Below are 134,517 nucleotides of genomic sequence, written 5' to 3' on the forward strand. Positions count from 1 at the left end.
AGGCTCAGAGGGGACAGGAAGGAGCTTGCTGCCCACATGGGCCTTGTACTTCCAGGGCACCTGGGGACGGGCTTGCCCGGTCACTCAGGCCGGGCTGTCGGCCGTCACCGGAGAGAGGGTTGAACGTCACCCTGGTCTGGTCTCCCCGTCCCGATCCCTCCCGCCGCCTCCCCGTCGCCTCCTCCGAAACCCTGCCCAGCGGCAGCACCCCTCCCTGGGGACCAGGGGGAGGTAGAAAGCACAGGAGACGCCCCTGACCCGCCGGCCCCCGGGGCACCTTCCCAGGCGCCCCCACCCACCCTGCATTGCCTCTGCCCCCCGGTTTCCAGGGCCCCACTCCTAAGGGAGGAAGGCTTGACCTCAGGGCTCACGAGCTCCCGCCAGCCCCCCCGGACAGCAAGGGTCACGCTGGGCAGTCCTGGGTGGCGCAAGGCTACAGGGAGGGGTCTCCGAGGGGCCAGGAGAGCGGTCCAGAAGCAAACCACACAGATAACGTCCAGGAAGAGGGGGTTGGTGGGCGGCAGGCAGAGCTCGGAGTGCCCCTGCTGCCCTCTCTGGCCCCGGCCCCGGCCGGTCCCTCTCTGGGGGTCACAGGCAAGTGAGTGGGCAGCAGGGATGTGAGGTGAAGGGCCACAGGGCCAGGCCGGAGGGTGTGCTGGGGCTCCTGAGAGAGGAGAGGGGAAGGGCTTGGGAGGGGTCATGGGCCAGAGGCGGGCTGGGTCATCCCAGGATTCGGCGTGAGGCAGAGAGCTGGACCTTGGGGTACTGCGTCATCGTGTGGGCCTGGAGGGGGGGACCCAACCCTAATGATCCCCCAAGGGAAGTGGGATGGGAGTCCGTGAGCCCTAGAAGGACGGGGCTGCGGAGGAGGAGGACACGGGCACACAGAGGTGTCGACCAGGGTCCCGCTCCTTCCTGCCAGGATGGGGACAGACCAAGAGGGGGCAGAGTCACGCGGGGCTGGGGGGTGGAGTGGAGCTGGGGGGCCGTGCCCGCAGGTGGCGGGACGTAAGGTGGGGGTGGCCACCATGTGTGGGGGGCGCGTCCAGCGTGGGTGAGGACACATAGCCTGGCTGGCGTCGAGGAACAGAGCCAGTAGGACCCTGAGCCCGACTGGCTTTGGGGTGTAGGGTCCTTGCCCGAGCAGCTCTCCTGGTGTGGGTGCGGCCAGGGTGAGTTGAGCCTGCCGTAGGCAGCACCCCCCCCCCCCCCCCCCCCCCCGGCTAGCCGCCCCACCCCCACCTCCGGCCCGCCGCCCGCCCGCTTGGGGCCTTCTGGATTGCATCAGATGTCACAGCAGTCTGGCTGTGACATAATGAGGCAGGCCGGGGTCAGCGGGGTCACCTCTCGTGGCCCCGATGTTTGGAAGTCCCCAAATCAAAATGACCCAACAGACAAGCTCGAGACTGGATTTTCCAAGCGGGCTCCTTCAATTACCCGGAGACAGGAGTAGGAGTGGCCAGGCCCCCAGGCCCTTTCCATTCCTGCTTCCCCCAGATGGCCAGGCTGCGGGACCCCGGGACCACCTGGGGTCCAGAGTGGGGGTGGGGGGCCCAGCCCGAGGCTCCCTGAGGCTCACCTCTCCTCGGGCGGGGCCCACCTCACTGCAGTGGATGTGCGCGGGGCCTCCTGGAGCCGACCTTGCACACGAGACAAAGAACACTAGACACGGCATGAGCCCGTGCCAGCCCTGGGCACCCGCCATGCGGTCAAGGGGCCGGGGCAGCCCAAGGAGGCTGTTGGGAAGGCTTTCACGGCACCGTGGGGAGGGGGTTGCGGGTCTCACAGCTGGCCCCCTGGCCCTCATTCAGCCTTGTGTGAGCAGACCTGACGGCCGTCCCGAACCGTCCCTCCGGGTGCTTCTTGGGGGAAAAAAAAAAAAATACTTTTCAAACTACACGCTGAAGACTTCAGCATGAAAATTTAATGTCAGAAACCCGTAATCTCTTTCCCAGAGATAAGACACAGCCCCGCGAGGAGGGGCAGACCAGATCCCTCTAACCCAGAGAGCAGACGCTGGCCGCTGGCGGGGGAGGGGCAGGCTGACAGTGGGCTCAGCAAGGCTTGGCCTTGACTAAGGGGCTGGGCGGGGGTGCTCCAGCAGGGGTGTCCACACGATGGGCATCCTAGAACTTTCTGGAAGTGCCTGTCTCCTACCCGCCCTTGGGGTGGACTGGCCTCTCCGACTGGGAGAGGACATTACTGCAGCCGTGGAGGCTCAGGTGTCCCGGTGATGCCCGTGGCTTCCCCGCTCGGGCTCTAACTTAGGCCTCGAGGCTCCCGGCCTACGTGGACGGCTCAGGTTGCCGACAGCTGATCCGGGAGGGACAGCTTGGCCATCGCCACACACACGACCTCTGCAAAGCAGCGTCCGCCTCCCTCCGGGCCAGCAGCGCTGCCCTTGGGGAGCCCATGCACGCACGTTTGTGCTTCCAGCCACGTCCTTGAGGGACACGGTCTCCTGCTGGAGGGAGACCCTGCTGCGGGTTCCATATCAGCTCTCTGCCCCCCGGGGGGCCAAACCGGGCCTCGGGGACTCTGAAGTGCCAGCCTCAGCAGGGGAGACGTGGAGGAGCAGAGGGCCCAATCCAGGCTGGCCTGGCTTCCCCAGCGGTGCAGATAAAACACTTCTAGGTGGTCCCCAGCGATCCCCACCAGGAGTACAGCCTCTGCCTCAGCCCTTTGAGAACGCCCAGGCCCTGGGTCCCAGGCCTCCCCTGACCAGGGTCACCGAACGGGCTGTGCAGGCGACCCTGGAAGGTGGGTGCCCCTTGGGTGCACGGGTGCCAGACCCCGAGCTCTGGGCCGCATTCCAGGGGAGGGAGTGGTGAGAGGAGCCGCCTGGTGTGGGGGCAGGGGCTCCCTGGGCTGCAGAGCGCCACAGGCCCGCCTTCGGTCACAGTGTGTGACACGACTGCCCTCGCCAGGCAGCTGCCCCTGGGACTCTGTACTAGTGAGCCTCCACAGCCCTTTTCTGCATGACATCCGAAGGCGGGGCGGGGGGGGGGGCGGGGAGGGGGAGCTGTGACAGGGTCTCTGGGTCCTCCTCTTAACGGAAGGAGACCTGGACGGGGGCGTCATTTGTCCTGTGAGCTGATGGCCCCAGAGCCTCCAGAACTTGGGTTTCCAGTGGCCCAAGCCCCACTCTTGACAAACTCCCACATCCCGGGGCACCTTGACCCCTGGGGGTGCGTGGCCACCTCGCCCCAGCTCCCACCCCCCGCCCCGCCCCCCCACCCCCGGGGCACGTGCCCCTGCGAGGCGCCCTGGCAGGGACAGGACAGGGGCACACATGTCCCAAGGTGGGGCTGGGGCAAAGCCAGCCTGAGAGCTTCTTCTCCCAAACTTGGCGGTGTCTCGGAGGCTGCCCCCCTCCCACCCCGAGGGGACGACCAGGAGTCCGGGGGCCACTCTGTTGTGGGCTGTTTGCCGGCCCCTCCCGGTGTTGCCGTGGCGACGACACGGGGCGCGGCCAGGAGCCATACCTCAGAGGTGACTAAATGTGCCATGCCGCCCGCCCGTTATAGCGCCCGGCGCCCTCCCGGGCCTCTCACACCTCGGCCCCCGGCCCCCGGCCCCCAGCAAGAATGTTCCATGAGCCCCGTGGGCAAGCATGTGGCCCGGCATGCCAGGCCAAGCGCGCCGGGCCGGCGCCTGCACCCCTCCCGCCCGGGCGTCACCCGCCCGGCCCGGAGCCTGCCGTCTGTGCTGTCTTCCTCACTGCTGTCAGGCCCCAGCTTCCTGGGGTGAGAGGCTTCCTGTGTTTCCTGCGTTTCTATCTGGTGTGTACAACCGGACCCTCTTCCTGCCCTGCACCCCAGCAGCCCCGCACTGCACCCCACACTCCGTGGGCCACGCTGTGGGCTCTGCTCAGGGGGCAGGGGGCGTGACTGACTGCGGGCGTCCGCCCGGGACCCACACTCCGCACGCCAGCCCGCGGGGGTCCCCAGGGCAGGGAGGAGAGTGCAGGAGAAAGTAGCCTATGTCAGGAACCGGCGCTGGCTCGCGTGCAGCCAGGGTCTTTGAGGGACCACAGTGCCCCCTTCCTGCCCGCCCCCTCCCAGGGACTCCAGGGGCCTGGCAGCCTCCCCAGCCTGGGGTCTGGAGAGCCCCGCTCGGCAGCCCCTGGGGAAGCCCGAGGTCAGGGGGCTCAGAAACGGCCACTTCGGCAGGACCCATCTTGACCGATGTGGACAGCTGCGCCCCCCCCCCCCCCCAAAGCTATTCCGGTCTTAGCAGGAGTCAGGGAGGGCCGGCATCCAGGCGGGCAATACGATCTTTCCAGATAAAGGGCATTCCTGGCGCCCTTCATCACTCTCCTCGGGCAGCTGTCGGCTCTGCTAACCCCCTAAGCCCCACAGGAGACTCGGAGCACAGTCTTCCCATTTCGGACCAGCCAAGGGGCCAAGGCGGATTTAGGAGGGGGTGAGGCGGGGGGGGGGGGGACAGGGCAGGCAGGGGATGTTCTGGGAGGTGAAGACAGGCAGGACCGGAACAGCAGCTGGTCCTAATCCCACGGGGGCCTCCTTCAGGACCGGCCCCACAGGGCCCCTTGCCTGTTTTTGTATTTTTTATTTTTAGGAGGTACCTTCTAGAACGCGTGGTGCCCAGTCCCAGTCCTGGGGGCACACGGGAGCAAGCTTAGCACGGTCACGTGCCAGGTCGTTCAGGGCTGCAGGGGAGACCTGGTTGTGTGTGCGTGTGTGTGTGGCGGGGGGGGGGTGGTGTCCCAGGTCTTGGTGTCAAGGCCCTGGGGACATGGGACCCGGAACCTCAGTGCTGCAGTTCTGTGTACGTGTGTCCACAAGACACAGCCGTTCCTGCACCCTGGCGGGGGCTGGGGTCCCTTCCCTGCTGGGCAAGGTTGCTGGGCCACCCCTTCCTTCACACACCTCTCGGTGGGGGCTCCAGGAGCACGAAAGGGTGGGAGGGGGAGGTTCACCGGCTGAGACAAGGGACGTGCCCCCTCTGGGGGCTGAGGGGGGCACGGAAAGGAATCAGGTAACTGCGGCTTGTTTTCCTTAAATGGAAGAAAACCCAGCAGCGGCATCAAGCCCTCATTTAGTCCGTCGGCCTCTTGAAATCGGGCAGGGGGTCGGGGTGGTCCCCCAAAGCCGGGGAGCGGAGCAGGGAGGGGGCGCCGCGGATGCCAGGGCCCGGCCAGGAGACAGGAGGCAGCACTGGGGGCAGGGGCGCGGGGACCGTCCTTAAGGGTGAGATTGCTCAAGGCCCGAGCCAGACCCTGACGCCCTGCGAGCACGGAATCATTGGAATTCTTCGTGAACCGGCTGGCTCCGGAGTCACAAGCAGCTCGGGGCGGGTCGACCTCAGGGCCTCCTGTGCTCCCCCAGGGTCAGGGGCCAGCACGAAGGGAGGTTTCTGTCCTCGGCCAGCAGGACCAATGGCATTTGCAAGGACATGGCGTGATTTGGGGCCTCACGGGGCAGTGACTGCGGGTTCGCTGTAGGGTATGTGGCGCCCGCTTCTGGCACCGCCTCCTGAGCCTGGACAATCTCACGCGGGGTTAGACACCCCACGAGCCTGCCCACAATATGACCATTGGTGAGCCCCAGCCTTGTGAGCTCTGCCACACCGTGGCCGTGCGAGGGAGCTCACCCCCCGACCGCACGCCATGCCCAGCAGGGACACGGGATGTGGCAAGCCACCCCGGTGGGCGGGGCATGGAGACCGACAGCCATGGGGACGGAGCCCCGGGCTGGCACTCCAGGCCAGGGCACACCCGGGTGGAGGGGAGGGCCTGACGCCAGGGGCCAGGGGTCCTAGGAGCAGAGCCCTCTGGCCCCTTCGTGGTCCGTGTTTCAGACAAAGAGAGAGGAGGCCACAGCCACAGGCCTCACAGGCTCGAGGTGGAGACCAGGAGCCTGGCCCCAGCAGCCCCTGCAGCAGGCCTCCCTCCTGCAAGCCCCCAAGCCTGCTCTGGGCCCCGGCACGCCGTCTATGTGCCTGGGAGCGGCTGTTGTCTGTCTGCCTGCCGTCGGGAGCTAGGTGGCAACGACAGGAACCCCCCGCCCCCGGGGCCGCCCCACGTGACCCCCTGAACACGATGGGCCCCTCGCACCCAAGGTCTCCATCGCCTGCCGTCATTCGGTGCTGTGGCCTCGGAAGCAGGGTGCTCTTGGAAGGCCACAAGGGCAGGAACGTTCCCAGCTGCCCTGCCACCTGGGCCACCACCCCCGGGGCCCCATGGGGCCTTTACGGCAGACCCCAGCACACCCCTTGCCCCTGCCCTGGCTGGCTTCCCTAGCCAGCCGACATGTGTTCTGGGGGCCTTCGATCTGGCCTTTAATGACCACCCCCCACAGCGGTCCCCCGTCGTGCCCTGTGGGGGCCTCATCACCCAGACTCCCGCACTGGTGGTCCTGAGCTGGGTGCTTCCTTCCGAGCTCTCATTCCACTCAGGGGACAAGAGGACGTTCTTGGTGGTACTCTGGGCCCAGGGTCACCTGGGACCTCCCAGGCCTGGTGGGAGAGAGGAAGCCCGGTCATCGTCACTCAGGGTTGGTTCCAGGTTGAGAGAAGCCCAGGATGTGGCCCCAACTTTGAGGGCCGGGGGCTGCACCTGACCTTGCCGGCTCGGCCCAGGGAGCGGGATGCTCTCTGAGCATGGCTGGGGGCTGCGTGCTCCTCCGGGCACCCTTGCCTTCTCTGAACTGGCCAGCAGCTCCTGGCCACCCAGCGTCCAGGCCCACTCCCCAAGGCTGTCCAGTGGGAAGGGGCCGGCCTCTGTCTGGCCAGGATGTCTGGCCACACCAGCCAGAGCTGCGGCGAATAAGGCAGGCACCTCCACCCGGCACGCCCTGGGGCTCAGTGGAGCCCGGGAGCGAGGCAGGAGCCCCAGGAGCTTGGGGCCCTCCCCCAGGGCTCCCCTCACTCACTCACACAGGCGTGCATGCACGTGCACACACACACACACACACACACACACACACGTGCACACACGTGCACACGCACTGGCTGAAAACACGGTCTCTGCAGCGCCGGGCTCACAAGGCCCCCCCTCTGGCAGCAGACGTGGGGTTTTATTAGTGCTACAAATCAGATATCACACAGTTTGGGGCTGACATGGTTTTTATAAGAATTATTTAGGGCCCTGGCCGCCGGTGAAGTCCCAGGGAGAGCCTGGGAGGGACATCCAGCTGTTCGGGCCGCCGGAACCCCTGACACTTCGTAAAGGGAAGGTATGAAAGGCCGGCACCTTGTTCTGTTTAAGGGGGCGCGTCACCCCTGCCCCGGGCCCGCCGCAAAGGCTTCTGGGAGGCACCTCCCCCACGGCAGGGAGTGGAGGCCTGCAGCGGCCAGGGGAGGGGGCCGGGGGGCCCCGGGAACACCCACCCAGGGGCACTGAGGCTCAGCCCCTCTCGGCGGTCTCCCCAGCTCCCCCTGGAGGATTTCCGGGGTTCCCCTCCCCGCTGCCCCAGGCCTGTCGCCAGCCAGAGCATCACCCAGGCCCAGGTCACCAGCTTGGGGGCTGCCCCAGCATCGTAGGGAACATCACCTCGGGGACGCTCGCAGGGGCTGAGAGTGGCACTCTGTGGAGGAAAGATCTGCTTGGAATGGGGCGGGGGGGGGTGTCCTGCTGGAAGCCGTGGGCAACCATCTCCCAGCCTCAAGTTGCCCTGAGGAGTGAGGGTGGCTTGGTCCCACCTCTGACCTGTAGGCCCCTGTCCTGGCCGGGGGCGGGCAGACAAGGGCCCCTCCTGGCTGGCCCTCCTCTGAGTTTCATCTGAGTTTCCCGCAGAAGGGCCCCCGGGGGCCTGGGGGATCTTGCCTGTCTTGTGTCCCTCAAGGAGGGAAGGATGCTCACTTGGTCCCTGGGGTGTGAGAGCCACCAAGGCCTGTGCCAGGGACCCTGTGCAGGGAGGGTGAGCATCTAGCCATGGTGGGGGGGAGGCGGACCCCACTCGGAGAGGGCACAGCCAGGCCCAGGCAGGGAGAGGCCTGGGGTCTCCCGCCCACCCCTCCCCCGACTGGCCTTGAGCGGGAAGGGAAGCAGGCCGGCCTCTCCTCCCTCATGGTAACGTCAGGGCTCCAGCATCCTTCCGAGGAGGCCGGGGCCAATCAAAGCCAGATGTGGGGGCAACAAAACAATGCTGATGATTTCGACTAGGAAAAGCCCTATTTACCAAGAAATAATGAAGTGATTTGGGGCGTTGGTGCTGGGGTGACCTCAGCCGGGAAGGAGTAAACGCAGATGCCGAACGGGTCTCCCAGGGCCACGCGGGGAGCAGTCCTGGTGTCCCCACCGGCAGTGGCGACGGGGCTGCCGTGGAGGGGGCCCAGGCTCGGCTCAGGGGCGGTGGGGAGGTGTGCAGGGGAGGGTTCGCTCTCTGCCCCGAAGGGACACAGAGTCAGTTGCAAAGGTGGGACAGGCAAACGCACGCACGACGAGCGGGGCTCGGCCCGGGGCCCCCGGATGTGGAAGGAGCAGCCCACACTCCGCGGCAGCCACACCTGGACAGACACGGATTCCTGAGGGTGAGGCCTGGGAGGGGTGTGAGGGGAGGGAGGCCCCGGGCGTGGCCTTGAGGGGAGGAGTAAGGCAAGGCCTGGGGTCCCCGGGGCTGCAACCCCCTCCCGCTGCCGGCCTGCTGGAGCCCCGGGAGCCCCCAGCCCCGGCCGTCCAGGCCTCAGCAGTGCGGACACTGGAGTCTGCAGCCGCCACAGACCTTCGGGGGTAGAGAAACACCCTCACCCCCTGCCTCCCGTGAAACACCCCGGGAGAAGTCCCCAGTCCTGCCCGGAGCAACACAAACGTGTGCACACAACCATGGGCCCAGAGGCATGAGCGGCCCGGGGCAGACACCGCGGTGCACGCACGGCAGAATGGCACCCAGACCTCCGCGGGAGCCCCCGGCCCCGCGTCACAGCACGGATGGGCCCGGAGGGCGGTGCCCGGGCCTCCTTCCCGTGACATGCCCACAACAGGCAAACCCACGGACACGGAGAGCGGACTTGGGGTTGGCGGGGGCGACGGCACAGGCATGATTTAAACCTGGTGACCAGAGATAGATGCACGGCTCTGCGCTGGGGCACCTCACGACGTGCTTGTGACGGGCGGGTTGTAGGGTATGTGAACTATGTCTCAATAAAGCTGTTTGAAGATACAGAACGTGGTGCCCAGCTCGTCCTGCCCCGAGTGCCGGGAGGGAGGCCCCGGGAAAGTGGGAACGGTGACCCCGGGGCACGCAGCTCGGCATCCGCACCTCACCCGCCGGGACCCACCCAGACCTAACCCAGCTCTGAACTCCAACGGCCGGACGCAGGGCCGGCACGTCTGGCTCGGGGGACTCTCTGGGTTTGGCGGTTCCCCAGTTACACTCATGTACCCGCGTCCGCACGCACAGACTAGCAGAATTTAGGGTCACACGAAAGCCAGGAGGTGGGAGGGGAATGCTAAGATCACAGCCACTCCAGAGGAACCTTCCAGGAGGCCTGGGGGGTGGGGGACGAGAGGCAGTGCTGTGTCCCTGGGCCCGGGTCCCCTGCGAGGGGCTGGGGGCTCCCGGGGAGGGGGCGCACACCCAGGCCGGGAAGCGGGGAGCCCACGTGACCTGGGCCCCAGGCTGCAGGAGGGCTGTGTGGGTGCCTTCTCGGCACCGGGGTCTGGCCGGGCAGGTGGGTGAGGAGGGGGTCCGTGCTGTCATCTGCAGTCAGTTACTCAAGCCCTGTCTTCATGATGCAGGCCCAGGGAGGGCTTGGCCGGCCCTCGAAGAGGAAAACCAGCCGCTGCCGGAGAGACCGTGGCCAGATGGGTTTCTGCTCCTTCCCGGCAGCCCTGGGTGGCTGGGCCTCACCTGGAACTTCTGGGGTGGAGGGGGGGAGAGGGGGAGGGGGAGGGGGAGGGGGGGGTCCTGGGATGTGTCCCTGTGGGCCTGGGGCCCGCCTGCTGCGGGCTGTGGGAATTAAGCAGAGCCCCCGCTCGGTCCCAAGGGCCCTTCCCGGCCCCCTCAGCCCTTCCCCGGCGGCCTGGGCCTGCCGTAACCTGGCGTCACCGGGATCTCTCATTGCTTCTCACAAAGTAAACAGACCTCCCACATGGCGACAAATGGACATCTCAGGAGACGGGAGAGTTGGGTGCGGGGGGGGGGGGGGGGGGGCGGTTACTAGGGGCTGTCACTCTCTCCCTCTGTCCATTTACTTCCCCCGGGAGCTGGTGCCCTGGGTGCTCCCAGGACCGTCCACACGGGAAGGGACACCCAGGCCCTTTGGGTCGGCTTCCCAGCCCCACGTGAGGTGTCCAGCCAAGGCTGGGGGGCCCACTGGGGTCGTTCCCCGTGTGGGAGACCCTCCTCTGGTCCCCACGCGGAAACCTGGACCGTGTCTCCCAGCTGCGCAGGGACGAAGGACGCTGCGTCGCGGCGAAGACGACCGTGGGGCGGTTATCTTGGGGGCAGAGACGACCCCGCAAGGGCCCTCCCTCCCCAGCCCCCAGCCGGGAGCCGCAGAGCGGAAGGGGTGTCCAGCCAGCTCCTCAAGCCCGCCTGGGGGTGGGGGTGGAGCAGCCCCCCCTCGAGCAGCCCCTCCCAAGCTGCAGGCCCCGCTTCCTGGATTCCTGAGGATCTGAAGGCAACCCCCACTGCTGCCCCCCCCCATCCAGCCTTCCCTCCTCCCTCCTCCCTAGGCAGGGAGCTGGCTCTGCCGGCCCCAGGGGTGCCGGGGAGACCGGGGCGCTGCTGCTCTGCTCGCCAGCCCCTTCCTCCTCCCTGCAGAAAGACGCTCAGGCTGCAGGGGGGGTAGGGGACACCGGGGTCTCGGCGAGGCCGAAGAGCGGGGCGGTGACGGGGGGCCGTGCCGGGTTATGCAGGGCGGCCGGCGCTGGACCTGCTTGGATGAAGGATGGGATTCCTCTCCCAGCCTTGAGTTGGGGTCCTCAGGGCCATGGGGCCCCATGAATTATTTCTCTAAGGAGAATACCATTGACTCTGCTCTCCGGTCGCCTTCCGGACCTTCCCCATCACTTTAAATCAATGCTGAAGGGCGGCGTTTGCCCGGACCTTCACCCTCCAAGTGGAGGGAGCTGTGAGGCCCACGTGACGCAGCCGTCCCCCGTCTGGGTGTCCCTCTGGGCGGGGGGGGGGGGGGGGGGGGGGGTTGCTGAGCCAGTCCTCATTTCCACCTGCCCTCGCGAGGCCCCCAGAAGAGGGGAGCGCAGGAGGGCAGCACTCGAGGACGGGGACCTAGGGGGTGATGTGGCCCCCCCAGTGATTTCTGGCTTGCTCCCAAATCCCCAGGCCCAACCTGTCTGCACGAAACCCACGCAGACACGCTCGTGCCGATGGCCCCAGCTGGGTTCGCCCGGGACCCTCAGCAGGAGGGCTCCCCGCCCCCACCCCCCGGCTGCAATGGGGTCCCCCCCTTAACTCGGGGGACCAGAACGGGTCACGCCATCACCCAGGCCCTGTTCCATCCGTGCAGCCAGGCGCCCGTGTGTGCCCGTGGGGCGCAGCCCTGCACGGGGACACCGGGTACAGAGGAGAACGGAGCCGGGGGTCTCTACTGCACACACAGGACTTTACTGGGGCCGTCACAGGCCGAACCAGCCGGGGACACCACCACGCCGCGGGTCCCGGCTCTGCCGCCGCCGCTGCTCATCCAGGAGCCTGTCCTGGATGTCTTCGTCGCTCGGGCTGCCGTCAGGGCTCTGCTTTTTCTCGGGAAACAGATCGGGGAACGTGAAGGTCTGTCCGTGCGCCTACGGAGAAAAGGCAAGGCCTCCAGCACCGCGCCGAGGACAGGGACACCGGGGCCCTCCTGCGCGGAGCCCGCGGCTTGGACACGCGGCCAGCGTCTCCAGCGTCTCCTCGGGGGCGAAGGTCCTCGCCTGGAAAATAAACATCTCGGCCTGCTGCTGGCTTTTATCTAACAGCGGGAAGCCATTACCCCGGACAATGCCCCTTTTCATCGACATTATCTCTCCAAGGCCTGGTGTCTGCATTGGCTGGAGCCTCATTAAAAGCAGCCCAGCAAAGCGCCCATTCACCGGGCGCGGGGGCAGCCCGGCCGGACCGGGGGGCAGGAGCGAGGGGCAGGAAAACCCGGCACAAACAGCGTCTGGTGCCACACTGAAACTTTTTCCATCCAAAATACCTAAAGGCCTTTACCCACATTAAAGACTACCCCTCCTCCCGGCTCGGAGCTTGGCAAATAAGACGCGTGTAACGTACAAAGAAATGTACATATGCAGCAGTCTATAAATCAAGACCGGCTTTGCAAATTAACTGGTTTTACGTCTTTCACTAAAAGTTCAGAATGTGCCAGTGTCGGCCAAGCCCCAACCCAGACCCCCAAGCATGTGTGCGGGGGCACCGGCCGGGCCCGCTGGTGCGGAGGCGGGCGCTCTGCCCGCTCCCCGGGGACCCGGGCAACCGTGAGGTGCTGTTTCAATTTGCTAAATACCCCGGAGCAGCTCCCCAGATCGGGGGCGCGGGAGGGGGCGCGCCAGGGCAGCGCCGTCTGCTTCCAGACGGGCGAAGAAGGACGCAGGGCGGCCTCTGTATCTGGAAAATTCTAATAAGTAAAATCAGTAAAGTGCGGTGGTTCTTGGAGACCCTTGTTTTGTAAAGAAATTTGGCTTTGGGCAGGCGGCCAAGTATGATCTGCAACAGCCCACCCCCACCCCGAGAAGAGGAGGTTTATGAATTCTGATCACACGGCGTGGGGCGCAGGCCCCAGTAAGAAAGCAGGGCTGTGTGCGCGCAGTAGCCAGCCTGCTGCAGGATTAGCTTACACAGCTCAAAACTGCTTTTTTTTCTTTTTTAAAATACCAAAGGGCAATAGTTTACATGCAGGGCTGACTGCCCAGAACGGGGGTTTATGTGTAATATATCGAGGTGATTTTGCTAGCTTTCTGAGGTGGGGGAAAACCCAAAATGACATTTTAAAATATAAATACAAAGATGGCAATTTGCAACAGCTCGGGGGAAAAAACGGAGGGAGCTGCCGCGAGAAATTCTCCCTCTCTTATCCGAGACAAGGGCCACTTGTGGGTGCCGACTGGGCCCCCCGGGGCGCCCCTCTGGAGGGAAATTCGCCTTGTACTTCCAAAAGTAAGCCCTCGCTGCCTGCGAAGGGGAGAGTGTGAGCTGCTCGGTGGCAGAAAGGACCGGGACAGGAGACTGTCAGTCCCAAGCGCCCCTCGGGCCATCGGCCGTCCCCCACGGGCTCCCGCCGGCCAGCGACTGCGGTGGGAACGGCGGGCTTCTGCGTGCAGGGTGACGTTCCCCTGGCTGCGTGGGCCACAGGGCCACAGAGATGTTTATCAGGGCGTCGGGGGAAACGTGGGGCCCCCACCCCGCCGGACGGGCTTTTCCGCAGCAGTCAACTCAAAATAGATTCGGAAACTTAATTTGTGTTCGTGATTGACCCTCGTGCGCTTTGCAATTCGCTCTGTTTTTGAAAGCCCCAGAGTGGGGGCCCACGGGGACACACGGGGAGCGGTCGGGCTCGGCACGGGGCTGGGGGCAGAGAAGGGACCCTTTCGGAGGGGAAGCGCCCGAGCTTCCTGCCGGTTTCCAGGCTGGGGGGCGGGGGTCCGTCACAAATGCCACTCTGGGCCGGCAGGAACCATGCCCAGCAGGGACTCTGTCCCCAGTTGTGCTGCCCGATTTCACAGAGGAAGAAAGGCACGTCCAGCGGCAGCTGCGCGCACCAGATCTAAGCAGGCTCCGCTGAGCGAGGTGGGGCCCGGGGAAGAATGCGGGGGCTCGGGTGACTCAGGAGCCGCTTGTAACCGTAGCTGGCCTGCTGGAGCCCTGGTGGCGAATGCCGGCACACGGTGTCGGCCCGCACGCCGTGACAGAGACAGATGGCCCGATTTCACACATGGGACACAGGCGCCTTTATAAGGCCAACGGCCGCTCTCTCCACCTGGATAGGCTGCTTTCGTGCACGGCAAATATTAGGCCAAATAATTACGGGGGCCCCTGTTGGAAACAGCAACTGCAGTGAGAAAAGCTGCCGTGCTCACCCCGTCCTGCAAGCAACGGCCTCCTAGCGCCTAAAACGGGGCCGCGGGCCCAGGGGGTTTGCAATAGCGCTACTGCCATCTAGCGGCCACGGCCGGCCGCCTCCCGCCGTGAGCTCCGGACAAGGAGGAAGCCCCTGCCCCCGGCTCCCCGCCGCGTGTTTCCAACCGCGGGGGGTGGGGGGCAGCCGAGGGACCCTGCAAGGAGGGCCCTCGCTGGCAGGTCCTCAGGGAGACCAAGGGGAGGCCCTGCTGGGGGTCCTGGAGGGCTCGTCCGAGGAGGCTCCAGTGGGGTCACCTCACGCTGGACGGAAGGGCCTGAGCAGGGGGCTGGGAAGCCGGCTTTCACTCGCCACGGCTCTCTCTGGTCTCTGGCCGGCAAAAGCTCTGACGGGGTCCTGGACCCTCTTCCCGAGCCCCCGGCCAGGCAGCACACGATCCAGAGGACGGGGCAGAAAGTGCCAGTGCCCCACAACCCAGTCCAGAGGGGAGGGGGCTCAGCCAGGGCCCCGGGGCGTGGCGAACCCACCCAGGCTTGGAGGCGGCTGCCCCCCACCCCCCCGCCCAGGGCAGTAACTGCCTCCCAGCCTGAGGCCTGTTGGAGGCCAGGCCAGGCCGTCCATCCACGGCAGGAGCCCCTTCGGTGCTCAGAGAGCCCTGGTTTCTGCCTGAGCCCGAACCCCCTGGACCTGAGTGGACCCGCCTGTGGCCACAGCACGTTCAAAGTCCAAGGGCGCGACACAGCTGGCCCCTGAGAAGTTCCGAAATGCCCTGCGCGGTCCCCTCCCATCAGCTGAATGTGCTCGGAACGCCAGCTCAGCCTGGGGATTCGCCGGGGGTGAGAACTAAGCGCAGGCTCGGCCCCGCGCGCGCGCGCGCCGCGGGCCTGGAAATCCTGCCTCGCAGGGCCCCAGGCGGGGGCTGCTGCACAAACACGTCCCCCGCACCAAGGTCACGGTCGTGATAAGTCACGCCCATGACTTGGGACTCTGCCCGAAGCCCACTCACCAGCTGCACATAGGCCACCTTGTAGTCTGGTTTCTTCACCCTGACGTTTCTGTAATCCCTCTTCCTGTTGGAACCTGTCGGGGGGGAGGGGGGAACGCTTTACTCCAAGCACGAGATTTCCAGTGCAACTAACCCAGGAACCCACTTTCTAGAAAGAGGCAAACGTGGAAGAGTTGGTTGGTCCCCCACAGGTTACAGCAGCTCACGCCCGAAAGGTGACCGGTGCACATTTACCAAGTATGCTCGGGGCGGTGAGCACCGCCAGGCTCTGCTGCTGAAAACGCAAACGTGTCTGAGCAACTCGAGAAACCCCTATTTCCTGCGTGTCAGCACCGCGACCCCCGTGGGCTGCCTCCCCTCACGCAGGAGGCTGCCGGGTGGGGGGACGGAGGTTAAGGGAACAAAGAGGAAAGCACTTTGCTGACCGGCTCCCGAGGCAGAGGGGAAGCGGGCTGCGCGGCGTGGGCAGGGCGGGAGCAGGAGCGGGGCCGGCCCACCCGGGTCCCGTCCCAGCTCTGCCCTGTGGGCAGCGAGGGCCTGGGAGGCTGCTTCATCCTGAGTGCCTCGGTTCCCTCACGTGCCATGAAGCAGACCCCCGGAGCGGCTGCGATGAGGGGAGCCCACCCCCCGGCAGGGCGGCAGGGGCCCGGGACGCACCGTGCTGCACCCTCGTCCGCACGGCGGCCACGGGCACGTTGTAGATGCGCTCAAGGTAATTCCTGACGTCCACCCTGGTCATCCTGGGCAGAGAAGAAAAGCGAGACTCAGCCGGGCCGAGATAAACGGCAGCTGGCCGGTGGGGCGTGAGCCACGGGCGATGCGGCCACCAGCCCCGCTGGCGCTGTCCTGCCCTCCACACATCGGTGGGGGGACACGGGGGGACTGGTCAGCTGCAGCCACCATTTGCGCTCACTAGGGGCCAGACCCCCAAGCAGAGCTCTCCCGAGGGAAGGGCCGATCTGGGGGCACCCCTGGGCGGCCAGGAGCCCGGCCCACCATGGCCACTCCCTTGCACAGCTGCCTCCCCACTGCAAGGTCCTTTCCTGGAAACGGCAGCCAAGGCGTCGGTAGCTTAGGCCCCCAACCTTTGCACCTGACGCGGCATCATAAACCTCATCCTTGGCCACACCTGGCCTCTAAGAGCTGACGCTCAGGCCAAGCCCAGGCCCATGCGCGGGGACAGTCACGTCCTGAGACTCCAGAGAGTGGCCTGCAGCTTGGGTGACAGGACGCTGCGACCCTCTAGTGGCCAGGGCCTCTGTGAAGGAACCACCTTGAGAACTAGGTTTTGGGAAGCCATGGTAAGGAGCTCCAAGAGGATGGGCCCGCCTGCTGGGAAAAGCACTGAGCTCAATGCAGGAAAAGAAGTGTCAGGCCCTCAACTAGGCTTCCCTGTGGGGGGGCAGCCCGGCCTCGCCCCCAGGCTCTGCAAACAGCAGGAAGGCTCTGCAAACACCAGGACCTGGGCCACATTTGCAGAGCAGCTCGGAGAGAGCAAGGGGAAGCCACACCTATGAGCCGGGCTCTGTGACACCAGCAGGTCGGCCAGCCCCTCGGGGGCGCTCCCCAGCCCGAACTCAGGGGCTTACTCCATGGGGATCCGGAACTGCACGGTGTCCTCGGGCTGGGCCGTGCCGGGCCGCACCAGCCGAATGAAGAAGTTTGTTCGGAAGACACGGAGCTGGGGGTTGCCCAGCTGGTACAGAGGGTACCTGAGAGGGAGACATTCGTCTGCATCAAACACTCAGAATGCGCGACCCCAGGGCTGCCCCGGCACACCCCCATCTGTTCACCCATAGCCACAGGAGTGGGAAGCAAAGGGGGGCAGCTCTCCATAGGCCGGCACCCCACGGCCCCCTGTGCTGATGGCATGGCTCTGCCCGGTGTGGGCCCCGAGACCCCTGGTGCCCATCCACTCACGAGTAGTGTGGGCTGCAGACCCTCAGGGCCGGCCCCTGGAAAGGGCCCACGGGAGACTCAAGGAACCGGCCAGCAGAGAGCACGCCCACCACGGCCCCCCCCCCCCCACACACACACGCTGGTGGCCGGGCTTGGAGACACGCTTGTTCAAGGTGAGGGTCCCACCAGCACGCAGCCCAGCGTGGCGGTGCTCCCTACGAACCCTGGCTTTCCCCGCAGCAGGGGCGTGGGCACCCGCACACCATATGGGTGGGAGAGCATCACAGTCCCCACCCTGAGGACTCCCAAAGTAGGTGGGCACAGCTGGACAGGCGATGCCACCACCCACAGCCCCAGCCCACTGACACTGCCAACCCCACATGTGCTCTGGGCCTGTACACAGCAGCGAAGCTGGGTGAGGAGGGTGTCTGAGGTCCAGTCTGCAGGGAGGCCAGAGGCCAGGCCTGGGGGAGGGTGGGCACACAGGGACACGGGGTGCCATCAAGGGTCTCACTGGGACCCCCGGTGACCAAGCTGTGGCGCTGCACACGGCCCCCGATCTTGGGGCACCACCTGTAGTGTGAAAGGAGGCTGGTCGAGGCCAATCCTATAGCGGGCAGAATGAGGACAGCCAGGGGTTCGGAGGACCTGGTGAGCCCCAGAGCTGAGCGGGCACCTGGGGTGTCTGGCCAGAGGGCAGGGCTTGGGCACCTGGGGCAGCTTGGCCTGCTGGACTGAAGAGCTAAGTGCCATCTGAGAGCTGCTGGTGACCAAGTCAGCGTGGCAGCTGCCCGCTAGAATCTCCATGGCGGTCTCCACCGCAGGGCGGGCACTGGTGAGAGGGGGGGTAAGGGCAGTTTCTGGAGGCTGCAAGGCCTCAGGGAACAAGAGGCCTGCCTTGTTTTACCCTCCACCGGAGTTTGGGCCAATGGCGGGCTACCCAAGGGGCTCACTTATTCCCCCTGGTGACCAACGGCGGCACTGCAGGGGGGCAAAGTCAGGCCCTCTGGGTAACTGTCAACAGACCCTCCACCTCTCCGGGTCCCTGGGTCTGGGGGTGGGGGGAGGCCCAGTGTGAGGGTCGGAGGTTAGAGGCCTGAGCCGGGCAGGGAGCGAGTCTCCCCCGGGCGGGCATGGCCTCAGAATCCCCCTGCCCTCCCCGACGCTGAGCGTCAGGATGAGTCCCAAGGGCCTGCCTGACGCTGGAACCTTCCAGCCCCGGAACAACCAGCACTGCTGAACACCCTCCCTCGGGGCTCCAGAACGGGGCTCTCCCGGCCTGGTGGGAGGGGACGACACCCCTGCGCGCCCGCCCCGCCCCCTGCCCGGCCCTCCCGCGGATCCCACAAGCGCGGATCCCACAAGCACGTCTCCGGCGGAACTCCCAACTTCTGCTCCCAGCACAGCGCTCTGGCTCGCTGCCACCTGCCCTACCTCCCCGTGGCCTCGAGGGTGACTCACCCGTGACCCCACCCTCCCCGCAGGTCCCGCCGGCTCTCCTCCCGACCCGCGGCCCTGGCTGCTCCCCACGTCCGCGCCGGCCCCTCGGCCCCGCTGCACCTGCCGGGGCGCCCCGGCCCCGCCACAGGCCCGCAGGTCCACCAGGGGCGGCCGCGCGCGAGTGCGTGCGCCACCCGTTCATCCCGGGGCCGGCGCCGCTCGCAGGGGACACGGGGCGTCAGCCTCTAGCGTGGGGGGCGGGCCGCGGGGGTCCCGGCGGACACCCGCACAGTGTCCTCGCCCCGGCGGCGCGGGCGGCGGTGACCCTCCCGGCCGGGCGCCCGCGGTCCGCGCCGCGCCCGCAGCCCCCTGTCCTGCACCCCGCCCCCCACCCCGCCAAGGCCCGCGCCCCGGGCCCCCGGCCCCCGGCCGCTCACAACACATTCCGCGCCATCGCCGGCTTCCGGGCCGCGGGCGGAAGGAGGAGCACGCACCGCCCGCGTGGACCCGCCACAGCGCCCCCTGGCTTCCGGGAGGGCGCTCGGCGCCCCGCCCCTCGCCCCGCCCCCGCCCCGCCCCGCCCCACCCACCTGCCCGCCGCCCCGCCCCCGAGCACACCCCGCCCCCGACCACACCCACTGCCCCGCCCCCCGACGGTCCCGCCCACCGCCCCGCCCCTCACACCTGCCCCCAACACCCCGCCCCGTACACCCGTCGCCCATCCCCATTCACCTGCCCCATCGCTCCGCCCACTGTCTCACCACGCCCACTGTCCTGCCCACTGTGTGGCCCACCGCCCCTCACCTGAACTCCTACCCCACCGCATCCGCACCACTCACGGCACCTGACTCGCTCTGCCCCAGCTTCCTGTCTCACCAGCCCGGACCCACGTCCCTACCCCACAGCTCCTGACCCATTCACCTGGACCCTACTCAGCCTGAACTCCTTGTCCTGCACACCCTGTAAGAGCCCAGAATCCCTCATGTCCCTGGGTCCCTCCCAAGTCCCGCACGCCCTCCAAGTATCCAGAACGCATCTTGCCCCAATCCTCTCTCACCCTACCCATGGCCTACAGCACGCCCTTCGTCCCACGTGTCCCCCCCTCCACACCCCTCTGCACCCCGCACTACCCCACATGCAACTGTAGGCCATGGCCAGCCAGCTAAGGTCGGAGATGGGGGAAGGGGCGGGTGGGTGGCCCTTGTCTAAGGCCCCTATCTCCATCTGGCTGCGGTGGCTTTGTCCCCTCCCAGATCTCAAGCTCCAAGGCCCCTCGCAGCCCTTCTGGCCAGCACCAGGCTGCTCTCCCCATCTCCTGTGACCCCTTCCCCCTTACAGCTTCCCACACAGCCCTCATCCAGGGGATCCCCGACTCCGTAGGGCACATGTGGGACCCACTGCCCCCTCCCCACCAACAGCATGCAGACCTATGGGAGGGGGGCCAGGCTGCAGCCTCCCTCCTGCAGCCCCCAGGCCCCACTCTTCCCCGAACTTTTGGCCGTTCGTCAATCCCTTTAGCTGCCTCTCCCCCACCCGAGGGGCCTGTTCTCTTTGCACCAACAGCAACTTCAATACTCCTCAGAGCCTCAGAGCCGGGAGGGCAAGAGGGAAGTGTCAGCAATCTGTAGGGGAGAGAAGGGACCCGCAGGAAGTAGCAGAAGAGCCTTGCCTCCAGGGTGACCACGGTTCAGGCAGCAAGGAGGCTGGCCCTGCTGGCTGTCCCAGGCTTCGGAGAGGAGGGCCTGGGTCACGGAGAGCGGCTGGGGTGCCCTCCTTGTCCGTGTGTTTGGCATAAGTGGGTTCACCTAGGAGGAAGGTACTAAAGGTGAGTGGCCGCTAGGGACATTAGCCAAGACAGTCCTGCCTTCTGGGGTGGCACAGAGAAGGACAGGGCTCCAGGCCCTCTGTAGGAAGAAGTCAGTGGGGAGGGGGCATGCTGGGTGGCAGGGAGGGGGATGGAGCTGGAGAATGGGGGTCTCGGGGCCAGGAGACTTCTGGTCAGCGCCGCCTCTGGTCGCGTTTGAACTTCAAGGCATGATGTTGGGTGTGCCGTGCCCTCAGAGATGTGGCTGGAAGGCGGGCCCACGGTGCGTGTGGCTGACGGGGGAAGGCAGTTGGCCGACTCTGATGGGTTGGAGGGGGCCATCTGCTGCTCCAAGGAGAGGGATCACATGTGAGCAGGTCGCTGAGGGTCGTGGAGGAGGGTGGGGGCAGGGATGCGGTCTCCATGGTGCAGAGCCCTCAACACTCCGTCCCGTCTCTCCGATTGTCTGCCAGTGGGATTCCTCCCCATCAGGCCTGGGATTTCTGGGCGCAGAGGCTGGTCTTGCAGCCTGGGGCACCTGCGTGCACCTTCCCCCTTCCTCCCTCCCTGGTGTCATCAGACCTACCCCATCACTGGCCACGTGCCTTCCCTGGGGTGGGGCTGCTACATAAAATGGAAGATGCCCAGTTGGATTTGAAACGCTGATAACTTTGTCTTGTTTTGTTTTTAATAGACACCATTTTTTAGAGCAATTTCAGGTTTGCAGAAAATACCCAGAAATTCTAGTACGTGCCCCTCCGCTCCCCCACGGATTGCCCCTTTCGTTAACACGCTGCATGAGCTGGGACACTTGTTACAGGTGACAGAGCCATACGGATACCTTATTATTAACTGAAGTCCACCACCGCCATTGGGATTCCTTCCTGATGTTGTACATTCTGTGGGTTTAGACGAATGTATAAGGACAAGCATCCACCAGGACAGGGTCATACGGAGTCGTTTCATGGCCCGAATCCTCTGTGCTCTGCAACCCCCTGGCAGCCACCGATCCTTTTTTACACTTTCCAGCGTTTTGCCTTTTTCGGAGCGTCACAATGTTGGAATCCTACGGCATGCTGTCCTTTCGGGTTGGCCGCTTGCCCTTAAGATCCACTTAAGGGTCCTCTCTGTCTTTTCATGGCTCCATCACCATGAAGAGAAACCACAGCCTGGCTTTCAGGGCGGCCGCCCCGTCCTCCTGCCTTTCCCAGCGGCAGCGAGAGGGTTCCTGCCACGCCGCATCTCGGGCGACATTTAGTGTTGTCAGTATCCCGGACTTGGGCCATTCTGATCGGTGTGTGGGAACATGTTTCTTCTAGTTTCACACGTGTGTCCACTCACGTGCTGAGTTTTCCAGGCTGGGCTGGGGCGATGGGGCTTTTTTCCAGAGAGCCGTGGACACCCCGGGCTACGGGGGAAGGATGGGGTGAGCTTGGAGGGGACTTCGGGCTGGGTAGGAGGCAGGGGAGAGGCTGTGTGTGCACTCACTCACGCACTCTCACTCATTCGTTCCACCCATATTTGCCGGGAACGACCGTGCGTCCAGCATCTTTCCAGGGGTTGAGGACACAGACAAAAGCACTAAACCGACAAATCCTTTGCCTCCGTGGTTATTGTCCCCCAAGTCAACAAGTGACGAACATCAGATGCTCTTGGAGACGCATGTGGGGAGGTAACAGGAGGTGGGAGGGGACTGCAGTTTGGAAGGAGGGGTCAGAGAGCCTCCCTGAGAGGCATTTCAAGTGCGAGGGGCATTTCAAGTGAAAAGGTCTGGTGGTGGCGTGCCTAAGCCGCTGGCCCTCAGAAGCCCCTCATCACCTGCATGAAGGGAGCCTGACCCTCTGTCACCCCATCTACACAGAAGGGCTCCCCCAAGGGCAGGAGCAGTGGGGGTGGGGGATGGGGTTCAGAAGGCTTCTGGCAGGAGGAGGGGACCGGCTCTCACCCTGGGGCCCCAGAAGCAGGGTTCTGGGCAGAGAGATACCCATGAACCAGCCCTAGGTGACCCTGGGGAGCAAGAGAGGCAGGGGGGGAAGGACAGAGTGGAGAAGAGGGTATAGAGGGGCTGGTTGGGGGCACTGAGAAGCCATCGACCTTTCGACTTTTTCTTTATTTATATTCTGTTGCTTTTGAGCTGCTTTGTAGAAGCAGGCACGGCGGTCACCCCACTACCTGGTTCGGCTCTAGCCTGCGCTGGCCTCCAAAGCCCAGAACTACGAACCGTGTGCCTACCACCTACCGTGGACACGCCCTGTACGCAGGCCCGAGGTGGCACAGTGACACCGGAGGAGGCTTGCTTGCTTGCTGGCAAGCCTGCCTCCTCCCCTGAAGCCCATGAGGAACCATAGGAAATGGAGAACGTTCCGGAAGGGGACAGGGCGTTTCTTGGCCCACATAAGGGCCAAGATCACCAAATTCCCAGGTGTGTGTCAGTCTCGGGCACCAGCTGGGTGTCCTATGACTCCATGCAAATCCCGCCCTGTCCACCTGGAGTCGGCCCACTCCCAGAAGACCCTCCCCTTCCGCGGCCAGTCTCCCAACCAGGTTATCACCTGTGCTTCTGACCGATGGGCTATGAACTGGAGGCTCCCACGCCCCCCTCCTTGGGGATCCGTCGCCGGATCGTCCGTTAATTATAAAAGAATATAATTGGGAACGGCCAGGCGGGAGAGGCGCGCAGGGTCTGGCGTGGGGGTGCGGCGTGGAGCCTCCACACTCTCTGAGGGGCCCCCCTATGCCCAAATCTCCACGTGTTCGCCGGCCTGGAGGCTCTCGGAACCCCTCCTCTTAACGGAGGCTTCATTGCACCAGCCTGACTGATGAAATCATCGGCCTTTGGCGATTGAGCCCATCTGCAGCCCCCTCCCCTCCCCGGAGGTCAGGGGGCAGGACTGAACCTTCCAGCGGTCCTCCTGGGCACCCAGCCCCCACCCTTAGGGCCTTTCTGGAGCCTCCCTCTAGCGCGTCACCCAGCTGCTACGCAGAACAAGACACCCTCTTCACCCTTGTGGGACTGAAGACAGGGACCAGCTCCCGTAACAAAAGAAGCTTCTGTTGTTCTTGGGCGCCCCAAGGGTTAGGGAGCTGCGAGCCAGGCACCGTGGACGAAGACCAAGTATCTGTGAGGATTAGCCTTTGGTCATCTCAACGACCCAACGACTATTTGCCGTCAATCACCATATCGCAGCCCGGCTCCGTGCCGGGGGGACACCAACTGTGTCCTCCTGGCAGGTCCCTCTGTCCCGCTCCTGGCTGGGGCCTCCCTGCTCGCATGGGCCCCCAGGCCTCACCCCTTCTCCAGGCTGGTGCCCCCCTCCCCTGTTTGAAGCCCACAGCCCCAGCGTCTCCTCCTGACTACACCGCCCGGCGGCCTCCAGCGGCCCTATGCCTCTCACCGCCTCCGTCGGGCATGCCCTCCTTATGGGGGGCCCCCTGGGTTTCAGGTCCCCGGGGGTCTCAGGCAGTCAGCCATCCAGCAGGGCCTGGCGTCCCTGAGCTTCGCCAGGAGCAGTCCTGCCTCGGGGCCTCCCGTGTGGTTGAGAGGGTTCCCTCCTGGTTTGAAGGCTCCGTAAGCATGAGGCGGCCCTGCCGGCTGATGGTCAGGCTGGTCAGGCTGGTCCCCGCACACAGGCAGGACAGCCCAGGCCGGGGGCGCAGGGTCTTCTGGACCCTCCCCTGCACCTCACCAGGCATCAGTCCTGGCTTTGGGGCCCCAAGCAGGCTGCACTCCCCGGAGCCGAGGTCACCCGGCCAGCACAATGGGTCAGGATGGCTGGTCACGGGATGGCACCATGTGGCATGCCTGCCTTCACGGCCGGGCTCCGAGATTCTGCCCCGTGAGCCCCGAGGTTCCCTCCCCAGGAGTCCCTGGCACCGGTGCCGAACCTGTGTCTGCCTTTCCCTCGGCCCTTGTTCCTGGAGGCGCGTCTCTGCCAGGGTCTGGCGTATAATAAGAAACGTTGAAGCCTTTGCAAACCTGGGCATAAGGACGGCGTGTCACGTGTCTGTCTTCACCGGCATCTGCCTCTCCTGTGCATTGGCCACTCATCGGTCATTCGTATTCCTGAGTCTGTGACTTGTCTGTTTATGTCTTTCGCTCATTTTTGCCATGAAGGTGTGCTATGGGCTGAATCCCGTCCCTCCCAAGGCCGTGTGTTGGAGTTCTGACCCCCAGCACCCCAGGATGTGACCATATCTGGAGACGGGGACTGTACAGAGGTGATTAAGGTAACATGGGGTCACCGGGGTGGGTCCTGATTCCGAGTGTCCAGTGTCTGGTAAGAAGAGGGATCAGGGCACAGACGCGCACACAGAGGGACAGCCCCGTGAGGACATAGGGACAGGATGGCCGTCCACACACAAGGAGGACCCAGCCCATCGCCCCCGAAAGCATCTTTGGACTGTGGCAATCCCTTCTTTCCTCCCTTCCTGTGCCCCTCCCCATCCCCATCAAGCAACCAATGACCTGGTTAGCTTGCATTTTCTGGAGTTTTCTATAAATGGAAGCATATAGTTTCTCCTCTTCTCTGTCTGGTTTCTTTCTCCCAGCATAACTATTTTGGGATTCATCCGTGCCGCCTCGATCCTACATTCCTCCAGATTGCCATGGTATGGACAGACCAAAATTTGTTTATGCTTTCGTCTGTTGATGGACATTTGGGTTGTTTCCAGTTTTTTTGACGATTAAAAATAAAGCTGCTATTTACATTCATGTGAAAGTCTTTGTGAGGACAAACATTTCATTTTCTCGTGGGGAAATGCCTGGACATAATGACCACATCACATGGCAGGTGTACGTTTAACTGCTCGAGAAAAAGGATGCTGCCGAACCATATCATTTCACATTTCCACCAGCGACGTGAGGTTCCCCTGCATTCTGCCCAGCGTTTGGTATGGCTGGGCTTCTCAATATTAGCCACTCTTATTGGTGGTTCCTGTGATTTGATGTGGCGTCTCGCCGATGACCGTGGCTTACTTGCTATTCCGACATCTCGTTTACTGAGGTGCCCGTTCTGCTCTTTGGCCCGTTTTAAAAAATTGGGTGGTTTGCTTTCTTATTACCGAGTTGTAAGAGTTATTTCTATATTCTGGATCAGCCCCTCATGAACTACATGTTTTGCAAAGGTTTTCTCCCAGCTGGCATCTTATGTTTTCATTCTCTTTACAATGAAACATTGAAATTTGAAGAGCAAATTTTGAAGATTTTGGATGCATTTCAATTCACCAATATTTTTGTTTTTCAGGGATTGTGCTTTTGGTATTATATCTAGGAAATCTTCGCTGATCCATATTCACAACCATTTCCCCCTATGTTTTTATATTCCTGGTTTTACATTTAGTCTATGATCCATTTTGAGTTAGTTTTGTATATAGTATGATATGTGAATTCAAATAATCCTCCTTCCTCCTCCTCCTCCTCCTCCCCCTCCTCCTCCTCCTCCTCCTCCTTCTCTTTTTGTCTTGTGTGCGGATATCCACTTGCTTCAACATGATTTATTAGGAAAGCTATCATTTCTGCATATGTGTGGGTTTATTTCTAGAATACTTTGCTCTGTTGATCTATTTGAATATCTTTATACCAATATCGCCCTGTTTTGGCTACTCTAGACTTACCCTAATTCTCAGAATGTTAGCCTGACTTTATTATTTTTCAGGGTTATTTTGGCTACTCTTGGTCCTTTGCATTTCCATATGAATAGGCTTATGAAGTTCTACATTAAAAAAATGCTGGGATTTTCACTGGGACTGCATTAAATGCATAGGCCAAACTTGGGGAGAGCTGGCATCTTACCAGTGTTGAGTAAGCCTTCCGATCCACGAACACTCTACACCTCTCTGTTATCCAAGTCTTTGACTTCTCTTGCACGCCCTTTTTCAACATGTACCTCTTGCACGCCCTTTTTCAGATGTATCCCTATTTTTTGATACTATTACGAAGTGGCGTTTTTAAGTGTCAATATCTGATAGTTCATTGCTATTCGACAGAAGTACAACTGACTTTGTATGGCGGCCTTGTGTCCGGAAACCCGGGTAAACTCACTTGTCAGTTCTTGTGGCTTTTCCTATAGATTCCATTGGATTAGAGGATCCAGTTGTCTGTGAGTAAAGCAGCGTTCCTTTTCCCCCTACAATTAGTGTGACTCTGTCTGGCATAATTGCACCAGCAAGAAATTCCAGTACGATGCGACTGCAAGTGGTGAGCAGACACCCTTGTCTCGTTCCTGTCTCTGACGAGAAACCTTTGTCTTTCACCATTAGACGCCCATCATGAGGTTGAGGGAGTCCCCTCTATTCCTGGTTTGCTGGGAACTTTTTTTTTTTTAAGTCAGAAATAGATGTTGAATTTTGTCAAAATGCTTTTTCTGCTTCTATCGAGATGATCCTATGGCTTTTCTTTCTTAGTTTGTTAAAATGGTGAAGTACTCTGATTGAGGTTTGAATCAATCATGGGGGTTATACAAACCCCATGTTGCTGGGATAAACCACACTTGGCCATGGCATGTAATCCACTTTATACACTGTTGAATTCTACCTGCTAAAATTTTACTTAGAATTTTTGCATCAATGTTTATGCAGGATAGTGGTCTATAATTTTCTTGTATTGTCTTTGGTTTTGGTATCAGGAGAATGCTGGCCTCATAAAATGAGTTAGAAAGTATTCTGTCCTTTTCAATTTTTTTTTTTTTTAGAAGAATTTGTATGTATGGGGCACCTGGGTGGCTCAGTCAATTAAGCATCTGACGCTTGATTTCAGTTCAGGTCATGATTTCAGCAAGGTTGGTGGGGTCGAGCCCCAAGTCAGGCTTGGCACAGGGGCTGCTTGGGATTCTTTTTCTCCCTCTTTCTCTGCCCCTCTCCCCCCCCCCCCCCAAATAAATAAACTTTAAAAGAATTTGTATGTTATTGCTATTATTTCTTCCTTTGAATGTTTGGTAGATCCAATAGTAGATCCCAGAGTTTGGACCCAGATAGGCCTAGAGCTTCCTTTGTGGGAAAGACTTTAACTACACTTTGAGTCCTTTAATCATTGTGAGATTGCTTGTGTTGTCTGTTTCTTCTTGAGTGAGCTCTGATTTCAAGAAATGTGTCCATTTTCATCTAGCCTGTCAAATTTGTGGGCATGAGGTTGTTCATAAGTTCCCTTATTATTCTTTTATCTTTTGACATCTGTACAGTCTGTAGTGATGTCACCTTCCTCAGTCCTGATTTTGGTAATTCCTGCTTTTTTTTTTTTTTTCTTTCTCTCTCTTTCTCTTTTCCTGATTAAATTGACTAGAGTTTTGTCAATTTTTATTGATGTTCTCAAAAAACAAGTTTTTATTTTATTTTTATTTATTTATTTTTTAACGTTTGCTTATCTATTTGAGAGAGAGCAAGCAGGGGAGGGCCAAAGAGAGAGGGAGAGAGAATCCCAAGCAGGGGCTTGAACTCATGAACCGAGAGATCATGACCTGAGCCAAAACCAAGAGTGGCCGCTTAACCAATTGAGACACCCAGGTGCCTCTCATTTGATTTAAAATTTTTTTTCTATTATTTTTCTGTTTTCTATTTCATTGACTTCCACTTGATCTCTATTAGTTCCTTTCTTGTGCTCACTTGGGTTTAATTTGCATTTATTTTTAGGTTTTCCTTAAGGTGGGAGCTGAGGTTATTGACTTGAGACCTTTCTTATTTTCTACGATGGATATTTGGTGGTGTAAATTTCGCCCTCAGGACCACGTTAGCAGCATTCCACAAGTTCCCTTGTGCTGTGCTTTCCTTTTCATTCAGTTGACGATGCTTCCTGAGCATCAATTGCCTTTTTGATTTTTCTTTGACTCATGAATTATTGAGAAGTGTGTTATTTAGATTCCAAACATTTGAGAATTTTCCAAGGATCTTTCTGTTATTAATTTCTAGCTTAATTTCACTATGGTCAAAGAATATAATTTATGTGACTTGAATCCTTCTCAACTTACTAAGTTTTGTCTTATGGCCCAGAACATGGTCTGTATGGGTAAATGATGTATATTTGAGTGGAGTATTCTATACCTGCCAAGCAAGTCAAGTTGGTTGGCAGTATTGTTCAAGTCTCCTATGTCCTTGCTGATTTTGTGCCCACTTGTTGGATTAATTGTTGAGAGAAGGTGTTGAAATCTTTGACCAGGACCATGGATTTGTCTGTCTCTTTTCAGTTCTATTGGTTGTTGCTTCATGTAACTGTCATTCCTTTTAACCAGTTCGTGTGTTAAAATGTGTTTCTTGGGGTGCGTTGGTGGTTCAGTTGGTTAAGCGTCCGACTTTAGCTCAGATCATGATCTCATGGTTTGTGGGTTCGAGCCCCACATTGGGCTCTGTGCTGACAGCTCTGAACCTGGAGCCTGCTTCGGATTCTGTGTCTCCCTCTCTCTCTGACCCTCCCCCACTCGCACTCTGTTTTTCTCTCTGTCTCTCACAAGTAAATCAAACATTTAAAAAATTTTAAAAATACGTGTTTCTTGTAGGCAGCATATAACGAAGTCTTGCTTTTTAAACCCAATATGACCAGCTCAGCCTCTTAATTGGGGTGTTTAGACCATTTACATTTAATGTGATTACCGGTGTGGCTGAGTGTGAGTTAATCATCTTGTTACTTGCTTTCTATTCATCTCACCTGTTCTTTCTACTCATTTCCCCTTCTTCTGCCTTCTTTTGAATTCTCAAGAGTCTTATTTATTCCCTTTTATCTCCTCTGTTGGCATTTTAGCTGAGGCCCAACCTTGGCTGGTTTTTTGTTTACAGTGTTAACTTATCACAGTTGGTTTTGATTGGTTTTTCTCCTCCTTATGGGTCACATTCTCCTATTTCTTTGCCTGTCTGATCATTTTTTATGAGATGCCAGACATTATGAATTTCCTCTCAGTGGGTGCGGGATATTTTTATATTTCTATATATATTCCAGAGCTTTGTTCTGAGGTGTAGTTAAGTTATCTGGACACATTTTGATCCTTTCCAGTCTTTTTCTGATTTGCAAGGCAGGTTTGGAGCAATGCTCCATTATTTATCCAGGGTTAATTATTCCCACTACCGAGGCAAGACATTTCTGATACCCAATGCCCCGTGAATTATCCACTTTTCTAGTCTGGTTGCTGGGAGCAGACCCTCTTCCCGGCCTTGTGTGAACATCAGGCACTGGTCTCTCCAATCCTTTCCAGTGGCTCTCTTCCCAGCCTTGGACAGTTTCTGTCCAGTGTGAATGCTGGAGGGGCCTCTCTGCAGGCCTCCAGGGTTCTATGCCTGGGCACTCTCTCCTTTGTGGTCCTCAGTCCTATGCCTCGGTCTCCCCAGACCCTCAGCTCTATATTGTCCACTCAGAGTTCCTCTTGGACCTCTCCGCAGGTCCCCCTTCCTTCCCTGAGGCCTGGAAACTCTCTCAAAAAAAAGCAAACTAGGCAATTGTGGGACTCAACCTGACTGTTTCCCATCTCCCTGGGACCTCAGGTGTTCACTGCCTGATGCCCACTCTCTTGAAAACCATTGTTTTGTGTATTTCTGTTCGGTTCCTCCCCCCCGCCCCCACTGCTTTAGGTTGTTTCAGGCAGGAGGATAAATCTGACCCCTCTTGCTCTGTCTTGGCTGGAAAAGAAGTCTGCCTTTTGATGAACATCTTTGATATAGAAACACAAAATTTCCAAGTAATGAAATCCACTGAGCTTCACCTTTCTTCCCTGATGCTTCCACTGCTTGTGAGCTTAGAAATTTCTCCCCAGCATGAAAGCAGACAGACACGTACCTACATTTCTCTCTAGGTTTAGTTTTAACAATTTTTTTTTTTCATGCCGAACTCTCTAATTCTCCCGGCATATATTTTGGTATTTGGCATGCAGTGAAAATCTCATTGCCTTTTCTTCTCCACACGCACGTCTGATTTTCCCAACCTCTTTTATTAAACATCTCACCACCTCCCTTTCATTGACCGAGAGGCTTCCAGATGTTCATGTATATGTGATAGCGTGCTGATAAGTACTGTAGAATTGGGCGAAATTTTACAAACTTAGAGAGCAGAGGGCGTGAAGTCGTAATCCATGGTCTACGGTTAAGTCCACTGTTTAGGGGCGATGTAACCTCAGGACCTGGCGTCACCCATTCCGAGCGTCAGTTCGCTCTTCTGGAAAACACAAATGATGGGAATATTTGCCTCTTTGGTCTACTGCGAACATTGCATGAGGAAACTAAGAGGAACTTTGCTGGACCCAGGGTCTGCAGGGAGTACTCAACACATATCAGCTATAATACCTTCACTTTGGAAATCTGCTCTTAATTTTCAAACATTTCTTAGCTATCCCTGCATATTTTTCCTTCTCTATGAATCTGAGATTCATCTTGCCAACCACCTCCCCACCCCTGGCTCACCCTCTTCCCCAAATAAATCCTATTTGAATTTTGGTTGAAGATCTGGCAAACCTATACATTAATTTGGTAAGAACTGTTTTTTTTTTGGTAAACGTCCCACGCAAGAACAAGTTATGTTTTTTCTTTCTCTCTCTCTCTCTCTCACTCTCTCTTTTTTCAAAGTTCATTTTTATGTTTCTCATTAAACTTTGTCCTTCTCTTCCTACAGACCCTGAACATTCCTAAGAGGGTTATTGCTAAGTATTTTACGCTCTTTGTTTTGTTTTGTTTTGTTTGAGAATAATATTTTTATTCCACTTTATCTTCTCTCTGGTCGTTGCTAGAAAATAATAAAAAATGTTGATTTAAAATATGTATTTTGCATCTGGCCACTTTCCTGAGTTCTCTCATTTATCCTGAAGGTTCTTCCGCTGACTCTCTCGGGGCTCCTAGGAATGTGGTAGTTGGTTTCCTCCTTTCCAGAAGTTATACATCTTATTTCCGTTTAACATCTTTCTCATTGTCTTCAGTTTCCAGTCCAGGGCCGAAGAGTAATGGTAAAAGCAGGCGTTCTCGTTTGGTTCCTGTCTTGGACTGAAACACTTCGTGTTCCACCACCGAGTGTAGATAAAGGAAGTGCTTATTTATAGTTTTCTATAGTTTCTTGAGCCTTTGTTTTGTTCTCAGAAATAAGGATTGATTTTTGGCAAGTGCCCTCCCCCCGATGTTTAACAATTAGGAACTATTTCAGATACACCAGGAGGTAGAAATAAAAATAGGAAGGACCTGCATCTATGCACCCACCACTTGGCTTAAGAAATAAAACATGATGAACCCTGTCTTGGTGCTCTGGGTCGCCCCTTCACAATAAAATCCCCTGGAGGGGAACTGTTCATCTGAGATGTGTGTTCCTCACATCTAGGCATATATAATTTGTTTTCATATTTTTTAAAGCTTATCCATTGAGAGAGAGAGAGAGAGAGAGAGAGAGAGAGAGAGAGACAGCACAGAGCCCAACGCGGGGCTCGAACTCCCAAACCACGAGATCATGACCTGAGCCGAAATCAAGAGTCAGACGCTTAATGGACTGAGCCACCCAGGCGCCCCTTGTTTTCATATTTTTAAAAATGTTATGTAAGTAATTTTTTCCTTTTGCAACTGACTCATCGCCCCCAATGTTGTGTTTTCACGATTTGCCAGTGGTTGCATTTAACTGCAGGTCCTGTGTTTTAACTGCACAGTCCATTTGTGAATCTCCCACAGTTTACCTGTCTGCTGTCCCCTGGATGAAGGTTCCAGCGTTCTGCAATTGCCAACAGTAATCTGTGCGGGAGAGGAACCAGAACTGGCAGGCTTCCTGGAGTTGACCAGGCGTCCCAGTATCTGCTCCCTAGCACAGCGCCCGGTCGTCTCCGCGCCTGCACCTGAGCACAGGTGTGCACACCACTGTGCTATAGAGCTTTCCATCTGCAGACTCGATTTTGCTACATCTGGTCCCTACCTCTCTCCCTTCCCGAGCCTTGAAGGACACTCCCAGACAAGTCTCGGAGCAAGGACCTCCTCCTCCATGACCACATCTCCACTACTGCCCCGTTGATACAAGTGTCACAAACGTTCTCTGTCACTTTGGGTTTGGATGTGGCATGTAGTCAAGGCCACTGCGTCTCCTAACGCGCCCTGAAGCTCCTTCTGTATATCGAACACTGGCTTTCATCGGGGATGTGCTCCCAAGACGTGGCTGGCGGCTCCCCTGGGCTGATGTAGTCATTTGGTGCAAATGTGAGAAAAGAGACGGCAGGACCCACGCGGAGTCCCTTGTCCGGAGCCCACGTCACCAAAATGAGCTTTCATGGTGACCTTCTGCCTGTCCCTGGAGCTCGGGAGGGCGGGGCGAAGGGAGCAGGACAGAGGCCCGTGTCCTCCCCGGAAGCCGGGCCCCTCTGCCTGCTGGACCCCACCCTGGCTCCGTGGCCCTGCCTGAGTCCAGAGCCCCTGAACCCACCAAGGCCTTGAGAGCTGGCTCACCTGCGCTCTGCCTCCTAACCTGGAGAGGTTCACCTTCTTAAGACTTTCTTTCCGCCTCTGGACTTCACTGAACTCCCGTTTCACGGTGCGGAGGTTTTACGCCTGGTTCAAGAAATTCCCTTAGTGGGAGCTATGCTCTCCTATAGCTGCTTCCTGAAACTTGGAATGTTTTCCTTCTCAGATTTAGGTCTTCACTTGGCAGGGGGGCTGATTTTCGGTGGTCAGCGTGAAGAGGCGGGCGCACTGTTTTACTATTCGCGGTGTTGGTCCGTCCCGGGCCCCCCACGCCCCCGACACCAGGCGCGCCCGTGGCCCCGCACATGTGCCTGTCCTCCGTGTCTGTGCCTGTGTCTGTGCTTGTGACCGTGACCGCGTCCTTCTCTGTGTCTGTTCCCATGTTCACATCCCTGTCCGTGTCTGTGTCCGTCTGGGAGCCGGCGCTGCCCCTCATGTGGTCTGGTCTGTCCACAGTCCCCTTTCCTTCTGCACACGTTTAGACTCAGCATGAATTTACATGAATCCCTGCGGGCACATCCCTGAATTTGTGGATTAATTTAGAGAGAGCAAATAGTCTTGATACATTACTCCTCGTCTTAGGGAACATATAATAGCCTGTGGGTATTCATGCTGTTTACATACTTTTCAATAATGCGCTTTTATCATCTGTCTGCTTGCCTTGCACATGTTTTCCTAGATTTGTACTTATTGTATGGTTTTACATTTCTGTTGTAAATGGTATTTTTAAACACTGTCGCCAAACTCTCGATCTTTCTATCTTATGCTCGCGCACACCTATACAGAACTCTTTGTTCTGATTTAGAGTTGCAGATTTTATTTTCTTGAGGTTTTTTTTTTTTTTTTTTTTTTTTTTTGGTAGACAACTATTTGGTTGTGAATGGTGGCAACTTTTTTTAAGATTTTCTTTTTAAGGACTCTCTGTACCCAACGTGGGGCTCGAACTCACAACCCGATCAAGAGTCACACATTCCATTGACCGAGCCAGTCGGGCGCCCCAAATAGTGGCAATTTTTTAAGGCACAAGTAGGTAGGACAAGATACAATTTTTCTTGGCCTCTTGACCCCCTTTCCTGGCAGTTTATTTTTCTCGCCCCGAAGCTCTGGCTGAGACACCCGGACTGTGAGGAGGCAGGTGACATTCCTGCCTGAGTCTTGAAACATTTCCTCGTTGAGGGCGATGTTTGCTGTAGGCGTTTGGAAGATGCTTTCCTCGCTCCAAGGAAACCGTCTTCGACTCTTAATTGGCTGAGAATCGCCTTCGCTGACTGTGTTCTGTTTCCCCCAAGTCTCCCCCAAGCCTCTGCTCGGTGACTGTCTCAAGAGTCCCCCGGGCGGCTTGCTTGCCAATATAAAACTACCTTCGCATCAGAGGGGACCCCCTCGGTGGTCGTGACGTCATTTAAAAAAGTTCTTAGTATTTTTGGTGATTCAAGTAGGACCACTTCATCAGTTCTTCTGCAAAACCAATCGTTGACTCTCCTGATTTCTTTCTTTCTTTCTTTCTTTTTTTCAAAACTTTTTAAATGTTTATTTATTTTTGAGAGAGAGACAGAGCGTGACCGGGGGAGGGGAAGAGAGAGAGGGAGACCCAGAATCCGAAGCAGGTCCAGGCCCCGAGCTGTCAGCACAGAGCCCGACGCGGGGCTCGAACCCACAGACCCTGAGATCGTGACCTGAGCCGAAGTCAGGTGCTCAACTGACTGAGCCACCCAGGCGCCCCATCTTCTGATTTCTTGAAGTAGATGTTTAACACGAGTGTTTGTGGGGGGCCTGTCCCCTGCTTTTCCAGTGTGGACCGCTGCTCGGCAGAGCCCGGCCTCCAGGCTCGGCCCCAGATGTGTTGACATTTCTAAACACACGCTAATAAGTTCCCTGCCTGGGTCCACTTGGCCGCAGGGGGCTGACTGCTGGCTCCAAGCGCTGGTCCCAGGCAGCCTCTAAATTGCTTCACGTGTACTCTGGTTTAGAGAAACAACCTTCTTCTTTTTCTTTTCTTTTTTTTTTTTTTTTTTAGATTTTCAAGTTTATTTATTTTGGGAGAGAGTGAGAGAGAGAGAGAGAGAGAGGAGGGGAGAAGCAGAGAGAAGGGAGAGAGGGAGAATCCCAAGCGGGCTCTGAGCTGTCGGTGCAGAGCCCCAGGTGGGGCTTGAACTCAAGAACCGTGAGATCATGCCCTGAGCGGAAACCAAGAGGCAGATGCTTAACCGGCTGAGCCCCTCCCTGGGTGCCCCGGTGGAGGAACAGGCTTCTGCCAACGCCGCCGTCTTCCATGCCTGACTGTCTGGTTCAAGTCTGTCCCCCGCTACTCTGATCCTCCTGACCCGTGGGCCACTTGGGATGTGCTTTCAAACCTCCCGCTCAGACCCCGGACCTGTCCGTGTTGCCCGTGGTTGCCCGCGTTCTGGTCAGCTCCCGGCAGCCCGTGTCTGCACAACTTGGGGTGAGCCGACCCTCCTGGCCCCGGGCTGACCGTCTCCCCAGGCAGCTGTCGCCTCTCGGAAGAAAGCCGTGCGGTGGGACGGCGGCGTGGGCTGGGCGGATCCCGCCGTCTGTGCGGCGAAGGCCTTCACCTTGGAGTCTCTGCAGTAAGGCTCAGGGGCCACGCTTGGTGTATCTCACCTGCTCCCCACGGGTGTGCCGGTGGGGCTGGGGCGCGGGGGTGGGGGGGCCCGCGCGTGCCTGTGTATCTGTGAGCGTGTGCGGGGCGGGGGGTGCCCACACGCGCCACGGGCGTCCGTCTGGGGCGCGGCCCTGTGTCTGGGGCGAGCCCGTGCCGCCTGGGGGTTCGACCTTGCCCCGGGGTCCCGCCGCCCCGCGGCTCTCTGGAAGGCGCGCTTCTCGGGTTCTTCGGCTCCGCGCAGCCCTCCCGGGGGGCGGCTCCGGGCTCTGAAGCCGCCTCCGTGAATGCTTCGCTGTGCGAGGCCCTGCGTCTCCGTCCAATTTTCGTGATTTATATTTTCCATAATTCTGTTTGGTCAGGATTTTCAAATTTATTACACAGTTGTGCACTGTGCCGTCTGATAATATAGAAAGAAGGGTCTGTGTGTGCTGTGTCTGCCCTCGCTGAAATGTGTTTTCCTGCTCCTTTCCTCCGCGGGCGAGAGGCCCCTCAGGCTGAGTGCACCCCCTTGTTCTGGACCCTGCGTCTGCCCCCCACGTTTCCGGGGGACGCCTGTGAGCTCTCCCAGTGTGCTCCGGCCCCCCTCCTCCCACACCCTCCCAAAGCCAAGCTCTCCCACCCCAACCTGGCTTCAGAGCCGACCCAGGCGGCGGGGGACCGCTCACGGTGGGGGCGGGGGGCAAAGACCCCGGCTGAGGCGGGGAACCGAGGGGCACGTGGGCCGCAGGGTGGGGGACAGATGTGGAAGCCGCCGGCAGAGCCGGGGTGGGGCGCCCCAGACCTGGGCCCAGGGCCCCGTCGTCTCCCGGGCTGACCCCGAAGGTGAGCGCCCAGTGTCTCACGGGCCCCCGGCCCGCGGGGTGACCACCCCACACTCCTGTCCTCCCAAGCCACCCCCCGGCCCCCTCCTCCAGGCCCCCCAGGGCCCCCCCCCCCCCCCCCCCCCGCCGTCCAGGAGTCAGCACACGCTTAGTGGAGGGGAGCCTGCTAGCTTTATTCACAGGCCCCAGGAGGTGGGGGCAGCAAGGACAGAGACGTGGGGGGTGCCCGGGGGTGGGTCTGGGGGCCGGGCGCTGCTGCGTGGGCTGCACGGGCCGAGGGTCTCTGCCTCCGGAAGCTTCCCTGGCTGCTTCACTTCCAGCGCCCGCCGACCTTGCCCTTGGGCTGGGCTCCGGCCTTCTTGCTACTGCAAACGGAAGCAAGCTGGTCTTGAGCGGCTGGGGGGGGTTGGGGCCCTGGCCTGGATCCTCCTCAGCGCCCCCCCCCCCCCGCCCCCGGCAGCCCCCCGGCCCCGACAGCTCAGCCCACCCACCCAAGCCCCGGGCACACATTTCAAGCAGTGGTGACTCACCTGCACTTGGCCCGGCTGGGCCTGGGCGCCTTGTGCCAGGACGGTTAGTGTGGTTAGTGGAGGGAACAGCGAGCCCAGGGCACCCCCCAACCCCTGCCAGGGGCTCGGGCTCCGGGGGGCCACCCTCAGGCAGACCGGAGCCTGCCAGGGAAGCTGTCTGGACAGATGGCTCTCACTGTCCCAGCTACTTTGGCCTGGAAAGAGCCTGTGCCGTGCGTCCCAGATCACAGCCTTCCTGAGGCAGGACAGGCTGAGGACAGTCCCTTGTTCCCTGACCCCGGGCCAGCAGGCCAGGCCTCGTGGACTCGGGCCCTGGGAGGTCAGCACCCTGCCGGATGGCGGTCCTTAGGAGCCTGCCATGTCTGACTGACTTTGCACATCAGGCAGCCAGCAGGGAGCTGGGTGCTGGGTCAAGGTCCCAGAAGCTGACACTCCGGGGACAACTTCTGGCTGTGGCTTCAGGGGAGACCCTGGTGCTGGTGGCCATGCCCGTGGCCCGCGTCCTGCAGGGGCCAGCCTGAGAACCCTCACGCACATGCACGCACACACACAGGCACACACGGAAGGGCTCTCACGAGGCCTGCCACAACCCCCATGACAGAGCCCAGGGAGGAGGGTGTCCCCTTGGCCAGTCCCCTGGGGCGGAGAAGCCCAGCCCTGGGAGCGGCAAGGAGTCAGGGGCCGGTGGAGGAGGGAGAGAAACCCAATGGCAAGCGGTCCTGGGGACACTGCACTCCGTGGGGGTGTGAACGGGCTCAGTGATCAGACTGGGAGGCAAAACCCCAGCACAGGGGGCACTGGAGCGCCCACCCTGGGGGTGGTGGGCTCCTCCAGGCCTTTCCTGGCGTCTGTGGGCGTGGGTCCCACGGACCTCGGGTGATTTTGCAGACGGAGGGCTCACCGTCTGAAGAAACGGGGGCCAGGGAGGCCCACAGCCAAGCAGGTCGCATCTGGAGCAACGCTCGGCTGGGGAGTCGGGGTGGCGGCCCAGGACGGCCCGAATCCCCAGGCGGCCTCCTCCCGGGGCTCTGGGGTGAGGAGGGGCCAGAGGAGGCTGCAGCCCCGGGGGTGTGGGTTCCAGACACGCGGGCGCCAGTGGCCCACCAGTTAGTGTTGTTACCGTCGAGGGCGGCGGCCCCTGGGACCGGCTGAAAGCGCCGGGCCCCGGTCAGGGGGGCGGCAGCCGGCCAGCCCCCTGGCACCGTGTGCCCGGCACAGAGCGACGGGCAGGGGGGTTACTCACTGCTTCTGGGCCTGATCGATGCGGCTCCTGAGGTTGGTGATCTGTGAAGAATACGGGTGGCTTACCTGGCAGTTCGAGCAGGGCCGGGCCGGTGGCCCTCTTCACCTGAGGCCTTGCTGCCTTACTGCGCCCTGGCTCCTCTGCTCGGAAGGCGGCGGCCCTCGGCCCCGGGGCTCGTGCCTCTGACTTACTTTGGGCGGCCTGAGCTGGAGACCTGGGCTGAGACACACGCAGCCGCTCTGGAGCCGGCCACTTACCTGCGGGCCTGCGGCAGGATGCGGGGCGGGGGCGTGGGGAGGGAGGCGAGCCTCGCGGAGCCCCTGACTCCGGTCGGAGCCGGCCCTCTCGCTCCCTCCTCCTGAGCGCCCGGAGAGGCTTGGCTGGGGCGGGCAAGGCCCTTCCCCGCCTGCCGGCCAGGGCGGCAGGGCGGCCTCGGAAGCCTCGGGCTGCAGGTGGTGGGGAGGAGGTGGGGTCGGGAGGCCGGCCTCCGTCCCCGTGCCCTCCGCTGCCATCCTTCACGGACCAGGTTTGCCATGCGAGAGGCTCACCGTGCATTGCACACCACGAGCCCGGTCCAGGGTGGACCCTGGCTACTTACAACTTGGCCAGCATCTCCACTCTGGCCCGCATGTTCATGATCTAGAAAGACCGAGATGGTTAGCGGGCTGGGTGGGTGGCTGAGGCTTCGGGGCCCTGCCGTGTGCTGGGCTAGCCCAGGCGGGGGCCCTCGTGGCTCTTCCAGCCCCTGGGGACCCACTGCGGGTCGCTCACAGGTGTGTCGGGAGGCACTGGGTGCCCGACTCGACTCCCTGGACCCCGAGGGGGGCCGTGTGCGGGTGAAGCCCCCTCCTTCACGCCGGGCCTCCCGGAGGAACGTCAGGAGAGGACGGCGGTGTCCCTGGCCCTGGGCGCGGAAGGGACACGCGTGCTCCGCGGGCGGCCCCGGTGCCCCTCCTCCTTCTAGGAGAGGTGAGGAAACTGAGACGGACCAGGCGAATTGCCCTACGGCGCGGCTCCCGAGAAGGAGCCGCATTCCCAGTCACCGGACGCCCGCCTCCTGGCGGCCTGTGCCGACAGCCGTGGGAGATGCCCCTGGGGTGTGCGCCGTCTCCCGCCAGGGACCCTGGAGGACAGCGGACGGCGGGGACCATGCGCCTGATGGTGAAGCTGGCGGGGTCGCGTGTGCACAGGGCAGGTTAGCTCCCAGCCACCAGGACGGTGCCCCCTCCCCAGGGCTGGAGGGGCGTCAGGGAGACAGAATCTGCACAGGGCCGCTGTTCCGAGTTGTGAACCCCGCCCGGGCGGTTCTAGGCAGCCACCCTGCCGGGGACTCAGTCCCAGACCCCTTTCCCAGCTGCTGGAGGGGGGTGCGTGCCCTCCTGCCTGCACTGACCCGAGGAGGTGACAGCTTGGGGACCTGAGCCTGGGCCTCCCCAGGGGATCCCAGGAGGCCACCCTGGTGCCAGAGGAAATTGTGCTATACGGGGGGCGAGCTGTCCACCGGTTCCGGGCGATTCGGAGCCTGGACCCCGAGGCCCCTCTGCCCTCCGCTCCTCTCGTGGCCCTCAGAGTGAGGCCGACCGCTTGGGACACGGAGGCGGCCCCAGAGGGTGCCTGCGGCCAGGCCCCGTGAGGACGGCCCTCGTGGGTGTCCCGGGCGCCGAGGCCGTGGGGGTGCAGGGAGGTGGCCGCCCCGGGACCCGAGGGCCAAGGTGTCCGCACTCACGTCATATTTCTGGCGCTTCAGCTTCTCGCCAAACTCGAACTTGTCGATCTCCAGTTGGTACAGGGTGTCCCAGAGTTCCTTGGCCTTGTCCCTGGGAAGGCGGCAAAGGCGCGGCGGGGCCGGTAAGCGCCGGAAGGCGGGACGCAGGCCACCCGCTGTCCCCCTCGGTCTCGCCAGGGAGAGCCAGCGCCCCGCCCCCTCCCGGCCCCACCTCAGCTTATCTTCGCTGAGATGGTCGATGTTGAGCGGCTTGCGCCTCTCTGCCAGAACCTTCTTCTTCATCTCCCGGGCCGTCTGCTTCTTGCCTCTCTTCTGGTCGGCCTGAGGGGACATGGCAGAGGGGCCCGGCCTCAGGAGGGGCGCGCCGCACCCCGACAGGAGGCCGGTCGGCGCCGCGGCTCCGAGGGCCCGCGCTCACCTTGGCCAGGTAGCTGCTGTAGTTGGCGCCCATGGAGGACAGGGCCTTCTTCTTCTTCAGGTCGTCCTCCGCTCTCCTCTTGGCGTCCTCCTCCTCCCTCCGGGCTTTCTCTTCCTGCAGAGACCCCGTCCCCAAGGCCTCAGTGCCGGGCTTCGAGGACCCGCCCGGAGCAGCCGCGCAGGACGGGGGGAGCCCGGCCGGGGGCCCCGGTCACTGGCGGGCGCGGGGTCCGGGGCGGGGAAGGGGCCCCCCGGCTCACCGCCAGCCGGTTCTGGCGCTCCCGCTCCTTCTCGGCCCGGATCCTCTGCTGCTCGGCTCGCTCCGCACGCCGCTTCTCCTGTGGCGGGAGGAGCAGGTCAACCTCGCCTCGCCAGCCCCAGCGCCCCCTCCCCGGGGCGACCGCCCGCCCCCGCCTCCCCCCAGAAGGGCCCCGACTCACGATTCTCTCCTTGAGAGCGATCAGCTCCTCCTCCTCCTTCTTCCGAGCCTCAAAGTGGCTGTCGATGAGAGCCTGCAGCTCCATGAGGTCCTTGTTCTGGCGTTTCTTCTGGATGTCCTGTGGGTGGAAGAGGTCCCTCGTCTCCAGCTCCTCCCGCCTGACCCCCCCGCGCGGCAGGCGGCCCCTTCCCGTGCTCCGGCAGGGGCGCCCTGTCTCCTCTGGCCAACACGAGGGTGGCCAGGGACGTTTTGCCCTCACCATGTTCCCATGGCCATTGCCCTCCTGAGGCCCAAAGGCGACCTGATCCCTTAGCCCCAGGGCAGGAATTTTGCCCTCCCTGTGGGTAAATCGGGGCCCCGCAAAGCCCTGAGGTCATCAGCACTCCTGGGATGGACTGGCTCTGACTTGGCCCCGTTATCATCCTCAGAGATGTTCCACATGGGCCAGACAGAGAGGAAACTGGTGAGTGAGGTAGTTTCTTGAATAGACAGATGGATGGGTGGGTGAAAGGATGGATGGGTGGATGGATGGGTGGACGGATGAGTGAATGGATGGTTGGATGGGTAGATGGGTGGCGGACAGATGGGTGGTTGGGTGGGTGGATGGATGAGTGAATGGATGAATGATGGGTGAATGTATGGTTGGAGGGATGGGTGGATGGATGAGTGAATGGATGGGTGGATGGGTAGATGGATGGTGGCCAGATGGATGGACAGATGGGTGGATGGATGGGTGGGTGGATGGGAGAGGAGGGAAGAAAGATGCTTGACACTGTGGGAGTTTCCTTTGGTCCAGAAATAAATTACGGCAGAGTTTCCTGGAACCAGGAGGTTCTGGCTCTGGCTGCTTGAGAGCAGATGACCTTCCCAGGCCTTGTCTGTCGGCTGAAAGCTGGGGGGGGTCTGAGAATGGAGGCCATGTTGATCCGGGTCCCATAAACTTACATCGAAGTCAACTTTCTCCCCTTCCGGGATCTTAGGAGCAGTGAGTCTGAAGAAGAGAGAGGCTTGTGAGCGGGGGTAGGTAGAGACCTACCAGGGGTCTGGCCCTCCCACCCTTCCCCCTGGGTGACAGCTGAGGACAAGTGTGTGTGTCCTGGTCAGGCGTGTAACCCACTGTCCCCAGAGCAGCCTGACCCCGTTGAGAAGAGTTCAGCCCCTTTGCGTCCCTCTGTGTTGCCAACATCTGGACGTCGGAAGGGCTGTTTCACCCCCGTCTGTCCAGGAAGGGCACTCTCTCCTTCTTTCTCGAACAGAGAAAGAAATGCAGGCAGGCCAGACCAGACACAGGCTGGCCACTGCAGACCCCTGAGGGGCGCTGGCCTCTGCGGTCGGGAGCGGCCATCCTGACCCTTTTTGTGTCTCCGGCCCCTCTTTAAACTGTCTTCCTGGGGACCCAAAGAAAGGGGGCTGGACAGAAAGCAGTTTGAGGAAGAAACGAGGCCCCCGGATCCCGGGCCCTGCCCCCAGTGCTTTCCAGATGGAGCAAAGAGTTACGGCAACAACAACAGTTGTTTAAAACAAGCCACAGAAGAAAGTGGGTCTGAATATGGACCCAAATGCTGGAACAGGAGAGGGTTTTCTAAGCTCGGCAGCACGAGAAGGTCCCGCTAAGGGAAAGATGGCCAGACGACTCCATGCAAATGAAAAACTTATGTATGTGAAAAAAAAAGCAAAAATTGGAAGGGGGGGGGGAGCCCAACCCAGACTAGAAAAATATTTTCAGCGAGTACAGAGAAGACTTATATCCTTGTGCAAACCGATGGCTGAGAAAACGTGCAGACGCCTTTGCCGTTAGATAAATGGGCAGAAGGTGCACGATGCCAGGTCTCGGTAAGAAAGACGGCCAGTGAGGCAGTGCGCGGGAGAGGCCCTCCCGGAGTAATCGGAGGCATGGGAGCAGAAACGGCCCCGAGAGGCCCTCCTCATCCATCAGTGTCCCCGGGCGCGGCAGCGTGGGGCACAGACCCGCTCACGTCCACGTCGGAGCCCGCGCTGGCACGGCCCCCGTGGAAAGCAATTTGGCAACGGACGTCAAAAGCCTGAAAGACGTTCATACTCTTTGACCCAGTAATTCTAGTTCTGGGAATGTGGCCTAGGGAAATAACCCGAAAGACAGAAAACGCTTTCCACCCAGCGTTATTTATGATAGTAAAATATTGGGGGAAGCCTTAATGTCCCGCAGAAGGTGAACGGTTCCAGAAATTATGGTTTGTCCAATTGATGGAATATTATGTGGCCATTCAAAATATTTAAGAAGGCTATGTAAAAACATGGAAAAATACTTATGAATAGTGCTAAAATTTAAAAAAGCAGAATTGAAGGTTGTATAGACAGTACGATGTTTGAAAAACGGCTCCGAGTTTAAATCTTTTTTTCCGAGCCCTATGCATGGAAAGAGTAGGAAGGAGTAAGGCTTTTATTCTTTTCTGCCTTTTCCCGCAGTCTGGCTGGCGGGCGGGGAGAGTTATAGATGATTTTCTTTCTTCATTGGACTTTTACGTATTTTCCAAATTTTCTTTAATGAGGTGTTTTATTTTCATAATGAAAACACAAACATTTTTTTAAAGCTAGAAAATATCTTGTGACCCGGCAGCTTTATTTAAAATAGCAGAAAAATAAAGTGCAGTGGGTGGAAATATGCTGGCTGTACCCGGAGCGCGCCGCAGCCCCCCGGACCCCGGAGCGCTCCCCAGGTGGGCGCGAACCCCGGGCACGTGCTGGTGAAGACTTGGGTTAAAAAAACAAATCCCTGAAATACTCACGAGCAGGTCAAAGGAGGGAAAGACCATCCGGACCAGGACGATGGCTCCCCAGAGGCCCCAGTGGGGGCGGTGGGTCCCCTCGCGGTTTTGTTCTGAAGGGGCCACGGGGCAAGACCCTCCCTCCAGCCCCTCTCAAGGGTGCCTCACGGCTACGGCCGGGAGAACCCCACCGCAGGCCACGCACAGTGGGGGCCGGGGAGCGAGAGGGGAGCTCCGCCGTGCCTCCCTCTCTCTGCCCTGTCTCCCCCGACCCCCTGTTCCCCGTCCTCCCTTGGCCCCCCAGCCTCCTCTTACAGAAAGCCTTCCTTGCCCACACCGGACGATTGGGTGGGGACGCCCCACCGTGCCCCCAGCGATCGTCTCTGCTCCCCGCCTGGGGGGAAGGCACCCAATAAGCCCATTTTCATCAAGGACCTTCACCAGATGTCTAGAGCTTTAAACACCCAACCAGGCAGCAAAGAAGCAGCCACCTTCTCGAAGGGGTTTGGGGTTTCGTCCCCCACAGAGCCCAAAGGCGTTGTCTTCCACGGGACCCCAGTTTCCCAGGGGCCCCCTGCCTCCGGCCCGCCCTGGTGTCCAGCCCTGCCCGGGCCCCACACTCACCTGGGTCTCGGCTTCTCCTCTGGACACCGCGGCGCCGGCGTGGGGAGAGGGGAGAGAGACCGGATGAGCCCGGTGGCCTGCTCCTGCCCACAGGCCCCTTGGGGCCACCCGGCTGGGGGCTGGGGGCTCCTGCCTGGACACCCGCCTGCCTCTCCCCCTCCAGCCGAGCCTACCACCCGTATGCCTGCCCGCCAGCAGCAAGAGAAAGTCCCTGGGGGGTCCCAGGAGGAGAGCTCGGGCGTGTGGACCAGGATGTGGCACGGGAGGGGGAACGAGGGAGGAAGGAGGGAACGGACTCCAGGGGCACGGCGTCCTCGGGGGATCGAGGAGGAAGAGAGGAGGCACCCCCTGTCCAGGCGCCTGGTCCCCTCTGACCACCCCACCTCTGTGCCGGGCAGAAATAGGAACTGGACAGCGTGTGCGAGGCCCGGGTGGCCGTGCCCCACGGTGGACGCCACGCGAGCAGCCGGCCTGGCCGTCGGGAGGAAGACAGACAGGCGGGCGAGGGAGAGGGGTACAGGCCCAGTGTGTCCTCTCTGAGGGTCCGGCCAGGGGCCCTTGCCTCCCTCACCCTCCCTCTGCTCCTCTGGGGAGGCGGGGGCCGAGGGTACGGGGGCCGTGGGGGCCGACGCCAGCCAGGGACAGCACCCAGACCCCACCAGTGCCCTGGCTGTCTGGGGACCGGACGCAGGAGCTGAGGGCGGCCGTGATGGGGAGGCCTGGTGGTGAGCGGACGTCCCCGGCAGGCTGAGCCCCGGGCTTCTCTGAGTCTGTCCACCGAGGCCGGCAGAGCCCATCTGGGAAAGCTGAGACCCTCCCTAACTTGGGAGCCTTGCAGCTGAGGGTGGGTGCTTCGGGGGGCCTGCCGTGGGGCCATCCACGCTGAGATCTCCAGTCCCCACGCTACCCCCCCTCCCCGACCTGCCTGCCTGGGCCTGGCTGCCCTCCCGCGGGGGCTGCTTCCTTTGACCACCCCGTCCCCCGCCTCAGGCCTTGGGGAGGTCCTGGCTGGCGGGGACACAGCCTGGCGTCTGCAGATGTCTAACAGTTGCCTGACCCTTGTGCCTCGCTGTCCGCTCTGGGCCCTTCAGAGAGATGAAGGGTCCACTGTACTGCCTTCAGCCTACACGACCCAGAGAGGCCGGGCTGAGAACTCGGCTTTGACCACCTGCTCTCCTGCCTGTGCCCTTGGCCGACCAGGGGTGGGGGTGGGGGGGTCCGGCTGCACGTGTACTTGGTGTACCCCCACGTGTCCCCCTCGGCTTGGGCTCACCCGGGGTACTTAGGAGCCTGCCACACACCCACAAACGGCGCCCCGGCGGGGGGCTGAGAGCGTGGGGGAAACTGGGTGGGAGGAGGGGGTGCTTTGGGAGCAGGAAACTGACCAAGGGGCAGAAGGAAGGGGAAGGGGCGCCTCTGAGCTGTCTGCCTTCTCTGGGGGCCCAGCTGGAGAGGTCCCGGGGCTGCCCCCGAGAGCTAGGGGGGCTGTGCTGCCAAGCTCCCCCAGGTGGAGCCCCCCCCCCGCCCACCCCGCTCCCACTTGCCTGTTTGACTCTCGGTCTCAAGGTGGGTCCCAGGGTGACCTGGTGACCTCTAGCCCCTGCAGGACTGCTCCCCAGACCCCTGTACCTGGGCAGCCCAGCGTCTGCCCACCAAGCCCGGGGTCAGCACCCCTCACCGCCCCCCGCCCCGGGCAGCCTCTCTGAGGCCGGAGAAGGGAAGACGCCCTCAGGGTTGTACTCAGGGTTCAGGCCCAGCCAGGAGGCCCCCGCAGCCCCGCCGAGGGGAGGGACTGCAGACAGCTCGGGCCCCTGACTCGAACCCGCGTCTCCCTGGCCTCCACCCCGACACGGCCCCCCACCCCCGCCCGGGGGCCTCCTCCCGCCAAGGGTGTGTCTGGCCCCGACCCAGGTGCTGGGTGGGATGTGGGACCTGATTGCTCCTTTGCACGCGAGGCCCCCAGCTGTTCTAGGTCACTGCCATCCTGCCTGGGGCCCCAGCCTGACTTTCCGCTTCACCCCATGTGGCCGCCCACCCTCCCCTCGACCTCACCCCTCCTGACGCCCCCTCTCTGATGTGCTCTCTGGGGCAGGGCGAGGCGCTGTCCTGTCTCTCCCCCTCTGCTCTTCTCCACCATCACCTGTCGGGTCCAGAGGGTCCTAGTGGACCTCGGCATCCTCTTCTGGGGGCCAGCGCCCTGCCGTGGGCTCTGCCCTCAGGCTCCGGCTGGCCACCCCCACCTGCCTGCCGGGGGCCCAGAAAGGGCCTCATCCCCGCAACCCCGGAATGCTGTCTGCCAGGGGGCCAGGAGGAAGCCTGTAGGCCACCAGCCAATCTTACCGGAGCCAGCACCCAGGACCTAACCTTTCCCACCTTGTCCTCAGCCCATGGGAAGGAGGCGGGAGTCAGGCCGCAAGTGGGGGAGGGCGGGGATGGGGGGGCAGGGGCAGGGCATACCTTCTTGGACTTCCTCTGCGCGAGCAGCAGAACGGCGCCATGGGGGTGGGGGGGAGAGAAAATCAGCTGTGAGCCTCGGCAAAGGCTGAGGGGGACAGGGGTGAGGGGTGGCGGGGCCCAGCAGAACCACACTGTGAGTAGGTTACTCGGCCCCTGGGCGCCTGGCCACACCCGCACGTGGTCACGCGTGTGCACAGGCACCCACACGGGACAGAAGTCATGGCACATACCTGGTTCATGAACTTCTAGGTTAGGGAGGGCCACGGAACAAGAGGCAACACCACACGTGGGTCAGAGGTCAAAGGAGGAAGGATCCCAGGTTAATGGAAACACCGGTCGCCACTCGGGGGGCGGGGGGTCAGCGGCCGAGGCCAAGGGGCGGGGAGCGTGCGGGAAGCCAGCAAGGCACGGTCAGCGTTCATGGCCACTGCCGCTCCCCACCTCCCCGATCCTGTCCCTGCCTCGCTGATCTGCCGGGAGCAGGGCTCAGGGTGGAGTGGCAGACCCCTGGTTGTGGGGCACCCTGGGGTCCCCGCCTGTCCTCTGCCCCCCGGGAAGGGCTGACGGGGGCTGGCAGCCTCTGGCTGCGGCCTGGTAAGGTAGCAGCGTGAGTCCTGAGGGCAGGGCCTATAGCCCAGGGGTCACCCCTCCCGCCGGCCCCAGAGCAGGGCACCCACCGCCCTGTTGTCTAGCCTCCGAGGGACACGCTCGGCTGCTCAGCCCGCCCATCTGGGCACAGGATCCCCTACCCTGCTGCTGTGCACCCGGACCCTGAAGAGGGGCCCATGGGGCATGGCGGAGGGGTGGCCAGGGAGTGACAGTGTCCCTGCTGGGGGATGATGGGCTGTTCCTCCATCATCCTGCACTCACCCGCCCTCTGGCTTGGGCCCACATTTGGCCGTGGGCTCTCGGTTACCCACCCTCAGGGGAGGGATATTTCCAGGGACGGTGAGGCCAGGCCTCCACTGACCCGGTCTCCCTGTGCCGGGGCCTGAGGCCCATCCGCAGCCCTGCCTCTCACAGGGTGCGTGGCCCCGGGGACCCCCCTCTCTGGTTAAGCGTTGGCCAAGGTTAGTGGGTGATGTTAGGGCCACATGTGGGAGTCCTTTGCTGGCTGGCACCTCGCTGCCTCCCCGCCCTCTCCCCCGCCCTGCGTGGGCTCCAGCCAGACCCGGGCCCCACATGGGGACCAGAAGTCCTGTGTCTTCGTACCTTCTTTATGGACTTCTGCGGGTGGAGGGGCGCCGGGCGTGCGGGCGGCGGGAGGAGAGAGGAGAGGTTAGGCCAAGAGCACACGGCATGTCTTTAGGGGGTGGGGACACGCGGGGGGCAGAAGGGCTGAGGATGTCGTGGGGGCCGGGCTCCTGGACCCCACTTACCTTCCTCCTGGGCCTCTTCTGAGGTGGGAGCCGCGGGACAGGAGGGAGAGAGGAAACAAAGACAGTCATTAGGGGGGAGCATGAGCAGTGGCGGGAGGGGGGCCCTCGGGGAGAAGGGTCCGTGGGTGCTCCAGGCTGGAGGTGGTGAGCCCGGGAGACCTGGGCCTGGCCTCTGCCTCTGTCCCGTGAGCACCCTCGGGCCCTTTGCTGCCTCCTTGGGGTCGTGGGACCACGGCCACCCGCCTGCCCCGACACGGGGGTGTCTGTGTGGGAGGGTTTTGGCGGAAATGGGGGCAGGAGAGCCTGCGCTGGGGAAGGGGCAGTTCCCCAGGACCACGCGTCCCACTCAGAGAGGAGTCTTTCCATCTTTTTGGCACAAAAAGAAACGTTTTGCTTACGTTGTTAGGGTAGCGAAGTGTTTTCAAAACATGTTCAAAACATAGAACACAGCACCCAGAGCGCCTCACGGCCCAGCCTGGTGAGGGTGTGGGGACGCCTCCCGCACGGTTCCCGGGTGCCGCGGCACCCCTTTGTCCCACACCCGCCCAGGCACGACCGCGGGCCTCCCCCCAGACGCCAGCCCAAGCGAGGGAGGGGGCTCCAGATCGGCCCGAAGCTTATGCCCCAAGGCGGGGATGCTGAGAGAGACGGGGACACAGAGACAGAGAAAAAGACAGAGACAGAGAGAGCGAGAGACAGAGACGGAGACAGAGAGAGGGACAAGCAGGGTCCACACCACCCGGCCCTTGATGTCGGTGAGGGTGAGTCTTAACCGGCACGTGTCAGCTCAGTCCCTGCAGCACCACCCCGTGCAGAAACGAAGGATTTTCTATTAGTGGATTAAGAGACGGGAGGTCAGCAGGGACGTCGGAGAGTAGTTAATGATGAGACACACAGTTAACCGACGGACGGGCTCCGGGAGCCGAAGTCCAGTGCGGATGAGGCCGAGCCGCAAGCAGAGGTTCTGAGCTAAGGGGCGGCGGGGCCGCTGGGTCGGGGTGGGGGGCGTGCGGGGCTCCCAGAGTTACCTTCTTCCTCGTACTGCTCTGCAATGGGGTAGAACACAGGGGCCGTGTCGGCGGGGGGCGGGGGGCCCGGAGCCAGCTGCCCCAGCCCCGGAACCCTGAGGATGGGGACCGGGGGTCCCTGGGCCCCGAGGAGGCCGTCAGCTCCAGGGGAGAAAAGCCCCCAGGGCTGGGGGGTCTGGTGCTGGGGCACCCAGGTCCTGCTGGGTGAGCTTCAAGGGGCGGCCAGGGCCCAGGACCCCCTCCCGGATGCCGCCCCGGAGAGCCAGCGGGACAGGCTGGGCATACGGGGCAGGGTGTTCATGTGACCACATCTCGGGGACATGACCTTGGAGAAAGAGGGGGTCCCAGCCGCAGGGGCGGGAGTGGGGAGCCCACGTTCAGAGGGGGGTCGGCCTAGCACCCGCCGCGGACCGTGACGCTTCTTGGGGTTCCCCGCCAGGGGTCCCCAAGGACAGCCACGTCGTCAACAGTTGGACGGGCCTGCCTCAAGTGTGAGCTTTCCGTCTGGGGTGGACGCAGAGAGGAGATCGTTTGACACTTACCCTCCACCTGTTCACTGTTGGGGGTAGAGGGTAAGGAAGAGAGAAGGGGGGGTGGGGAGAGAGAGAGAACGGGTGAGGTGGGCTTTCACTCAGCGGCTCGTAACAAACACCCGCAGGTCCTCTGGCCTCTGAACACAGCCCAGGTCCAGGGGCCCACGCAGGGCGGGCAGCTACTCAGACTGGTACTCACACTTCCTCGTCCGACATGGTGGGAGGGTTGTTTCTGTGGGGGGGGGGGGGGGGGGGGACCAAGACGAGAGTCAGGAAGGCCTTGGTCTAGGAGTGCTGGCGTGGGCGAGCGCTGGGCTCTTAGGGCTGGGGGTGTGAGGGGACGTCCAAGGACAGGGTGGAGGCCAAGTGTCCGGCCTTGGGCGGGCCTCCTCCCCAGGCCCCCACAGCCCTCCTCGCCGGACTCTGCTCCCACCCTGCCCCCCTTCCTGCCCCGGCTCCAGCCTGGGGCTTGGAATCGCAGAGTTGGACGGGATGTTGGAAGGCCGTGGCGTCCACCCCCACCCAGGGCCGACATCCTCTGTATAGCACTCCCCGAGGAGGGGCGTCTAGGCTGCTTTGGACAGCAGGGAAACCCTGCTGACGCGGACTCAAAACCCGCTTCGTGATGGGCTGTGCCTTTGGGCCGAGGTCGGGGGGCTCCCCAGGAGCCCCTAGATTACAGAGCCCAGCTCCCCCAGTGTGTGTGTCCGGCCCCCGCCATCCCTGTGACAGCCTCTCCTGGTGTGAGCTCCAAGCTCCCTTCCCCCACTGATGCTTTCCTGCAGGGACCCCACGTCTTCCTTCTGGGGTGCCCTGGGCATCCCCCAGGGCCCTGTGCAGCCCCCTGTCTCCAAATCACAAGAACGTACGAGCCGTTCCGTCTTCTCGTCTCCCCACCTCCCCCCGGGCTCACGGGGACGGGATCTGGCCGCGGCCGCGTGCCCCCAGCCCGGGGCCCGAGCGCGAACGGAGTGGAGGCCCCGTCTGGCTGGCCCTCCCCGGCCTGCTTTCCCAGGCCCCTCGGACGCTCTTGAATTTGTCAATGTCTGCAGGGAAGCTCACGTGTGCACGTGCGGCCCGCGCCAGGCCAGTGCGCTCAGGGACCCTCTTTCCGTGAGCTGGCCGCCGCACACGCCTGAGGCGGCCCGGGGCCTGGGAACGCTCTGAGCAGCTGTATCACACTGTTGGCCCGGGGTTTTAAAACACAAAGTTCATGACAACATATCACAGCTTAGTGGAAGACAATAGCCGTGCCCCCCCAGGGAGCTGCGTATAAGAAAACACAAGCTCATCATCCGAGGAGGCCTGAGCATCACAGCGCTAAGGTGGGAACAGTTTTCCGAAGCCTCTGTCAAGAATGTTAATTTTCCCAGAGCAATTTAAGCTCCGTGCAGAATTAACCCACAGATCGCTGCTCCCCCCACCCCAGCCCGGGGAAGCGCGTGGCGCTTCCCTGGAAAAGGGCTCGGCCGCCCCCTCCGGTTACAGCCTCCCGCCTCGTGTACGGCTGGGGTCTCCCCCTGTTCCCGGGCCCCGTCTCTCCCCGTGGGCCCTGTCCTCAGCACCCCAGCCTGCCGGGGGCCACTGTCTAGGATGGGAGGCTCCACGAGAGCCCGGGGCCTCGCCCTGCTGGCCCCCCCTCGACCCGGCCAGGGCCCTACACCTGTCGGCAGCCTCAAGTGGGGGCTGGTGTGGCCTGAGCCCAGGGGCCGGTTATTTTTAAGGAGCCAGTGGCAGCTGAGGTGTCCAGAAATAGGCACCCAAATTAGCCAAGACACCTCTGCCCAGAAACCCAAGACGCTGGGAGGGGGGCTGAGAGGGCAGCCGCGGAGCTCAGGTCTCCTCCTGGCCAGCTCCCCGCCAGCCCCCGCAGGTGTCCCAGCCCCGCCTGACCTCTTGCATCTTGCCTTCCTGCCTTCTGGGCTGGTGTCCAAGGGGGGGCCCAGGAGGACCCCCGTATCCCCAGGCAGGGTGCCCGCAAGCCCCTGGCAAAGTCTCACTCTCCCGGGGGAAGCAGACGCTTCTCCTGCATCCTGCCCCTCTGGCCAGGGGAGCCCTGAAGGACACATCACAGGGCTGCTCTGTCCCCTCACCTCACTGTCTGTCGGGGCCAAGGTGGGGGGTGCCAGAGGGCAGGGACGGCATTTCGACAGCTGGGAAGGAAGCCCCTTCCTCAGCGGGGGCGACAGTGAAAATAGCCCCTGAGGTCAGACCTCCTTGGAGACACATACCCCCTTCCCTCCTTCCCAGGTGACGAGAGGGGGTGGGAAAGGTGGGAGGCCCTGTCCTCACTGGCCGTGGGCCCCCGGCCGCGTCACCGCTCCCCGGCTGGGCCCCCACCGTATCCTGCAGGGGCTCCTGGCCCGGCCTCCCCCGGTGGCTGAGGACACCAGCAGGTGCGGGCGCCCGGTCTGGGCGAAGTCAGGAGGGCAGCTGAGCCCACGGCATGGGGCAGGGGGAGGCGGGAGGGCAAGGAGCAGGGGCGGGGCCCTGGGGAGCATGCCCTCCACCCTGCGAGGACAGAGGCCCAGGTCCCCACTGCGCCCCCTGCCTGGGCCCGTCCACCCCTGTCCTTGACCTCTGGGAGGTGCCCCTGGGGCTGCGAGGGTCCCGGCCTCCCCTCCTCACGGAGCTGCCCCTGGGGATGAATGACACAAGCCCCCCGACGTGCTCGTCTCTACAAATGCCAGGACTGGAGGCAATGACTGATTGAGGCCAAGAACCCCCGGCTTGCGCGAGGGGCTGGCCTTGGTGCCCTCAGCTTATTGGAGTCCCCGGGGAAAGGCCCAGATGGGCCGGGGCTGGGGGGGTGGGGGTGGGCAGGACACGGTGCCCGGGGGCCCTCGGGGCTGTGGGCAGCGCCCTTCCTGGGCACCTCTGTCCAGCCCTCTGCCCCGTTCCTTCCAGGGAGCCCCCACCTTCCTCCTCGGGCCACCCCGGCTGTCGCGTTCCCGTTCAGAGTGGCTTCCCCCATGTCCAGAGAGCATCGCCCTCTGCGCCAGCACCCTTGGGACCCTGGGCTGTCTTCGTGGGCTCTCCAGGCCGCCACGCTCGGTGCTGAGACATGTGCGAACACGACAGCCTGGCCCCTCTCAGCACCCTGGGACCCAAGACGTGCCTCAAATGCCGGGCCGGCCCCGCCCAGCCCTGGGCCATACCGACCTGTGGCTGAGTCTGGAGAGAAGGGTTAGAGCTCCCTGTGGACAGGACCGGCTCAGGCACTGCCCGCTCAGCTCACGCCCTCATGTTATAGTGACATTTGATCTTTCCCAGCAGCCCATTGGCCAGGGGCTGGGTGGCCGGGCATGTGGGGCAGGCGGGAAGGGGCCGTGCCCACGCAGGCCCCTTACCAAGTATAGGAACAGCAGAGGAGGAGGCCTGAGGAGGCGCGGATGTGGGGGACGTGTCTGGAGACGGAGGCAAGGTCCACCCTCCTCCCCGGGAAGTGTCAGCTTCTATTTTTACTCCCCCGACAGCGGGCACATTCTTGATGGGCTGAGGAGGGGTGACGGGAGGGACGGGGTGGCCCCAGGGATGCAGCCAAGGCTCTCTCTGGGCCAGGCTGCTGTGGGGTCCCAGACGGGGGCCCCGACTCCCCCAGTCCAGCTGCCCCCCGCCCCCCACGGTGTCTGGGGCGTGGGCACTTTGCCCCAGGCCCACCTGCGCCCTCCATCAGAGCACGCGGCCCGGCGTCCCAGAGACCGCCGTGGAGAGCAGGGCTCTGGGCGTCCTCAGCCAGGCCTCTGTCCCGTCTGCGCCCCACTTAGTGACCAGGCCTGGCTCTCACGTGGGTGCTGTTGGGGCACAGGACAGACGGGTGAGAGAAGAAACATCCCAAACAGGATCTCGACTGCTGACGGTCCTGCTGGGTCTCCCCCAGCGACTGGGGCCGTACCCCTTCCTTCAGCCTGGGAGCCGCCGTCTGGGGGTCCAGACCCTGAGGTCCTCTCTCCCCGAGGCCAGACGCAGTGTGCTGCTCAGGGCGGGCCCCGCCACGTGCCCGTGGAGCCTGGCCGTTCTGTCCACAGAACTCCAGATGGCACCATCCGCCCGGCAGACACCTTTCCCGGGCCTCTGACGGTCCCCTCACCAGCTGGCAAGGCCACGAGCTCCGACGGGCCTGACCCTTGGATTAGGGAAACCGAAACACGAAGAGGGGTCAGAGCAGGCCGGCACCTCCTTCCAGACCCGAGGGCTCCAGGCAAGGGAGGAGCACCGATGGTGGGGTCTGCTCGGTGTGCAGGACCGGGGTGAGCCCTGGGGAGACCCAGAGGAGGCTTCCGGTCAAGGACGTCGGGGGGCTCGCACGCCCCAGCCCCAGCTCCACCCAGCTCTCTGCCTGCTCTGGGGCCTCAGAAGCTTCCGGAAGGCTTCTGCTGGCACCTCATTCAATCCCTGCAAGTCGGAGATAAGGCCACAGGGACCCACGACAGGAGAGGCATGCCCACTGTCACACAGCAGGGGGAGGCAGGGACGCTCTCCCTCCTGCCTCGCGGAGGCTGGAGTTACTGGGGACACCCCTGCCCCCCGTTCCCGTCTGAATTTGTTCCTCCCGTCTGATGCTGTCTCCCAAGCTGCCCAGATCCTCGGATGGGCCAGGGTTTCGGGGAGCCACATACAGCTGACCCTTGGCCAGCTCTGCCCAGCGGGGCCGCCTGAAGACTCACTTCTAGGGAGGGCCTCACGAGGCTCCCGGGGGCCGCCGTGGCCTCTTTCCTGTGGTAAGGTTTCCCTTCTCAGGCTGGCTCCTCTGGGTCCTCCCCACCCCCTGCCCCCCCAGACATGGGCACACTCGTGGGGACAGCACGTTCGGGACCATTCGGCCTTGTCTGTAGGCTGTGCTGGGGCTTGGTCGAGGAAACCCCGTGCACACCCAGCCCCGCTCAGACCACCTTGCTCCCGGGAGCCGCCCGCTGCCCCTTGCCACTCTTAGGAGCGGCACCTGCCGACGGGCACGCCCAGGCCCTGCAGTGGCCCTCCTCGGCCAGCAGAGGAGGGTGGCCGCCCGCTCAGTGGCCTCGGCGCCTGGCAGGTGCTCTCCCGTGAACGGGCCGAGCCAGAGAACGGGCGCTGAGGTCAGAGGAGGAACAGCACAGGTTTTATTTTGGGTATCCGTGACCTCCCCCTCAGGGCACCAGGCCCGTGGTGCGGCCGGACAGCATTGAGCAGGCTCTGCTGGACAGGCCGCAGGCCTCCGAGAACCTTCGACAGGTAATCCACACCCCGGTCCACCTGGCCTGGCCGGGCAGGGGTGGGAGGAGAGGGGCAGGGCAGGGGCCTCCCCGGAGGGCTGGAGGGGGTCTGGGGTCCCGGGGTGGGGGCAAGGGAGAAGGGTGGCCCAGCCCTGGTCGGGGTGCAGGATGGATCTCAACCCCAGAGAGGGTTTGAGAACTGACCACGCAGGCCCTGGGCCCAGGGATGGTGGGGGGCAACTTCCAAAGCCGGAGGTGCTGAGCGAGGCCACAGAGCAGGGAGGAAGCCGGGACAGGGAGAGGCGGCCCCAGAGCAGTTTGGCTCCAGCTACCTTCAGGGGGGACCCTAGGGTGGCGGGGGAGAGCGGGGCCCCTCAGTCTGGTCCGGGCCCCGGTTTGCACGGGTGGGGTGGCGGGGCCCGAGGGACCTTGAACAGGTCCTGGGCACCCACACTGGTGCCAGCCCCACAGGCTTGGGCTCTGCCAGGCCCCAGATAGAAGCGGCTGACGCAGCACTTCAGAGACGGTCCTGCCACAGCCCCGTGCATCTGCGGCCCCACTAGCCTGGGTGCCTCTTTACCAGATCACTGGTCTGTTCTGCCTTCCGCATGCGGGGCTGGAGTTCTGCGCTGGGGTGGGGCTCTCGGGCAGGCGGGACCGATGGCAGAGGGGCAGTGCCTGGGTATCCCAGTCCAGGTTCCCCTTGGGCAGGAGCCCTTCTGAACCTCTGGACCCTTATGGCGCGCAGGCCCCGACCCGCAGTCTCTGAGAGGCAGGGTCTTACATCCCGGCGGTAGCGGGCTTGGAGATACTCAGAGGAGACAAGCCCTGGGTCCCCGTCCCCGAGGCTGGGCTGGGGTGCGAGGCTCCTGAGAGGGCCGGGGTGGGTCTGGGCAGCGTGGCCGTCTGGCTTCCTGGCACCGTCCACCCCACCCGCCGCCTCTCATCCCGTGGCGTCATCCGCTCTGACCCCGGCTCACTGTACCGCCATGGGCTTTGTGGCCGCCTCTGCCGCTCCCCTTGGCTGATGTGCCATCCCGCTGGGTGGGGAGGGAGAATGTGGCGTGCCCGCTGGGAGATGCGCCCCGGCTGGCAGAGCACGGCCCTGGACGCAGTCTCCAAGGTGGGCCGTGGTAAGACAAGATGGCTGTGGCTTGGTGGAGCGTTAATGCTCCTGACTGGTCTGTATTTACTCCATCCTCCAGGAGGCAGGCCGATTTTAATCACAGAGACTTCTGAAAATGGAGGTTCCCAGCAGAGCCAGACCTAGAACGCCAAAGGTCCGGTGGTCCTGCTCTTCCATGGGTTCCCCAGACAACAAGGGCAGCAGAACCCCATGTCAGATCTGGGTGCGGGCCCAGGGCTGGGGAGCACGCCCTCCGCCCTGTCTCCGCCTTCACACACTGGTCCGTTCACCCACCCACCTGTTTGTTCCCATCCGTTCTCACGTTCGCTACCTTCTTTCCTCCCTTCCACTGTCCATCCAGCCATCATCCACCTGCCCACCAACACACCCAGCCAGCCAGCCAGCCACCTACTACCCATGCAGCACGCATTGATCTGACTGCCTCTCCATCGCTTCTGCCATCTACTGCCCATACAATGGTTTTTCTGTCCAACTACCTTCTGTACACCCACCCATGTACCCCTGTCTATTCTCTATCAATCCATCTTTCCATTAGCCAAGATTCATCCACCCAGCTTGCTATTTATACATCAGTCCACCCACCTATCCATCCCTCCGCTCCTTCACCCATCATCCGTCATCCATATCTGTCCATCCACCCTTCCATCTATCATCCCTCCACTGGCCCATTCGTCCATCCATCCATCCATCCACCCGTCTGTCCATCCATTCGTCCATCCATCCACTCATCCATCTATCCATCCATCCATCCATCCACTCATCCATCCATCCATCCATCCCTCCAGCCATCCATTCGTCCATCCATCCACTCGTCCATCCATCCATCCATCCATCCACTCATCCATCCATCCATCCCTCCAGCCATCCATTTGTCCATCCATCCATTCGTCCATCCATCCATTCGTCCATCCATCCACTCATCCATCCATCCATCAATCCACTCATCCATTCGTCCATCCCTCCACCCATCCATCTGTCCATCCATCCACTCATCCATCCATCCACTCATCCATCCATCCATCCATCCACTCATCCATCCATCCATCCATCCCTCCACCCATCCATCCATCCATCAATCCACTCATCCATTCGTCCATCCCTCCACCCATCCATCTGTCCATCCATCCACTCATCCATCCATCCATCCATCCATCCATCCACTCATCCATCCATCCATCCATCCCTCCACCCATCCATCCGTCCATCCATCCACTCATCCATCCATCCATCCACTCATCCATCCATCCATCCATCCATCCACCATCCACATCTGTCCACCCACCAAATCTTCACTGAGCACCTCCCAGGTGCTGGAATGGGGGATGACCCCAAGGTGGGTCTTGTTTTCAGGGAGTTCACAGTGTAGGGGTACAGATCAGAAAGGCACACTGTTTCGGGTGCAGTAAAATTTAATCTGGCCAGTCAAGGAGGGAAGCATCATAGATGTTCTGGAAGAGGAAGACTGAACCCCCCCCCCCATCATATGCGCCCCAACTTAAGCCACCACACACCTCAGATCTCAGAGTCTAATACTGCAGAAGGCCATGGGACAGGACAGAGTGTCTGATCCTGGATCCTACCACTGTCCAGGGGCTGGGGAGGACTTCCCACCGGGCTGGCCCTCTTCTTTGTCGCTCCCCCCCAGTTATGGACACAGAGCCAGCACTTGGAACACACAAGGAGCTTTATTGCACACGGAGGACAAGGCTGCAAGCCGGGAGCAGGGAGGGGGCAGGGCCTGAGAATGCGGTGCAGGCGCTGGTGTCTCTCGACCTGGAGGTCCCCCAGCACGTGTCCTCTCTCTGCCCAGGCTGGGCCTTCCTCGGGGACTTTTGGTCTCTGGGGGGGCGGTCCCTTTGGTCAATCACCAGTGAGAGTCCCTTTCCTGCCCCTGCTGTGCGAGGTAGAGTGGGGGTCAGAGAGCGGGAGGGGAGAGCGGTCGGGGGGTCGAGGAGTAGAGAGACGGCGATGGTGGTGGGTGTTGGCCGGGCGCGGGCAGGCCAGGCAGGCAACGGCAGCGGCTCCCGTGGCAGGGCCGGGGTGGGCGTCTGGCTGGACTCGCCCCTGCGAGGGCGGAGGGTGCTGCCCGAGCTGTCTGCAGTCTCAGGAAAGCTGAAACACCGGCATGGGTAGGGGTGTCAGGCTTCGGTCCGGGGAGGGGGCTACCCCCTGCCCTCCGCGTCTCCAGCCCGTCTCTGGTGGCCACGCTGGCCCTCCCTACGGCATCCCCTCCCCCGGGAGCAGCCGCCCTGCTCCAGCCACCGGAACCCCACGTCCGCTTCCACCTTGGAAGCTGGCTTCCTGACACCGGGGCCCCCCCCGGGGCCGCGGGCCTACTTGGGATTCAAGGTGAAGGGAGCTGTGCCCGTCGCCTGCTCTCCCGCTAGCCTGGCTGCCCCCGAGCTCCCGCGGTCCCTGGGGTCCTGGGCCCCCTGAAGCAGGCACAGCCGAGCGGGAACCCCGGGCAGACCCCTGAGGCCCCTCCCCAGGCAGACCCGCTCCCGCCTGACAGAGCCGGCCCCCACAGGCCGGCAGCTCCGGGCCTCCTTCCTCCCACAAACCGGCCGGCCTCCGGCTTGGCCCAGACGCCATTTGTCAACGTCCTTGCGAGCACGTGGCGCCCAGAAACCAGGGCGGGCGGCTTGGCCAGGACCACCCCAGCCAGGATGTCTGCGGGAATATCCCATTTAGCGTAGCTCAGCGAAAATTGCTCCCACCTCCCGGCCAATCGACCTCTGATGATGCAGCCTCAGCTTTCCTGAGCCTCTGGCCGCCACCCTCACCGCTGGCTCACAGTGGACGAGCCTGTGGTCAGACTGGCGACGGCGTGGCGCCCCTCACGCGTCTGCGGGCGGGCGCTCTTCCTGCCCTGGCGGGCGGCCGGCCCAGCACGTGCCTCCCCCTTGGAGCCCGTCCACGGGTCTCACGGTCTAGGCTGTGCCCCCGGGCGGCGCCCTCGGCCGTCACCCACCGAGTCACTCGGGCCTCCGTGGGCTCCTCTCTGAAGCGGCTGGAGGCAGAGCCGCCCCACAGAGCTGCGGACGCGGACAGACTCGCTAGGGACGCACCTGGCAGGTGCCGGGCGCTCGGGAAGCAGAGATTCTGATGGTCAGGGTTGGGCCGTGACCCCTCTGGGCCTCAGGAGCTCCTACCTCACCACGGGCTGGTGGTGGGGGGGGGGGGAGGGCGGGGCACCGGCAGAGAGGACGGCTGGCCTGTGACGGCTGTCCCTCTCCACCCCAGGGTGCAACGATGCTCATCGTGGCCGGCCTGTGCCCCCCGGGGCCCTCGGGACCCCCGCCGCCCCTGCTGCCCAAGCCAGGCAAGGACAACCTTCGTCTGCAGAAACTTCTGAGGAAGGCTGCCCGGAAGAAGATGACCGGGGGCGGGGCCCCCGTGCCACTGGGGGCTTTCCGCGCTTCCCTGTCCCCCGTGAGTGAGGCCAGCCACGACCAGGAGCCAACGGCCCCACGCCCCGCGGAGGGCCTGCGCTCCGTGCCCGCCCTGCCCCGCTCCCCCCACCCCTCCGTCACCCAGCACGTGGCATCGCCTCCGCAGAAGTCCACAGCCCCCTTCAGCTTCACTCAGCACAGGAGCCTGGCTGCCCACTTCAAGGCCACGGGGCTCCGGCTCGCGACACCGGCCCTGCACCCCACCCGGTCCCCCGGCGGCTTCACGCAGGTCTCGGCCCCCACAGCAGGGGCCACCCACGTCGGCCAGGTACACATCCGGCTAGTGCCGTCCCCACAGGCCAGGACCCCGGAGCCCTGCCAGACGGCCCCAGATGGGGGGCCTGGTGGGCAGGACAAGGACACGGTCCCGTACCCTCCTGGGGCCCAGCCCCCGGCCCCCGCGGCCCACATCCACCCTCTGCCCACCGAGGCCCAGACTGCCGGTCCTTGCCCTGAGGCCCCCCCTCCTCAGTGCCCTGGCCCTGAGGCCTTGGTGCCCAGAGAGGGTGGCACTCGGCTTGTGGTGCCCACAGTCCCCACCTACCGCTCACCGGGACCCTCGCCTCACAGGCCGGCCTCAGCTGAGCCCGTGGAGAAGCCCCCTGTGGCTGGCCCTGCCGCTGAGGCCGAGGCGGTCTCCAGTCCCCGGGGGGCCTCGTCCCCGGCCCCGCCCTCAGGCCCGCACCCATACCCTGTCCCCAAAGTCGCACCGAGGCCCCGGCTCAGCGGCTGGACGCGCCTCAAGAAGCAGCTGATGGAGGAGGCGGAAACATCCCCGTGCCCGGGGCCAGCGCAGAGCCCAGAGGGCGGGGGGCAAGAGGTGACAGCCCCCGCCCTCCCAGCGTCCCGGCCCCCAGCCTCCCGGGCCTCCAGGATGTGGGACGCGGTGCTGTATCGCATGTCAGTGGCCAAGTCCCAAGGCAGCCCGGCTGGGCCCAGGGATGGGGCTTGTACCCTGGCCGGCCTGGGCCGCCTGCCCTTCCTGTGCAGGCCGCGATTCAACGCCCGGAAGCTGCAGGAGGCAGCCGCCCGGCCGCCTCCTACAGTCCACTCCGTCGTGGACCTAAACCCCAAGCCCAAGAACTTCAACCGGACGGCAGCTGGCTGGAGGCTCCAGTGACCGGTCAGGGCGGCACCGGGGCCCAGGACCGTGGTGTGGACAGAAGAGGGACAGGGGGTCCAGCTGGGGAGCCACGGCCACTGCAGAGGGAGCCAGGGCCGGACGGACACCGGGCAGCCGGGAGGTGCGGGACGGACAGGCTGCAGCAGGAAGGACCGTGGCGGGGTGCGGCGGGGGCAGGTGGGGTCGGGGAGGAGGCCGGTCTCCGTGGCGTGGACCGGGGCAGAGAAGGGGTCTGCACTGGGTTAGAATATATATGGGGGCTGACGGGGTAAAACCACGCGCAAGAAGGAAGGAACACAGCTCAGTGATGAGGCAGCGGGTAGATGAGTCGGCCCCGCACAGCAGGGCCCGTGGCTCGGGACTCGGGGCAAGGAGGTGCAGGGGGGTGCCTGGGCTCCCGAGGGGCTGTGGGCCGGCAGGGCAGGGAGGATGCTGGGGCGGGGTTCTGTGGTCCCCCCCGCCCCTCCGGGAAAGATGGGGGACAGATTTACGTTTGCTGTGCAGAGCGGGGCTGGCCAGGGCGACTCAGTTGTGCGTGGGCCCCAGAGACTGCATCAGTGGTTTGACTGTCGTTCCTGACACATGTGTGGGGGGTGGGGGGAGGCCAGACCCCAGGCTCAGCTCCTTTGGTTGCCCGCCTCTGATTCCCTCGCCTGGGGGGCAAGGTGTGAGGGGGGCTCGCTGGCGGGAGATGGGGGCGGGGCCCAGCTTCGATGGCTGGGCAAGGACGGGTGTCCTTGGTCCCGGGGCAGGGGAGGCAGCAGAGGGGACCCCAGGCCTCATGCGGCTTCGGGGCCCCCGCGTCTGCAGTCCCCACCGCCTCGAGACAGGGGCCGGGGCTCTGATGGGGTCAGCAGTAATGGCAGAGGGACACGGAAGTGCCTGGGTACAGGACTCAGGAGGGGAAGAGGCAGCCAGTAGGCGGCCAGCTGCATCACGCAGGGCATAATGGGTGCTGTAAACGGATCCTGGGACCCAGGCCACTAATAAAGTGTGTCTAACCACGGCAGCGGACCGCGTTTCTTCACCAGGTGATGGGCAGGGTGGTGGACCCCGGAGGGGCCCCCAGCTGGTATAGGAGAGCGAGCCGAGGGCGGGTTCCGACCATCTCCGAGGCCGGGCGTTCAGTCCCCACAGGCCGCCCTCGCAGCTGTGACAAAGCAGGCCTTGTCCGTGGCTCCACGTTCCCAGAAGGACACATTCCACACACACGACACCTCACGCTCGGGCTGCTGCCCTGGACTCACCAAGAAGGGCAGCTTAGGGCGCCGAGCCCTCGTCCACAAGCACCTTCTCATACTTCCCGTGTCCGGTGGCCACAAATTTGTACCTCTTTCCAGACGGAGTGCTCTGCTGGGAGAGGTGACCAAGAGCAAAGCTGAGAGCGGCAGGGCGGAGATGGTGCTGCCTCTGGGAAGCCCTCCCAGATACACTGAGGATAGCCCCTCTTTGCTTTCAACTGCTAGACCTGCCCTCCCTACACCAGCCACATTCAGACCCTACCTTAATTGTCGATGACGTCTTGGAGCCTCCTTTTTGCTCCCAGAGGCTTCTCTTGCTCATGTCTCCAGCTACGATATCCTGTGTTCAGAGGAAGGACGTGTCACAGGTGCAGACCCTCGACCAGGGAACTCAAAGCCATGGTCCTTTCTCTCCTGCCCAGCCTTGCCCGGCTGGGTCCCGGGCCCGCCCACCCACTTCCTTGTACGAGAGGCCGGGGGAGGAAGTAAGAAAGGGAAAGTGGCACCACCTACATGTGCTGGGCCACCTGTTCCCCCACGTGGCCTTCCACTCTGGGGGCCAGCCTGGTGAGCACCCCCCAAACATCCCAGTGCTCTGTCTACCCACACTGCAGCCTAGACAGCCTCATACTTGCCTTACCAAGGGGACCCCACCTCACCCTGGGATGGGTGTTACCTTGCAAGAGGGGGTCTTGGCAGTGGACTGAGCCTGCACTTCTCCTGTCTCCCACCGGCTCTTGGTGCTCGCCACAGCCATGCTGGGCAGCTCGATGGAGGGCTGGCGGGTTAGCTTGGGGGTCCGGCCAGCAGTCTGCAGAGGGGGAAAAACCCAGGACCACTTTAGTGGACAGCCACATGGGACATGTCAGAGAAGCCAGGGTGAGGGTCTCCAATACACGACTTCTTCTACATCTTTGTATTTCCAGAGGAGTGCTTTCCCAGTAAGGGGCTAGGGCAGGGCACTCTGGAAAAAAAAAATGCATGTGCCTCCATTTGGTGTACTTGTAAAACACCTTCTTGATCTGAGGAGCACAGGTGATATGGTGGGGTAAGAGACAGATGTGGTGCTATCATGCTGCTCAGAACATAGGGCTGGAGGAGCATGGATTGAATGGGGTGGGGGGGGTTGTTGGAGAGAAGGGCATTGGTAGGATAGAGAGGTGTAGGTCTGGACGAGTGGTGGTTGGATGGAGGGGTGTTCGCCGAATGGAGGAGTGTTGTTTGTATGGAAAGACATTGGTTGGATGAAGGAGCATCGGTTAGATAGAAAGGTATTGGTTGGATGGAGGGGAGTTGGTTTGATGGAGTGGTCTTTGTTGCATGGAGAGACATTGTTTGGATGGAGTGGTCTTGGTTGGATGGAGGGGTCTTGGTTGGATGGAAGGGTATTGGTTGGATAGAGTGGTCTTGGTTGGATGGAGGGGTCTTGGTTGGATGGAGGGGTCTTGGTTGGATGGAGGGGTATTGGTTGGATGGAGTGATCTTGGTTGCATAGAAGGGTATTGGTTGGATGGAGGGGTGTGGTTGGGATGAGACAATGGGTGTGTGAATAGAGGAGGGACCCAGCAGAAGAAGGGAGGCCTAAGCATACCTCAATGGCCTGTGTGTACTGCTCCAGTCGCTCATCAATCTTGGAGATGGGCAAGGCTGGTTGGGACTTCTTCACACTGTTACTGGAGGGTAGGAGAAGGGTCACGCCCCATGCTCCCTCACTGGGCTTCCACACCCACCCCGACCCCTACCAGAGCTCCCTCGGGGCTCTGCCTCTCTAGCCCCCAGGCCCCTCTCTTCGACACCGTCTGGGGGAACCCCAGGTCCTAGTCTGGAAAGCAGCAGGTTCACCTCTTCCTGATGGAGCGGTTCAGGGACTCGGTTCTGTCGATGAGCTGCGGAAGGCAAGCAGAGATGTGAGTCTCCAACCAGAGCCCCCCCACCCCCCCATTGCCCCAGTGGCTCCCATCCACCACTCGAGCCATCTGCTGGGTTCATTTCTCAGGGATGTGCTGAGTGCCAGGCTGGGGGGATGGCAGAGAAAAAGCAGGGTGTACTCGTGTTCCTGGCATTGCCGTGTGGCTTCCTCTCTGGGGCTGTCGTGGGGTTGGTGCTGTGATTCTGGGAAAGAGGAAAAGGCAGCAGGCTCTGGGGCTCGACCTACTTTGGTGCTGGGGCTCAGGGGAGGTGAGCCCTGTTCGGTAGCAGCCTCCAAGACCAGGGGGCTGGGTGTCCTGGGCTGCTGGCGTTTCTGGTGCTAGGAATAGAACATCAGAGTTTCTATGATGAGCATCCCTTGCACCCCTCCTGCCCCATTCGGGACTTGTTGGAGCAAACATCTTCCCCTCCCTGGGCCTCAGGTCCTTTCCAGCCCTGACATGCTCTGTTTCTCGAATTCTCTGCAGTGGGGTCTGGTGAGTCCAGAGGAGAGTCGCTTGATCCCAGGGTCACGAAGACCCTCCTCCCTCTGGGAATGCGGGTGCCACAGAGTCTGGGGTGTGGGGGGGGCGTCTCCCTCTAGGGCAGCCTGCTGAGCAGACGGTCAGCAGACACAGACCCAGCCCAAGGGGCGGGGTGCACCCGGACCCCAAAGGGAGACACCATCACCTGCTCGTCTGCCTCTTCGGCTTCTGCCGGCCCCAGGCTGCCCTGGACGGTCCCCTCTGGGCTCTTGGGCTCTGTCTCCTCTGTTCCCGGCCCGTCCTGGAGCTCTGAGCTGGGGCTCAGATGCAACTCCTCCAGGCTGACTCTGGCTGGACTCTGCTCATCACCACCCTGGCTCCCGCAGGCATGCTGATGGGGCCTGGGGGCAGGGGAGGGATGCAATCCCGGTGAAGTTCGTTCAGTTGCTGGGTTTGAGTCCCTCTGGGTTTCCAAACCTCAGCTTCTCCGTCCGAAAGGTAGGGGCGGTCTGACCAGTTGAGTGCCAAGGAATCCTGAGACCCCAGCCTCATCGGGGAAAGTGGGCCCAAGGACCTTGGAGGCAGCCCTCCAGCCCTGGGGCGCCTTTGTGGACAGGGCCCGCTGCCTCAGCCCCCTCTCGCCTCACACTCGGAGGCCGGACCCGGTCTCCAGACTCTCTGGATGGGCCCCAGCCCCTGGGCCATGCTCGTCTGTGTCCACCCTGCTGGCCTAGCCACCCCCCCCCACCCTCCCCCCGCCGCCTGCTCCTGCCCTGCTCCATGAGGGAGGCAGGTGGGCCTGAGGAAGAAGGGTTTCGCATAGGAGTGGGGCAGGATCTGTGGGTGGTTTGGGGAGAGATCAGCTAAGGGACAAGGCAAGGGCCGAGGTCACAGCTAGGACGGCACCCTTGAGAAGAGGGGTTGCCTGCACTGGCCATGCCTTCCGGCAGCCAGCGGGGCTCTGCATTTGAGCAGGACTGAACCAGCAAGAAATTCTCGCATTTTCCATGATTTCACGTCCCTTGGTGTTGGTGCCAGCCCAGACCCAGGCCCACCGCCCAAGGTGGGTCAGTGCGAGCCGGCCGGGCACACAGAGGGCCCATTCAGCTCCAGCGGGTCCCGGGGCCAGGCAGGTGTGGGGCGGGGAGGAGGCTTGCTTGTGAGCAGAGCAGGAGGGTTCAACAGAAGAGCCAAAGTGCCCCCTGCTGTTGGGAACAGCTGTGGCCTGGGGCCGGCGGCAAAGAGGAGGCAGCCGGCAGGGCTGCGGCCACCCGACACCAGGGGACAGGCCATCCTTGCAGACCCCAGACCCACCTCGGAAGGTGCACTGAGTCTCAAAGGCAGATGGGGAAAATGAGGCTTGCAGGGGCACCGGTGACCAGGGGGTGGCCAGGACCAGGGCCCCAGCCAGGCAGCTGGCTCCTGGGGTGCAGGAGCCTGCTGGTAGGGTGGTTGGAAGACTGGAGACGGAGACGGTCCTAGCTACAGATGGAGACTAGAGGGGCCTCAAAGGGCCGGGAGGCGGTGGCCCCCAAGCCCGAAGCTCCTGGGTAGAGCTTGGACCCTGCCCACGGTGGGGGGCCCTTGAGCACGCCTGCAGGGTGCCTCAGACCCCAGAACTGGGGTGGGGGTGAAGCTCCCGGAGCAGCCCCCCATCCCTGGGCCCCCACCCCCTCCTGCCCTGTTCAGCCCAGCAAACACGTCTGCACATCTGGAAAGCTTGTCCCTCCAGGCCAACTCACAGGCCCACACATCTGGAAATACCTGCTCCCCTCCGTGGGAATGGAGATCGGCCAGCCCCGAGGGAGGAAGGGGCGGGCGGGCGGCAGGGGCGCAGAGCCTCCATTACGTAAGTGGGCTGCAGATGTGTGCTGATGTGGCAACACCCTGGCCGGGCCGCAGCTGGTCTGGATGGGGCCCAGGGGCCCTGGGGAGCCCAGGAATGAGATTTCCTCCCCACCCCTCCCCGCAGCCCCTCGGCCCGCCGCCCCGCCGCCGTCTAGCTCTCTTCCTCCCTTCCCCCTGCTCCCAGCCCGGGGGGCATTTTGCGGGGCCGGTGGCCTTTGCTCAGGCACAGGCTGGGGGCTTGGAGAGCGCCCCTGCCTGGTGACCCCGCCTCCGGCCTCTGACCCCCACTTGCCTGTTCTCCTCCTGCTGCCCCTCCGGACTCTCGCTCCGAGGGGGCTCCCCGCTGTTGGAGGCCCCCCCGGCCTCCCAGGGCTGCCGCTGTGGCTCTGGCTTCTGGGACCAGTCGCTGAAACCCTCGTCCTCATCCAGTTCGGGGGCCTCCGAGGGCTTCAGGCTAAAAGAGCAGCGCCGGGTGCTCAGAGCCGGACGGGGCCACGAGGGGCAGGGGCACGCTATGCACACTGGCCACATCTCCTTCCTTCCTCAGACCCTGGGCTCCAGGGGTGGGAGACCCTGTCTGCCAGGGGCAGCACCCATGGCTGGGCCGAGCCTCCCCACTGTTAGAGAATCCCTGAGGGTGGGACTGCGTCTCCTCGTAGCCTGGAGCTGCCTGAGGCCGAGGTTGTGTCTGACCCTATGAAGCTAGGGCTCCCCAAGAACGGGGCTGTATCTCCCTCATGAGACTAAGGTTCCCACAGAGCTAGGCCCTGCTTCTTCCATCAGTGTAGGGCCTGCTAAGACCTGGGCTGTGCCTCCCCCATCAGTCTAGGGTCCCCTGAGAGCTGGGCTGTGCCTCTCTCACTAGTCTAGGGCCTCCTGAGAGCCGAGCTACGCTTCCTCCATCAGTCTAGCCTCCCCTGAAAGCAGGGCGATGCCTTCCCCATCAGTCTAGGGTCCCTTGAGAGCTGGACTGTGCCTCCCCCATCAGTCTAGAGCCTCCTGATTTCTGACTATGCCTCCTCCATCGGTCTAGGGCTCCTTAAGGGCTGGGCTGGGCCTCCCCATCAGTCTCAGACTCCCCCAAGAGCTGGGCTATGCCTCCTTCATCAGTCTAGGGTCCCTTGAGAGCTGGGTTGTGCCTCCCCCATCAGTCTAGGGTTCCCCAGGAGCTGGGCTATGCCTCCTTCATCAGTCTAGGGTCCCTTGAGAGCTGAGTTATGCTTCTTCCATCAGTCTAGGCTCCCCTGAAAGCAGGCTATGCCTCCCCCATCAGTCTATCCCTTGAGAGCTGGGTTATGCCTCCCCCATCAGTCTAGGGTTCCCCAGGAGCTGGGCTGTGCCTTTTCCATCAGTCTTGGTACCCTGAGAGCTGGGCTATGCCTCCTTCATCAGTCTAGGGCTCTCTAAGAGCTGGGCTGTGCCTCCTCCATCACTCTAGGACCTCTTGAGATCTGGGCTATGCCTCCCTCATCAGTCTAGAGCCTCCTGAGAATTAAGCTCTGCCCCTCCCATTAGTCTAGAGTCCCCTGAGAGCTGGGCTATGCCTCCCCCATCAGTTCAGAGCTCCCTAAGAACTGGGTTGTGCTTCCCCATCAGTCTAGGATATCTTGAGAGCTAGGTTAGGCCTCCCGTTATCAGTCTAGGGCCCCCTGAGGATTGGGCTATGCCTCCCCCATCAGTCTAGGGCCTCCTGAGAGCTGGGATGTGCTCCCCCATCAGTCTAGGGCCTCCTGAGAATTGGACTGTGCTTCCTCCCTTGGTCTAGAGTCCCCTGAGAGCTGGGCTATGCCTTCCCCATCAGTTCAGTGCTCCCAAAGAGTTGGGCTGTGCCCCCCCCCATCAGTCTAGGGCCTCTGAGAGCTGAACTATGCCTCCCCCCTCAGTCTAGGGCTCCTGAGAGCTGAACTATGCCTCCCCCCTCAGTCTAGGGTTCCTGAGAGCTGAACTATGCCTCCCCCCTCAGTCTAGGGCTCCTGAGAGCTGAACTATGCCTCCCCCCTCAGTCTAGGGCTCCTGAGAGCTGAACTATGCCTCCCTCATCAGTCCAAGGCTCCCCAAGAGCTGGGCTGTGCCTCCTCCACTCGTCTAGGGCCCCCTGACTGCTGGGCTGTGCCTCCCCTGTCACCCTGGGGTCCCCGTGTGTGGGTGACATGTCTCCCTCCAGGGCTCTGGTGACTGCTCCCTCCGCGGGCAGCAGGGTGAGCCCCTGTCCCCCGCCCCCCACCGTCAGGGCAGGCCTGGGATCTGGTGCCGGTGGGCTCCCCATGTGCCCCCAGCCCCTGCTATCTAAACTGAGGCCCTGGCCTGAGGGGCCGTGACCGCTGCAGCACCCCACCCCGCCCAGAGCTGCTGACTCGGAGAAAATGGAACAAAACAGGGGCGGGAGGAAGGGGGGCATTATTGTAAAAACAGCCCAGCCCGGCCGCGGAGGCCTCCTGGGCCCAGGGAGGAAACGAGCCGGCCTGCGGCCCGCCAAGTTGGACGTGGCCTCCATGAGTCACCGGCAGCAGGGAGCTTGGGCGGGGGGCTCCGGGGCCAGGGCCACGCAGCTGGGGTCAGTGTCGGTCCAAGCAGGGGCCAGGGCCGCGCAGGGCGGCCAGAGCCTGAGTCAGCGCTCTGGGAGGCTGGCTGGGAGGGGTGGCCGCACGTGAGTCCCTGCGGCCGGCCGGCGGGCTCCACCGGCGCCTCGGGCTTCAGGGACCCTCACCCTAAGCTGTCTCCGCACCCGCGCTGAGCCCCTCCTCACTCTCCTCCTCCGGGAGCCCTAGCCCAGGGCCCCACCACCAGCCTCCCCTCTGCCCGGGGGAGCGGGGCCAGGCGGACTGCTGGGGGGCGGCTTACAGGCTCTCCTGCTCCGGCGGCTCGGGGGACTGGCCGCCGTCCTCGTCCTGGGCCCGAAGCTCCCTGTCCCTCGCCCGGCGGCGACGCTCGCGGGCGGCCTCCTCCTCATCTTCGGCGCTCCGCTGAGTCGTGAGCCTGGGGGACACGGAGCGTCAGTCGGGCCTCAGCCTGCACCCCGCTGCTCCTGTCCTCCCGGTGGTGGAGGGGGCTCTGGTGTCCAGGCAGGACTGAGACCCTCTGTCCTCCGTCCCCCCGCCCCCGCCCAGCAGCCAGGCCTCCTGGACCTAATCAGAGCCGGGACACGGGCGGGCCTGGCTCTGTGGCCCCCGAGGCCCTGGGAAGTGGCTGCTGCAGGTACCAGACAGGTGCCACGTGTCCCCACTGGAATGCGGTGGCAGCAGCCTCGCCGATCAGGCACTGTCAGGCCAGGGGCAGACCCAGCCGGGCAGCCACCTCCCTGCCCGGGTACCCCGGCTGGGGCACTCCCTCCTGCCCCCCCAAGGGCCCCAAGAAGAGGCTGCCTGCACCCTGAACCTGACCTCTCTGGGCCCGTTCACAGAGGACGGACCCGAGGCCACCGCAGAGCCAGAGACCTTGCTCCCTCGGTGCACGCTGACCCCGTGGCTTCTCAGGGTCCCTCACTAAGGGCGACACAAGGTCAGCCTGGGACGAGGGGTTCACAGCCTGGTCCCCCTGGCCCTGGCCTAGCAGATCTCACACTGTCGGCATCCGGGGGGCACCCCGGGCCTGGGTCGCCGACACGGCTCTGCCTCCCCCACCACTCAGGCTCCACTGGACCCAGAGAGGGGAGTCCTGGTCTCTGCCTCTGCAGGGCTCACTGCCCTAGCCTGGGGTCTCGGTCCCTTCCCGCTGCTGCCCGCCGCCTGACCCCGCGGCCCGCTCCTTCTGGGACTCCGTCCCTTGGCCGGGACGGCCGGCTCCATGGTCTCAGCAGCCCTGCCAGCCATGATCTAATCTGTCCCAGGTCTTCCCAGAGCCTCCCAGACAAAAGCCAGGCCCTCCTCAGCCCCGGGCTCCAGGCCCGCTCCCCCCCTACCGCCCCCCAGGCCATGGCCACCTGGGACTCCAGACCTGCTCAGCCCGCAGCACCCCTGGTCTCCCACCCTCGATGCTCAGAAGTGCCTTCGGCTCCCACCCCCGGGGGCCTAGGGAGCCCTTCCTTCCCCACGCCTGCTCCCATCCTGCCCTGGGCCCTTAGCTCGGAGGCTGCAGGGCCACGTTATCTGGGGAAGTGTTGCCCCGGGGCCCAGGGTCGTGGTTCCCGCTCCCCAGACCCTTGCCCCGAGATCTGAGTGCAGAGCCCGCAAGTTGCCTGTCACCCCACACACAGACGTGAGCAGATCCTCTGGGGTCCACCTGTCGGGCGGTATGTCCAGGCCACAAGAGCCCCACGCGGGCCCGGCCCCCCTTGCACGCCCAGGTGCACACGAGGCAATAATGCGCGTGCACACACACACGTCCTCCGTGAGCCCGACACCCAGGCCAGCGTGGCACGCGCACCCACCCTCCGCCCACGGTTCCAAACACCCCCACAGCACGCCCACGGATTCACGAGCGGGAACAAGGCGGGGGCCAAGATGGCAGGTCCGGGGTCCCCGCTCCAGACCCCGTTTTCTGCTGTCCTTGCCATCGCCCCGACAGCGGCCCCGTGAGCCGGCCCCTCCGAGGGCCACCCTCTGCGACCCGCCATCTGCACGTGGCCCCGGGAGCCCTGACAGGCAGGGGCCGGGGGGCGGGGGCAGGGGGCAGGCAGACAAGGGGTACAGGGGAGGGGTCTCCTGGTGTCTCCCCAAAGCCCTGGGCCGGCAGCCCCAGCGGCCCAAGGACAAGGGGCCCTCCCCCTCGCCTCCCCCCCTCCCACCAGCCCCAGGATGTGAGTAATGCGGCCCCTCTGGCCCCTCCCGTGACCTCACCCCTCACTGTTCCACAGCTGGGCTCCGTTCTGGGAACTGAGAGGGGGCGGCTCTCCTGGGGTGGGGTGGGGGCCTCTGGCCTGGGAAAGGCGCCCCCCTTCCCCGGCCAGCAGCCCAGACCCCTTGGCAGGCTCCACGGAGCTGTCAGGACACCGGCGATGGCCGCCCCACCCGTGGCCCCTGGCTCAGCCCGCGTGCAGCTGTAAGGGATTTGGTGTTCCTTAGCGAACGCAATTAGGCTATTTCCTGTGTCTGCTCTGGCTCTTTGCAGCCCGGGGTTCAGCCCCGGGGGCTGCCGAGTGGGGCTCTGCTCCCCCAACATCGGGCTCCGCCGCGGGGCCTCGCCCCCACCCAGGTGCACCGGGGCGCGCACAGCCCGGCGGGCCCCGGGCCGCCTCCCAGCTCCCCGTTCTGAGTGGGGGTCCCCACGTTCGGGGGCTGCCCCGTTGGCCACGTCCACCGCCTACCGGCCCCGACTCGGGGCGCCGGCCCCCCACTCCTCCCTCTGCGGCCCCCCGGTCCCCCCCACCGGGGTCCCGTGATAGGCTCCTGAGCCGGCCCGGCCCTCGCAGCTGCCCCCACCTCCGTCCTCCCCTGTCTGCCTGCGTGGGTTTGGTCCCAGCTTGACTCTGCCCCCTGCAGGCCGCTTGTCCGGTGCCTAAAGGCCTAAAGGCCACCCGTCTCTGGTGCCTGAAGGTCGAGGGGAGAGCTCGGGCGCCGGGCTCGGGGGCGGGGGGGCCCGAAGGGAGGACAGCCAGGCAGGGCCAGGCCTGTCGTCGGAGAACTCTTTGTTCACGTCTGCGGGGGACCCTCTGGGCCACAGGTGTCCCGGACACGGCCAGAGGAAGCTGCCAGAGAGGCCGGGGGAGCAGCCCTGGTCAGCCCCACCGCGGACCGACCACCCCCGGGTCTCTGGTCCCCTCCGCGCCCTGCCTCCCCGGGGGGTTCTACGCTGTCGACCGGGGTGGACACTTGCAGAGCCACTGGTCCCTCCGGCGGCCGTAGAGCCCGTGAGTGAAGTGGCAGAGGGGGGGAGCCAGCCCGGGGAGAGGCCTCCTCCTCCTCTGCCTTGGCTTCCGGGGACAGCAGGACGGCAAGCGTCCCCGACTCCCAGAGAGCGGGCCCCCAAGGGCAGAGGTCGGGGGCCCCGTCAGGGAGCTCAGGGGAGGGCAGCCCCACGCCCCACAACGCCGAGGGTGCCCCTCACTGGTTATGCGAGGCGGGCGGGGGGCTGCCCCAGGCAGCACGGGGAGGGGTCTGTGGGCACGGCAGTGGGTGTGGCACCGCCAGGGCCCCGGAGGTCACCCGTCCTTGCAGAGAGGCGGCAGCGGGGGTGAGCGGGGAGCTCGAAGGCGGCCCCAAATGAGCAGGTGGGCGGGGGGTGGGGCGGCGGGAGGGGCACGCTGCTGCCCGGGGCCAGGGGTGGGCGCAGGGAGCTGTGGCTGGGGGGACCCGGCTCCCCCCCCCCCCGACACCCCACCCGACGGCCCTGGCACGGGTCCAGACCGCCCTCCCAGCCGTGCCCCCTCCGGCAGCACGTCTCCGGGCGCGTCTCCCGGCTTCCTCAAAGTCACTGCCCCAGGTAGACAACCCCCACCCCCACCCCCCGCAACGAGCCCAGTCCCGCTGCCCAGGGGAGCCCAGGAGGCGACCTTGAACTTGGGTCCGAAAGATGAACCGGAGTGTGTGGGCCAGGGAGAGGGTACAAGAGCCAAGCCAAGGCCAGCGGCCAGAGCGCTCGGGTGGCCCCGGAGGGGCGGCTGCGGGGAGGCGGACGGGAGGGTCTCTGAGCCCCCCGGGAGGCGGCCCCAGGAAGCCCTGTGCCAGCCTTCAGGTCCTTTCTGGAAGGAGGCCCAGGGGGCGTGGAGGAGGGGAGATGCAGTTAGACCGGCCGGGAGGGGACAGGAGCCTCCAGATCTCCAGAGTCCCTGGGGAGACAGAGGGACTACGGGCGAGGCGAGACCCCGCTGACCCAGGGAGAGTAACCAGGCTAACTGGGGACGCGGTGGCTCAGGGAGCCCAGGACAGCAGTGGGGTAGCAGGGTCTCACGTGACCAGGGAGCAGAGGCCTGGGGCACAGGGAGAGGCCTGGAGCACCGAGGCCTTAGGCCTCCTTCCTGCCCGCCTCCCTTCTCCTCCTCCTCTTCCTCCCTACCTCCCCTCCTCCCCTCCTCCTCCCTTCCTCCCTACCTCCCCTCCTCCTCCTCCCCTCCCTCCCTCCTCCTCCCCTCCTCCCTCCTCCTCCTCTTCTCTCCTCTTCTCCTCCTCCCCTCCTCCTCCTCCCCCTTCCTCCCCTCTTCCCCCCTCCCCCTCCTCTTCTCTCCTCCTCTCCTCCTCCCTACTTCTCCTCCTCTCCTTCTCCTCTCCTCCTCTCCTCCTCCTCCTCCCCCTCCCTCCCCCCTCCTCCCCCTCCCCTCCTCCTTTCCTCCTCCTCTTCCTCCCTACCTCCCCTCCTCCTCTCCCCTCCTCCCCTCCCCTCCTCCTCTCCCCTCCTCCCCTCCCCTCCTCCTCCTCCCCTCCCTACTCCTCCTCCCCTCCTCCTCCTCCCCCTCCCTCACTCCTCCTGCCCCCTCCCCTCCTCCTCCTCTTCTCTCTCTTCATCTCCTCCTCCCCTCCTCCTCCTCCTCCCCCCCTCCCCTCCTCCTCCTCCCCCTTCCTCCCCTCTTCCCCCCTCCCCCTCCTCTTCTCTCCTCCTCTCCTCCTCCTCCTCCTCCTCCTCTTCCCCCTCCCCTCCTTCTCCTCTCCTCCCCTCCCCTCTTCCTCCTCCCCCTCCCTCTCTCCTTCTCGTCTCCTCCTCTCCCCTCCCCTCCTCCTCCTCCCTCTCCCTTCCTCCTCCTCCTCCCCTCCTCCCCTCCTCCTCCTCCTCCTCTTCCCCCTCCCCCTCCCCTCCTCCTCCCTCTCCCTCCTTCTCCTCTCCTCCTCTCCTCCTCCCCTCCTCCTCTCCTCCTTTTCTCTCCTTCTCTCCTCCTCTTCCTCCCTACCTCCTCTCCCCTCCCCTCCTCCTCCTCCCCCTCCCTCCCTCCTTCTCCTCTCCTCCTCTCCCCCTCCACTCCTCCTCCTCACCTCCCCTCCTCCTCTTTCCCCCTTCTCCTCTCCTCCTCCTCCCCTCCCTCCCCCATCCTCCTTTTCCTCCCTACCTCCCTCCTCCTCCTCCCCTCCTCCCCTCCCCTCTTTCTCCTCCCCCTCCCTCTCTCCTTCTCCGCTCCTCCTCTCCCCTCCCCTCCTCCTCCTCCCCTCCCTCTCTCCTTCTCCTCTCCTCCTCTCCCCTCCCCTCCTCCTCCTCCCTCTCCCTTCCTCCTCCTCCTCCCCTCCTCCCCTCCTCCTCCTCCTCTTCTCTCCTCCTCCTCTCCTCCTCCTCTTCCTCCCTACCTCCCCTCCTCCCCCTGCCTTCCTCCTCCTCCCCTCCCTCCCTACTCCTCCTCTCCTCCCCCCTCCTCCTCCTCCTCCTCTTCCCCCTCCCCTCCCTTCCTCCTCCCTCTCCCTTCCTCCTTCTCCTCTCCTCCTCCCCTCCTCCCCTCCTCCTCCTCCTCTTCTCTCCTCCTCCTCTCCTCCTCCTCTTCCTCCCTACCTCCCCTCCTCCCCCTGCCTTCCTCCTCCTCCCCTCCCTCCCTACTCCTCCTCTCCTCCCCCCTCCTCCTCCTCCTCCTCTTCCCCCTCCCCCTCCCTTCCTCCTCCCTCTCCCTTCCTCCTTCTCCTCTCCTCCTCTCCTCCTCCCCTCCTCCCCTCCTCCTCCTCCTCTTCTCTCCTCCTCCTCTCCTCCTCCTCTTCCTCCCTACCTCCCCTCCTCCCCCTGCCTTCCTCCTCCTCCCCTCCCTCCCTACTCCTCCTCTCCTCCCCCCTCCTCCTCCTCCTCCTCTTCCCCCTCCCCCTCCCCTCCTCCTCCCTCTCCCTTCCTCCTTCTCCTCTCCTCCTCTCCTCCTCCCCTCCTCCTCTCCTCCTTTTCTCTCCTTCTCTCCTCCTCTTCCTCCCTACCTCCTCTCCCCTCCCCTCCTCCTCCTCCTCCTTCCCTCCTTCTCCTCTCCTTCTCTCCCCCTCCACTCCTCCTCCTCCCCTCCCCTCCTCCTCTTTCCCCCTTCTCCTCCCCTCCTCCTCCCCTTCCCTCCCCCTCCTCCTTTTCCTCCCTACCTCCCCACCTCCTCCTCCCCTCCTCCCCTCCTCCCCTCCTCCTCTTCCTCTCCTCCTCCTCGCCCGTTTTCCCCCCTCACAGGCTGGCACCTCAAGCAGCTCCGCCCAGCTGTGCAGGAGTTCAATCCTTCTTGCCCCTCCCCTTTGTGGTTGCTCCCAGAGGGGGCAGCATTAACAAGGCAGGGCCCAGGGGCCTGAGGGCCCTGTTAGGTCTCTGGAAGTCCCAAGGCAGAGCAGCTAGGGACTCTGGGGGTCCCAGGAGGTTCTGAGCAGGGAGGAGCTCAGTGGAAGGCAGCTGCAGGGGACACAGGTGGCGGGGGGGAGGCTGTTGACCTCGCTGGGGTGATGGGGTGAAGGCTGAAGGGGTGAGGGGGGGATGGGGTGAAGGCCAAAGGGAGGCAACCACACAGCCCGCCAGCCCAGGTGGAGGGGCTGGGACCAGGGCAGGGCTGTGGCTTTGGCCTCTCTGACCCCCTGCCCAGGGCGAGGCCCCAGGCCCAGCCTCAGCTCTCCGGCTGTAAAAAGGGGTGCGGCACCGTGTGAACCAAGACCCCTCCCCAGGCCACCCCAGCTCCCGCTTCCCCTTGGATGGCCCCGTTGGCCGACCTGGCCTGCCCCCACACCACCTCCCTCTTGGTCCTGGTGGGCAGGTCCCATCCAAGAAGTCTCCCCAGAGGAGGGGACACAGACCCGCTCACAGAGAGAAAGGCACAGGCCGGGGGCACAGGCCGCCCTGGCGAGCGGGGAGGGACAGAGGCCCCCGGGCTGGGGCCTCCTCCGGGACACCGGCCTAATGCTGGGGGACGTGGGGCACAGCCGCGGCCTCTGGGGGCCCTGCTCCACCTGCCCCGGGGCCTAGGCCAGGGCTGAGAGGAGGGACCTTCGCTCCTTCCCAGCCACCGGGGCCGGCCCGGCGGGGGGCTCTGGGCCTTCGGAGCCCTGCCCAGGGCAGGCAGGGAGGGGAGGGAGGCCAGAGCGGCTTCTCCCCCGGGACCCTTTACACCTTCATCAGCCCCGAGCCCCCAGCCGGGCCCACCTTCTGCCCGGGCATCCCCTTCTCGCCATCGAGGCCAGCACCCCCTTAACCACCGCGTCACCTCTGCAGGGCCCTCGCTGGGCCTCCTTGCCCAACAGCCCTCATCTTCCCCCAGTGGGGTGGCACTTGGGGGGGGGCTCTTGTTTGGGGAAACCCCCTGGCTGCCCCACAGAGCCCCCAAAGCCAAGGAATCCCCTTTCTGCCCATCTTTCTTTGCCAGCCCCGGGGACAGATCAGGGAGGGTCGCCTCTGCCCTGGCCCTCAGGTCACCGGGGTCCCCCGAGGAGCACCAGCTCCAGACCCTGCCTGGCCCGGGATGCCCCCCCGCCTCGGGCCTCAAGATGCCACCCGGTTCTCACCCCACTTAGGGGGCACGGCCACCCCAGTTCACAGCCAAAGAGGGGAGCTGAGAGGTCTCGTCCTGGGAAAAGGAGGCAAGAGACCGCAGCCACTGCCACCGCTGTCCCCACCCCCCTCCCCTGCTCGTGGGCCTGGAGTGGCCTGTCCCCTGTTTGTCCCCACCCTCCTCTTCAACCAGCTCTCTATCCCGTCAGGTGACAGGGCCCACAGTGAGGTCCCTGCACCCGTGGACCTTAGAGCTTCCAAGAAAGCCAGCGCTGCGCCCGAGGTGTGGCTCAGGGACCACAGGCGAGGGCCCCTATTCCAAGCCATTGGGGACTGGCCGCCAGGAAGTCCTCTCGGGACAGGGTCCCTGGTGCCCGTGCCCGGTGGTGGTTGACACGGTGGGCAGAGGCCCGTCGGAGAGGAAGGGGCAGCAAAGCAGTGTGCAGGCCGGCCCTCCTTTCTGCTCCCATCCCCCCAGTCCAGATGCAGAGCCACACCCCTCCTGGGTGACCCCCAGTCCCAGCACATCCCGCTCGGGCGCCCCTCCGGGAGAAAGCGGTGTGGGGAGAGCACCCGTTCCTTGGGGTTCCCTTCCTCCCTCCCTGCTCACACGCCCCCCCACTAAGCTGCTCTCCTGGTCCCCGCCTTGCCCACTGCCGCCCTCCAGCACGTGAGCCGCCCAGGCTCCCTGGGGCGGACGGGCCTCTCCCCCGACAGCCCCGTGCAGGGCCCGGCTTCGCCCCAGACCCCCAATGCCAGTCAGGGCGACCCAGCCCAGGGCAGCCCCACCAGCGGTCCCCGGGGCATCCGGGCCAGCTGGGTGGACCCTCATCCTGTGCCCAAATGGCCCGACCGGAAGGCGGCTGTGCCGGGGAGTCTCTGTCGCCCAGGCGCCTGCTCGCTGGCAGAGGGTTCCGGCTCGAGGGAGACAGAGTCTGTGTCCCGGAAACCTTCCTCATGGGGGCTTTGCCTCCAAGTCCTTCTATCCCAGGTTTCCCTTGGTTCCCAGAGTCTGGATCGGGGACTGTCCCCTTCTGCCCCACAGTGAGGTCCAGAACCAAGCTTGATGTCCCTCTGGCTGGCCGTCACCTCCCTCTTGCTGGGTACCCTACCTCCTGTGATGTGCTCCACCGTCAGCCTCCTTGCCCCGGCACCGCGGCTCTTCCGCATCTCTGCCCCCCGTCTGCTCTGGCTGGCCTGCCCCTCCGGGCCTGGGGTCAGAGAGCGAGGCCGCCCCCTCCCCCCGGCTCGCCCTGCCTGTGGGATGCTGGCGTGGCAGAGACGGGCACTGGCCCTGGGCTCACCGTCCCTCCCTCTGCCCAGCCAGCACACTGCACTTGCTATGACTCTTCTCCGAGTCACTGACCACAGTGCTGCCGGGTCCGGGCCAAGTGTCCCGGAGACACCCAGGCACCCCCCCTCCCCGCCCCTCCGCATCCTTTGCGTCAGCGAGTTGCCCCTGCCCACGCCTCCGGGCCGTGTGTGGGACCGACCCCACGGTCCCCACACCCCACCCCACCCCCAGCTGCCTGGTGGCCCCGGCCTCACCTCCAGTCCCGGCCCCGGCTCCTCCTGGCGCTGGACGGCCCTCCAGGGAAGCCAGGCGCTCCCGAGCCGGGCTGGGACCGCCTGGCACAGGGCTCGGAGCGCTCACGAGGCTGGGCTTTGGCACGTTCCAGGACACGCGACTGGTGGCTGGCACCGGCTGGGGCCTCTGCCGCCCTGTCCCCATCCCCCTGCCGGGTCGCACCCCGGTCTTCCGCACACCCCGAGGGCCCCGCGCCCGGCTCTGCCCAGTCAGTGCCCAAATGGCTGTCGTCCCGGGGTCTCAAAGCCCGGCTGCCCGCCCCCGTCCCCAGACGCAGCCTGGCTCAGCCGCCTGCCATCGGCTCCCGGCCCTGCCTCCCCGGAGAGCCCCCAAGTGCACGGAGCGGCCTGACCCTGTGCTGGACACCGCCAAGGCCGTTTCTGCCACCTGCCCCCGCCCCCAGCCCCTCCTCTGAGGTGCTCCAGCCCCTGGGACTGAGCATCCCGGGGGCCCAGGGGGGCATGGCAGCACAGGGGCCGAGGCTGTGCCCCTGGACTGGCCCCCATTCAGTCTTGCCGTGACAGCTCCTGGCCGTGTGCCCCTTAATCCTGCAGACCCTCGCTGCCCGCCCACCGGGCCTCGAACCCTCCCCGAGCCTCAGCTTCCTTATCCACACGGAGGGGCACGCGGGGCCGGGCTTGGGGTGGCCCGCTGGCTGAGTTGGGCGAGACCTGTCCTGGTGTCTGTCCCTGAGGACACGGGCGGGGTCTGGGGGCTGTCGCAGGAGGGGAAACTGAGGCTGATCAGTGTGGCGTCTGACCTGGGGCTCCAGGCGCACAGGTGCTGCCGGCTGGTGCAGGGCACCTGGAGGGTCGAGAGGGACTCTGCCCCGCTCAGGGGAGACGCAGCCCCGCCCGCAGCCCCTCTCCTCCCCTGTCCCCCTCTCTTGGCCTCACTGGCCTTCCCTCCTTCCTTCTTGCCCGTTCCGGCCCCTCCCATCTCCCCGGTGAACAGCCGCAGGCTCTAGCCTGGCCGCCCCAGACCTCCCCCCAGACCTTCTGGCCCTTGGGGCCTCCTGCCCTCTGCCGCGTCACGAGGACGGCATGGGAGGGGACGGCGTGGGGCAGACAGTGCGGGGCGGGCAGTGTGGAGCGGACAGCGTGGGAGGGGACAGCAGGTGCGGGACAGCCTGGTGAGGGATAGCATGAGGTGGACAGTGTGGGAGGGGACATATGGGAGGGAACAGCATGGGGCAGACAGCACGGGAGGAGATAGCATGGGAGAGACAATGTGGGAGGGGACAGCGTGGGAGGGGACAGCGTGGGGAGAGCAGTGTGGGGCAGACAGTGGGGGTGGACAGCATGGGACAGACAGCATGGGAGGGGACAGTATGAGAGAGACAATGTGAGAGAGGACAGTGTGGAGGGGACAGCACGGGGCAGACAGCATGGAAAGGGACAATAGAGGACAGACAGCGTGGGAGGAGACAGGGTGGGACAGTGTGGGTGGATAGTGTTGGAGGGGACAGTGTGGAGAGTGTGGAACAGACAGCATGGGACGCTGTGGGGCAGATAGCGGGGGTGCACAGCATGGGAGGGGACACATGGGAGGGGCGGCGCAGGAGGGGACACGTGGGAAGGGACACGTAGGAGAGACAATGTGGGGGGAGACACATAGGAGGAGACACTTGGGAGGGGACACATGGGAGGGGCTGAAGAGCCTCCACGACGCCTTCACCCCGTCCCCTGCCTCGTTCATCCTTTCCCTCTTTTTTGCTTTCATTCGACCTCTCCCTCCTCTTGCCCACCATCCTGTCCCCATCCCGTCCCCTGTCCCCTCCTGTCCTGTCCTTACTCTGTCCTGTCTCTGTCCTCTCTTGTCTTGTCCCCCTCTATCCCTCTCATCTGCCTGTCCTGTCCCATCCTGTCCCTGTCCTCTTTGCTTCCCTATCCTGTCCCCTCCTGTCCCCATCCCGTCCCCGTCCCCATCCTGTCCCCGTCCCCATCACGTCTCCATCCCTGCACGCCCTCTTTATGCCTTCGTGGAGACCTCCTGCCCCTCGCCCCCTCCTCCTTATCCCCTTCCCTGTCTCTCACCTCCTTTCTTTTTCCATGGCCTTGTCCCCACGCCTGCAGGGACCCGCTCTAGAAGAGCCTCACAGACCACGGGCACACGATGCCCCGGCCCCAGCCTCATGTCAAACCCGCGTCCGGACCTCTCCCTTCCTGGGTGGGCAATGCCCCTCACAGCCACGCTCTCACCTTCCAGGGTGGGCCACCGCCAGATGCCGCACTCTCCCTGCCCCCGGGGGCCGCCCAGGGCTACCCCCCCACCAGCTCCCACTTGCCCCCGGACACCTGTGTGGGTCGGCCCCCGGCCACCAACCTGTGCAGAGCCAGTCCGAGCTAGACGAGGCGCTCCTGGGAGCCGTGGCCTCTCCAGCCACCCCTCGGGGCCCATGAGCCACGGGCTGCCCTCTCGACGCTGCAGCAGGGGCGTGGGGGGTGGCGAGCCCACAGGTGCCCGAGGCACCCAGGCTGCTGCTTGCTCGCTTCCCTGTCCCGCTCTGGTTCGAGGGACGGGACTGGAGCCCGGCCCGAACCTCAGTGCTCTGGGTTCTGGCCCTGACGTCCTGCCCAGGGGGCTGGGCTGCTCAGTCCCCACACCCCCGCGATGCCAGCTCGCTGGGGTTCCTGGGGCGGCTCTGGCCGACAGAGCGCTTGGTCCCAGGGCAGCACCACCCACCAGACACCGGGGCTCTGCCAGGGCAAGGGCAGCCCCCTCCCATCTGGGGCCCTGGGTGGGCCTGAGGCAGCCACGCCTCTTTGGAACCTGGTTTGGAGGCCTGGCCTCCCCCCCACCCATCGCCTCCTTGGGCCAGCCCCATCCCTTGCCCTGCTGGCCACACAGGGGTCCCCAGAGGCCTCCCGGGCCTGGCGTCCCCGGGGCGGGGGCCAGACCTGAAGGCTGTCGGGGGTGGGGGGAGGCATGGGCACAGGGACTTGTGCCAGGCTCCTGCAGCCCGGAGAGCCTCCCCTGGGAGACTGGGAGCCCAAACGCCGATAAGGACGCCAGCAGGGTGACCCAGCCAGCCCCGTTGGGCTGTGCCAGCCAGGCCGCCGCCTCAGAAAGCCAGGCTCCCAAAGACTGTTAACCCGGGAAGGCAGCCCAGAATTCAGGCGGCCTGTGGAAGTGAGGGCGCCCAGGGTCCCCTTGCTGCCCCCCCGGGTCATGGCTAATGCGGGCCCGGCCCAAGGTGGGCCCGGGCAGAGCTTTAGATCCCCCGTCACCCCGGGGGCAACAGGAGGGAGCCGTCTGCAAGGGGGGTAGAGCTGGGCTGGGGGCTGCAGGAGGAGGGAGTGGTCCCCGGCTGGCCCTGCCCCCCTGAAGCTTTGACAGCTGAGGAGGACCCCCACGGCCGCAAGGACTGTGCCAAGCCGTGCCAAGGGTACGGGAGGGGCACGGGGACGAGGCCCCCTGCCCGGGCCCGTTTTTAGCCTGCTTAAACTGGATTCAATTTACACCCACCCCAGCCGGCCCCCCACATGCGCCTCTGGACCTTGGCACCGCGAGGGGCACTGCCTCCGACGCCCCCCTTCCCACCCCGCACCCAGGAGGTCCGTGGCGAAGGATTTCGGTGAAGCACGGGGCCCGGGGTGGGGGCAGGCTCCCCCACGCCCGGGTGGCCTGGGGGGAGTCACTAGCCTCTCTGCGCCTGGTTTTCTGTCGGTCAAACGAGGACAACGGTCGTCTGCCCAGGCTTCGGGGAGTCACGGCCGAGACGCGGGAGACACTAATCTCAGTGAGGGCAGCGGGGATGCCGCCGGCCGCCCGGCCCTCTCGGGTCCACGCGTGGGGGTGTAAGCCCGGCCGTGGCTGGGCCTGGAAGCCGTGCCGTCCGTGTGCGTCCGTGAGGGTCCCCGTGTGCGGTGTGCGACTGGCTCGCCGGGGTGCGACAGACGCCCCCAACTTATTCTTTGGGAGACGCTCTCGCCTGCCCTCCACCCCGCCCCCCACGCCCCCCACGAGGGGGCCCAAAGGGCCGCTTCCTTCTGTCTCTGCCCCACTGGCCTCTGCAGGCCCACCTTCCCCGGTCCAGGTCCTCTGGGGGCTCTGGGCCCGCGCACCGGCCTGGCCCCCACTCTCGGCTGAGCTGGTGCCACACCTGCCGTGCCCCATCGGTGCCTCCAGGGTGTCCCCTGCTCACCCAGGACAGCAGCTTGACGCTGGGTTTCGGAACGGAGCCGTGGTTACCGCCGGACAGGTGTTTGTGGCCCACGTCCTCCTGCGACGAGGGACGTGTGCCCAGCCCGCGTTGGGGCTCCTTCTGTCATCCCCGATGTACGGTACAACTGCCCTCTTGGGCCTCAGTTTCCCCACTTGTTAAACAGCGCTGGAGAGCCCCGGGGCTTGACCCCCGGTGCCCCTTGGTCCTCTGGCCACAGAAGTTTCTGGATGGGGACAGCAGCAGTGACCCCTGGGCGGCCACATGCCAGCTGGGCAGGGAGGAGGAGGCCCACCTGAGACGCATGGTCCTGCATGAGGGTCCCCTGGTCAGCCGCTCAGGGGCGGGCCTGGCAGAGCCAGAAAAGAACACACGTGAAGCCCGGCAGCTGACTCGTGGGGGTCCACCTAATGAGTGGGGGGCGGGGGGGGCGGGGCGGGTGGCTGCAAGGGAGCGTGTCCTGACCCTGGAGCAGGGGGCCCTGGAGCCATGCCTGCGTGGGGCCGGGAGAGAGCCATCACTCGGGGTCTGAGGGACCCGACTGTCCCGAGCTGGAGGGGTCCCGGCTGCTCTCAGCCGACCCGCACACCTTGTCCCTCCTCCTTCCCGGAGTCAGGGCTTGGGTGGAGCTGGGAGTGCTGAGATGCCTGTCTCTCCCTCCAGGAGCTTGCAGTCTGCCCAGCGCGCTCCATGCCGTCAAAGGAGAAGCCAAGGCAGGCTGCATGGAGGAGGCAGCATTTCAGCTAGGCCTGAGACGCCTGGAAGGGTAGAGGAGGAGGAAGGACATTGCAGGTGGCTCAGAGTGAGGCCACGAGAGGCCCGTGGCATGGAGCAGGGGCTCTGAGCCCACCTCTGGCCCTCTGCCTCTGCTCTCTCTCTCGTCCTCTTCGGGGTAGGTACCAGCAGACCACTACTTTACAAAGGGGGAAACTGAGGTCCAGGGAGGACAGGGTCCCAGACCAAAGCCCTACGATGCAGGAGGCAGGATTTCAGCTGGGGAAAACCTGCCTCTGAGGCCCAAGCGCTCACCACGGCCCTGTGGCACCTCCCACGCAGGGCTGGTGCGCCATGGCGGGTGGGGAGTGTGGCCGCAAAGTCCGGCTCCCTCGTCTGTAAAGCAAGGGGTCACAGGGTGGTCCCCAGGGGCCGGCGGGGGCACCTCAAGGCCTCGGAAGCGGTGCTGGAGACCCACCTCTTGTCCTGGGAGCGGCGGGCCGGGGCGGAGGCCCCAGGGCCAGGAGAAGGTCTCTGGGGAGACCGCGGCCCCGCCGAGGCCAGGCGGGTGTGCAGGTGGGAGAGGAGGAGGGCGCGCAGCCGGCGGAGCCGAACTAACAGCGGCCGGCGCACGTGCGCACGGCCCACACCCTGCCCACGGCGCCCCGGTCCTGCCCGCCCTGCCCCAGCCCGGGCCGGGGGGCACCTACCTCACGAGGTTCTCCAGGCCCCGTTTGCTGGAACTTCTCCTCAGGAGGGCAGAGCCACGCATGCCGCCGGCCCGGCGACCTGGCCTGACCCCAGCCCTGGGGACGCGGCTGCTCCTTCTTCAAAGGCTGCCGGCCTCTGTCTGCTGCCCTCCCCCTGCTCCTCCTCCTCCACTGGGACCCCTCTCCCCCCTTCCTCTCTTCTTTCTCTCTCCCGTCCCCTCCTTTGCTCCCTCGTCCCCTGTCCCTGTCCCTGGATCCGAGCTGTCGCTCCCCCTGTCTGGCTGTCTGGTCTCTCTGCCTCTGACGCCCCCTCCCACGTCTGCTCTCCCCCTCTGCCTGTCTGTGACCTGTGTCTCTCCACCGGGGGGGGGGGGGTCTCCGGGGCTGGCTCCCTGCTGGCTGCCCCCGGGGGGCCGGGTGCTCCTGTCCCCCCTCCCCCCCCCCCGTCTGTGCGGCCTCACGCGCTCTGTGGGTCTCCCCTTCAGGACGCCTAGCAGCCGTTTCCCTTTTGTTCCCCCCAGCCCCCTTCTCCCCCCTCGGCCTCCTCCCCCTCCCCCTCCCCCTCCTTCCGAGACTAGTAAAAATGTCAGAGAGAAAACCCTCCAGCCCAGCAGCTCTGGGGCTTAGCGGGACCTCAGCGGCCTGTGATGGGCATCCTGTCCCCTCAGTCACCTTGGCGGCCGCTAGCCTCACTCACTCTCCAGCCCCCTGCAGCTCATCCCTGCTCTTTGCAGGGTATCTCCCCCCTCCCCTCTCCCCCCCCCCCCCCCACATCTGCCTCTCCATCCCTCCCTGCCTCTCTCCTCGTCCTGGGCCTGGTCTGGCCAGCCCACTGGTCCTCTCCTTTATGGACGTCTTGGATCAAGCCCCCCTGCCCTGCCCCAGCTGGCCTGGGCTCTCGGCTCCCTCCTTGCCAGTCCCCCCCCATCCCTCCCTGCTCCCACACTCAGCCCCTGTCTCCTCTCCTCTCCCTCTGTGGTTCTCTCTGCCCCTATCTCTGTTTCCCTCCCTCCCCCTCCCTCCCTCCCCCTCCCTTCCTCTCCCCTCCCTTCCTCTTCTCCCTCCCTCCCCTCCCTCCCTCCCCTCCCTCCTGGTTCTCCAGTTTTCCCCTTGTTTATGCCCAGCTCTCTGCTCCACTGATCACCTCGAGGGGGGAATCCTCTCAGCTCCCCACATGGGGAGCCCCTGCCCGCCCCGGCCCCTGCCCGACTACCCCGGGAGCTCAGAGCAGGGAGACCCCAGAGGCAGAGACAAACACGGCCAGCCCCGTGCGGTACCAGAGAGCACGCTCCCAGGGTGGCCGGTGGGCACAGGGTCAGTGCGGTGCCCTGGCCAGCGGGCCCCCTGCCCCCGTGCGCTGGCCAAGGCCCGGGAGGTGCAGCCCAGCCCACTGTTCCTCTGGTTGGGCTTAGTCGCCGTGACTCACTAGAGAATGCTCGCGGGCGAGTGACCGGACAAGGCGGGAACTGGACTCATGTCGGCGGGGCGTCGCTGAGCCCAGCTCAGTGCCCAGCGGTCTTACATCCAGCGGCTCGCCCGGCTCGCCAGCCCTCACGGCCGCTCTGAGAGGCAGACGCCAACGCACCCAGGTCCCGCGTGGGGAAACCGAGGCACAGACCGGTGTTCGAGGTCTCCGAACTGGGACCGGAGAGCCAGAACCACGACCCGGTCTGCTGACCGCCTGTCCCTGCCGCCCTCCGTCCCCGCAGCACAGTGGCATGGCCGCTCTCACCTCCCCAGCTAGCCTGACCTCGTGCCGGCCCGGGTCCCCAGCTAGCCTGACCTCGTGCCGGCCCGGGTCCCCAGCTAGCCTGACCTTGTGCTGGCGCGGGTGGCCAGGACTGAGACCACCCGGGGGATGTGTGACCGGACAGAGGCGAGGCTACGATCAGATGGGCGAGCGGCACACACACGAGGGAGTCACTGTGAGGGCAGTGAGTGTTGGAGGGGCAGCCCCGTGGGCCCACAGCTCAGGTCCCCAGTGACTCAGGGGGTGGCTGGCCGGCGCAGACTTCGTGGGGGTCATGAAGTCTGGCTCCTTCTGCCCTCCACAGGCCAGTCCCGTGGCCAGTCCTGGAGGGGCACCCGCAGCTCTCCCCTCCCGCAACCCCGGGGAAGCCAGAGAACGCGGGTGTCGTGCCCACGACCCATCCCCAGCATCCTGCCAGAGCTGTCCACTCCTCGAGCTTCTAGCAGAGCATGGAAAAGGGATGGGGAGCAGGGCTGCAGGGTCGGTCCTCAGGCTGAGCCAGATCACCCAGGGAGAGTGAGCCCGAGCCTCTTTTCCATCTCAACCTGCGCATTCCCCCACCTCCCACCCCCGCCTCCTGTTCTCGGTTCTGGAATCCCAGTCACAGACAGCCAGGAAGGGAATGTGCCAAGGTATAGTTTGGTTCAAAAGAAGGAAAAATATTCCCATGGGGAGAAGGCTGCCTCGGATGTCAGGAGTTCTCTGTCACTAAGAACTTAAAATAGAATTACTTGATTATCTATCAGAAATGCCAGTGGGTGGGAGGTGGCAAAAAATAGCTCTTTGAATGCAGCAGCCGGCATTCATAGCTTTATAACTGCAGCATGTCCTAATAGGAGCAACAGGGCAGAGTATTCGACGTCAGCTTTCCTGTGGTTTCCCCATGCATCTAACCATCCAGTCATCCACCCTCCATTCATCCAGTCGCCCATTCATCATCTATCCATCCTCCTTCCATTCATTTACCCATCTATCAATCATCCATCTATCATCCATCCACCCACCTGCCCATCCATCCATCCCGCCGTCCATCCGTCATCCATTATCCATCCATCCATCCATCCATCCATCTATCCATCCCACCATCCATCCTCCAACCATTCACTCATTCACCCATCCATCCACCCATCCATCCTCCATCCATTCACCCACCTACCCATCCATCCATCCCGCCATCCATCCATCATCCATTATCCATCCATCCATCCATCCATCTATCCATCCACCCATCCATCCTCCAACCATTCACTCATTCACCCATCCATCCATCATCCATTATCCATCCATCCATCCATCCATCTATCCATCCCACCATCCATCCTCCAACCATTCACTCATTCACCCATCCATCCACCCATCCATCCTCCATCCATTCACCCACCTACCCATCCATCCATCCCGCCATCCATCCATCATCCATTATCCATCCATCCATCCATCCATCCATCTATCCATCCCACCATCCATCCTCCAACCATTCACTCATTCACCCATCCATCCACCCATCCATCCTCCATCCATTCACCCACCTACCCATCCATCCATCCCACCATCCATCCATCATCCATTATCCATCCATCCATCCATCTATCCATCCCACCATCCATCCTCCAACCATTCACTCATTCACCCATCCATCCATCATCCATTATCCATCCATCCATCCATCCATCTATCCATCCCACCATCCATCCTCCATCCATTCACCCACTTACCCATCCATCCCACCATCCATCCTCCAACCATTCACTCATTCACCCATCCATCCATCATCCATTATCCATCCATCCATCCATCCATCTATCCATCCACCCATCCATCCTCCATCCATTCACCCACCTACCCATCCATCCCACCATTCATCCTCCAACCATTATCCATACATCTGTCCACCCTCCATCTGTCCATCCACCCATCCACTCATCTACCCACCACTCATCCATCCATCCACTCATCCATTCATCCATCCATCTATTTACCCTCCATCCATCCACTATTCATCCATCCATCATCCACCCATCCCCTCTATATAGTTATTTTTTCCCCATAGATCATTATTAGCACATCAACTTCTCAGGATATCTATATATCCATTTACCCATATAAGAACAAGGTATCCTTCCATCAATCCATTCAATCATTTATCAATACATATATATCTGTGTCTATTCATCTTTCTTTACATTTCTCCATTGAGCAAGTATCTATCCATCTAACCATCCACCCACTCATCCACCCCTCCGTTCATCCATCCACTCCCTCTACACACACACATCCATCCATCTATTTATCTAAATGTCATAATACATATAAAACACTTAGAAGAAGCATCCATCCACTTGGAGCATGATAACCACTCATATAGTTACCTATGTGTTCGACTGTCCATTTTATATCTATTTGCCTAGCTACCCAACCAGTGAACTATCTCTTCATTCTTTAATATATCCTCTATCGCTCCAAACATGTTTCCGTCCTCACTTTCATTCATATCTCCAAAGTATGTACTATTAATCAATCTCATTCATACACTCACTCATATATGTGTCCATCCGTCTTCCCATATAGCAAGTCATGTATATGTGCATAAACACATATCTGTTTATCTTTCCATATATGTGTTTGCCAATTACTTTGACCATTAAGCCATCCAAACGAGTTACCACTTAAAATAGTTGCTGCAACCTGGTAAACCTCCAAAAAAAGTTACTTTCATCCATACTATCACTCATCCATATTTCATCTAAGCAACCATCCATGTATTCATACCTCCAATTATCCTCAAAGATTTGTTCAATCTATTCATATCATTTTCAACACTTACTGTATTCACTTTTTAGGTACTGGGGATTTAGCATTAACAAAGTCCCTGTTCTCACAGGGTGACATTTTCGCTAGAACAACAACAACAAAAACAAACAAGAAAGTATATATTGTAATATATCAAATGATGGTAAATGCTATAGAAAATATAATTCAGGGTGGGAGGATATGGAGTTCTGGAGGATCTATGATAGTCAAAGAAAACCCCTTAGGAAGGAATAAGCTTTTCCTTATTTGAAAAGAGACTTGAGAAATATTAGCGACAGCTATATACATTGGTGGGAGAAAGTGTCCTAGAAAGAGAGAACAGTGAGTGAAAAACTCCTGATTCAGGTGCATCTGTTCATCAGTCTATCTCTTCAATAGTTTATCTAGCTTATCCACCCAACCATATGTCTATTTACTCACTGTCTGTCTTTCCATTCATCTACTATTTCCTATTTTTTGCCAATCTGTCCATTGGATTGATTCTACTTATTTTTTTAATTAGAATGTTTTCGAATGTTTCTTTGTTTTTGAGGGAGAGAGAGAAAGACAGGGCACAAGTGGAAGAGGGACAGAGAGAGAGGGAGATACAGAATCTGAAGGAGGCTCCAGGCTCCGAGCTGTCAGCACAGAGCCCAACGCAGGGCTTGAACCCAAAAACCGTGAGATCATGACCTAAGCCAAAGTCAGATGCTCAACCAACTGAGCCACCCAGGCGCCCCTCCATTAGATTGATTTCAGATCAATGGATCAATTTTGTCCATTGATTTTAGATCTGTCCATCTAAAACTCTATCCATTATCCATCCATATGTCTTTTATTATTATTTTTATCATTATTATTTTATTATTTATGTTTTAGTTAATATACAATGCAATACTGATTTTAGAAGTAGAATTCAGTGATTCATCATTTATATACAATTCCGAGTGCTCATCGCAACAAGTTCCTTCTTTTTTTAAAAATTTTTAAAAATCTTTATTTTTGAGAGAGAGAGACAGCATGTGAGGGGGGGAGGAGCAGAGAGAGAGGGAGACACAGAATCTGAAGCAAGCTCCAGGCTCTGAGCTGTCAGCACAGAGCCTTAGGCGGGGCTCGAACTCATGAACTGTGAGATCATAACCTGAGCCGAAGTTGGACACTCAACCGACTGAGCCACCCAGGCGCCCCACAAGTTCCTTCTTAATACACATTATCCCTCTAACCTACCTCCCACCCACCTGCCTCCATCAGTCCTCAGTTTGTTCTCTACCGTTAAAAGTCTTTTGTGGTTGGTTTCCCTTTCATCCATATGTCTTCATAACCTTCTATTAGTCTACCAATAAGCTATCTGTCAACATGCCATCCAATTACCCACGAGCTTATTCATACTTCCATTCCATGTGTCCATTCACCAATCCATCCATCCATCCATCCGTCCATTTACCCACCCACCCACCCACCTATCCATCCATCCATCTTCCATACCTACATACATCTATCCACACATCCATCTACCCATCCATCATCTATCCACTCATCCATCATCCATTCACACAGCTATCCCTCTGTCCATTCATCCATCATTCATCACCCACCCACCCACCCATCCATTATTCATCATCCATCCACCCACCCATCATCTACCTACACATCCATCCATCTGTCCATCCATCCAACTGTCCATCTATCCACCCATCCACTCACCCACCCATCTATCTATCCACCCTCCATCCATCTATCCCTTATCCACCTACCCATCATTCATCTATCCATTCATCCTCCCACCATCTATCCATCCACCCATCCATCTACCCCTTCGTCCATCCACTCCTCCATTATCCATCCTCCATCCATCCATTCAACTGTTCCTAATTCCTACCTTTCTTCACCCACTTTTCCTTTCATTCAGACTTTTCTCCATCATTAAGTCTTTTAGTTTCTTTTTTTCTTTTTTCTGTGACTAAGACACGGCTCATAAGCTTGTAGCCCAAGAAGATAAAAGAGAAGACTCTCATGGCCCGGTAGGCTGAGCGCCAAAATATAGCTTAAATAAGGACCAGAGAAGTAGGAATCTGTCCTCTTGTTCAAACATCCTCAACACACACACGCTCACAGTGTGGTATCCCAATGAAAGATGCAATAGGCATCCAGGTGGGGGTGGGGAGAAGGGGTAAGAGGGTGACCTCATGGCTCCTAGTGACCCTGGATAGAGAAATGTCTCTGGTTTACATTGGAGGCAGCCTCCAAATGCCCTGAGCCCTCATCTGTCTTATGTGGGCCTCAGCCCAGCAGAGAGAGAAGAGCCAGGGAGGTGGGTGTAGTGAGAAAGCTGGGACTGGGTTGGGAGTGAGACCAAGGGAAAGACTGAAGGTTTCTTTCTAGGTTCCTCCAGAAACAACTGGCTAGATCCATCTGTCCTGAGTCCCACTTCTCTCCTGAGAGGTGGTACCTGGGGGAGGACGAGAAGGCAGCCTTGGGTTACCTTGGCAGCAAAACTATAAAAATAACGAGTTATGCCCAGGAAGGGGGACAGACGCCTATGGAGTGCGGGGCTGTGCTCCTCCCTGGGAGCAGGAAGGAGCAGCATCTGAGGTCCCATCTGCCAAGCACAAAGCAGGGCAGTGACTGTCCCCCTCTCCTCCCACACAGTCCATGTGGCAGCTGAGGAGGCCGAGGCTCTGGGGGGTGGGGGAACAGGTACAGAACCTGCCACCCCTCCCCCCCCACACACACTGCTACTGTCACACCCCACCTCTGCTGGCTGTCCCTGCTGCCTTCTGCACAACCATACAGCTGCCCCTGTGGCAGGCTCCAAGGTCCGAGTCCCTCCCACTCTTGCCGGGGGGAGGTGGGTGCCTCGGAGGGGGCCACAGGCAGGCTCTGGGTTCCCAGACAGTCCCTCCCTGCCAGCCAGTAGGACTAGACAGTGGTCCCTCCACCACCCCACCAGCTCCCAACTTGGCAGCTTGGAGGCAGTTAGCTGATGGAGTTTGGACAGGGCTACCCCCCCCCCAGGAAAGGGTGAGGGGCTTTCCTCCCTACCTCCTGCCCCCCACTTCTTAATGGCCTGTGTCTGGCACCACAAGGCTCCGCTGGCCAACAGGGTTAAGAGGCCTGATTTCCAATATTCCCTCAGCTCCTATCCGCCCCACACCCCACATAGACCCCCAGCCCCCTTGTCCAGGCTCATGGGGTGGGGGCAGGGGCGGGGCGGGGGTGGCCTGTGGCTATGTACTCCTACCCCTAGGAAGGTTTGAGAACTCTTTTTGCTGGTTGCCCTGGATCCCCAATATCCGAGAAGATGTTAGGAGCCCCTGGAAAGAGGCTTCCCTGAGATGAACTGGCTGTGGGCCCTGGGAGCGACGCCTCTCGACAAAATCAGCTTGTTCTGATAGGGCCACGTCCCATTTCTGCCTTTGGGGAGGTCTCTGGAGGTGACTTCTCAGCTATGCCTTATTCTGGATGGGCCTCAGGGAGCACCGGCCTCACCCCTACGGGAACCCGCTGGGAGCAGAGCCATCAGGCAGCCCTGTGTGGGGATATTGAGCACCTCTGAGAGGCAGCCCAGATACCCTGGGCCCCCTGGACCTACACCCCAACCTTGAGCCAGAGCGGGTCCCAGAGCGGGTTGTTAGGACACACACCTCCAAGCTGGGGTCAGCCAGTGTCCCTCCAGGTTTGGGACAGTGTCTCTTGGCAGTTCATTCGGCCCTTAAAGCCTTGGTTTCTCCCCGTCAAGTGCCTCGCTGGCTAACGGGAACCTCTGTTTGAAGAGCTTGGTGAAGACTGGCACATGGGGAAACTGAGGCCTCAGGGGTGGGGCTTCCTTGTTCCAGAAAGAGCCATGCCTCTGGGACCCTGTGCCCCTCCTCCTGCTCCTCCCTCGGCACTGGGGGCTCAGACCCCAGGAGAGCAAAGCTCAAGCCCTCAGCCTCACTGCTGGGACCCTCATCTTCCCAAGTGAGGGCCCACCCACCACTCTGACAACCTCTGAGGGAGACTGAGGCAGAGGTGGGCTAGTGGGGTCAGGCAGGCCAGCCACCGCACGGATCTACAGTGTCACCCTGTCTGGGGCCTGCCCTATTCTGGTCCCTGAGACCCTCCTGGTGCTGCCCCTGTGTGCCTCCAGCATTGTTTGTATGAGGAGGCAGATGGGGACCAGGGAGGGGGCCAGGATGCAGGAGAGGATTTCCAGCTTCCTGAATCAGCAGCGGGGCGGGGGGGGGGGCTGCAATGTCCCCAAGTATGGTGTGGTGTCCTCTCCCTGTCCCCCCCCCCCCCAGGGAAAGAATGTGACAGGACCCAGAGGGAAGGCAAGAGGAAGCCAGTGACCTCCGCCAGCCCAGGCACGGGAGAAGGCATCCATCATCTGGGCTGAGCTCAGCCTCCCCCTCCCTGGGAAATTTCCGGGCGCCAGAGACCCCTGACCTGGAGGGAGGAGGAGAGGGGGCCCACCTGGGAGTCTAAGGCCTGACCCAGCTCTGACTGCAGTCCTCAGGTCTGGAGCCTGGGCAGGGCTGGGAAGGAGCCCTGGGGAGCCACACCCGGTGCACCCACCCGCAGCCCACCGCCAAGGCCAGCACCTGCTTCCACTCTCCCTCCTTCACGGCCTGGGGCGCTGCCTGCGCCCCGGGCTCCACCAGGTGGTGTCCAGCCTCACTGGGAGGGCAAGGGGTGAAGGACCACCAGGGGGTCTGGCTGTGTGTGGGGGTCCTGACTCGTGGGGTGCTGCCCCTCCAAGGCCACAGACCCCTCCCACCCTGGCTCCCTTAGGGAGTCAGGAGGATGAAGTCCAGGGTGTCCACAGCCCCCAGGCTAGCTGAGCTCCCTCCTTCAGCCGCCAGCCACCCATAGCCCGAGGAGACTTGTGACCTCTTTCCTGAAGACCCTGGGGTCCGAAGAGCAAGGCCAAGGGGTTCTGCAGGGACAGATCGCCCAGAAGGGGACTCTGCCCAGGGTGGCCCCGAAGGTGGTCCCTGCCCTCTCTTAGGTCTCTGCCCTGCCTCTTAGCTCCACACATGGAGAAGTACTGGGGCAGCATCCCTGAATCACGTGGGACCAGGAGCCATGCCCTGCCTGCGGGGCAGTGGGGGTCAGGAGCCCAGGGGGCAGGCAAACAGCGGCTTACCCAAACCTGGCCCCCATCAGGGTCCTCAGGGCCAGAGCTGCCCAATCAGTCGGGGGGGGGGGGTTGGTGCTTAGGACCAGGGTTCCCAGTCAGGACTAAGGCCCCAGGACAGGACCAGGGTCCCAGAATAGGACCAGGGCTCCAGGATAGAACCAGGCTTTCCAGGATAGAATCATGGTTCCCAGGACAGGACCAGGGCTCCAGGACAGGACCAGGGTTCCCAAGGTAGGATCAGGGCTCCCAGGACAGAACCAGGGCTCCAGGACAGGACCAGGACTCCAGGACAGGACCAGGACTCCTGGACAGGGCCAGGGCCCCAGGACAGGACCAGGGCTCCAGGACAGGACCAAGTCTCCCAGGACAGAACCAGGGCTCCAGGACAGGACCAAGGGTCCCAGGACAGGACCAGGGCTCCAGGACAGGACCAGGACTCCAGGACAGGGCCAGGGCCCCAGGACAGGACCAGGGCTCCAGGACAGGACCAGGGCTCCAGGACAGGACCAAGGCTCCCAGGACAGGGCCAGGGCCCCAGGACAGAACCAGGGCCCCAGGACAGGACTAGGGCTCCCAGGCTGGGGCCTGACCACAGGCAGTGGCAGATGCAGGGAGCCGAGGGCAGTGGTCACTGCAGGTGGGCCTCGTGGGCCTTTGGAAACCTGGCAATGGGGCAGGACAGCCAGGCAGGGCTTGGAAGGAAGGAAGTCACTGCAGTGACTCTGGCACCTGTCAGAACTGGGAGGTGCTTTTAGCAAATCCTGGAGGGGAAGCGAGGTCTGAGGACCCAGGGCCGGCCTGCAGGGGTCTCCGGGGGTATGGCTTTTGCTGCCCGGTGGTGAATGGTTCCGCATGTGGGGTCCAGTGGCCTCGTGGAGAAAGAGCATGCTGGGGACAGGGGTACGGAGACCCCTGGGAGAGGGCATCCTTGCCAAGCTGGGGAGCAGGCCGGGCTGGGGCAGGGGCGAGGCCCGTCTGCAGTGTGGGGCAGCTCTCCTGTCACGTGGACATGGGGAGGGCCCAGCACAGCCTGGTCTGGCCCTGGTGAAGTTCGGGGTGCACGCTGGGGGTGCACACGGGGCCTCCAAGGGGTTGGGATTCCGGGATCCAGACCTGCCAAGCCCAGGACCCTGGGACATCCTGAGACTCCCTTCCACGCACTGGGTGGAGGCCCTGTCCCCGCTCTCCTCAGGGTCTCAGGTCCATGGCTCCCCACAGGGAGGGGTGCAGGGCCACACCTCAGCTCCACCAGGGGGCCCCACAGAGACCCGTGGTCCTGGCCAGCCCTGTGGGACCCCACAGCTGGGCAGCCAGAGCAAGGAGAGGGTATCTTGACCTGGCCCACAAGTGGGACAGAGGAGGGGCAAGCACCCTGCCCAGGGCACGTTGTTGGGGTACGCCCCAGTCCTAGGCCCTAATGTGAGGTTCTGAGAGGAGAGGCCCCATCCTGGGGCTGTCTGAGGGAGGTGGTCCCATCCCATAGCAGTCCGAGGGGCGTTGGCCCCATCCTGGGGCAGTCTGAGAGGGGAAGCCTCATCCTGGGGGCAGTCTGAGGGAGGTGGCCCAATCCTGGGGCAGTCTGAGGAGGATGGCCCATCCTGGGGCAGTCTGAGAGGGAAAGCCCCTTCCTGGGGTAGTCTGAGGAAGTGGCCCCATCCTGGGGCAGTCTGGGGGGGGGGGTGGCCCCATGCTAGGGCAGTCTGAGACGGAAGGCCTCATCCTGTAGCAGTCTGAGGGGGGTGGCCCCATCCTGAGGCAGTCTGAGGGGAGTGGCCCCATCCGGGGGCATTCTGAGGGAGGCGTGGTCCCATCCCAGGGCAGTCTGAGGGGAGTGGCCCCATCCTGAGGCAGTCTGAGAGGGGGGGCCTCATCCCAGGGCAGTCTGAGGGGGGTGACCCCATCCTGGGGCAGTGTGAGGGAGGTGGCCCCATCCCGAGGTAGTCTGAGAGGGGAGGCCTCATCCTGGGAGCAGTCTGAGGGGGATGGCCCCATCCCGAGGCAGCCTGAGAGGGGGGGCCTCATCCTGGGGGCAGTCTGAGGCGTATGGCCCCATCCTGGGGCAGTCTGAGCAGGGTGGCCCCATCCCAGGGCAGTCTGAGGGGGGTGACCCCATCCTGGGGCAGTCTGAGGGAGGTGGCCCCATCTTAGGGCAGTCTGGCAGGGGTTAGTCTGAGGGGGGGGGTGGCCCCATCTTGGGACAGTCTGAGGGGACAGTCTGAGGGGACAGCCCATTGCCCAGTTGCAGGGGGGAGGCCTGACCTGGCTGGATAGGAGGGGCGATGTCTTGGATGCAGGCAATAGAGGGGGTCTGGGGCAGGTCTTATCTGGAATGCTCTAGCCCCAACCTGCCCAGCCTTGGCGCTCCTGGGGTCTCCCATGGGGGCTTCCCAGGTCACACATCCCCATCCTGGGCAACGGGACGTCTCGCCCACTCTGGACAGGAAAATTCCAGTTCCTTTAGTCACCTTGTGAAATGAGAACCGTGCCTCAGCCTGGGTCTCAGTTTCGTTCTGACACCACATTGGGGGGGGGGGAGGGGTGCTTGGGGGGGGGGTCCCAGGCCCTAAGGGGCCAGGGGCATTCAGCCAGCTCTCAGGCCGAGCTCCTGACCGGGCAGGCACAGGTGCCTCCCCGCCTGCCTGGGCCTCGGCCGCGGTCCACGCCGGCCTCTGTGTCCTCCGCCCGCGGGACAGCTGGGGTGGGGGGGTCAAGGAGGGAGGCGGGGATGCCCCGGTCAGGCTGCTCCAGCCGTGCCCTTCTATGGGCACACGGTGGCCGGAGGAACACGAGACAGGCTGATGGGAGGAGACATTCCTGAGTGGGGCACAGCTGTCTGCCGGTCGCCCCCTCCCCCCAGCGCTCGGGCCCCCGAACCCCCGCAGCAGGGCGCCCTGTGGGCCTGGGCGAGGGGCAGGCACCCTTCCACCTGCCTCACGCACACACGCACACTCATGGCAGAGACTTCCAGATCCGTTCCCTCGTTACGAATAACGTCGCCACAGGATCAGGGAGGCGACGCCAACCTCAGTGGTTAGAATCCACTGAACAAGTCAGCCCTGAGGCTGTGGGGACCTGGCCCGCGGCTCCGCCCTGCCCAGCAGGTGCTGTGGGGGGCGGGGGGGGGGGCGGGAAGCAGACGGAGCTGACCAGCAGCGCCCTCCTCTCCATGCTGGTGGCTCTGGGTGTCCTGTCCCCGCACGGGCCGGCACCCAGCGGCTCCGCGGGGCTCCCTGCCCAGCTCTGGGTGTGCTGGCATACCCTTCTGCCCGCGTCCGCCTCCCGCGCCATCTCTAAGCGACAGCGGCGGCAGCACTGGGAGCAGGCAGCGGCCAGCATCGTCACCTCCGTCACCTGGGCGGGGGCGGGCGGGGGACCCGGCCCGGCCTCCAGCAAGGGCTTCGAGGGTCCTGGGGCCAAGCAGCCCCTCCCGGCCAGGCCCTCCCACGCCCGCCTCCTGCCAGGGTGAGGCCCTGAGTCCCTGCCTCGGGGGTGCGGGCCTCCGTGTCCTGGGTCAGCATCCCGGCGGCTGGGGCGCGAAGCCGGCCTCTCCCGCCGAAGCCCGGCTACAGAGGCCAACTGGAGAGACACGCACCCACCGCGGGGTGAGACGGGGGGCCCCGGGCAGTACCTGCAGCCGCCTGCTGCCCCAAGTCCCGGCGGCCCCATCCACCCCAGCTTAAGCGTCCCCCCAGTGTGAACGCGAACTCTCCCGTGCGCTCAGAACGGACTCTCACCCGGCGTCTTTGTCCACCAGTAGTGCCTCCTGCTCCTCGGAGCCAGGGCGGCTCGGAGCCTCTGCCATCGGGCCGGGGTCCGGGCCGCTTGGGGCTGTGCGTGTTGCCTGTGGCTCCGGCTGCTCCCTCAGGCGGCTGGTCCCGGAGTCCCCCTCCCCCAGCTGGGTTTCACTTCCCCCTTCCGGCTGCAGGTTGAGGTTTGAAGTGTTGTTTTTTAATCTGTTGATGCAAGAGAAGAGAAAAAAAAAAAACCAAAAAAACCAACCCGTCATCAGGAAGTGTTAAGCAAGTTGCAAGGGCCAGCGGTGACAGAGAGGGGCCCCGGGAAGGCAGCAGTGCGTGCACGGGCCAGACAGTGTCGGGACGCCTGTCGGGGAGCCCCCGTGGGCTCCTGAATCCCCCACAGTCCTGGATGGAAGTCTGGGCGCGGCAGGCCGTGCATAAGCACCAGGACACGGGTCCGGCCCCCAAGCCTCCACGATAAGCGTCATCTCTCTGGACGGAAGCCTCCCGGGAGCGGAGCACAGATGCACCTGTTCTCCGAGCCTCTCGAGGCCACACCTCGGGCCCCCCGACTGGTCTGAGCTCTTCAGGCCACTGACCGCTGGGGCCCTGCAGAAATGCCCCGCACCGCACACCCCTGCTTCCTTTACTTCCCTGAGCTTCTGGGTTCCCCGGCCTCCTGCTGCCCCTCCCGGTCTCCTCGCCCCCATACTCAGGGAGCTTGGAGCTGACTTGGCACCAGCAGCGTCACCAGGCCCTGGAGGTGGGGGCGTAGGGGCTCCCCAGGGAGGCGGGGAGGGCAGTAGCGCCCCCAGAGTGTTCATGCTTCAGGGTGGGGCCTGGCCAAGGGACAAGCCGACTGGGAGGCGGCGAGGCGCCCTCGTCCCCACCCACACGCCCCGAGGAGCCTCCCCATTCAACACTGTGAAGGGGGTCCCGCCCCAGGACTGCGCAGGGCCACCGGGAGCTCTCAGCCTGCTGCCTCCCCCGTCCCCTCTGTGGTTCCCAGGGTCACTCTCGCTGTCCTGCCACGGACCAGGATGCAGTGGCTGGACGTCCGTCCGAGTGGGGGCTGGGCCTCAGCATGGCGGCCAGCATCCCCAGGGACACGGGCCACCCCGGATCGGCCCGCCATTTGGTCCTTCCTCTATCCTCTACGGTGGGGTCGGCCCCAACATCACAGCTGGGAAATTTAGGGGCCTTGCCAGGAATGGTGAGGGCAGATAGAGGCCGGGTGCCCCTCCCAAGACATGTCTTCCGGCCGCCGCCGCTGTCCCCTGATTCACGGGCCTGGTGCGGTGTGAAAAGGCGGGGCCTCTGGGTCAAACGCCATTAAGAATGTCAAAAGGGAGACTTTCTGGGAGCTTGAAAGCAGGGCCGAGGGGGGCGCCGCCCTGACCTGCCGGACCCGCCCGTTCACCCCCTCTCAGGCCCTGGCCCTTGTGACCCTCTGGACGCTCGCCGGACCCCAGGGCCCTCGCGGGCTGCTGGCCTCCCCTGCCCACGCCCGTCCTCAAAGGCCCAGAGGCAACTGCTCCCTCCTGCGGGGGGGAAACTGTGTCCCTCACACCCCAGACCTCACAGTGGGACCTGATGTGGAGAAAGGGTCCTTGCAGATGTAATGAGTGAGGATGAGGTCGTCAGGGTGGGCCCCTCGTCCCATGAGACTGTGTTCTTATAAAAAGAGGAAATTTGAGTGAGACTCGCACGCAGGGCGAGGCCACGTGAGGACGCGGAGGCAGAGGTGGGGGTGCGTCTACCAGCCGGGGAGCTTCAAACAAGGCAGGAAACCGCAGGATGGGGGGGGGGGGAGACGGACCCGGAACAGACTCTCCCTCACCGCCTCGGAGGGAACCCACCTGCCCACGCCTAGAGTGGGGACTGGGGGACAGCAGTTCCTGCTGTTTAAGCCGCCCTGGCTGCGGGTCTTTGTGCCAGCCGTCCGCCCCCTGCCGTCGAGCCCCGATGGGCCCGGGGGGCTGGGAGGCAGGCACATCCTCCAGGGGCAGGGGGCGGGGGCTGCGGGCCACAGGGTGCTGAAGGAGCCCAGATGCGGTCGCCCCTCCCAGGGTCACCGCAGGCCTCCCTCCTCCTCGCCCCACACTCGAAGGAAGACGCAGAAGCCAGCACAGGCGGGACTCTCGTCTGGAACCACCTGCAGTCCTGAGCTCTGTCCCCCTGCTCTGCCCCCTCCTCTGCACCCTGCTCAGCCCCCCTCCTCTGCCCTCTGCTCTGCCCCCTGCTCAGCACCCCTGCTCAGCCCCCTGCTCTGCCCCCCTGCTCAGCCCCCTCCTCTGCCCCCTGCTCTGCCCCCTCCTCTGCCCCCTTCTCTGCCCCCCTGCTCTGCCCCCTCCTCTGCCCCCTTCTCTGCCCCCCTGCTCTGCCCCCTCCTCTGCCCCCTTCTCTGCCCCCCTGCTCTGCCCCCTCCTCTGCCCCCTTCTCTGCCCCCCTGCTCAGCCCCCTCCTCTGCCCCCTGCTCAGCCCCCTGCTCTGCCCCCTCCTCTGCCCCCTGCTCAGCCCCCATGCTCAGCCCCCTGCTCTGCCCCCTCCTCTGCCCCCTTCTCTGCCCCCCTGCTCTGCCCCCTCCTCTGCCCCCTTCTCTGCCCCCCTGCTCTGCCCCCTGCTCTGCCCCCTCCTCTGCCCCCTTCTCTGCCCCCCTGCTCAGCCCCCTCCTCTGCCCCCTGCTCAGCCCCCTGCTCTGCCCCCTCCTCTGCCCCCTGCTCAGCCCCCATGCTCAGCCCCCTGCTCTTCTCCCCTGCTCTGCCCCCCTCCTCTGCCCTCTGCTCTGCCCCCTGCTCAGCCCCCTGCTCTGCCCCCCTGCACCCCTGCTCTGGCCCCCGCTCAGCTCCCCTGCTCTGCCCCCTTGCTCTGCCCCCTCCTCTGCTCCCCTACTCAGTCCCCCTGCTCTGCCCCCTTCTCAGCCCCCCTGCTCTGCACCCCTCCTCTGCCCCCTGCTCAGCCCCCTGCTCTGCCCCCTCCTCTGCCCCCCTGCTCAGCCCCCTCCTCTGCCCCCCTGCTCTGCCCCCCTGCTCAGCCCCCTCCTGTGCCCCCTGCTCAGCCCCCCTCCTCTGCCCCCTCCTCTGCCCCCTTCTCTGCCCCCCTCCTCTGCCCCCTCTCTGCCCCCTTCTCTGCCCCCTGCTCAGCCCCCTGCTCTGCCCCCTCCTCTGCCCCCCTGCTCAGCCCCCCTCCTCTGCCCCCCTGCTCTGCCCCCCTGCTCTGCCCCCTCCTCTGCCCCCTCCTCTGCCCCCTCCTCAGCCCCCTGCTCTGCCCCCTGCACCCCTGCTCTGCCCCCCGCTCAGCTCCCCTGCTCTGCCCCCTTGCTCTGCCCCCTCCTCTGCTCCCCTACTCAGTCCCCCTGCTCTGCCCCCCTGCTCAGCCCCCTCCTCTGCCCCCTCCCCTGCCCCCTCCTCTGCCCCCTGCTCTGCCCCCTCCTCTGCCCCCTGCTCAGCCCCCTCCTCTGCCCCCTGCTCAGCCCCCCTGCTCAGCCCCCTGCTCTGCCCCCTCCCCTGCCCCCTTCTCTGCCCCCCAGCTCTGCCCCCTCCTCTGCCCCCTTCTCTGCCCCCCCCTGCCCCCTCCTCTGCCCCCTTCTCTGCCCCCCCCTCTGCCCCCTCCTCTGCCCCCTGCTCAGCCCCCCTCTTCTGCCCCCTCTCTGCCCCCTTCTCTGCCCCCCCTTCTGCCCCCTCCTCTGCCCCCTTCTCTGCCGCCCCCTCTGCCCCCTCCTGTGCCCCTTGCTCAGCCCCCTGCTCTGCCCCCTCCTCTGCCCCCTTCTCTGCCCCCCTGCTCTGCTCCCTCCTCTGCCCCCTGCTCAGCCCCCCTGCTCAGCCCCCTGCTCTTCTCCCCTGCTCTGCCCCCCTCCTCTGCCCTCTGCTCTGCCCCCTGCTCAGCCCCCCTACTCAGCCCCCTCCTCTGCCCCCTGCTCTACCCCCCTGTGCCCCTGCTCTGCCCCCTGCTCTGCCCCCTTCTCAGCCCCCCTGCTCTGCACCCCTCCTCTGCCCCCTCCATTGCCTCCCACTCTGTCCCCCTGCTCTGCCCCCTTCTCTGCTCCCCTGCTCAGTCCCTTCTTCTGCCCCCCGCTCAGCCCCCCTGCTCTGCCCCAACCCTGCCCCTTAGCTCCTCTGCCAGAACCTCGGGTCAGACTCCCTCCCGGGCCAGCACCCTTCGACGTGCTCGCACTCAAACCTCTCCAGGCTTTAAACAGATAAAGCTGAAAATGCCCCGGACCGTCCAGCCCTGGCCGCCGGGGCTCCCACACCTCCCTTCACCGGCGGCTCCTCGAGGGGCCCTCCTCGCCGTTCGGCAGGGACAGAGGGGCGGGGATGGGGCGAGGCCTCCCGGGGACCCGCAGTGCCGCCCGCGCCCTGCTCTGACGAGAGGGGTCTGCTGAGAAATGGACGCTCCCTCTTTGGGTCCCTTGGTGTCATTCGGCAATGGAACTTGAGAGGTGGACAGCTTGCCTCGTCCATCCTGGCGCCCGCACACGTGTGTGCGGGCCAGTGGCACAGCGGGTGGTCGAGTGAGGCCATAGGCCGACCCGAGGCTGGGCCTGAGTGAGCGCTGCTGGCGGGCGGTGGGCTCCAGGCGGGCTCCTGGCTCGGGCACTGAGCCGAGCGGCACACAGAGCCCTGAGGCCGGGGCCAGGGGGGAGGTCTGTGCAGGGCGGGCAGTGCAGAGGGACACGGTGGGGGGGGGGGGGTGCACTGACTCTGCGGGGCCTGCGGGCCACCCGGGCGAACCGTCCAGGGGCAGCTGGGGCCGCGGGCAAAGTGACCTCAAAGGCCCAGGTGGGACGGGTGCCCCAGGGAAGACAGTGTCAGGACTACAAGCTCAAGTGACATTGAGTGACAGGATGCTGGAGAGGGGCTGGGAGGACGGACGGAGTGAGTGAGCAGGAGAGGTCAGGAATGGAGAAGCCGTCTACACGCAGGGCAGGGCAGGCCAGAAAGGACAGCTGGTTGGTCAGAATCGGGGAGCTGGCGGAGCGCAGGGGTGTGTGAGGAGGCCCGCGGAGGCCTGAGCTCAGGGGGAGGGAGTGCCAGCACGCGCCAGTGCCCAGGGCTGGAGCAGTGTGGGCAGAGGATGGGGGGCGAACCGTGTGGGGCAGTGGGAAGGGTGCCCGGAGGGTTCAGGAGGGGACACTGAGCATGAGAGGACAGGGTGGGCTGGAGAGAGTCGTGGGCTCAGCCGTGTCCTTATGAGCTCGGGCCTGGGAGCAGGGCCGCACAGGAGACGGGGCCTTGTAGGTGATCAAGGTACCACGGGGCCACTGGAGTGGGCCCTGGTCCCGTGTGACCGGGGTCCTTGTAAGAAGAGGGGATCGGGACACAGACAGGCACGGAGGGACGACCCCGTGAGGACACAGGGGGAGGACGGCCGGCCACACACGAGGAGAGGGGCTTGGAGGGACCCAGCCCCGCCCACACCTGGACCTCGGGCTCCGGCCGCCAGGATGGGGGACGGTGACCGTCTGCGGTGTGAGCCCTGTGTGTGGGCCTTCCTCGTGTGGCCCCGGGACACTGCCGCAGGGACCTGTTGCTCAGGAAAGCGGAGCAGCTGCCGTAACAAACAGCCCCGGGGGGCTCCGCGGTGTTGGGGAGGGGTCTCCGCAGCTGTCCCAGGACCCCAGGCTTCTCCTCCCTGAGGGCCTCAGAGTCCCCGGCTGGCGCTCCATGCCCAGCGGCAGGGGAGGGGCCGGGAGACCGTGAGGAGGGCTGGGGGGCCAGGGGCCCGGCTGGATGCACACGCGCCACCGAGAGCTCAGCGTCAGGGCGTCACCGGTCCTCAAGCTGCGCGCCCAGGAGGGAGAGGCGGCAGTGTCCTCGGCAGCCGGCAGGTCCTGCGCCAGCCCCCTGCGAGCCCCGGGGTGAGACAGTGAGAAGCTGGGGTGCCCAGGATGCGCTGGGGTCCAGATGGTGCGGTCAACACGCTCAGGCAGGGAGCAGGGAGGGTCGGAACGGGAGAGGATTCTGGATGTGGATTCCCCGGGCTGGAGGCCGGGGAGGGAAAGCCAAGCAAAGGTATATGGGGGGGTGGTGGTGTAGACGCGCTGAGCGCCCACGGGTGGGGCCGGGTCGATGTCCCTCCGCCCCAGCGTCCGGGGGCGTCCACAGACGTTTGGCGGGTGTGCTGTGGGGGGTGCGGGGGCAGCTCCGTCCCCCCTCCCCCATCGCAAGGAGCTGGGTCCTGGAGTCCCGGCATGGGGATCGTGAGGAAGAGGGAGGCACAGGTGCGGCCTGGGGACGGGTGGGGACAGGGGTCTGAAAGGCAGCGGGGGGCGGACAGGCTGGAGGGACCCCAGGGACCCCAGGGGAAGATGGGTCGACAGGCAGGTGAGGAGGGGCCACTGGCCATCCGGGGGGTTCCCTTATTCCATTTTATAGTCGGGAAAGGCCCCAGAGAGGAAGGTGAGAGCCTGGTGCTGGGGCCTCTGGTTTGGGTGACGTGGGCCCAGGTCACTGGGGGTCCTGGAAGGGCCTGGTGGGGCGGCTGGGAGGTGGGCCGGTACCGGTCTGCACCTGAGTTGCCAGCAATCCCCTCCAGAGCGGGGGGGGGGGTGGGGTGCAGGAGGGCCCCCTCCCCGAGGCCAGCCTGGAGGGGCTCAGAGGTGGAGGGTCCCGGGGGATCGAGGTGGGGACTGGGGGGAGAAGCTGTCTGGATGGAGGGCCCCCTCCCAGCAAGGACACTGGTGATGGGCGTGGCTAGGAGATGGGGGAGCAGGGGGCTCCCAAAGTCCCATCCCCACCCAACAGCCTCCCTCCCCTCTAGTGATGGCCGTCTAGGCCCAGATGTGCCGGGTCCTGGGGCCTGATGGATCATGGAGGTCTTCCTGGAAGAAGTGACTTGAGGGAAACTGAAGGTCGGGGGGTGGGGGGCGTGGGCAGCTGAGGGACAGCCCAGACATGCTTCCAGGCCCAGTACTGAGGCAGGTGTGACGTATGTGAGGCTGGGGACACGTGCTGGTCCCTCCCCATCCGGCCATCCGGTGAGGTGGGCATTCTCTTCTCCCATTAGAGTCGGGGAAACTGAGTCCCAGCAGCCGGCCAGGAGGTGTCAGGGAGGCAGAAACAGAACAGCAGAGGACCCAGAGGCCTCACAAGGGACAAAGGCAGGTCTGGACCCAGAGAGCTGGTGCTCAGGGGCCAAAGAGGGGACAGGTCACAGGGGCAAGGCTGGCCGGGGAGAGGGGTGGGCCTCAGCAGGGGATGCTTGCTCGCAGAGGAACTCTGGGCCCAGGGCCCCACTCGGGCTTCCCCTTGGCCCGCAGGGCAGGGGTGCAGGGGAGGTCCCTCTGAGTCTGGGCCAGTCCCATCAGCTGGGAAGCCCCTGGACCACGCCCGTCCCAGCCCTTCCAGCTCCACCCATTTCCAGGTTCCCCACCGTGGCACTGCCCACTCTTCCCTGCCTCCTCGGGCCAAGGCGGCTCGCCCTCACGCACCCTCCCACCACCTCATACTGGGGTGGGGGGGCAGTGTCCCCCCAGGCCCGCCCTGCGGTCCCTGCCCGGCCCCGGGAAGGGTGCGGGGTCCCCCAGGCCCACCCTGTGGTCCCTGCCCAGCCCCAGCAGGGCTGCGGGGTCCCTCAGGCCCGCCCTGGGGTCCCTGCCCAGCCCCAGCAGGGCTGCGGGGTCTCTCAGGCCCGCCCTGCGGTCCCTGCCGGGCCCCGGGAGGGGTGCAGGGTCCCCCAGGCCCGCCCTGCGGTCCCTGCCCGGCCCCGGGAGGGGTGCGGGGGTCCCCCGGGCCCGCCCTGGGGTCCCTGCCCGGCCCCGGGAGGGGTGCGGGGGTCCCCCGGGCCCGCCCTGGGGTCCCTGCCCGGCCCCGGGAGGGGTGCGGGGTCCCCCGGGCCCGCCCTGTGCCCCCAGTGCTCGCCCCGCCTGTCCACGCCCATGTCTCCACATCCAACACCTGGTCCACGCATCTTGGTCGATTCCGCCTCATCTGTTTTCACGGTTGCTCGGGAATTTTATTGTTTCGATGGTCAAGGAAAAGTTTAACTTTGGAGAAATTATTTCAAACTTACAGAAAGGTTTCAAGGGTGACGATACACAGAACACGGGCACATCCGCCCCCCCCTCAGCTCCTCGGCCCCGAAAGACCAAGGGGGCCTGCTTCCTGGAGACGCACCCCCCCCTCCACCGCACACCTGCCGGTCTGCATCCTTGCGACCTGCTGCCTCAGTTATTTTGCTGTATGTGGATTTGTCTGGCCCACCTCTTTGCTTCCCGGCTCATCTGTGGGGCTGCTCCCCCAGCCCTGGCTCAGCGCCTCCTCCAGGAAGCCCTCTGTGGAGGATGGTGTCGAGGACAGGGAGAGAGCCGTGGGCACGAACCTGCCTCACACAGGCGCACACAAGCCCACCTGCACACGCACCAGCCTTGCCCCCGCCCCACGCCCTCCTGCCCTTGACCTCCTGGGCTGCCTGCCATGCTCCCCCTCCTCACCTCTCCCGGCTGAGGTCCCCTGGGGCTTCCTGGGGCTTCATCCACACCCTGACCTCCAGCATCACCGACATGGCAGGCCACGGCCGCCGTACCTTTGGCGCCCTGCTCCTCACTTCCGGGGTCCTTCCTGGGCAGCATCCTGCTCTGGCCTCCAGGAGCAGCGTTCTCTTCCCCTCCCCTGCCTGCCCATTGTTGGGGATCCCCCAACACTCATTTCTGAGGGTGCCCGGACCCCCATCTCCAGCCCAGACCCCTGCGTCCAGCAAACCCACAGCTGAGAGCCGGCCCCTCATTTGCTCAGAGCCCCCTCCCTGGGGAGCAGCCCCCCCCCACCTGTTCCCATCCCCCTCGGGGACTCTGTCCCTTAAGTATCTCCCACCCTTCTCCCCTCCCTCCCTCCCGAGGGGATGGCTGTGGTTCCTGTGCCCTCCCCCACTCCAGCCTCACTCCTGGACTGCCTGTTCTCCACCCGTGGAGATCTTTCTAGAATGCAGAGCCCCCTCTGTGTGCCGGGAGCTGGGCCGCCACAGGCTTCACGGACATCCCTGCCCGAGGCTGTGTGTCTTTTGGGGGACACCAGGACAGCCCGGCCGCGTGCGGAGAGGGCGCGTGGGGCTAGCTGTGATGTTTGCTCCTTGTCCCGTTTGCCTGTTGTAGCGAACACCCACGAATGTCCTTCCCAGCCCGAGTCACGGCATCTGTCCCTGCGTGGTCCCTCCCATCACCCTCCCACCCAGGGGGTCACTACCTGGGACTGTGTGTTTGACATTTCCTTGACTAAAAAAACCCAAAAAACCCCATCATTTCTCCACATGGTGAGTCTTCCCAAACCAGGATGTTGAGTCTCGGGGGAGCCGGGTGTCCCTGCCTCCCGACGCCCCTCCTGGTAGGCACGGCCACTGGACAGCTGCCCAGGTCACTCTGTCGGGTGTGCGGTGGGGCGCTGCCCCTATCCCTCTATCCGGCCACCGAAACTGCTCTTTGAATTCACTGCCTGCCTTGCCCACTCTCAGCTCTGCGTGGGGAGTGCCTTGGCCCCCAACATCCTGCCGGAGCTGGAGCTGGGGGCCGTGCACGGGTGTCCGAGCTGGGAGGGCCTTCGGGGAGCTCCCCCAAGGGCAGGGTGGGTGGCCTGGCCTCCCCGGGCATCTCTCCTGGCTACCCCTCCAAACATTCGGGTGTTCAGACCTTCGCGGGTCACCGCGTCACTCCCCACAGAGGAGGTGGGACAGCCGTGGCCTTGCCGTGACCGTCCTCTTCAGGGCCTGTCAGGGACGGCCTCCTTTGACGTTGTGAGGTGGGCCAAGGCCTTGGGGGGGAGGGGTGGGCAGACGCAGCGTGAGCCCTGTCGCCCGGCCTGCCGTGGGGCCAGGTGGGCCTGCCATCAGCCCCCAGGCGGGAGCATGGACCCCAGCCTCGGTGCGTCCCTGCTGGACGGGCACGAGCCACCCCGGGAGGGCTGTCTGAGCCGGGACTGTGCCCACGAGCCCCCCGTGGGAGGGATGGGGGGCCGCCCACGTTGCGTGGAATCATGCCACACAGAGGGTCTCTGGGCCTGGCAGGCCCCCTGATGATGCCATGCAAACGGACAAATGATCTCTTCTCTGCCACCATGGCTCCGACGCGGCCCAGGCCATCTGCCCCCAAGCCCTCCCGGGGCGGGTGAGTCCAGGGCGGGTCTTGGGGACAGCGGGGACCACTGACCACGCCAACCCACCCTGGGCCAGCACCCCCCGCACACTACGGTCTGCTGGGCGCCCGAGGCGGTCGGTGGGCAGTGAGGCTGCGCAGGACCAGACCAGACCAGCCATGGGGATTGGAATCCTTTATTGAGCATTTAGACGAGCCCCATCCTCCCTCACTGCGCCGGGAGCTCCGGGCCCTCGTGGGGCACGGGCGGCCTAGGACTCGGACTCGAACATCTTCTTCCTGCCCTCCATGCCAGACTTCTCCTCGATGTTCTTCCGCCAGTCGCCCACGTCGCGCAGGTCCCGCTCCTGGGGACGGGCCAGGACAGGGCTCAGGAGGAGGCTGTGGGTCACCCCTTAGCCTCCCTGTCCCCTCCCCCCGCCCCCGAGGCGGGCAGCGCCGTCGAGCCCCCCCCCCCGCAGACACCCCGGGGGCCTGGGGCCGGGCCACCGCGTACCTTCTCGGTGTCCTCCTTCTTGACCTGCTTCAGGTTGGCCCGAAGGTCCATGCACACCTTGTGCTTGGAGCCCAGCAGCGCCTTGAGCATGGCGTCGGCCGACATGCGCACCCGTCTCAGCGGGGGCCTCTTGAACTTGCCTCTCAGGTCGAACAGCTTCTGGTTCATGTCCTCCAGCTGCCGGCGGCGGGGAAGGGCTGGGTGGGAGCCCACGCGCTGGCCAGGCCCCCCGCCCCCTCCCGGCCAGGGCGCCCCTCGCCGCGTCCCGCCACCCCCCCCCCCCCCCCCCACTGGCTGCTCACCTCCTTGCTGCTCTTCTGGACCCTTATTTCCATGTCATACTTTTCCTCCTCGGCCGCGTCGATCTTGGCGTGCAGCTGCTTGCAGAGCTCCTGGGGATGGGGGCGGCGGGTGGGTGGGCCGCTGCCCACCCCCCCGACCTCCACCTGCCCTGCCCCCTCTCTTGACCGGCGGGGAGACCGAGGCAGCAGGCAGGGGCGCCGCCAGGGGAGGGTACCTGCACTTCAGACATGGAGCCCGGGACGTGCAGTGGGGGGCAGTGCTCAGACAGGTAGTTCTGCTTCTCAGTCTCACGGCGACTCTCCTCCTTCTCCAGCTCGGTGGCCGCGATCTGGAGCATCACACTCTGCAGGGGGCGGGGTGGGGGGCAGGCCAGTGAGGGGCTGTGGGGGCCTCGCCCCACGCAGACCCCGGGACGGCCCTCTCTGGGCCAGCGCCTACCTTCAGGTGCTGTCTCCGGGCCGTGATGGCCCTGTTGCGTTTCTGTGGGGCAAAGGGGGAGGGGGCAGAGTCAGGGCCAGCCCGGTCCCCAGCACCGCCATATCCCCTCCTGCTCAGCCCGCCCCAGGCCGGCGGGCCCTGTCTAGGAGGCAGCTGGACACCGGGGCTCCCACCGAGGCCCCGGTGGGGGGCCGGGCCCAGGACACCTGTACCCAGGTGGCAGGCCGGGTTCAAAGGTTAAGGGGAGGGGAGAAGTGGGAGGTGCGGGGCATCCCTACAGGGCCAAGGCTGTGGTGGGGGGGGGGGGGGGCGGGGGGCGTGGCAATTGGGAATAAGAAGCGATTCTGGTGACCTGGCCACAGCCTCACTTCCCCTGCCCCACGAGGCACTGGCAGCCACTTCCTGTTTTCGCCCCTGTCCTGGTGGCTGGGTGGGGCTCGTTCGTGGGGGGAGGGCTGGGCAGCTGCCCTCGAGCTCTGACCTTTGATCTATCCCAAGTAGGGGGTCCCATCGCCTCTGTGTCTCATGCCCCACCCCCCCCCAAGTAGGTACTCACCTCCTCACTGTCCCGAGAGTGCAGGTGGGATGGGGGGAGAGAAGACAGAGGTCAGGGCGTGGATGAGGCAGCGTGGGGGCAGGTGGGAGTGGGAGGGGGCCAGGGCGGGGGCTGGGGCGCTGTGGAGACCCCCCCCCACCCCGCGGTGGGGGAGGGCAGGGGTGGCAGGGGCCCTGGGCTTGTGTGGAGACCCCCCACCCCGCGGTGGGGGAGGGCAGGGGTGGCAGGGTCCCTGGGCTTGGATGGCACTCACTCCCCCATCCTGAAGTCCTGGGCTTAGAGCCTGTGGGGGAGAAAAGGCCGAGGTGTGAGGGCGGTGGCTCCTGTCCTGCCGTGGACACCGGCTGCCCAGGTTGGGGGTGGGGGTGGGGGTGGGGGTGGAGGCAGGCCTCACACCAAGCCTGCCCATTGCCCTGCCCCCACTCCCACCTCCTTGAGGCTCTGTCTTGGAATTGCCAGGGTGAGAAGAGAAGAAAGTGTTCCCAGAATGTCCCAGGCAGGGCCCAGAGTGGCCGCAGCTGTCCCTGAGGGAGGGGTGGGACGGGCCAGCGCAGGTGGCCACCAGAGCCATCCAGCTAATTTTAGCTCTGCTCCTTCGGCTTTGGGCCCAAGTGCATTCGAGAAACCACTCCCCGCTTTGGCCTGGGGTCCCTCGACCCATCAGATCTCCTCCTGGTGTCCCACCCAAGAGTGAGGCCTGCTGATCGGTGGGGGGGGGGGGGGGGGCTGTCCGCGACCCCTGCCGCCCCCAGGCCGTCCCCTGACGCATCTCCGGCTCACGCCCCACACCATGCAAGCCCCCGAGAGAGGGCTGCTGGAGGCGGCCCCCAGCCCCCAGGCCCCCACGCAGGGACCTCATCCTGCAAACAAGCTCCAGAAACGCCTGTCCTGGCCTCTGCCGGCCGGGCTGGCCTCACCTAGCGTCTGAGCAGCAGCGTGAGGAGCGAGGTCAGGCCGCAGCGGCAAGTTGGGCTGGTGGGCCCAGGGGGAGGGGTATAAATGGCCTCCCCCAGGCTGGGCCCCTGCTCAGAAAGGGCATGGAGCCCTCCTCAGACCAATGGGGGCACAGGGGCCTCCCCACCTGCCCAGGCCGCCTGGCCCGGCCCAGCCGCGTGCTGTCATCCAGTCCAAGAAGTCTTGGCGGTGGTGGGGGGGGGGGCGGTGGGGGGTGTGCACCGAGGTTGGGTTGCTCTATTTAGAGCTCAGTGACGAGTTCGAGAAGCCTCCCTTGTTCTTGCAAGGAGCCTGTGGTCAGCTGTACTTGGCCTCGCCGGGCCACCTCGGGGCACACGGCTCGAGGTCAGCTGAGGGGTCACTCTGGTCCTAAGTCAGGGTCCACGCTGCGGTTTCCCCACAGTTTCCCCCGGGCGGCAGGCTTCCTGGAGGGAGCAGTGCCCTGCATCTCACTGCTGCCTCCCGGCCGGGCTGGGCATCTCGGGCACGAGCTGGCCACATCCCTTCCTTTCCCCAAGGCCCAGACCCCCAAACACGGCCTTGCGGCAGTGGCCAGGGCCCTCTGGGTGGGGGCTGGCCTTCCCTAGGTGGGATCCCACCCTCCCTCCTGGGAGAAGGGAGGGTGCCTGGACGTGCAGCCGGCCGGAACACCCTGCCCTGGGGTGGTTCCTGGCTCATTCGAACGCGTCCTTCAACCCGACGATGGCGACACCACTGCCTGGGAAGCTCTCCCTGACCCGAGGGGGCCTGGGGCCCGCCCGGCTGCCGGAGACTGAGCCCCCTCCCCCCGCCCCACGCTGCCCGGGCCCCCCACCCAGCAGAGACATCCGGAGGAGCATGACTTGGCATCCTCCGAGCTGGGGGTGCGTGGCCCCAGGCCTGCCGGCCTCACAGGCCACAGGGAGGGTCAGGGGAGCTAAAGCCATCCAGATGTGCGGGGGTTAGCGCCGCGCTCCTGGCCGGGGCTGAGCCCCCGAAGGCCAGAGGAGGCTTCCAAAGGTATCTACTGCCCCCTGCCGTCTGGAAGAGGCGGCCCTACAGCGGCCTTTGGAAGGTTTGGGGCCCTGTGCGGTGGCGGGGGGAGGGGGGGCGAAGCGGGCGCCCCCCAGGTTGGAGTCCTTTCCCTCCACCATCACCACCCCCCAAATGCCTCCTCATCACCCACACTGTCCCCACGGGGCCGGCTCCAGCCCACCTCCCACCACGCTGTCCCTGCAGCCCCACTGACAGAGGGGGCTCCCTACGTCTTCACACCGTCCCCGTGGGGCCTGGAGGGGACCCCTCCACCCCCCCGAGGCCTCGGGTCCTTTCCCCACAGCGGTGACGGCGGAGCCCCTGCCCCGACCGTGTCCCCGAGGGCTCAGGAAAGACACAGCACGGCTAACGGGAGGAGGCGTTTATTAGCGGTCCCGCGGGGCGGCCTGGACAGGCGCCCACACCGCAGCCTGGGAGGCCGAGGCCCGAGGGCGCTTTCAGGAGCCAGGCAAGGGCAGGTGCAGGCGGGGCTTCAGGGCCAGGGCTCCGTCCACCTCCCCGGCGGGCCGCAGGCGGTGCCACTGGGCAACAGGCCGCCGGGCGTGGGCCAGCATGTCGGCCCAGTGCTGCAGGGCCTGACCCGAGGCCCGCGCGCCCAGCAGCGCCTTGCCCACGGGCTCGGCCCGGAAGTGCGGGCCCCGGGCCCAGACGGCCAGCACCAGATCCACGCTCTGGGCAGAGGCGGGCAGAAGGGCAGGGAGGGAGAGAAAGACAGGGGTCAGCTTGGCCCCAAGGGTGGGCCCGCCCCCGCCCCCGCCCCCGCCCCGCCCCGCCCCTTTCTCCAGGCAGCCCACCTGGACCTGGCTGAAAGGCACGAGGAAGGTGAAGGCCTCGTTGAAGTAGGGGGCGGCCGTGCCCTTCCGAGCCGAGGTCTTTCTCTTCTTCCACTTCCTCTGGTTCAGCATGAGCTGGACCTTCACGTAGGGGTCTGGGCAGGCAGAAGGGGTCAGAAGGCCTCCCGGGTCCCAGGGCCAAGCACGGGGCTCCCTCTCTCTCCGTGTGGAAGGGGCAGGGAGGGCTCTCACCTGCCAGGGCCGGGCTCAGGCCTCGGGCCTCCAGCACGACGACGGTCAGCCGGCCCGAGCCGGGCGCGTACCGGAGCGAGAGGCACAGCTCACCCGAGGGCTCGGGCTGCGGGCAGCGAGATGGGGTGGGGGGGGGGGGCCTCGGTCTCCACCGCCCCCCGACCCCCGGGGCACCCCGGGCAGGGCCAGGCCGGAGTCCGGCGGTCCCTGGGCTCACCTCGGCGGTGCCCGGCGGGCCCAGCTGGTACCACTGCTCTAGGACGTGCTGCGGGTCCACGGTGCCCAGCGGCAGGCTGAGCTCAGCCAGCGGCTCGTGGGCGGAGAACCGCCTGAAGCTTAGCACCTGCACCCGCAGGGCGGTCCGAGCCAGCTCGCGCTGCGGCACCTGCCCGAGAGCGTGTGAGCGGGCCCCCTCGCCCCGGCCCCGGCCCCCCGCGCCTCGCCCACCCCAGCCCAGACGCACGTGGAAGCGGCAGGTCTCGTGGAACGTGGGGCACAGCGTGCCACGGTGCACCCTGGTCTCGTGCGTGTGCCCCGCCCCCGTGGAGAGGCTGACGCGGGCGTAGGGGTCTGCCGTGCCGCCCGGGCCCCCGGCCCTCAGGTCTGCGGCCTGCTTGAGGCCCACCTGGATCTGGGAGCCAGGGGCTGCTCAGCCGGGGGCCGTCCCCGGGCGGCCCCGCGCCCAGCGCCCGCCCGGCACCCTTCTCCCCTCCACACGCCCCGCGGACCCTCTGGGCCTGCAAAGGGGGCCCCTCACCTCCTGGCTTCCAAGGTCATACCCCAGGGAGAGCAGCAGGCGTCCCCAGTGCCGGGGGCCCCCGGGGGCAGACTCCGAGCTCTCCACGTCCGGCTGCACCTGGGGCGGGTGGGGATAGGAGGCGGGGGGCTGCTGGGGACCGGGCCTCCCGGGCCCCAGCAGCCCCAGGTCTGCGGTCCAAGCACCTACCTCCGGACCAGGCCACAGAAGGGCTCATATGCTCGGTTCTGTGGCACAGGCCTTAACTGATGTGCCTCCCCCCACACCCGTTCTTGCAGCACTGCCCTCCTCAAGGACCTTCCGTGGCTCCCCGTGGCCCGACCCCTGGGGCCGGCGCTCGGGGCCCCCCTCCTACACTGCCTTCCTCTCGCCTCTGCTCATCACTTCCCCCGGCCGGGAGGGTCCTCCCTGCCTGGGCCTGGAGCCGCCCTCTGGGACTGAGCAGCCCGCAGCTGGTGCTCCTCACCAGGTGGATGCTGGTGGTGCCCTGAGGGCCGCCCAGGCCCACAGCCTCCTGGCCCCTGGGCTTCTTCCTGCAGCCCTGGCTGCGGAGATAGCAGCAGCAGCAACAGGCGACACAGAGGAGGCAGGACACAGCGAGGACGCCGGCAGCCACAGCGACGGCCGTGAGCGCCCAGCTAGGCCCTGGGGGAGGGCGCAGAAAGGGGCCTGAGGTGCATCCGTGGACAGCAGCTGCCCCCACCGGGCCCGCCATCCCCACAGCCCTGCTGGGCATCCCGCAGCTCACAGGGGAGCCTGGCGATGAGGTCCGGAATGAGCCCGGGTACAGTTGTGGTGCCCGCCGGGGCCAGGGTGCTGTGGGCGTCTGGGGGGCGCCCCATCTCCCCTTCTTGCTGGCCTGGAGCAGAGCGCCCGGGTGGCCGGGTCACGCCCGGGGACGGCCCCGCGGCCCCCAGCCCCACTGCCCCATCTGCCCAGCAGCATCAGCCCAGGGTTTGCCTGGGCAAGGAGGCAGCCTGGGGTGGCCGGGGGCAAGGGCTCTGAGCGGAGACAAGGGAGGGAGGCCCCGGCCAGACGGCCGGCTCAGCAGACACAGGCCCAGCCTCCTGGCCGCCTCCCCAGCCCCCAGCCCCCAGCCCCCAGCCCAGCAGGCCAGGCCTTCCTCATTGCAGAGCCTCTTCCTCCAGGAAGCCCCCTCCCTCCAGGCCTCTCTCCCCTGGGCCCTGGGATCTGCCTGGGGGCTGTCGCTGGGGTCCCGGTTCACCCCCGCCCTGACCTCAGGCCTGCCATGGTTCTCCGTCACACAGGTGGAGCCTGTTCACACATGCGGGGTGGCGGGGGGCGGGGGGGCCCTCCGGCCCGGGAAGTAACCTGGGAGCGTGGCGGTGGGGGCTCTGAGGGGCCGGGGCTCTGTTGAGGTCATGGGGGCAAGCAGGGGGAGCGGTGGGGGTCGACTGCTGGGGGGAGCTGGTCCGAGCAAGCCCGGGCTGGAGATGCGTTCCTGGCCCCGGGCGCCACGCCAGCCACGCCTGGGGAGAAGGGTGAGGTGGGGGCAGGCAGGGACAGGGTGAAGCTGGGAGAGGCCAGAACATTCCTTGCAAACTGACTCAGCAGCCGCTGCCCGGACCTGCCCACCTGCCGACCTGCCACCCTTCTTGCTGGTGGGAGGGGGGTGGGCCTGGTGTAGCCTCCCTGCCAGGGGCCTGGGGTGGGAGCACACCCACGTCAGGGACGTGGGGATCTGAGCTGGGGGCCGGTGCCACAACAGGGCGTCCTGGGACCCCAGACCCGCGGAAGTCTCTCTCTGGCTCAGCTCCTCCCCACCCCCACCCCCCCGGGGAGCGCTGGTGGCCAAAGTCACGGTTCTGGCCACCAGGGCCCTCCTCCTGTTTGTCCACAAGAGCCAGGCGGGGCCACCCCCTCCAGGAATCACCAGGCACCCGGCCTGGATCCCCTCGCTCCTGCACGGCGCCCAGGCCTCACTCCCAGAACCACCCCAGCCCTTCCGTGTGCTGTGGACAGAGCCTCTGCTCAAAGAGGCGGGGAAGCACCCAGACCCCAGGTGGCCCGGCCCCCAGGCCCGGCTCTGTCACCCCTGCAGGGGCTGTGTGCATGCTGTCCCCACGAGGCCTCTCACAGACCCGTAGGCGAAGGGAGAGGAGCAGAGGCCCAGGCCCGTGGAGCCACAGCACCAAGAAGGGACGTGGAGGCAGGTCCCGCATGCAGAGGGAAGGGCCCCGGGCCTGGTCCCACGCCCGCTGTCGCGCTCTGGAAATTGTAACCATTTTGAACAAGGGGCTGCAAGTTTTCTGCACCGGCCCCACCGAGTATGGAGACGGGTGTGGCCGGGGGCCCCTCGGGGGAGCCCCTGCCGTGGAAGCTCACAGGTGTCCGGGCCCCATGTCCCCTGAAGGACACTCCCAGGTCTGCTCGATGGCCTGAGGGCTTCCGGGGGGTCGGAGCCCCCAGCTCCCCGGGAGCCAACCTTCCGGAAACGCCAGGGCCTGTGTGTTCTGGGATTGGAACAGCTCCACTGGAGGTGTTTATGGTGGAGAATTCCAGACGGGTTGTCGGCTGGAGAATCCCGGCGCGTGCGTGCCCGTGTGTGCGCACACCTGTGGGTGTAGGTGTGTGCGTGTGCCCCTCCCCCCGCCCCTGCACGGGGGCGGGGGGGGGGCGGGAACCCATGCACAAGTACTGCTCGCCTGGCAGGATTCCTGGGCCAGCCTGGGGAAGGTTGACCCCAGGACCTCAGCAGATGCCTGGAAGCTGGCCCTAGAGGGTCCCAGGACCCTGGGCAGGCTGGCCACAAGGGCTGCAGGACCCCAAAGCCTGGGAGAGTCACAGGGTCCCTCAGGACCGCCAGGCCCCCATGGTGGTGCAGGTTCAGGCAGGCACGCCGCCACCAGGTGGCGCCGGCCGCTTCGCTGGACCCAGCCAGCAGGCCCGGCTTCTGGGAAAGTGCCCAGGAACCCCAGGGGGGGCAGATACCCAAGGGCGACTCTTGGGGGCCATGGGAGGGCTGTCCGGCTCTCCTACCCCAGCGCCCCCCGCCGCCCTCCAGGCCTGGCGCCACCTCCGGGAGGGGCCTTCCCGCCTACAGCCCAGGAGGCCGGAGGTCCCTCCCGGGTTCCACCCCTGCTCCCTCTTCTGTGACCCGGCAGGGAAAAGCCTCTCTAGTGCTAAGGCTCTTTTTCCCCAGGAAGGGGGCTGGGCGTCCTTCCTCAGTGGAGTCCCTGTCCCGGCCACCCGCTGTGGGACACGCCCTCCCGCCGCTGTGCAGATCTGGCCTCAAGGCTCCTTGAGGAGCAGGACGGCCTCGTGGCCACCTGCGTGCACGGACCCAGCTTGGCTCCCACTGCTCTGTGCTGACGCTCGATGTTCCTTCCATGCCTACTCGCCCTTCAAGGCCTGTGTGAGCCCCACCTCCTCCAGGAAGCCCTTCCCGTGACTCCCCACCCTCCGACCACCTGACCTGCCAGGCCGTTTGTGCTGGGTCCACCCTGCCTCTCCCGCTCGGGAGCCCCGACTCTGCCAGGTGGAGGGATCCACGTCAGCCTGGGGCTGGGCACCCACGGAAGTCAAGCCAACCACCGCCCCCCATCAACAGCCCAGCTGGCATTGTTTGTACTGTGGGAGGGAGCAAGTCTCCCCCTCGGGAAGAGCAGGGCTCCCCCAGATGTTGTTGGGGTGACAGTCACCACCCGCCCCCTCCGCCCTGGTGTAGAAAATTCTCACCTGCTGCCTGAACTTCCTGCGGCCGGCCTGGCCTCCAGGCCTCCTCTCTACCTAGCACACGCAAGGGCTGCGAGCTCGGAGCCGTGGCCAGGCCTCCGGTGAATGAGAGAGTCTGCTGGGTGGGGGAGGGATGTGAGAGGCAGGGCTCCGGGGAGCCCCACCTCAAGGCCGGAACTGCTGGCCCTCAGGAATCAGGGAACTCCCTTGGGAGGAGGGTCCCCCCTGAGACCCAGGTACCAGGCGTCCAGGCTCCGGGCCACCTCCAGGGGTCCCTCCAGGGGACGCGGGGGCATTTCTGGTCCTCCGGAGGCCTTTGACTGCCCACCTGGGCTGAACACTGGGCAGCGGGAGGGAGGGACGGCCGGACCCGGTCTGAGAAGGTTCTGCACCCCGAGGAGGGTGTCCTGAGCCCCAGGGACGTCTGGGTCTGGAGGAGCGCAGCTTTCTGGTGGTGCCGGAAAAGGCACAAGGCCACAACCCGGCCAGAACCGCGCGGCTCGTGCTGGGCAGGGCTGGCCCGGACACACCGTCACGTGGGCAAGCCGTCACCAGGCGACTATCTGGGTCTGCCTTGCCCTGCTGACGCCTGGGCTTCTGGACGTCACTCCATCCATGCCTGTGCCCCTGGCGAGGCTGGCCTGTCCCCAGAGCTCTGGGTTTCTGTTGGACCAGCCCCCCACCCCCGCCGCCACCCCCAGCTCCTGCGTTGACAGGTCCAGCGGGGCCTGTGACCTCAGCGCCCTCTCTGCTCTGGCCAGCTCGGGTCCCTCCCCAGGCCCGGCCCTGAGTGGCCCTTCCAGGCCAGGGTGACTCTCTGAACCCACTCCTGCCCGCGGCCAGACGTAGAGCTGGTTAATGCTTAACAGGAGAGCCGGTGGCACGGGGGCCGCTGGCAGGACTGGTCAGGCCGGACTTCCGGGAGGCTCGGCCCCCGGCTCCGAGGTCGCTCGGGAGACACTGCAGGTGGGGGGGCGGGCTTGCGTGTGCGTGTGTGGACCTGCCGGTCACGCACGGCTCTGGGAACGCGTCCCCCCCCCCCCCGTCCAGGGGCTCGGCGTTTTCTCCTGGTCCTACCCGGCGATGGGGATTTGGGAGAAGCGGCTGACACCTCGGGGCCACGGGAGCAGGCCGTTGGGGGGCAGGCAGGCGCCCGTGCTCTGGGGGTTAGAAGCAAGGCCGGCCGCACGTGCCGTGGGGCCCTGGTGTGGAGTGAGCACACGTGCCCCGTGCGCGGCTCCCCCCCAGCCCCACTGTAGGGCCTTTGTGCCTGTCCCAGGACACGGGCGCCTCCACGGCGAGACGGGCGTCTGAGCGTCCAGGGCAGGAAGGGGAAAACCAAACAGAGCTGGCAGCCCCCGGCCAGCCCTGCGGCCCCCGAGACGGCGGCTTGGCAGCCGACAGCCGCACGGAGACCCTGGCGGGGCTCCTGGACGGGGGTGCTTCCTTTGAGGTTGCCTGGGGAATGTTTGAGGTTGGAACTCAGGGCGAACGCTGGCTCGGGGTGGCCGGGAGCTGCTGGCACAGAAGCGTGAGACGTGCCAGGACAGCACGCGTGCACCCTGCCCGCGCTGACCCCGGCCGCCGCCCCCCCCGTTCCCGCGGGCCCCGCGCGCTCACCTTGCCCCAGCCCTCTGCCCCCTTCCTCTGGGAGTCTGTGGGCTGCCTGGATTTCTGGGGGTGTGACTCCCACTCTGTGGACGGTCTGGGTGGATGTTCCCCGTTCACCTGGACGCTCGGGGGACACCCACTTCCGCGGCTGACTGCGAGCGCAGCTTGTAATCCAGCTCCCAGGTCCAAAAACCGGGATTCTCCGTGACCCGGGCCCTGGGGGCCCCTCCTGGGACCGTGGCGGCCAAGGTCCGGTGGGCTCCCTTCTCCTGCTCACCGGTTGGCCCCGTGGGCACCTGAGTCCTGCACTGACATGTCTCCCGTAGGCCTGAGTGCTGGGCCAGGGCCCCCCGGTGGCCTCGCTCCTGTGGCTCGGACGCCCTGTGCTCGGGCACCCCTACCTGCGCATGTCACCCTCGTCCGTGGTCGTGTGCGCCATTCATCTGTGTGCTGGGCCCGCCCAGGTGTCTGGGACACCTGTCCTAGGCCTCCCGCGAGCTCAGAATGATGGGGTCATGCCTGGGGTCTTGAACCCCATTACAGAGCGTGTGGAAGCTGAACCCCATCACTCTGAGTGTCTGGGTTCTAAACCCCGTTCAGTGTACGGGTCCTGTGCCCCATGAGCCTGAGTGGGTCCGAACCCTGTTGGTGGGAGCGCCTGGGCTCGCGTACCCTCCTCTGCCCGAGAGCCGAACGGCCCACCCCACGTCTACAGCCTGGTGGCCGGTCACGGAAAACTCGTCGATTCTGCTCTGGAGGCTCTGCGGACCGTAGCCCGTTCCCTGGGGCCTCGGGGTGACTCCTATGCCAGCCCGCCCTCTGGGCCTCTCTGTAGCCCGAGGGGGTACACCCCTCAGCCCGGAAAACTAAGGACCCGGAGCCCCACTCGTGCCTCAGCTGGGCGCCTCGGGCCCCAGGCCTGTAGCACCTGCTCTCGAGAGCCGGGTCCCGGGAGGTGGCGGCCTCCTGCTCCTGCCTGCGAGTCTGACGGCCCCGTCTGGGTCCCCGCAGCTGGCGCCTCCCCGCCCCGCTTCTGCGTGGCTCTGGGCGACTGGCCTGTCCTGCCGTCAGCTCACCTGAGGGCTGAGAGATCCTCCCTCGTTCACCTGAACGGATGGGGGCCGGGGACCTACCGCCCCGAATCTCCGGATTCCACCACCCTCCTCTGAATTAGGGTCCGGCCCTCTATTCCCCCTTCTTCCTAGTGTGGCCACACCGTTTACGTGAAGGCTTGGGCCCCGGGGACCCACGGCTCTGAGTCTCTGAGTGTCCGCACAGCCTGTGCCCCACTCCCCCAAACATCTCAGTGACCTGCCAGTGACCTGAAAGTACTGTGCCCCCAGTTTCCAGGGCCCCTGGGCCGCCCACCCCCAGCCCTGGGCATCGGCGAGCCGGCTCCCGCGCGGCACGACTGAAGTCGTCAGGATCTCGGGCGGCCTAGCCCCCAGCACCCGCCGCTCACGTAGGCCTGAGGTGTCTCTGGACGTCTGGTGCCCGGTCAGGGGCGTCTGGCCCGGGGGAGCCCGTCCAGGCCTGTCCCGGCGTCTCTGTGCCGGGCTGGTGCTCGGTCCACACGGGCTGCTCCCTGCCATCTAAACGTCAGTGCCCCTCCCTTGGGGGTCTGAAGCCCCCACACTGCCCGGAACGTCTGAGGGATGTGACCCCGCAGCACGGAGGGTCTGGGACCTGCACCCCGTGACGATGCACAGACACATCCAGGGGCCTGGAGACGCCCTGAAGGTGAGCGCCTGCTTGCTCCCCGGGGTGTGCTGGCTGCAGGCTCGCACCCCCCTCCCGAGGGCCCGCACCCCACGCGCTCTTGCCCTGGTCCCCTTTCGCCAGGGCTTCTCGCAGCGCGCGCTCTCAGCGGCGGCACCCCACACCTCCCAGAGGCCCTGCCGGCCGGTTCCAAGTTCCACCGCGTCTTTGGACGCCTGGGGCCCATTCACGGCTGTCCGGCCTGTGTGAGCCCATTCATCTTGTCCCCGAGCTGTGTGCTCTATTCATGCGTGGCTCTGGGCAGACTGCACCCCGTCCGCCCACGTCTCAAAGACAGGCTGTGCTTTGTCGCCTCTGTTCCAGGAACAGCTGTCCTGCAGCCAGCAGGCACATTCCGGGCTTTGGCTGGATGCCAATGCAAACCCTGGCATCGCTGGCCGGGCGGCGAGCGGGGGCAGGGGTGGGGAGCGACCGTGCGGAGGGGAGAGCGGGGACCCCGCGGTTGGGGAGCACGCGATCAAAGCCTTCCGTACGCGGCTCATGTCCTGGACAGGCTGCCAGCAGGAGTGGCTGGGCACACGTTCTAGACCCCTCCACTGCGTCTGCCGTTTCCCGCCGGGAAGGGGGCGGGGGGCAGCCCGTCTGCAGGGACTTGTTCGCCTCGGCTTGGGGCAGCGTCCGGGGTCGCAGGCCAGGGGGAGGGGCGGAGGCTGCTCGGGGGGCACCGTCTCAGGGGGCCGCAGACCCCTGTCCCCTGGGTGCCGTGGGGCCCACGGGAAGATGGGCCCTTTGCTCACGCCCCCTCCCCATCGGCCCCTTTTGGGGCTGGCCTCGCTCTGCCCCCATGGTCTCCCTGCCTGTGTCAGGAGTATGAGGGGGTTGTGCATGTGACCCGTCTTGCCCGGGGGGTTCCTGGGTGTCACAAAGCTGTCCCAGCTTCCCAGGGGTTCCCCGGTGAGCCAGGACCCAGACGTGCCCCCAAGGGTTCCCGCGTGCGGGAAGCCTGTTCCGGGGCAGGCGGGCTCCCTGGGTGTCAGCGAGGGGTGCGAGGGGGTCTGTCCAGACGTTCTGGTCTGGGTTCCCGGGGTGGGAGGGAGGCTGTTCTTGTATTCTCCGGGGTATCTCTGGGTGGGCCTGCCCAGCGGGGTCCCCTCTCTTAGCACCCCACAGGCCCAGTGCTCCCCCCAGCCAGGTTGGAGTGTCCCCGCCTTGCCGTCCTCGCCTGCCTCGTTCAGTCTCTGGGGCCCTGGAGTCGCCTGGACGCTGGGCCTGCCCCTTCCCGCTGCCTTGGAGCGCGAGGCCTGACCACCGGCCCTGCTCCCACCGCCGCTGCGGCCCCCTAGCCTCCCCTGGGTGTGTGGCAGGCCGACCCAGGTTTCTGGCAAGAAACCACAGGAGACCACTCTCGAACAGGCGTGGGAGGTGGTGGTGGGGGGGGGGAGGACCTGGGGCCGTGCTGCCCCCCCGGATAACGCAGGCCCCCTCAGCGTGCCCTGCCCGGGAGGTCGGGCCAGGGCCGAGGCGGCGGGGTGGCCGGGGCAGGGCCGGATCAGTCGGGTTCCAAGCTCCCCCTGCTGTCCGCTGGCCGCTCCTGGAGGCGGCCTGACCTCCGGCTCCCGCCCGACCCTCCCTGCCCGCCCAGCCTGGCTCCGCCTGCCGCCCGGCCCGGGCCCGGCCGCCCTGGCAGGCGTTTGGGCGCCCCCTTCCGTGCACACGCCTCTCGCTGGCCCCTGCGGCACAGGCCGCCGCCTGACCCTCCCGGAGGCCCGTCCTGGGGCCCCTCCCCACGGAATCACCGTTCGGGGACCCTCTTCCTGGATCGCAGTCCCATCCTGGGGTCCGGTCTGACCAGAGGCCTGCCCAGCCGGCCTTCACCCTGCGACCCCTCCTGCCCCCAGACGAGCTCGAGGCAGGACACGGGAAAGCTGGGTCATCTCGAAATGGGGTTTGATTTCCTGACCTCAGGCCTTCTGCCCAGCACCCCCCCTTCCTGCCCCAGTCAGAGGGCCACCTGAAGTCCTGGCTATGGAGGCGTCAAAGGCCACGGATAGAGTCGCTGTGTGGTTGGCAGAGAAAGAGCAAAGAAACGGGGAGACACAGGGACCTCGCCCGGCACGCGGGCCTTGGGGCAGGCCAGGCCAGGCCATCAGCTCACAGACAGAGGAGCGGCTCCTGGGCGGGGGTGGGGGGGACAGGTGGGGCTGGGAGAAGGCAGAGGACAGCGGTGAGGTGGCCAGAGGGGACAGGGCAGGGGCGGGCCGCCTGGGGAGGGTGGTGGTCTCAGCCGTGGGGACAGAGGGAAGGAGCTCCAGCCCACACGCAGGATGTGCCCAGACAGGGGCCTCGGAGCCTGCGGACCCCTCCCGGGACACACAGGTGACTCCCCTCACCCGTGCGCAGGGGTGCACGTGCCCTCAGGCACGCTCGCTCTCGGCAGGAGCTGACCCGCAGGAGGCCGTGCCAGCCCCCTGGCATCCCCACAGAAGGCTCGACTCCCCGCCCTCGCGCTGTCCCGGCACATGAGCCTGCTCTGGGGGTGGGGGGATGGAGTCCCGGTCCCACAAAGCCCACCAGCTCCTGCCCGCTGGACAGTCGCACACGGACCTCTGCAGGTGCTGCCCTGGCCCGGGAGCAGATGGCTCTCCCGCCGGGGTGCGATCGGGCACGGGCCGGGCTGCCTCCACAGCACGTGGGGTCTCACGTGGCCAGAGGCCACATGTCCAAGCCATGTCCGAGCCATGTCTACAGGCCCAGAGCCTTCGCTGGTCCGGGGTGGGGGGCACTTCTAGCTCCTAAGCTGGCCTCCCGGCCCCCCCCCCCCCCCGGCCTCTAGCAGCCCCTCGGCCTCTCTTTCGTCTCTGCCCTCCCCTGAACTGGACCCAGCCAGGAGCAAGAGACCGCCACGCCGGCCCTCTTCCTGACCTTGGGGAAAGGGACTCCCCAGGTCCAAGCAGGCTCACCCCACAGTGCAGCTTGTCAACTCCCAGAGCTGGGGCTCAGGGGCACCGAACCAGGCCCACACGACGGCAGATCAGGGGCTCAGGGCACCCGTGCACACCCAGGAGGGCTGCATCTGCTGTGGGGGTGGTGCTGGGGACGGGGGCAGGGTTCCGCCCGCACAGCCCCTTCCCCGCCGGGGGCCGGTTCCTGCGGAGGCCGTGTGTCCCAGGATGGGGACCTCGGAGAACGGGCACCGGCCTCGAGGGGCTGACCTCAGACCCCACCTGCTGCGGCCCCCTCCACTTGCTTCCCCAGTCTGGCCCCCCTCCACCCTCAACCCCGTGTCTGACTCCCTGCGGCCCTGACCCGGTGCAGGAGGGCCCAACTCCTGAGGCCGGAGAAGTCTTGGGAGACATGTGGCCAGGAGGACCAGCCAGGGTGGACATGCCCGAGGCCAGCCCGGGGGTGGCGTGTGGGTGCCGGTCCGGGAGCTCCGTGGTCCACGGCCCAGCAGTTCTCCCGGGAGCCTTTGGCCGTGGGGAGTGGGGGTCCCTGAAGCCCCTGCTCCCCCACGGCCTTACTGGGTGGCAGGACCTTGTGTGCTGAAGGGACCGGACACCGGGGCTCCCTCAGGCCAGCCCAGCTGCAGGGCAGAATGGGGCATGGGCCCGAGGGCCAGGCAGGTGACCCGGGAGCACCACTAACCAGCCAGAGACTCTGGGCCGCCCGGCGAGAGACAAAGCAGAAGTATGAAGCCTGGGGGACACTTGGGGATGGGGCCATGGAACCTGGTGCCCAGGGGCCACAGCAGCTCCACCCACAGGCCAGGCTCTAACGTCCACACCTGGTGACCCTGGTGGGATGTGACGAGACCCCACAAGGGTCCAGGCCAGTCCCTGGAAGAGCAGAGGATGCCGGAGGCCAGAGCCCCGGGGCTGAGCCTGCCTCTGCCCCCAGCGCCGGACGGAGCAGCGCCTGCCCCAGGAGTCCGGGGGGCCGACCACACGGGCCCCCGGTGATGGTCACTGACACGCCCCTGCTGGTGGGTCTGCTGCTGCCGTTGTGGGACCCGCTCCCACCTCTTGCTCTGGGGCCCCATGTCCAGAGTGTCTGCGGTGAGCTCCAGGACCCCCCGTGGGCATCCCTGGGGATGGGAGCAGCGTCCTCTGGGGCCACGTGGAGAGAAGGGCCCCCGAGGCACACACTGGCTCCCACTCACAAACACTTGGTGGTCCGAGGGAGCTCGCGACCGTCCTGTCCAGGCACGGCCCCCCTCGCGAGGCCCTGTTTCCCTGGGTCCTCTAACGGATGGGCCAGACTCCCCACATAGTCCCAGAGCCTCCACCAGTCCCCCGCCGGCCCGTTGGGGACCTTATGCTGCGGTCGGAACGTGGGTATTCGCTATCCCCGTGCTGGGGGGGATCTCGCCCACGGACCACAGCACGGAGAACGCTAGGATTCTCACCCACATCCAGCCGCCATCACCAAGTGGCCAGTCTGGTCCCAGCCATGCCCCTCCACTCACTGTCCAGACGACTCTCGGGCAAGCCCCGGACACGCACCCCCGCAGACAGGTCACTCTCCGTTGCCCTCCTACCATCACCCCGTCCGGAAAGTGCACCGGCAGTGCTCGTATATCGTCACATTTTCCCGACCGCCTCACGGATGGGTTTGGGGTGGTTTCTTCGCATCCAGACCCCCACAGAACGCACACGGCCCTGCGGGCTACATCCCCGAAGGTCCCCGTTCATCAGGAAGCACCCCCCTGGAATTAGTCAGTTGCGAGAACAAGTTTCCCACATTCCGGATTTTATGGATCATGCCGTATCCTGTCTTCTACACTCTATCCCTCGTTGGACCTGATTGGTTTGAGGTCAAGTGTGTCGGCAAGACTGCTTCAGAGGTGAAGGCACCTGAGTGCTGACGGGTCCCCTCCTACGAGACTGGCCGGCGGGTAGCAGGTGGGGCGCGGCCAGCTAGAGCCACCTGCCGTCAGGCTCCCCATCTTCAGTCGTCATGGTTTTTGCAGCTGCTGGTGACACTTCCTGGAATGGGGGTCAGCAAACCATGGCAGCCACGGGCCAAATCCTGCTCGCCACTGTTTTTGCAAATAAAGTTTTATTAGAACACGGCCCCCTGCATTCCTTCCCACACCATCTGTGGCTTCTTTCGTGGTACAGTGGCAGCGGTGGGCTGGGTTCTCAGATCTCCCCCCACCCCCTGCCGCCCCACTGCCCAGATTTCCTGCCCTAATTCCCAGGACGGTGCGTAAATACCCAACGATATCGCTCCTGTGTCTGTGTTCTGTTTCTTGGCAAGAGGATTTTGTAGACCTAATTCAGGCCACCCGTCGGTTTGACTTTAAAATAGATTCCCCGGGTGGGCTCAACCTAATCGCACAAGGTCTTGCAAAGCGGCTGGTGTCAGAAGAGGACGTCAGAGCAGTTCACGGTGAGAGACTTCACGTGGGTGGGGGGGGCTTCTCCGGGGCCGAGCGAGGCCCTCGCTCACAGCCAGCCGGCAGGCGGCACCCTCGGTCCTGCACCTACAAGGGGCTGAATGCCACCAACAGCCCGGCGGGGCCCGGCGGGTGTTCTCACCGGATTCTGCAGGGAGCGGCCCACCTTGTTTCCAGCCCATGAGGCCCCGAAGCAGAGACCCCTGCAGAACCACCCAGACGTCCGTCCGTCCGTCCGAATGGGGCTGGTATTCACTACGCGGGCACAGGAAATGAATGCAGTGCTGGCATTGGGCGGCCAGGGCCTGCGGATCCCGACATATTTACTCTCTGGCTCGTTATAGAGCAAACATGCCGGAGATCAGGGTTCCTCGACCTTGGCTTTACTGGCACTTCCTGTGTGGTGTGAGGCTTTACCGCAGACCCGGTGACTGGAGACAGCACCCTCCCATGGCCTGTGTGGGTGGGCAGTCCGGGCACACCTCGCTGGCTTCTCCGCAGGCGGGCGGCCGGCCGGGGCTGCGTTCTCATCCGAAGGCCCCACTGGGCAAGGACCCCGTGTGGCTGCGGGCCGAGCTCCTGGCCATGCTGTAGAACTCAGGGCAGACCTGCGTCCTCCGAGTGAGCCCGCGGCAGAGAGAGAGAGAGTCTCCCCCAGAGAGGCCCCCCGCCTCTGGACCCTGTGTTCAAGGGCTCCCCCGATGGACTCAAGTCCAGCAGGAAGACCTCCCTGATTACCTCAAAGGCACTGGTCAGGGGCCCCAACTCCCTCTGCAGAATCCCTCGTGTTTGCCCCAGCCCGCTGACCGGACCGCGCCCAGGCGAGGGCGTGGAGCGTGACCGCGTGACTCGTGGGGACAGGGGCCGCAGGACGTGTCCCAGCTTTGGATCAATGTCCTAACACATTTAAAAGACACTACAGGACACACCCAAGGCAGGAAAAGATTTCTTAAACCATAGTTGAACGGAAAATAGAATCGATGTATTTTACTACAGTTAGGCCTAGTTAACTAAGTTCCGTTCATCAAAGGACACCATACAAAAGGTTCGAGGAAAAGTCACAAATTGGAGGATGTGTTTGGAACGTGCGTAAACAGCAAAGCTGTAAGTCCACAGAAGAAACGGCCGAGTCCCGCAAGTCGGTAAAACGATGGAACAGGTAACAATTGGGGCGCCTGGGGGGCTCAGTCAGCTGAGCACCCGACTTCGGCTCAGGTCACGATCTCTTGGTTTGTGAGTTCGAGCCCCGCGTCGGGGTCTGGGCTGACGGCTCAGAGCCTGGAGGCTGCTTCGGATTCTGTGTCTCCCTCTCTCTCTGCCCCTCCCCTGCTCTGTCTCTCTCTCTGTCTCAAAAATAAATAAAAAACATTTAAAGTTTTTTTTTTTCAACGTTTATTTATTTTTGGGATAGAGAGAGACAGAGCATGAACGGGGGAGGGGCAGAGAGAGAGGGAGACACAGAATCGGAAACAGGCTCCAGGCTCTGAGCCATCAGCCCAGAGCCCGACGCGGGGCTCGAACTCACGGACCGCGAGATCGTGACCTGGCTGAAGTCGGACGCTTAACCAACTGTGCCACCCAGGCGCCCCAATAAAAAACATTTAAAAAAAAATTAAAAAAACAGAACAGGTAACAATAGAAAGTGGGCAAACTATTTAAACAGCCATTCTGCAATCGTGAGATGGAAATGGCGGTAAATGCTCAAAGCAGATCATCTCCCTGACGTGTAATCAGGGAGCGCAGATTAAACCGGCACCGATCGGTAGACTTTTCTCCACAGAAGACACACACGTGGCCAACAAGCACGTGGAAAGACGGTCACCAGAAACACATCGCACCCGCCGGGATGGTACGTTCCGGAAGGAAGGCAGTAGCGAACAGTGCTGGCGAGGGTGTGCGGGCACCGCGGCGCCCCGGGAAACGGTCTCGCGGTTCTGCAAAAAGCCAAACGTCGAGTTCCCGTGTGACCCGGCAATTCCAGTCCTGGGTATCCGCCCAACTGAAATGAAAACGTACCTCCACGCAAAAACGTGCACGCGAGCGTTCACGGCTGCGTCAAAACCACGGAGAGGAGACAACCGCGTGCCCGCCAACTGGTGGCAGGGAACCGAGACGTCTGGGATCCCTGTGACGGCCTGTCACGTGGCCGCCAAAGGAGACAAAGCCCTGACGCGCCCCGCGACGTGGAGGAATCTCGAACACGTGCTCCGTGAGAGAAGCCACTCACGGAAGACCTCACGTGGCAGGATTCCGCTCCCTGTTGTACGAAGCGCCCCAAACAGGCCAGTATGTAGACGCTGAAAGGAGCTGAGCGGTTGCAGGGGCTGCGGGGATATTGGGGGTGGCAGCTAAGGGGAACGGGGTCTCTACGGGGGTCCAGAAATGCTCGCGGCTGCACAGCCCTGTGGATGTACCAAAAGCCCCGAATTGTGCGTCGCGTGTGGATGGTATCTCAACGCGGCTGGGTAAGAAAATCACAGCGATTACCATTACAGCATCCAGATGGGCTAACGGTTAAGTGCCCGACGGAGCCAAGCTCTGCGGACGATGCCGGCGATCAGGAGGTCTGCCACCACAACGGGAACAGGTGCGGCACTTTGAAAAGCAGCTGGGCATTACCCGGGAAAGGTGAAGGCACGTAAACGTCACGACACACACGTCCGCGAACGGTCACGGCGGCCCCAGATTCGCCGTGGAGCAAATGCCCGCCCGAGAAGGATGGCGAAGCCACGTGAACTCACAATGGCTAATTTCCGGGAGGCTGCGCTCGCCCTGAAGAACGTGGGCCATTTGCGCGGCTGAGGAAGGTAGGGAAAGGGTGCGCGTGCAGCGTGGCCCCGTTCGTGCAGCCCTGAGAAACCGGGGTGGTGGTGGGGGGGGCGCTACGGTTTAGGAACCCGTCCTAAGGGGTCACGATAAGGGAAGGCAAGAGAGCTCTTTGCTCGAAACGTAGGGGGTGTCGTGGTGTCTGACCGGGAGACTCCACAGAAAGCAGGTCTCTTGGCAGAAACAGAAGGCTCGAGAAACATCGCGCCTGGAAAGGGCCCAGCACGGAACCGTCTGCCGACTTTGTGCTTAGCAATGTCGGCCTGGGGAGCAAACGCTCAGGTAAAACCAAGCAAAAATGAACCGAAAACAATAAAGTGAGTGAATTTTAGGGATAAAAAGCAGTAGAAACTAAATATTAGCCGGTAGCAGGTGCTGGGCGAGGAAGACTGGGGGTGAAGGCGACGGAGAGATTAACAGTAAACACAGTGAATAATGCCTGTTTAACCTCTAACGCACATGTATTTTATTTTATTTTTTTTTGATAGGACTCCTGGAAAACTTTATTTATTTATTTATTTATTTATTTATTCAACGTTTATTTATTTATTTATTTTTTTGGGGGGGACAGAGAGAGACAGAACATGAACAGGGGAGGGGCAGAGAGAGCAGGAGACAGAGAATAGGAAACAGTCTCCAGGCTCTGAGCCGTCAGCCCAGAGCCCGACGCGGGGCTCGAACTCACGGACCGCGAGATGGTGACCGGGCTGAAGTCGGACGCTTAACCGACTGCGCCACCCAGGCGCCCCTCTAACGCACATTTCATCGGACGTACGGCAAACTTCCTGTCTCGATGTAGGGTGCCCCACACGCCACACCCGTGTCCTCCCAGCGCTCGGGGTGCAGGAATGGGACCCCCAAAGCGGCTCCGTCCTCCCCGCTTCTGTGAGTGTTTATTTTCGTTGAATTTTGCCCTCCTCTCTGGCTGACACAGCCTCAGAAGTGCGGTGGGTCTGCGCCCCCCCGTGGTGCACCCCCAGTTTAGGGAACCCCCATGTTGTATAAGGGCCCCTAGCAAACCCACCGCCTTGCACCCGGAGGGAGACATTACCCACGTTGTTCCGACACCTGCTGTCAGTCTTCCTCGTTCTACTAACGTTGGCGGGATGGAAATTTAGATCACTCATTTTAAACCTCTGTTCTTTACTAAGATGACCATGCTGAACTCTTCACTTCCTTCTAAGCAATAACTGTGTCCCACGATGGTGTGTTTTTCTTTTCATTTTTATTTGGCTCAAAAGCTCGAATTTCCCTTGGAATTCCTTTTTTTGGGGGGAGGGTGGGGAGGAGAATATCAAATATTTCGGAACTTTTCTAGGCATCTTTATTTCTTTTTAACTTTTTTTAAAAACGTTTATTCATTTTTGAGAGACAGAGACAGAGCATGAGCGGGGAAGGGACAGAGAGAGGGAGACACAGAATCGGAAGCAGGCTCCAGGCTCCGAGCTGTCAGCACAGAGCCTGACGCGGGGCTCGAACTCACGAACCGCGAGATCATGACCTGAGCCGAAGTCGGACACTCGACCAACTGAGCCACCAGGCGCCCCTCTAGATATCTTTAAAGAAATTTTTTTCTAATTGCCATTGGGTTCAGGTAAACTATTCCATAAGACTTAAAGCTTTTGAAAGTTAAAAAAAAAAATTGTTTTTAATGTTTATTTATTTTTGAGAGAGACAGAGCGCAAGAGGGGCAGGGGCAGAGAGAGCCAGAGACCCAGAATCCGAAGCAGGCTCCAGGCTCTGAGCTGTCAGCACAGAGCCTGACTCGGGGCTCGGACTCATGAGCAGTGAGATCATGACCTGAGCCTGAGTCGGACGGACGCTCAACTGACTAAGCCACCAGGCGTCCCTGTTAGGAGCCTTTAAATGGCATGTTCAATTTCTCTAGGCGGTTGAGGGCCATTCAGATGATCTGTTTTGTCTCAGTTGAATACAAGTAGTCTGTGGGTTTTTAGGGACTTCTCCGCTTCTGCCAATCTGTCAAACTGGCCCAGTGCAGAGCCACTCTAGTGTCCCAGCGTTTTTTTTGTCGCTGCAGACCGCTTACCTCCTCCCCAAGCATGGGGACCTTGCAAAGACCTCGTCTCGCCCCTGGTGAGAACAGTCGTCTTGTCCCCAGGCTTACTGTTGGGGCACGGTGCGCTCCGAGGCCGTGGCCCTCCTGGGGTTTGGACGGACGCCCTAGGGGTGTACCCGGTTCCCCGCTTTGCTGCTGTCGCCTTGCCGAGCACTCTGAAACTCTGAGGCCTTTCAGTGCCCTCACTGTCGCTTCCAGCCAGGCCCCCCTGGATCTCGCCCTGCACGTGCTTGGTTCAGGGGTCGGGGGCCCTGGATTTGGAGGGAGTTTCGTGCAAATGGAGGGTCCCCTCTCTGTGGCTCCCTCCTACCTGGGGTGTCCTCTGTCACCCCAGGCCCTGCCCTCTGACCTCCGAGTTCACCAAGGTTGAGATTGCTGCTCGCGCTGGGGCCGCCCTGCTGCGCGGGCCGGAGACCCTCGGGACCACAGCCCCCGGGGCTCGCCCTCACGTCGAAGCTCATCAAGCTTCTGCCAAGTCCTTTTAAGGAGTCGAGAATGTGTACATTTTGTCTTCGGAGGGCTAGTCCGACACAAGCTGCCTGCAATTCCTGGAACACAGCCTGCATGGAGGATGTGGCCGCACGGCTAACAAGCCCCATCTAGCAGGACCCTTGCGGTTCTCTGTCCCCGACAGAGTCACCGTTCTCCTCAGGCTCACGTTTGCGCTAACCGATGACCTAAGCCCACCGCCTTAGTCTCGTGCACTTTCGTGAATGTACGCCATACCGACCCCCCATCTCTGATCATACGAGAGAGTTAGGAAAACAAAATAACAAGAACCTGTAAAATGCATCCTGAGCCTGGGAAAAAAAAAAAAAAAAAAAAAAAAAGACGTTCTAAACGAGCCGGAGGGCAAAGAATAACTCATAATGGGGGTCACATAGAGCTTGGCACAAGGCGATGATGAAAACAGGAAATACTGTGGAGCAGGGTCTCGGGAATGCGGCTGACGCCGTGCTTGGGAAAACCGGAAGCCGTCCGCTGGAAAGGAAGCCGGGCTGAGGTCAGCGGGGCGGTCACCTTGCGTACGAAGGAGAAGACAGGGCAAATAACCGCCTTCCAGAACTTGAGGGAAGCACGTTTTTAAAATGCAATAGGAATTGATGACATTGAAAACAAAGACGTATCAGAAGTGTTCACAAGACCCAAGGGGGCGTGGGGGGAAACCACCCACAACACCAACGGCGAAAAGGAGACAAATGCAGATGCATCCGAAACTTTACACAATAACGAGAGAATGCTATAAACAGCTTTATGCAAAGCAATTTGAATTGTTTTGGGGATAAACGACCTCACAGAAAAAGATAACATTGAACCGACTGAAGAACAGTAAAACCCAAATGTATCTGCCCCTTGGAAGACACGAAATCGGAGGTAGAACACTCCACAAGGAGGAAAGAAAATCAAAGACCAGGAGTTCCGATCTCACACAGGTCCTCTGCTGAATATAAACATAAGTGGGTTTTACCATCCCTTTTATGAGGCTGGTATGACTTCAATACCAGAAGCAGACAAGAACAGTCAAGAAAGAAGAGGTCCAAGGTGATCCTATTTTAAATGCAAAAATCCTACACGAAATGTCAGCAGGTCATGTCCCGAAGCGTGTAACAAACCCTCCCAAACCCATGTGGGTTTGTTCCAGGAGCGTAAAATGGCTTAACGTTGAAAACTGCATTCATGTAAGGCCACGTCTGAGGGGGAGTTCAGGACGATGCCTCATTCGGGGTGACGGGAGCATCTTTTGGCCGACCGGTCAGAGGCCCCCCGGAATCAGCAGCGAGCAAAGCCAGGGAGCTTCCTTTCCGGGGCAGGGCGGGGGCGGGGGGGGGGGGGGGGACAACAGGAATGGAATGAGCAAGGACTAAGACACCTGCTTTGAATACAAGTAAAATGCACTACACTGTTACACGGCCCCTACCTTTGCCAGGGCCCTTGCGTCTTAACAGCCACTGTTTCAGAGTGATGCTTGCTAGTGATGGGACGGAAGCCTGTTCTCTCTCCGTCTCTGTCTCTCTGTGTCTCTCTTCCTCTCTTTCCAGTTACTAAATACAAGGACATTCTTGACAACACTGCTCTTTTATATTAATTTTAGAATCAGCTTGTCTAGTCCCCTGGGAAACTCTGTCCTGTCTGTCTGTCTCTCCATTAATTTAGTTTCCTTTTAATCCTTTGACGCGTTGTTTGTAATTCTCTGTCTCCACAAAGGTCATAAACATGTTTGTTAGTTACCTTTTTTGTTACTGTTGGTCATAAACATGTTTGTTAGTTACCCTTTTTGTTACTGTTGTAATTGATACATGTAATTCTGAAGCGTATTGTCTGTTGCTCCTAGTTTGGAGAAAGGCATTTCATTTTTGTGGTTGTTGTATATTAATCTTTTATCCAGGAGCCTTGCTACATTCTCGTATCAAGTTTTTTCTGGAGATTCTCTAGGTTTTCGCAGTGACATCGCCTGAGAATGCTAAGAACTTTCTTCCTTTCATATCCTGGTCCTTTTTCTCCCTCCCCTATCGATCTGGTTGGTCTGTAGACTGGCGAGGCTTCCTGCCAATGTCTAAGAAAAAATGGTGACAGTAGGCATTCTTGTTATATTCTTGATCCGGGAGGGATGCTTTTAATATTTTACCATCCAGTATAGTATTTGCCATAGATTTCTGGTAGCTAACTGTTATCAAGCTAAAGAACTTCCCTTCGGTTTCTAATTGGTTATGATACTCATTATAAAAAAAAAATCATGAATAGACGTTGAATTTCATGAGGAAAATGTCCACAGCTTATAAGACAAACATACGGTTTTTCTTCTTTTTTCTCTTAATGGATTTTCTTGAAACATGTTTAGAATTCAATTTATTGTTGGGGTGCCTGGGTGGCTCAGTCGGTTGAGTGTCCAACTTCGGCTCAGGTCACGATCTCTCGGTTGGTGAGTTGGAGCCCCGCGTCAGGCTCTGTGCCGACTGCTCGGAGCCTGGAACCTGCTTCGGATTCTGTGTCTCCCTCCCTCTCTCTAGCCCTACCTCGCTTGCTCTCTGTCTCTCTCTCTCAAAAATAAACATCCAAAACAACTTAGAATTCGATTTATTGTTTTTGACTAATATGTTCACATGGCTCTAAACGAAAAGGGGTGTGCAGTCAAAGCTCTCGATGGACGGTTTTCCCTCTCCACCCCCCCACCCCCCTTCCTCCCAGAAGACTCCTGGGTCCCCATGTTCATTTGTGTCCATCCTGAGATATCCTGTAGAAAAAAAGGGAGATTAAAATACATTATTTGAATTCCTCTTTCCAATGTATATCATACTAATTATTCTGGGCCACGTTTTTTTCTTTTGTTTTTGTTTTGGCTTCACAAATGTCTCCGAGATCATTCCCCGGAGTGTACACAGGGACCCTCCTTATTCTCATTTCTAGCGTAGCCCTCCAGTGCTCCATTGTACCTAGTGTTCCACATGTACCTAGCCAGCCCTCTCGGGACGGACGTCTAGGTCTGGCAGACCCCCGCTAGCGTGCGCGGGGCTGTGGTGACGGCACCGCACACGTTCCGTCTGCACACGCACGAGGGTGTCTGCACGACAAATCCCGGAATGAAAACCGGTGGGTCAAAGGTTACGTACGCTTGAAACTCAATGCATTTTATCAAATTCCCTTTCCCAGAAGTCGGTCTGATTTATATTTCCTCCAGCAAGGCACGCGAGACTTGTTGCCCCATTCTCTTGTTTCACAAACCTGTGTGCATGTTAAAGGCTTTGTTTTGTTCTGTTTTTCTCATCTGATGAGAAACTGATGGTATCTCTGTTCTCATCCACATTTCTTTTATTACGAGGGGGTTTGAACACGTCTTCGTATAGTTGGGCCGATTATATTTCCTTTCCTCTGAATGCTTGCTTATCTCGGTTGTCAGTGTGTCCACTGGTCCTTGTTAAGAAGATTATTTACAGGAGCTCCCCATATATGAGGGAAATGCAACCCCGTCTGTGATTGCCGTTCATTCCGAGTTGGTCCGCGGCCTTTTGACCTGGCCTACTTAGGGTTTTACCTAATTAAACGCTTAAAAAATTTTCAACTTAATTCAACGTAAAAGAAAAAAGTGTACGTAACCAAATTCGTCAGTCTTTCAGGTGTTTGGCCTCTGGGTTCGGTGTCACACTTGGAAAGGCCGTCCCGGCTCTGAGGCACTAAAGCGACGCAAGTAAAAACCGGAAGAAAAACCACCAACGATGATGATGAGGGCTAACCCACGTCTAGCGGGTCATCTGGGCCAGGCCATTTGTTCCAAGAGGGAACCCCGCCATTATTACATGGTACAGATGAGGCACGAGAGGCACGGGGGCTGGTGACCTTCACAAGTTCACAGAGGTCACGCCTGGCCCCGCCGGGACTGGAACCCGGACCCACCACCTCCAGAGTCTCGTCGTCTCCGCTCCTCCGCTGCCCATTGCTTGCTGCGTTCCTTCGACAGTCCCACCTTTTACTGTTAGATCATCTGTACGCCTGGGACTGGTTTCCACGGAGGGGGAGGCATGTCCTCCCGGCCGTGAAATAACGATCGCATCGCCACCTTTTCCAACCCTCCCTCGTCCTCCAGTTTGAAACGCCTCATGACCTCAGCCTCCGCCCTGTCGCTGCTTTGGGTGTGCCCCGTCCCCAGGGAGCTCGGTCAGTGGTGCCTGCGGCCTTCAGCTCCACGTATCCACTGACCCTCAGCCCAGACCTCTTGCCTGAACTCGACTCCCGAATCCGACCCATGGCTGCACCGCACGCATGTCCCTTCCAAGCCCTCTCCTTCCTCTGATGTCCCCAGCTCTGCAAAGGGAGGCTCTCTTCCCTCAGGCCGTGCAGCCTCCTTCCCTCGTACCCCACTCCACATCCATCAGCCAAGTTCTCGCTCAAAACACACAAAATACGTCGAAACAGCTATCGGGAGCTGTGCGTTCTGTTATTTCCCTCCAGACCGCTCAGCGGGGTCTAGGTAGACATTGGGGTCACCAGCTTATGGCAGGTCACGTTGGTGCCCTTGTTCCATTTTGTCTGTAAGCCTAGTGTCCGTATAGAATGACGTTCTAGAGACAGGAGGGTCACTGTGACGAGGTTAGGTCTGCTCAGTCGGTTGAGCGTCCCACATCAGCTCAGGTCATGATCTCGCGGTTCATGAGTCTGAGCCCTACATCGGGCTCACTATTGTGATCACAGAGCCTGACTCAGATCC

General features: G+C 63.3%; 6 protein-coding genes across 22 annotated transcripts; 1 reads left to right on the forward strand and 5 right to left on the reverse strand.

The window, feature by feature from the left end:
- Positions 1–11,515: 11,515 nt before the first annotated feature.
- Positions 11,516–18,870, reverse strand: MRPL23 (mitochondrial ribosomal protein L23). The gene is made up of 5 exons (XM_045486329.1): positions 18,769–18,870; positions 16,582–16,704; positions 15,650–15,732; positions 14,993–15,066; positions 11,516–11,713 (listed from the first exon to the last, which is right to left on the reverse strand). The coding sequence occupies exons 1-5, from the start codon at positions 18,783–18,785 to the stop codon at positions 11,546–11,548; spliced, it is 465 nt and encodes a 154-aa protein (XP_045342285.1). The 5' UTR covers positions 18,786–18,870; the 3' UTR covers positions 11,516–11,545.
- Positions 18,871–36,121: 17,251 nt separating this feature from the next.
- TNNT3 (troponin T3, fast skeletal type) lies at positions 36,122–52,354 on the reverse strand. Of its 7 annotated transcripts, none has more exons than XM_045486341.1 (17): positions 52,252–52,354; positions 49,289–49,321; positions 49,099–49,112; positions 48,557–48,574; positions 47,529–47,546; positions 47,362–47,376; positions 46,380–46,394; positions 46,150–46,164; positions 43,693–43,711; positions 41,270–41,315; positions 40,326–40,442; positions 40,146–40,223; positions 39,887–40,000; positions 39,680–39,789; positions 39,469–39,559; positions 37,743–37,783; positions 36,122–36,334 (listed from the first exon to the last, which is right to left on the reverse strand). In XM_045486341.1, the coding sequence occupies exons 2-17, from the start codon at positions 49,303–49,305 to the stop codon at positions 36,280–36,282; spliced, it is 783 nt and encodes a 260-aa protein (XP_045342297.1). In that variant the 5' UTR covers positions 49,306–49,321; positions 52,252–52,354; the 3' UTR covers positions 36,122–36,279. The 7 variants fall into 7 exon arrangements, with proteins under 7 accessions (XP_045342297.1, XP_045342298.1, XP_045342299.1 ...); XM_045486342.1 differs by lacking the exon at positions 37,743–37,783 and adding an exon at positions 38,341–38,381; XM_045486343.1 differs by having other exon boundaries at positions 46,380–46,391; positions 52,252–52,353.
- A 219-nt stretch (positions 52,355–52,573) lies between these two features.
- Positions 52,574–61,009, forward strand: PRR33 (proline rich 33). 3 transcript variants are annotated; one of them, XM_045486340.1, is made up of 2 exons: positions 52,574–53,810; positions 58,672–61,009. In XM_045486340.1, the coding sequence occupies exon 2, from the start codon at positions 58,681–58,683 to the stop codon at positions 59,998–60,000; it is 1,320 nt and encodes a 439-aa protein (XP_045342296.1). In that variant the 5' UTR covers positions 52,574–53,810; positions 58,672–58,680; the 3' UTR covers positions 60,001–61,009. The 3 variants fall into 3 exon arrangements, with proteins under 3 accessions (XP_045342296.1, XP_045342295.1, XP_045342293.1); XM_045486339.1 differs by lacking the exon at positions 52,574–53,810 and adding an exon at positions 53,845–54,300; XM_045486337.1 differs by lacking the exon at positions 52,574–53,810 and adding an exon at positions 55,644–55,886.
- Positions 57,095–96,495, reverse strand: LSP1 (lymphocyte specific protein 1). 7 transcript variants are annotated; one of them, XM_045486334.1, is made up of 12 exons: positions 96,340–96,495; positions 68,327–68,461; positions 68,106–68,109; positions 65,778–65,941; positions 63,843–64,038; positions 63,400–63,492; positions 63,087–63,130; positions 62,836–62,917; positions 61,921–62,055; positions 61,507–61,584; positions 61,251–61,356; positions 57,095–57,540 (listed from the first exon to the last, which is right to left on the reverse strand). In XM_045486334.1, exons 1-11 carry the CDS (start codon positions 96,405–96,407, stop codon positions 61,264–61,266), a joined length of 1,092 nt encoding a protein of 363 aa, XP_045342290.1. In that variant the 5' UTR covers positions 96,408–96,495; the 3' UTR covers positions 57,095–57,540; positions 61,251–61,263. The 7 variants fall into 7 exon arrangements, with proteins under 7 accessions (XP_045342290.1, XP_045342291.1, XP_045342288.1 ...); XM_045486335.1 differs by lacking the exon at positions 96,340–96,495 and adding an exon at positions 82,944–83,141; XM_045486332.1 differs by lacking the exon at positions 96,340–96,495 and adding an exon at positions 79,642–79,936 and having other exon boundaries at positions 62,836–62,911.
- Positions 96,496–106,586: 10,091 nt separating this feature from the next.
- TNNI2 (troponin I2, fast skeletal type) lies at positions 106,587–109,235 on the reverse strand. The gene is made up of 8 exons (XM_045486349.1): positions 109,137–109,235; positions 108,473–108,502; positions 108,220–108,226; positions 107,664–107,705; positions 107,440–107,568; positions 107,225–107,314; positions 106,923–107,099; positions 106,587–106,773 (listed from the first exon to the last, which is right to left on the reverse strand). The coding sequence occupies exons 2-8, from the start codon at positions 108,478–108,480 to the stop codon at positions 106,678–106,680; spliced, it is 549 nt and encodes a 182-aa protein (XP_045342305.1). The 5' UTR covers positions 108,481–108,502; positions 109,137–109,235; the 3' UTR covers positions 106,587–106,677.
- Positions 109,236–110,554: 1,319 nt separating this feature from the next.
- SYT8 (synaptotagmin 8) lies at positions 110,555–116,189 on the reverse strand. 3 transcript variants are annotated; one of them, XM_045486352.1, is made up of 10 exons: positions 116,015–116,189; positions 115,690–115,801; positions 112,739–112,849; positions 112,457–112,635; positions 111,991–112,089; positions 111,697–111,864; positions 111,451–111,618; positions 111,234–111,339; positions 111,003–111,136; positions 110,555–110,879 (listed from the first exon to the last, which is right to left on the reverse strand). In XM_045486352.1, the coding sequence occupies exons 3-10, from the start codon at positions 112,830–112,832 to the stop codon at positions 110,646–110,648; spliced, it is 1,182 nt and encodes a 393-aa protein (XP_045342308.1). In that variant the 5' UTR covers positions 112,833–112,849; positions 115,690–115,801; positions 116,015–116,189; the 3' UTR covers positions 110,555–110,645. The 3 variants fall into 3 exon arrangements, with proteins under 3 accessions (XP_045342308.1, XP_045342306.1, XP_045342307.1); XM_045486350.1 differs by lacking the exon at positions 116,015–116,189 and adding an exon at positions 115,427–115,482 and having other exon boundaries at positions 115,690–115,996; XM_045486351.1 differs by lacking the exon at positions 116,015–116,189 and adding an exon at positions 115,427–115,515 and having other exon boundaries at positions 115,690–115,996.
- Between the last annotated feature and the right edge of the window lie 18,328 nt (positions 116,190–134,517).

Source organism: Leopardus geoffroyi, chromosome D1 (genome assembly GCF_018350155.1).
Source record: "Leopardus geoffroyi isolate Oge1 chromosome D1, O.geoffroyi_Oge1_pat1.0, whole genome shotgun sequence".
Taxonomy (NCBI): Eukaryota; Metazoa; Chordata; class Mammalia; order Carnivora; family Felidae; genus Leopardus; species Leopardus geoffroyi.

What these genes read in the sequence shown, in the direction of transcription:
- MRPL23 (XM_045486329.1), bottom strand. An exon ending in CAGTTCCGGATCCCCATGGA is followed by an intron (nt 15,733 to 16,581) that starts GTAAGCCCCTGA and finishes TTCTCTGCCCAG; the next exon opens with GATGACCAGGGTGGACGTCA. An exon ending in GCGGACGAGGGTGCAGCACG is followed by an intron (nt 15,067 to 15,649) that starts GTGCGTCCCGGG and finishes CCCCCCCGACAG; the next exon opens with GTTCCAACAGGAAGAGGGAT.
- TNNT3 (XM_045486341.1), bottom strand. An exon ending in TCGCTCTCAAGGAGAGAATC is followed by an intron (nt 40,224 to 40,325) that starts GTGAGTCGGGGC and finishes CTCCCGCCACAG; the next exon opens with GAGAAGCGGCGTGCGGAGCG. An exon ending in ACAGCAGCTACCTGGCCAAG is followed by an intron (nt 39,790 to 39,886) that starts GTGAGCGCGGGC and finishes ATGTCCCCTCAG; the next exon opens with GCCGACCAGAAGAGAGGCAA.
- LSP1 (XM_045486330.1), bottom strand. Translation starts at nt 79,754, where the DNA reads ATGGGCCCCGAGGGGTGGCTGGAGAGGCCACGGCTCCCAGGAGCGCCT. An exon ending in CCCTGAGCCCCAGCACCAAA is followed by an intron (nt 63,131 to 63,399) that starts GTAGGTCGAGCC and finishes TGCCTTCCGCAG; the next exon opens with CTCATCGACAGAACCGAGTC. An exon ending in AGTACACACAGGCCATTGAG is followed by an intron (nt 62,056 to 62,835) that starts GTATGCTTAGGC and finishes CCCCCTCTGCAG; the next exon opens with ACTGCTGGCCGGACCCCCAA.
- TNNI2 (XM_045486349.1), bottom strand. An exon ending in GCTCCATGTCTGAAGTGCAG is followed by an intron (nt 107,315 to 107,439) that starts GTACCCTCCCCT and finishes CCCCATCCCCAG; the next exon opens with GAGCTCTGCAAGCAGCTGCA. An exon ending in AGAAGGAGGACACCGAGAAG is followed by an intron (nt 106,774 to 106,922) that starts GTACGCGGTGGC and finishes GCCCGTCCCCAG; the next exon opens with GAGCGGGACCTGCGCGACGT.
- SYT8 (XM_045486352.1), bottom strand. Translation starts at nt 112,832, where the DNA reads ATGGGGCGCCCCCCAGACGCCCACAGCACCCTGGCCCCGGCGGGCACC. An exon ending in CCTCATCGCCAGGCTCCCCT is followed by an intron (nt 112,636 to 112,738) that starts GTGAGCTGCGGG and finishes GCCCTCCCCCAG; the next exon opens with GGCCTAGCTGGGCGCTCACG. An exon ending in CCTGAGCCCGGCCCTGGCAG is followed by an intron (nt 111,137 to 111,233) that starts GTGAGAGCCCTC and finishes CTGCCTGCCCAG; the next exon opens with ACCCCTACGTGAAGGTCCAG.